We start from the raw sequence: 132,965 nt of genomic DNA, 5'->3' as shown, positions 1-132,965 counted from the left end.
GCCGGCGACAATGCCGAGCTATATGCGGAAGAGCGAGAGGAGGCTTTGCGAGACGCCAAAGCGGCTGAGCGCGATCGGGCAATGAGAGTTGGAGGTCTTCTAAAACCATCCGAGATGGACCAAGAAGACGAGCTATGACTAGACAAAGAAGTACGCCCTGAGGTTCCCCCCCAACTTTCATGCCTTGAAGAGGTTGGTGATGGCATGGAGAAGTCAGAATCTGCCTGTGACAAAGACCAGCTTGATGGCTGGTCTTTTTACGGAGTTTGAATCGAAGAATTACTAGCCTTCCATCACAGAGTTCAGGATGCGTGTTTGCATTACTATTTTTTTTTTTTTTTTTTGATATAGTCGTCTTTCCATTGTATTCACTCCATACAAACCGCATCTATTATGTGACCTTGGACCTTCCAGGTCTTGCGCGCCAACACAACGCTGATATCGTATGGATCTCTGCGTCCATGGGCCAATTGTCACGTACATGGCATGTATGCAGTTAATTACGGAAATATGGCCTTAAAATTATGCCTGAATCTATTTTTCCAGATAGGAGAAAAATGTAAATTGTATTGTACCAAGCCGTATTATTGAGATATTCAGTGTTTGAACGTCATCAAGCATTGTGCCAGGCAGATATAAGGCTGTTTGGCGCCAAAGGCGGTGAGACTCAAGATCCGTATTCAATCGGCGGGTGGCTTTCCTGACATCTCCCGTTCCATACTTAGTTTGCTCAGCATATTACGGAATATTCATACAAGATTTCCTTCCGTCTTGCGCCCAACCTTGTCACCGAGTGGTGCTATCGGCTTTCAAATCTCTTAAGTACAGATATTTCTAAACTTCGAATCAGATCTTTAGCGATGTCGCGATCCTTGCAAACCCCCCAGGGAGCACTGCTATCAGGATCCCAGGTTGAGTCAATTTCCCGCCAGCCTGCTGAATCTTCAGTCGGTACGCAAGGTACACTGCGATTAAGGGCCGAAAACAACCCCTCTGCTAGTGCAAATGGCTCGGATAGTTCTACATCCAGACGCATACGGTGGAGTGAAGATGTTGTAGATAATGAAGGGATGGGCAAGAAAAGCTCCAAAGGTGTGTGAACCCCGAGTTTACGCTTTTTCGATCTAGTCTTTCACTGCCAAGGATCAAATTGCCTCTAACTTTACTGCACCGGGGCACTCGTATCAAAGTGTGTTGCATCTACCATAAAACCCGCCCTGTCGGCGAAAGTAGTTCGGAGTCGGAGTCTTCAGATTCGAGCTCTGATGATTCGGACAGTGACTGCGAGAGAAATCAACGGCATGCTAGACGCGACGGTCATGATCACGACCAAGAACGCCCGGATCACTCTCAACAGACAAATAAGACGGCGCAGTCAAAATACTCCAAACACCATGGGAAGTATAATCAGAGAAAGCGAAGTCCCAATGCCTACGAGAAGATGCCTAGAACGAATAAAGGTCAATGAAGACGTGGTCGCTCGGATCGGATAATTACCTTCATCGGGCCGAGTTGAAGAAAACATACCTGAATGTCGGAATGGTATGTTACAATATTTAGAAAAATCGACCCTCAACATGTATGCTCTCATCAATCATCTTTCGTGCGCTGGCCTAACCTTGGACATAAGCCGGGTTTAATGAATATAGCTAATTTGGGCGATCTTTTTTGTTCCAGTAAATCGTATCAATTCCAAGATGGCAAAGGGGGTATATACGTATTAGGCGCAATGAACCTCGGATGGAAAACTTCACTTAAATACACCAATTCTTGGTCAATTTGACCTGCTAACTCACAGCATCATGCTTCTCCGTCTGGCAGACACCCGTTTGGCTCGCCTTTTTTGGCCTGGTCCGATCTCCAATGACGCTGTTGATTGATTGTGGGGGTTTCCTGAGTTAGGCGCCTGGAGGTTCGCTGATGAGGCAGACGTTTCATCCATCACCAGGTCGCTTGAGGGAGATAGTATAGGCGAAAAAGATGGCGACGCAGCGTCTGGTGATTCTCTGCTTGAGACAGCCTTACTTTGCTGAAGTGGGGGTTCCCGCAAATGGGACCTTTGATTCGTGGAATGACGCCGAGGTTGGGTTTTTGTACATGATGCTGTCTTCCACATATCCCCAAGTTCCATCGATGCATCGCTCATGTTTTCGAGAACTGGCTGACGTACATGTCGTTCCATATCTGTTTGTAGCTCGGTGATACTCTTGCGCTCTGGGTGCTTTTCATAACTGGGACTCATCATAATGGGTGAAGCTGTCGAATCATTAGAGGCATCACATTTGCCGGATACAATCTTATAGTCCAAAGATGGGGAGATTTTGCGTTTTCGCTGTGATATCGAATTCAACTGGTGCATAGAAGACTCTTCTGAGAAAAGTGCTGCCGCATCCATGTCTAGCGACCTGGAATTGGCCCGGGGAATCGTGCGTCCACTGAATTCGTCACCCCTGTCGGTTTTCGGTTCCCGGTGACTCGATGCCCTTCGTGATTGGCCATTGCCAACTGCTGCTATGAGTTCGTTGTTGGAACGGCGCATCTTGTCTCGCAAGTTCGGTTCCGCATAGCTAACGACTGCTCTCTGGCGCCTGCTGGGCCGTGACGGCGGATCGGAAGGTATTGCTGATGTCTCGTTCGTCGTCTCGTTCGTCGCCAAAGAGATCAAGGCCGACGGAGAATTTACTTCTTCTTTCGTGCAGTCCGGTTTTGTAGTAGTCGACTTGCGTTTTCTCTCATTTCGATGATTTGCATTATCTGCGGAATCACATCTCTCTGTTGGTTTACTTTCTCGATGACAATTGTTTTCATCGGCTGTTGATTTTGTGGGCTGGTCTCCATCACTTTGGACATCGCCGGGAAAGGAAGGTATCTCAGAATGTTTCCCTTTCGTTGGAGTCCGACGCCGGCCCGAGGAGACTACATTCATGTTTGCGTTCTCTGTAAATCTATTAGCAAGCAACTTGATGCGATTTTGAACTCCCACGTACTTGGCTTGAGCGCCCTGCGCTTAGGTTGCCCATGGTACATTGAGTCACTTTTCACCTCCAACGACTCTTCGGCTGGTTTATCACCGCATGGTTGATCACGTTCACACTTTCCGAAGACAGTTGGTCGGCTGAACTTGAAATCATCATCTGCTGGGGTTGCCCCAAAAGTGTCGCTCTCCGTGCGACAATTCAGTAGGACATCGGTGCCCTGGGTGTCTTCCGAGGTATTGTGCGATTGAACTGATTCGGATTTCATATTGAAACGATCTTCTGACCAAGAAGCATTGTATTTTCGCTTTTTCCTTGTTTCAAGTGTAGGGGGAAGAAACGTATCATTGATGCCAGAATCGTCGAGTCTGTTGTCCGCAAAATCGGCTCCTGGCTGTAGACACAAAGTGTCCTCTTCGAGCTGAATTCGAGTGATTGCATCCTCACTTCTTTGCGGGTTTGGCGTAGCTGTGCTCTCCATAGACTCATCCAATTCACAAGACCTATTCTGTTTGAGTAAAGGAGCAAGAGGGGTATTTTAAGATATTGCTCAAGACTGACCTTGGCTTGTCCCTTGGGCAAGACCCGTCCTCCGGTATGACAGGGAGTCTCCAATCTTGTTCGGGCGCGAAGCTCCGCTCATATTTTGCTTCATCGTGTCTCAGGTCCCAGTTCGACTGCGCCAAATCTCTCTGCCTCCCATCATCAACTCTTTCACTATAGGCTTTATTGAACTGGCGAGGTAACGTCCCCAACCCGATAACCAGATTATTAAGTTCAGTCAACTTGTTTTCGAGTTTGTTTTTGATATCGTATACCCCGTCATGCAGTGATTTGGCCGCCTCATATCTTTCCATCTCCTGGCCGAGGGCAATCGTCTGCTCCCTCAGGGAGACATTTTCGGCAAGTAAGTGAGAGACTTCGGACTCTAAGCTGCGTATACGAAGTGACTGTATCGAATTCACCCTGGCAAGTTCGCGATTCTGTCTCACAAACCTCCTTTTCACTGACGCAACGAGAGAAAGCCCCACCAGGTTAGGAATTTAGAAAGGTAGAAGACATTTCAATGGGAATTTTCTGAGGGAAGGACTCACGGGTTTCGAGTGACTCCACAGAGGTTGTTGATTCATTCAGGCGGGCCATGTCGCATGCCGAGCTGCTTCCCTGCTTCCCTGTCTATTTTGCACGCCGATCTTGGCCAGCAGCCGCAATATGCACTGGAGGCCTCACTGTGCAGACCAGTGAGAATGAAAATGTCGCAATGTGCTTTGTTTTGGTTTTCGGTTAGAGGGACTGCAAAATGTTCGAGGACCATGGAGTGGTATACGGAGCAGAGTACGGAGTAAACAGAAAGAGTTCGGAATGTTGATGTTTGTCCTGGTTGGGACTAGTGTCAGCTTACATAATGACAGGAAACCTCATCGGGCAGCCGCCTAGCAAAGCGGCAGATACGGTTCAACTTGTAGGATTGAGCGTCCGAATCGACTAGTATCATTGGTATGTATCGTGTTTTCTGTCCTGTGTCTTGCATCTCTCAAATCATTATGCTGAAGTGTCAGAAGTTTTCGAAGCAATATCTTCTATCGGGTTGGCTGCGGATGAAACGGCTTTGGAGTAACCCGTCGAATTAAGTCGAGCTTGCCATCATGGCCTATTCAGCACGCGCTAACTCGATATTCTCGGGTTCGTCTGCTGCACCGAGTCTTCGCCAGCAAAGTAGTCATAATGCCCAGCAATCGTCAGCTTTGGCTTCCCGTATTGCATCAAAAAAGTCCGAACTAGATAGTCTGAGGCAGCTTCGCGACATGAGCAATGCGCTGGCGATGCAGATGCAAGCCTTGGAGGATAAACTGGGGACACTGAAGGACGGCACGGAAGGTTTGTTGCACTGCTGGATGCTTTTCCTCTTTACTCTTTCTTACGTCACAAAATAGCTATTGCATGTGTCCTTGCCAATTGGCATAGCGTGCTACAGGCAATCAATATGGCATCCAGTAAGTGACGCGAGTCTTTATGAAAAGCCTGTCATATATTTTCTCAACCCCATCTGTTACTGGTTATCACTGGCAGAAAAGTGCTAATGTTCTGTGTTTGTGAAATTGTAGCAAAAGCCTCGACCGTCCACGAGGGGGCAGTGCCCCGATCAAACACTGATAATCAAAGTGGTGTGTCAGCGATGCCTTCGATTCTAGTCCGGATCCCCGCAGATCAGCCAGAGGACGCACGAGATTAAGAGACATGGTTGCGGGCGGGAAACTGTTGCCATATTTATTGAGCAGTATATCTGTGCTTACGATTTGGATGAAAATTAAATAAAAGGCTCGGAGCTCAGGAATCAATATAACGACGTTAATGTATATAACTACCCTGCGTGGGTGAAACCCATTTATGTTGGCTGCATAGCTCACTAACCGGTGAAGGCGCACCGGATTGAAGGCAGTATATCATCATCTGTTACGTATACGGTACCTCGGAAAGACCAAAATAATAAAAAGGAAACTAGAAGGCGGGGCACAGGCAAGCGGCGGTGGCGTCATACGTGGGGAGACCGAGAGGGACGCAAGTGGCAGTTTAAATTACACAATCTTAGTATTCCGAGAACCCAGTCAGTTAGGTAGTTCCACCACTGCATTGACTCCCATTCAGCACATTTCTTGATGGCTAACGACACAACCTCCAGCAAGGATCTTGCACCGACGGGTCATGTAGCCATACCTTTCTCCGCACAACAGTGTTCGCAAGACGGCAAAATCCATATCCTTCTAGCAGCCAGTGGATCGGTTGCAACGATAAAACTGCCTTGCATCGCTGAAAGACTTGGACGGCATCGAAATGTTTCAATTCGCATTATTTTAACGAAATCGGCGGAGAAGTTCTTAATGGGTCAGAGTACGGAGCAACCTTCCTTGGAGACCTTACGACAGATTCCAGGCGTGGATGCTGTCTATCAGGATCACGACGAGTGGAAGAACCCATGGACTCGCGGTATGCCAATCCTACATATCGAGCTAAGAAAGTGGGCGCATTTGCTACTTGTTGCTCCTCTCTCTGCCAATACGATGGCGAAGATGACAATGGGCTTCTCGGACAACCTTCTTCTCTCTGTACTCAGGGCCTGGGACACAACTGGAGCTGTGGATTCGAGTTCCAAGAAAACAAAGCCCATCGTGCTAGTAGCGCCTGCGATGAACACTGCAATGTGGAATCACCCAATTACTAAAAAGCAGCTTACTATCCTACGAGACGAATGGGGCCAAGACGATTCAACCCAGGAGGGCTGGGTTTCGATCCTATATCCTACCGAAAAGACACTTGCCTGTGGGGATAATGGAATTGGTGCTATGATGAACTGGACAGAGATAGTCGGGGCCGTCGAATTTCATTTTGGTATAGGAGACTCAACCCTGAAGCATAACAGTTGAGATTGTCAAGTCAAACCATCTGCTCTTGGGTCGTTGCTGGTGAGAAGATCTGCGCCCAGCTTTGGCGTCCTCAATAGCCCACATATGGAATTTCGAGGCCCAAACAGCCTGGAGGTAGAATAGGGCACTAGCTCAGGGTACAGATCTGTAACCCAAGGATTACGCACCGGAGACCCTGAGACGGCAACCGGGAGAGACCGACTAATTCTGCCTTTAATCAATTTCCAGTGCGCTTATTAAATTGCTTTCCGCCGCAGCGTGGCTTCTCTAGTAACTACTCTGTTGAAAAGCTAGCATGAGCCGCATCGGTAGTGTCACTGGTCTGCAAACTGCTTTTCTATTTGCGGGGATTAGTTGGTAAAAACATCGGCATTGCTGCATATCTAAACATAGCGAGCCAAGCTCCCCGCAAATGGAAGCGAGGAATGAAGGCTTGTTGCTTAATGACCTTTTTCATATGAGCCTGAGGAGTGACAGGACAACGCTAGAAAAAATTACTATGTTTGTTTGAATTCTTATGTTGTTAGCTTGGAGACAATTGTATACCACAGCTTTTATACTAAAGGGACCCTGACATGTAATTGATACAGAGGGCAGAGCAAGATAAAAATGAAGTGGTGTGAAATTCTACTTGAAAGGATTCTAGCAGAGAGGTTGAAAGTCATGTGAAGTATGAAGTAAGTATAGCTAAACAGGGTAGTTGATAGCTAAAAAGGCACAAGCCCGCCAAATGAACCGAGCTTGGTGGTCACCATCATTACCTACCCACACGTCCCGAGTGAATGGACCACCTCTTTGAGGCCATTGGCACCACTTTCCTCACCTAAACCCTCCTGCTTAATATTCCCTTCGCTTTGCCGCCCTTCTGATCTACCTACTATTCTTATTCTCACCAAGGGGTGACCTCCGCCTTTGATCATTTCCAAACCTACGCCGCGCACCTGTCCAATCGCGCAGATACACACCTGTCTGCCTCTTTACCTTGGAAACAGTCTTGGTCTGCTGTGTAAAATTTGGAGTTCTCTCTCTATGATTTAGGGTGAAACATGTCTTTGTGCCCACCTCCCAATACCACGCGCCGGACTTTCTCAAATCACCTGTCACTATGCCGAATCAACGCCCCCGGGCAGCTTTCGAGCCTCTCCCCCCCGACTTAGACGTGCCGGCTCTAGTTGAATCAACACCGAACTTTCAGTGGGCGCCTAAGTTTCACTGCAATGCCATTGATGCAAAAGGCCTGGAGAGCTTCGAAAAACTAGTGCAGCTCCATGTTGTCTTGGGTGGTATGCCCCTAGTTGTGGGAGGGTTCAACGAACGGCTGGACAACTCCCTATTCTCCGAAAAGTGGCTGAGAGGGGAATATGCAACGAAATGTGAGTGGCTGTCCGGGCATTCTATTGTCTGTAGTAAAGATACAGATACACACGTCTGTTTGTTTTACAATCTTACTCTAATACGATATTTCATCAATGACAGCGGAGACTGCCCGGAATTTGACGACCAAGACCAATCTTCCACTCACGATTGGCCATTATCTCAAGAACATGCCCCTTCTTACGAACCAGTGGAACTCTTTCAACTACAAAGAACCCAATCGACAGCGCATATATCTCAAGGACATTGATTGTCCACAGCAATGGCATGACTACCTAAAATCAGTCCTACCACCATTTTTATTCTACCTAAACCAGCCGGATGTCGCCGAATCATCTTCAAACCAAGAACAGGCGACAGGAGTCGGAGATCTGATGAGCTGCCTTCCGTCGAGTATGCGCGCGGAGAATTTGATGTGCTACATAGGTCACGAGGGGACATATACCCCAGCCCATCAGGAAATGTGTGCTAGTCTCGGGCAAAATATCATGGTCGAAGCGTCCGACGGCTTGATGGAATACGGGAAGGTCACCAAACCTGGTTCCTCGATTTGGTTTATGACTGAGAGCAAGGACCGTCACGTCGTCTCAGAATACTGGTTGTCTAAGTTGGGGCACGATATTGATGTTGAAGACCATTTTGCCCAAATAAATGCTTGGAAAGGGGCGCCCTTCAAGACCTACATTGTCGAACAGAGACCTGGCGATTTCATCCTTGTCCCCCCTATGGCGGCGCATCAGGTCTGGAACCGTGGGACAAGAACCATGAAGGTAGCGTGGAATCGTACGACTGCGGATACCCTGAAATTGGCCCTTGACGAAGCGCTACCGCATGCAAGAATGGTTTGCCGAGACGAACAATACAAAAACAAGGCCATTGTGTATTATTCACTCGGCCATTATTCTAGTCTACTTGCCAAAGGTCCTGCGACCCACACACAAGCCACGAAAAAGCTGCAAGCAGACTTCGCAAAACTCTTTTCCTTGTATACCGGAATACTGCTATCGGAAAGCTTTCAGAATGATATGCCAGACGAGAAGGAAATTGAGCTGATTCCCTTTGACGGCAGTATCACATGCTCTTATTGTCGGAGCAATTTATTCAATAGGTTTCTCACCTGCCCGTGGTGTGTCGGTGATGAGAACGATACGTATGATATTTGCATGGAGTGCTACATCATGGGCAGGAGCTGTAGGTGCCGGTCTAGGCTGAAATGGGTTGAACAATTCACCTGGGAGGAACTGACGGGGAGGCATGAAATGTGGAGGCAACAAATTCGTCTATTCAGCGCAGGCAAAACCAGCTTACTTCCAGCATTTTCAGAGGCGAGAGCTCAGATGGTCAAGAAATCCCCGGCACAGATATGCCAGGAGCAACTGAAGAGGCGTCCGTGGGTGGACATATCTAAACCAATCTACGAAAAGATAGAGGATGAATCCAGTGACTCAGAGACATCAACCCCCGCCTGGAAGCGAAGGAAAGGCAATACTAACGAGGAACGTGGTCGGTGTCATATCTGCAAGTGCACAGAACCCATGTGGAAGTTGGCTTCATGCTCAATCTGCCACGTTCATTATTGCTACGGCAGTCTGTTCAGGGCTTTTAATATACAACCTCAAGATACCATGGAGACGGATGCATGGGTGTGTCCCAAGTGTGAAAAGAGGTGCAGCTGTGCTGCGTGTCGTCGAAACCCTACGATGAGCCCATCCGAACCAATGAGCACCCTACTTGGCCATGATACAACGGCATTCGCTGATCCGCGTAGCGTGGAGAGCTTGATTGACTTCAGACAGTCGAATATTCGGTGGTTGAAAAAAGCAGGCGATGATGAAATCGGCCGACTGATGAGGCACCAACAAGAGGCAGAAGAAACTCGCGACCAAGTGGTGAACAGTAGCATTCAATTAGAAGAGTACCCTCAGGTGGCGGCTCGGCCTGTCGCCGTAGTCCACTTAGAGGGACACGAGCCAGCCCGTCGCTCCACAGACTATGAAGAAATACCGATCGACCCTGCGCTGGAAAACTTTGATGGGTCTTCTCTGACTTTGGAATCGATCATTGGAATCAATCAATGAATGAATCCCCCAGCCTGGCAACATGATACTAAACGGCCTGCAGACAAGTTTGGGTAGCTCTGTAGATGCGAGGATGTGGCAATTGAAGCAGCTATACGACTTAATTCGTGTTGCTTGGTCAAGGGCAAGAGATCATGAAAATCATAACACATGTACCCTTATCTACACTGTGGGCCTTCACAGAGCAGAAGGAAGCTTAAACTGTCTGCCACTGTGTTTAACTCTCCACTTAGGCACCTTTGTATTCGTATCGCAGATTTTCGAGATGTCTTAATTCAACAGTAGCCATGGTATGTCGTACAACCATAACACTTGCAAACATGACTAGACGATTTCGACTCCGTTGGCTCATCATATCATAAATCGTTTCGAGGATTCCGAATGAAACAAGGATAGGGGAATAAACGCACCTCCAGGGACAAAGTATATCAGTAGTTGAACACTTAGGGTGGGTCTTGGGTCAGAGCCCATCATGCATGCCAATGCTAACAGTCCACATATAGCAGCGTTCATGGGGACAGAAAACCGCAAGATAGCTGCTAATGTTCGGGGATCTGATGACGAGCCCTTGTGATCTGAACGCTGCGGCGGCGAAGATATCATGATGCACGACGTAAAGACCAAGGAGAACAGGCCCAAGAACGAGAAAAGCCGTTCAGGTAGCCTCAATGTCCCCGAGAGTGCGAGCGGAACGAGCATGATAGCCGGAATTATTGGGATCGCACTGAATATGACCTGCACATCAATCCGATCAACCACTTAGTGACGCGCTGGCATGTTTAGAGAGGCAAGCATTTACACTGTATCCGGTATTTTGGCGGTCATTCTGTGCTTTCAATCTACTTATCACCAGCTCCTGCTCTGCAGAAAAAAGAGGTCAGATGGCTAGATGCTAAGGTATGTAGTTCATGAAGACCGAGGCCGATCGCCTGACAAACCTTCCTCATCCAGGTCGTCACGACCATGCCCTTCGCCCCCGGAATCATCAGGGTATCGAAATACCTTACGAAGCCTTGTAGTTGCCATGAGCACGGAGTAGGTATGTAGCCAACTCAACGGGTGCGAGTCGAGACAGCAGATACGTGGGCGGCGGCGGAGGAAGTTTGTCTTGTTTGACAGTTTCCCGCCGCATAGCCCATCGTCCGCCGAGATCCTTCGCATCTTCAATCACCACCCTCCCCCGGAGCTTTTCTCAACCCCCTCCTCGCCACAGCTTTCCTCGCTGTCCCTCACGCCTAAAAATCCCCGTCTCTTTCAGGTAGATCCCCGACATGTACGCGACAAGAGGCGTCCCGAGGCGGATTGCAGTCCCACGACTGCCTCGATATGGCAGCCAGACTTACGCTCGTCGCACTCTGATTCCAGCCCCAGGCTCCAACTCGGGTCCCCTCATGGAACGGCGGGCAGATCGAGAACTCCCTTCCGTGAATTCAGAGCGACGCTGGTTGCGGACGCTTCCGGTCTTTGCGGTCGTTGTAGGTGCCGCGATGCTCGGCATTTTCAACTATCAGAAGTCATCCTCGAGCGTGGTTAACAGCACCCTTTATGCGCTTCGCACCTCGCCCCGTGCCCGAGAGATCCTAGGAGATGAAATTTACTTCGCCCAGAAGATCCCATGGATCAGCGGCGAAATGAACCAGCTGCACGGCCGCATTGATATCTCGTTTTGGGTCAAGGGGACTAAATCTCAAGGCCGTATGCGATTCCGAAGCTTGAGGCCGGATCGAATGAGCTATGTGCGTGACTTCTCAGATTCCACCCTGCACTTCTATGCTGAAGCGCTCCTCCCCACCCCCTGCATCGTGCTTTGAAAATGCTCGTGCTAACGCCGTTTCAATGGCTTAGTTCCGTACCGATGAATGGAGCTTAGAGACGGAGGATGGAACGGTTGTGCAGTTACTTGATGGTACCGACCCGTTTCAACAAAGCGATTGAATGAGTCGTCAAGGTCTACACAACCACGGCCTCTCTATCGCGTGCTACTTTGAGATACCCAGCTTGTACATCTAGAAAACCGTTTTTTCCCTTGCATATAATGGGGCGTTTCTGAGCATGTGATCTTCGGGTATGATTGTTCTTGGGTCCTCCCCATCTTATCGGGCTTTCTTCATATTGGCTTTCTTTATTTGAGCCTTCTTGGCGAAGAGGCAAACGGGCCTCATCTTTTTAGCCAATCGGTGCCTGGCTGCAATCGCGACCGCCGTGGAAGCTGCCCTTGATGGAAGCTTCGAAGCGGCAGAGAACCGGGGGAAAGGAAAGAACCGAATGGTTAAAAGAGGATATCATTTATGTAGTATATACCGCCGCTCTGAATGAAATAATCAAGTTATAGTACATTTTCGTGTAGAAAGTAAGAAGCACAAGCCCAAGCAGTTCAGTCGCCTACTCAGGTTGGGGGGCGCTTTCAGGCCAGGGCTTCTTGATAGCATCTTGTATCTTGACAATGCATCCTTTAGGCCCACTGACAGAGCCTAGTCACATAAACAATTAGTCTCGGAGGGTCTGAAACAAAAGAAATGGCGGGAGGTAATATACTGACCGTTGACGACAACAATGCCATTATCCTTGTCAACCTTGAGGATCTTCAAGTTCTGTACCGTGTTTTGCTCATTTCCCATATTACCCGCCATCTTCTTTCCCGGGTACACTCTGGAACCACCACCCTGACTAGGGCCTGCAGAACCCATTGATCGATGCGTTAAACTGACACCGTGACTGCGATCCTGACCGCCAAAGCCATGTCGCTTCATCACACCAGCAAAGCCCTTTCCTTTAGAGTTGGATCGGGCATCGACATATTGGCCCGGCTCGAACCAGTCGGCGTGGATCATTTGGCCAACTGGCAGGAGACCAGCTGCGTCCTTGACCCGGAATTCGCACACATGCCTCTTGGGCGAGACACCGTTGGCGGAGAAATGTCCAAGGAGCGACTTCGTGATGTTGCTAGAATGCTTCCAGCCGGAACCGAGCTGAACGGCGAAGTACCCGTGCGTTTTCCACGTCTTGCACGAAGTCACCTCGACTCGGTCCAGCTGCAGGACGGTGCAGGGAATGCGTTTTCCAGTCTCCGAGTCATAGACGGCAGTCATTCCCTTCTTGATCGCGATAGCTCCGGTTCTGAGGGGCAAAGTATTGGCTTTCCGTTGCAAGGCCGCTGCCGGGGTCGATTTCAGTATAGGCAAATTAGGGCCGACATTGAATGGAGAGGGCTTGGGAGGGTTCAACGATCGAATGCCAAAGGCTCGCGCGAGAGGGTTGGTGGGAATTACCAGCACCGGGGCCCTGTTGAGAACAGGAAGCTGGGTGAGCTTCCCTGGAAGGCGAGGAGGCATGGTGGGAAGGGACTCGTCTGCTGGGGGGGGGGGAGCAGGGACGTAATTGATGTCGACGGTCTGTCCCTTCTTTTAGTCCGAGATTTTTACTACGGGAAGCTTTTCCTCCCCGGGAGGGAAGGCGGTATGGCATTCCGACAATCCGAGCCCGCAACAATCATCGCCTCGCCGTTTTTCTTTCCCATGCAAATTAGTTCTAACCATTCTTCTGTCTTTTGTCGCTGCGATCGGCACATTACTGATTCTCTTTCTCCCACCTGTCTGTATTCTCGTTGCACTGTCAATTCTTGCACCGGAGAATAAAACCGTCTGCCACCACCATCTTTGTGTCTGACACACGCAGTCGTTCAACCCATAAGCAATGCTTCCCCGACAAACGTTTGCCTCGCGCTGGCTATCCCAGTTCTCCGAATTGGTCCAACATGCGCCGGTCTCGCCTATAACCAAGGCCAAATTTTCCAGGCCCGGTCACCCTTCGTCGTCAATCTTCCGCCGGGGATTCTCCCTCACGGCGAACGCTACCCCCCACCTTGGCCGAAGCTTCCGGAGTCAAACACAGTTGGGAAAATCCGCGAGGCAGAACTTCGCTCGCCGTCCACAGTCGGCATCGTTCCGGCGATTCTTCAATTCGTCGTCAAAACGCTACTCGTCGCAATCTGGAGAAACGGGGTCGCTCTCGCAGCGACTGAAGACGCTTTCGCGTGAATACGGCTGGTCTGCTCTTTGGGTGTATCTGCTTTTGTCGGCGATGGATTTCCCCATTTGCTTCGCCGCTGTTCGTCTGCTCGGTGTGGATCGCATCGGCCACTATGAGCATGTGATTCTTGAATCAGTGAAGGGTGCGATTGATACCGTCTGGCCTAGTGCACCCGAGACCCCGACAGCTGAGTCGCAATCGGAAACCCCAAAGAGCGAGGCCTCTGATGCCCAGCCCAAGGAGCCTTCGGCTGAAGAACCCCCGAGCAAGGCAGATGCCAGTATGTCATGATGGATCCCCCTTCTCTCTTCCACCCCCCCTTCATTGGTTTCGTGCAAAGGAACACTTTTGACTGATCACCCTGCGCTTTTATCTGTAGGCCTATGGACACAACTGGCCCTCGCCTATGCCATTCACAAAAGTTTGATCTTCATCCGCGTGCCCTTGACAGCGGGCATCACCCCCAAAGTTGTGAAAGTCTTGAGACAGTGGGGCTGGGACATTGTCAAAGGGAAGCCCAGGGGCATGTAAACCTCTTCCCGCTTGCCCCCCACCCCATCAATCGTCCTGAGTGACACGACCTCATCAACACGAGTGTCTGTTTGCGAGCGACTACCTCCGCTTCTGCCTTGTCTTTTCTTACCCGTCCGGCCCTTCGCCTTTGGTGGCATAGCGATGTGTAAACTATATAGATGGTACTTGTAACTTGATGTATATTAATGTTAGATCTAATTCACAGGGCACATAGCCATGTGCCTATCTCCTCTCTTATATTATCTGCCTCTGCCGCCAGCCATTGTTCGAATGAATGAATCGTCGAAGCAGAGGTGGACAAGAAGAATATGCCGAACCCGTCGGTGGAAAAGAAAAACCAAACCAATGACTGATGAAAGAGCCGGCTGTTCGTTTGGCGAATACGACGTTGTCGAAGACCACTCTTGTTATCCGATTGACATCATCCCGGGTACGCTATATAATATCAAAGATCAACAATATGACGAAATAATCAGAAGACATGTGCATCATATATCAATCATATCATTAAACCTGAGAATGCCACTGGCCTTCATAATCCCATTGACGCCATCAGGCATTCGATAGGCCCAGTCAGCTACATCCATGGTGTTTGTGTTTGTCAAACCCTCTTGGGGCGCTGGGGGTTCAACTTCGTCGGAGGTGTCTGCCACAAGCACAAGGCCAAGCTCCTTGATCGTCTCTACCAGAGCCGGTACAACATTCTACAATACCACGAGAATCACACATTAGTATAAAATTCCCAAATATTTTCCCCTTCACCACAAAAACTACGGCCGGAAGGAGTGAGGAGGGTACGCACCAGGAGACTAGACCGGCATATCAATCCCATGAAATTGTTGCCCTGTGCAATTCTTGCCGATTCTTTAATAGACATTGACACACGCCCACTGCTATCAATGCCTGGCAATGATCCAACGTCACGAGCCAAATCCCGAATTTGCCCCAGATCGTTGCAAAGAAGGACGGGATCTTTTGAGTGCCTGCGTTAGCAAAAGCCCGTTCCGCTTCCAGTTCCCTGACTCCCACGAAGGATAGCTTACAATTTGGTTGCTTCCAATTCAAAGCAATGCAAATATTCGAATTGTAGGAGGTAAACACCACCGAGCGCATAAAGTCGGGATTCTGCTCGCGAGCAATACGGGCATGATCGAAGACTTCGGTAAGAATGGCATCGGCGAAAGTATTGACATCTGTCAATGATGTCATGTTAAGTGCCTCTCCTTCGGCCACCGAGGGGTAAAGGATAGACAGATTGACATTGATGCTCAGGGGCAAATGTTGAAGCACCTCCTGCAGAGAAAGAAATGAGGCAGCCAGTAGGCGGTGAGTTTGCGCCAGATCATCAACGGCACGATCCTGTAAGAATTGTAATACTTCCGGCCGTTTGGCACCTACCTCGGCGCCTACGCCCTGGAACTGAGCGTAAGTAAGATGGCAGATGGGGATACCAACGCCGTGGTGATTAATCGTAAATCGAGGATGAAGGACGGGGACTCTATCCCTGGTGAGCTGTACAAAAAGTTGAATGTGGTCTCCCGAAAGGCTAGACCCGGTTACTAGGCCATTGTGTTCCGAGTCAATAGCACTTGTCGCTTTCCAGTATGTGGCGAAATGTGTGATCTCCAACGGATCGCCATGATAGGGTTTGATAACCTGAAATCCGAACCGTAATTGCCCGATTGACCGTAATCGCGGATCAAAGAGTGGCAAACAGCAAGATCCCATGCTAGAATGCTCGTCTCTGAAGACTGCTGGGAGGGCAACAGTTTTGGCAATCACCTTCGAACCAAAAGTAGGGAATATCTCGAAATCAACGGAGAAGGTCTCCAAGTTATCCACTTGGAATGATATCAGCCGCGAGTCTTCCTGGATTGGCAGCATGATGGTGCGCGGTATCAAATCAGACAGTTTCGATGAAATAGTTAATCGGGCGGCGGGGTGGCGACCAGCTTGATCAAAAGAGATCGAGCCCGAGCTACCGGGATCGAAAAAAATTTGAATGAAAACCTTCTTGTCCAGGAAGTTGTGGCCGTAGCGTCTTAAAGGTATGATGGGTGGTGGCAGAGACAGATCGGGGATCCCATCTGCTGTTTCGGCGTTGTCAAGAGCCACCGAGTCATTCATGTGCGAGACTCCGGTGAAGCCTAGATCGTGAGACTGCAAGCCATCTAGAACGCCAAATGGGTTGCGCGTTGACTGACTATCGGTACGACGGGACCAAAGAAGAAGCATGCACTCCAGATGACCTTCCCATGCTGCATAGTACATGGCCGCAAGACCCTTTTCGTCCACCGCGTCGGCATCGACACCAAGCTCTAGGAGGGTACGCAGGCAACCAACACAGCCCTCACTGGCGGCGTGAAAGAGCGGCGTCCATTGATACAACTTGTCGCGCTGGTTGAGGTCCGCACCATGTTGCTTGAGCATTAATAGTAGCTGCGGTGACTGCGAGGCACGTGCGACCATGTGTTGAGGATAGAGGCCCTCCGCATCTGGCAGTAATTGGGCGTTTCTCTCAAGAAGCATTTTCACTATTGGAAGCGACCCGTGCTGGCAAGCCAAATTCAACGGAATGTGGTCGGATTCGGAGGCTGGATCTATGCGCGCATTGTTGTGCAATAACTTTTCAGCACATGAGAGATGATTTTTCACGATGCTGTGGATCAGAGGGGTAAAATTGTCATGGTCCATAATGTCGACAGTATGAGGACCCGCCGCAAGCAGCTCATGAGCCATTTCGACGCGGCCATGCATACAGGCGTAATGTAAAGGTATTCTGCCGTACACATCAGATCTAGAGACGTCGATGTCGGCCGCCAGACCCGCCTTGAAAACGAATTCTCGACCTGAGATAGCCGCCTCGTGTAGGCAATTGCGCTCGTTGATGTCGTCTTCTGCGTAAATGTTGACTAGGCCGCTATCAAGGAGCACCGCAAGCACCTCGTCCGAAAATTCGTTGATGGCAGCCAGGAACGTTCGGGTTGCGCGATCTTGGGCATCGGGAGAAGTCTGTAATTTCGCAGTCCATTCGCGCAATGTCTGTAGATTGCCCGTGGTGGCAGACTGCAGGATCTGGAGATCGAGGTCCTCTTCATCGGACCCGAACGGCTGGACAGCTCCGGCTCGGTCAATGGGCCGAGTCGTATCGAACTGGATGTTTTCGCCCTCCGCCCATGCTTCAAGTTCCAAACGCGCGGTCGTGGCCCGGTCAGCCAAATCACGTAGAACGTCGCGGTTGAAGCACGGTTGTACCTCCACGGCTCGGTGTAGATACAGTTCCTTCATGCGTGACTATTGAAATATAAAGATAAGAGTATGTAAGTAAAACTGGCACGATCAATCGTAAATGTTTGTCTCTCGGAGAGTTCGGTGGAGGAATTCGGACCTTTGAAGTTTTGTCCCACTAATCATCTTGTCAGCTACCTAGACAGAAAATCCGTACTACCATTCAACAAACCTTTTTTAGAATTTTTGACATGGCAGTCTCGTTAATCTCAACGAATTGCTTTGGGTAGAAAACAGGACCCATTAGTATATGAAAATATATGATTAGATATGAGAACCCACTTGTAACTTATTGAGGTCTCCATCGAATTGCTGGAACCCTTCAAAGAGAGTAACATAATTCGCCGGTGCTTTGGAATGGGTTGCTGCCCTTGACTGAATGACCCGTTTCTTGTCGATAAGTGTTTTCAATCGCAAAGAGAACTGTATTCCTTCATCAGCTTTCTACTGAGTCGAATGGTGTATATGGAAATAGCAGACCTCTGCTTCTTTTTGCAAATAGAAGGCGTTGACTTTCTCTATCTCGCGCTCCTGTTTATCTCATTTGTCAGGTCAACGGCGTTTCCCCCCTCTCAAGGAGCGCGGATTTATTGCATACCAGCCTAAAGAAGAAAACTTCTTTGTTGGCGCGAAGGGCCGCCTGTGCTTCGGGCACATCTTTAGAACCATCTGCACTGTTTTGGGCTGGTATCCTCGGAGTTGCGCTGAGTTGTTTGATAAGCTGCCGCCGTAGCATTAGCTAAGAAGGACAGGATTTCGTAGAAACCAAGTTGACGGACCTTCTTTAGAGCTTTGTAGTTCACAAAACTGGCGGCATATTCGGGAAGATCGAGCTGCCTGCGCTGAATTTGCTTGCCAAACTTCCTGTATCCGCAATTATTCAGCATGAGACGTCAGGAGAACCGAAAGCAGACCAATTATCCGCCAATGGTCACTCAAGGCAGCTTCTCCGGCGTCGGGGGTGAGGCCGCAGAGCTTAGAGGCGCACCTACATAATGACTGGATTGGACGCCTAAACACACCCGATACACCTGCGCTGAGGGGAATGAGAGAGGGAGACGGGGAGAGAGAGAAGAGAAAAGAGAAGAGAGAAAAGAGAAAAAAGAAAGGACCACCACCAGATCGTCTGGGATCTGGGCAGGAAGAGAGGATGTTTCGGAAGCCCTGGAGACACCGCGGCCGGCGAATTTGCAGGCAAGGGGCAGAGAAGCAAGACGTAAAAGAGCACGGCACCTGCCCCTCCTTGAGCTCAACAGGACGGGACAGGGGGTGCTTCAACACTTATATAGAGAGCGAAGCAACCCGATGTGGGGCAAGTTAACAGCCACTGAAGGGGTGGAATAGCCAAAGGTAGTTTGTTGACCGTAGTTAATAGATTGGTAGTGCTTTCGTGGTACACCTTTAATCCAAAAGCCTCGGACCTTTTCCGGGGATTTAGAGGTTAGAGGCAAGCAAGAAGAACATCTGTGGCAGGAAGGCCCCTCGTTCAGGAGGAAGAAGCAGGTACTGAAGTGAATGAATGGTCAAGGGAGACAGACAGCTGTAAATGATATTTGGACGAATTGAAGACTCCAGACAGAGTGCGGGGCACTTTTTTGGGTCAGCCCGGACGAAGGAGGGGGGCGAGAGAGGCGAGATAGAAAAGAAATCGATGGGGGTAACTCGAAGGCGACTTCCGAAGCAAGTAGAAACGACTACTCGGCAGACACGCAAGGGGTTGGGACTCGTGTCGGGGCATTCAAATCCATGTCAGCGAGGAAGACTTATGGCAGGTGGTCTAGTTCGTTGGACTAAGGCAAACGGCGAGGGAGTCAGTGGTGTATGGAGGAGGTAGTAGTTCGTAGTCCCAGTTGAACTTGACCAGGGTCGGTGCCAAGTGGGGAGCTTGATCTGGTGGTCTGCCGCCAATCACCGCCTTCCATCCGCCCACGTTTTTCCCCGGGCCAGCCAGCCCGCTTAGTCATGCATCACTTGACCGCCCAGCACGTTCCGCGGAGATTATCTGCGACTCCGGTGGAGATGCGCTACTACAAGTACTTAGGACCCAGGTCAGGTAGCTATGTAATTGTCTGATCTCTAGACATACAGATGCGAGCCGGATCGCCGCCAAGCAGCGACCTCGAATATCAACAGTTGAAAATGCGAGCAATATACCCTTGGTACCACAAGTTATCCAGTCCCAAACAAACAATCCAATGTAGAAGAACCATAGACCAAACTTAGAACAATTATGTCAGAAAAAAGGAAAAAAGGTGAAAGAGAAAGAAAGGACCGATGTTAAGAGAAGAAAAGACGGAAAGGGGGAAAAAAGAACACTTTATGCATGCCATTGGCAGGTCAGAAGAGCATCACTATACAAGCAAACCATCGGAAACGAAAGAATCGAGAGAAGATAGAAAAGTGGGGGATATATCAAAGTACTGAACAACAACGCGCAATAAAATATACAATTTCAAGGAAATAGACCAGGTCTCGGTAAATCAGACACAGCGGGAACCTCAAGTCAACAAATAAAAAGGATAAAAGGAAAAGAGAAGGTGCGTATGATTGGAGAACGAGAGTGTAAACAAGTAAAAGAAGGTCACGGTTAGTGCCCGCTGGTTCAAGCCGATCAAAACCATTCAGGGTCGGTTGTCTTCAGGGATCAATGACAACCGACCTAGGGGAAGAGGTAGCTCAAGTTTCGCATGTATGTGCTACAAGCAAGGTGGGCTTGGTTCCTTCCTGGACGACAGCTCCAATCAATATAGATCAGAATGAATCTTCGGGCTGTTCTTAAAAGTTCTGAGCGATACCAGCGTTTCCTTGCCGAGGGAAAACAGCCGGGTTCTCAATGCGTGTATTGCGCCGTGCCTGGACGTCTCGGATCACAGGTTGGTTGCCGCTATAAGGACCATCGCTATAGGCCCCATACTGTGGTTGCATGTCATTATAATAGGGATTATCATCATAGAACGCGCCATTGTGGTGAGCTGCAGACATGTGGCTCTCCTCCGAGGCCTCCGACCGGTTTGCTGCAGAATACGCTGACGAGGCGTTCGAAGGACCGCGATGGATGTCTGTGTTTCGGTTGTTGGCCGCCGCCACCGGAGCTGCGCCTAAAACCCCAATTGGCTCGGTCTCTCCAGCGGCCTGCCCTTCAGAATACTGAATAGTCCCGTCACTCGGGGTGGCGGCATGGTGGTAACCAGGCGCGCTTCCAGCTTCCGACATAGCCAACCCGACTCCAGCACTACTGGATAGATTTGTCGACGCCTTGCGACCCGCAGAAGTCGTTCCCCAGCCTCTATATCCGGAAGTATTATCGTCCTTGGGTTCGTAGGCACTGCCACCCATTACCGGTGGAAGCGTCGGGTCGTTGTTCGGGTTGAAGCCGTATTCCTCTACCTCCTTCCGTCGTTCCTCTTCGGCCGCCTTATTTCCCTTCCATTTCCTCCAGAAGTACAAGGCGGCGATGATAATCAGGGCAACGGAAACAACAGGTACGACGACGGCAACGGCAATTGTGCCACTAGGCGAAAGCCCGGAGCCTCCGGCTGCACTTGCAGTCGTGGTAGCCGATGCTGCAGCCGACGATCCGCCCGTGGCTGACGCGCTGCCTGCTGAATCTCCGGTGGAAAGAGTTGGGAGAGAGGTTGCGGTGGATGTGATAGTTAGAGTGTGTGGTCCGGTGGTCCCATCGGTAGGTGACTCCGTGACTACCGAGGTGACAACATGGGAAGTGGTGGGAGCCTCAGTTGTGCTGGTAGTCTTCTCCGACGTGGAGGATGTAGTAGGGGTGTCACTAGAGGTTGTTGGCTTAGATTGGGTGGTAGTAGAGCTCGACGAGCTTGAGGATGTAGATGAGCTTGACGACGTTGACGTTGTTGAAGACGTTGACGATGTTGGGGGATTTGAAGAGGTTGTTGGCTCGGCCTCGGACGTCGTAGAAGTTTCAGCCGGCGGTGCAGACGTTGTCTCGGCTTGTGTGGGCGTGGCAGCATCATTGTTGTTGGTTGTGGGCGCCGGGACTGCAGCTAGAAAACATTTAGCCTCCGGGGAAAAGGGGAATCATGCATGGGTTGGCTGTACCTGATGATTGTGGCATCATGAACGATTGACCAGATGCTCACTTGTCCCGACAACTAAGAAAGCCTTGTAAAATGATATTCAAGCGCTTCCACTACGTTGCAGGTAAAAGGCGCCGCAAGGGTGGTGTAAATTAAGTCGAAACGGGTCCGCTACGTTCTCTTAATATCGAACGGTGCGGCTGGAGCCGGAATGTTGATTAAAGTGGACTGAACGAGGGATCGAGCGTTCCTCAGGTGTTAGATGATCCGAGGGAACGAGAGTCAATTGTTGTAAAGATTGCGCGCAAAGGAGAGTGTCGCCGAAACATTCCAGTGGCGGGATTAAGCGCGTGAAAGGAAACCGGTTTGACGAGGGTCGGCCTGTGGATAAGAGTCAGGGGGGAGTGAGAACAACAAATGGATGAAGAGGTCAAGGAAAACCATTCATCCGGGCGGAGCGATCAAGAAAAGCAACTTACGCAAACCAAAGAGGATGCCATGAGACAACCGAATGTACGATTTACAGATTCCAAAGGCAATCTAAGATGGTAAGGGTTGAAGGGGGAAATGGGTCCAGAGAAGAAGAGGAGCGAGAAAGAGAGAGCGAGAGTGGAGATGGAAAGAGAGCGGCAGCCGAATCCTACCCAAATTACGCAGTACACCGAAAGCGGGCAGGGTATTATTGAATGGTACTCCGTATCTTCTCTCGGATTCTCAGATCTCGGTCCTGCAAGCAGGAAAGGGGTGGGGGGTTTGGGAGTTTTTGGGGGTTTTTGGGAGTGAAAGCGGAAAAACTTACCACTACTTACTACCGAGTAAGGTGTACCTTACCCGTCCGTCACCCTCAGGTACGGGTACGGCGGTTCCTTGGTCAAGGTCCTGCCCAGGTGGTACGGGCTTGTTTTTGAGACTCGGGTACTGTTATTCTGATACCGCTACCATCATAGACAGGTACCCCGTCGGTACCCCGTAGATACTCCGTACAAAGGTACTGTACCTACAATACATATTTTATCTAGGTAGTATATGGCCATCCAACCATTGACCAGTAAATTCTCGAACGATTAGCCTTCTCCGTACAGTAGGTGCCTGTGAAGCGGAGAAATAAGCAGCAGTCACCTAGCCCTAACTAGCGGACGAAGAATCCGTGGGAAAACAGAATTCGGTACCAGTAAACCCCGGCGTGTTGTTTTTGCCACCAATCGTTGTTAATAATAGTAGCGTTGCTGTCAATAACCGCGAGCCTACGAGTAGGATAAGGGATCTCATGTCATAGATATGTATAGCCCCTGGGTGATCTGAATTATGGATTCACTATTATTTCAGCCTTCGAGCATGGGTAGTTGACTTGATGTGCAGAATACTCATCGACCCGCCTCGCCTACCTAACAAAGGGTGCCTCCAAGGGACGATCACGGGCATAACGGACCAAATTTGGCCTCGGTTGCAAAAAAAAAAATTTCAATGTAGAAAAACACGCATATAATTACCTGACAGCACTGTCAGGGTGTTAGGGAAAAGAAAATGACCAGGCAGCAGAGAAAAATAGAAACTACTGGAGAGCAGACAGGTGGATGGGTAGGAGAAAAAGAAATCCACCCAAACGCGTTCTAGAGGCGAGCCCGTGAGACGGCAAGGGCCGTATAAAGCTTGGGTAGATTGATGGAAAAGCTACCAGGCCATGCAAACGCATTCACCTTCAAGAAATCAAAGATTCTAATAAGTATCAAATAATAAAAAAAGAAGCCCCAAACCCATCATGTTATGTGCATGTACTCCACCGAGATCCAAAAAAGAAGATTGCGGATCTGGCTCGGCTCCCTTCAAAGGACTGCCAGTATGTAAGATAAAAACAAGAGGTAAATCGTAATGTGGTGTCGGGTTACCACATATATGGTGACAGAAAACAATCATTACAGCAAGAATTGAAATGGAAATGCAAAATGCAAATGGATACATGTATATTTACTGCCGCATGTCCCAGGTGGGGCGAAGGTTCGACCTCAAGTCATCCCTCGTGCCTACGGTATCCGCGGGTAGGCGGCTGACACGGTACGCACCAGTGCGAATATTCTGCAAATGGGTGGTTGAAACCCCAGTCCGGTTGCTACGGATGCTGCCAGCGTCACTTGCAGTCTCTGTATTCCTAAAGCGAGGTGGGGGAGCAAAGTCCAAGTTGTCGTATGTTCCCGATTTGCGCAATGCGTGTCTAGAGGTTGTCAGTTCTTAGGTTTCATCCTTCTTTCTGGGTCGACTTTGTAACACTTACGGGCTTGGCATTGCCGAGAGCTCATTGAACGCAGAGACAAGCGGAGTGTGAGCTCGCGTACCGGGACTGAAAGGCCGCAGCCCACCTAGGGGAGTCTCTGGTCGACCATTCGCCTGGTCTCTGAAGTTCTTTCCGGGCGCGTAATCAATAGCTCCCATGAAAGAATCGTCGTTTAACATGTGAGGGGTAGGCAAAATCTGAAGCGGTGCGGGAGGCGGGGCGGGCTTGCGAGGTGCGCGAGGGCCAGGCATCCGGTTAGACGCAGAAGAGAAGGCCCGAGGACCCTCACTGAAGCCGCTGACCGAGCCCGATGCCATATGCCTGCTTGCTCCTTGAAACCTCGGAGGCGCGCGTGGCGGTGGGGTCATAGCACGACGAGTCACCGGCTCCGCAAACGGTGCGGGAACTGGATCGTAGTCGTACATATAATCATCGTCATGGTACATTTCCGGGCTGAAATCTCCGTAGTAGGTCGTCTCCCTTGCCTTGCTCTCGTCGAAATATTCCTTGTAGAAAGACCGAATCCGATTGGCACGCTGTTCGGGATTGTCTGAAGGATCCTCTGGAGGCAATGGACGAAGGCCGAGGGTCATCCGGCGAGTCTGTCGACGAGGGTCCACACTGAGACGCTGAGAGCGGGCAATATCCTCAGACGGTGCATTCGAGACCGAGGGGTCTAATTCACCATCCGTGGTATCCGCAACTCCATGGATATTCACAGCTGGAACAGAAGGCTTCGGTGCGCCATTGATCTCAAGATCGCCTGGATGCGAGCCAGCGGATTCGTTGTTCGACATTCCACTGGCAGTTGTACTATTGGCACCGCCTGCAATCTCCATTGGCTCATTGATTGTTGGAGCACCGGGGATGTGGACAGGACTCGGACTTCTTGGCAGATCCAACTGGAAGCCCAGGTCGTGTTCAGGATGATCACCAATTGTGCCATGGTCGGCGGGGAGAGAATCATATAACGGTGGAGATGAGCGGGACATTCTCTGGGCGTTTCGAAGCAGACCCTGATTCATATCTTCGCCCAGAGCACCTTTGCCAGTCGAACCTGCGAAGCTCGAGGCATCGTCGTGCAAGGCCTTTTGATGCGACCTAACAGATACACTATCACCTGGGCCATACGAGGTCGCAGAGCGGTACTTGTCATCAGCCACGCCGATAGACCTTCCTAGAGAGTGGAGAGACTCCCTGGATCCATGGAGGCCCGGGGGGAGCAGGTACGGGCTTGGCCCAATATCGAGCGACACTCCTTTGGCATGGTTATATGCTGCATCTGGTTTTTCTGTCTGGCGCATGGATTTTCCGCCCGCGGTAGGCTCCAAATCCAACCCAAAATCAAGCGATTTATGCTTGTCATTGGCATCTTCATTCCTGAGCTTTTTAACATTGCGTCGGTGGAGGTAAATCAGAACCAGTATGGCACACACAATAGGAACTCTGCTACGTGGTCAGCCGCGGCGGGGTAGAAGAGGCGGGAACGAGTGGGCCAAATGGTTCTGTAACATACACTGCTCCCAGAACAACGGGTAATGTAGTTGTTGTCGTTGTGCTGGTGGGTTTTTCGCATTTGTCTCCTGATCCACATGTCTGTGTACTTGAACTTGAACTTCCGGTTTCTGTGGAAGGCGCTGGTTCCCTTTTTACCAGGGTCGGGGCTTCGGGGTCCAGGAAAATTGGCTCTCGGTGGTGAGGGATGCTGGCCCGGCGGCGAACCATATGCATGCCATGGCGTGGCAGTTGCTGATGTTGATGGTGATGGTGCATGGTCGTCCTGACTGTGATTACGAATGAATCGCGAGTCGGAGACTCCAAGGGAACCCAAGCAGTTTGGATATGACGAGCGCTGGATTTGCTAGTGAAGTCGGACGGAAAGGAAAAAGACAGCCCCTGAATGTTGATGCCTGAGGATCATTTAAACCGAGAAAGCAGTGTCTTGTCAAGTTGTTTCATAAGATAATTAGTTGGATATATTATCGGATGATTGTATCAGTCAAAGAGGGACATATGCTAGTCGAGGAATGATGGAATTGCGTTGATATGCGGTCTCGCGATTTGAAAGAATGAATATATGCCTGAGTTCCCCTAATGAATGGCAGCGGCTTGGCCTGAAAAAATCTATAAAGGATTGAAAATTTAAAAAGAAAGAAGAAATAAAGAATTGAAAGCAGAAGATAAAAAACAACAGATGCCGGAAAGGGGGGGAAACAGAGCAAGAAAAGAAGGTAAAGAGTGGGTGGTGATGAAATAAAAAAAATAAAAAAGAAAAGGAGAGATAATTTTGGGGGAAGAAAGAGAAGAGGAGAGAGGGAGAGGAGAAAGACGGAGTAGTTGGTTAGAAGGAGCTAGGCTACATAAGCAAGCGGTTCAGCGACTTAGCGGTCTAGATGGTCTGTTATGTTTGTAACTTGATGTGGGGAGGCCTGACAAGCCTAAGTTGGGGGCATACAGTCGACACTAAGTAGACACCTTAGCCTAGATAGGACGATAGGATCTAAGTATGGAGTCGTATCTCCTTAGCCGCTACTACGTGATCAGGAGTATGGCGCGGTCGATACTTGCCTCCGACGGTCTCAACAGCCAGGGTGTATATCATGGATGATAGGTACTCCGTACGAGCACCTACGGTGTGTGTAGATAAGTCCCGAGCAGACATAATCCATATGCAGGTACGGCCGTCTAATTCTACCTACAGGTAAGAAGGTAACTTTGGAAATTGCAGCTTACGGTGTGATCAGTTTTAGACCCTCGGGTTGGACAATCCCCCAACAGTACCTTACTCCTTGGTAACACTCTGTAGCTAGAACAACTTATATTAATCTAAATCCAGGGTTGTGGATATTGGAATCCGCCCATTCTATGGCAATAATCAATATACGGATACGAAGTACCTGAGTACTGAGTTCAAAGCACTGTGTAGCCTCTTCTACATTGATCTCCCTCTGGCTTTGGAGGGAGGTAGGAAGGGAAGAACAGACTTTAACCCTGTCCCCATCTAAGTTAGGGGAGCAGATCGAGACATTGAAAAGCAAGGCTCCGGAGTAATACGTACTCTGTACTGTAGGTAGGCTCTGCTGCCATCCCCTGAATAAAAATCAGGCACGGTAGGTGGGGCGTCAATCTCTTCTAGTGTCAGGAACCCGCATGGCCCCCATCCAATGTACAGTCTGGAAGGCCTCCCTCACTCCACCTGCCATGTCTGACCACTGCCTTAGCTGGTGGGTACCTGGTAGTACTGGTCCTTACAACTTACGGAGTACACTGTAGGTATCGTACCCTGGTTACAGACTTACAGTACCTGTTGTTGGATGTCTTGTTCCTCCTTACTGAGTACGCCGCTTGCGTAGTAGGTACCTGATAGCCAACAGAGATCCTACCGAGTCCGGAGTAGTGACTCCGTAACAAGTAGTGATTAACCACCCGGATTTAGGGTACTCCCCCAATGGCAAGGGACAGGTCCTGGTTGTTTGGAGTAGACGATAGCTCCTACTGACGGTGTATAGTGTAGTGTGTACACTATAAATATATAACAATCCAAATGATGCTCCCATCAGATACAGATTAGCCATAGGAGGTGTTGGCTACAGTATCACTGAAGGAGTAGGATCGGATAGATACACCTATATGTATATATCTACGCAGATGTATACATCTAACTATGTCTATTTTCACATACATCCTGCTCGCGTGGTAGTCCTGTACACATGAATATGGTGACATAACTACCTAGGATCTAACTACTTACTACATCATCTGACCATCTAGACCCACAAAATCATGCGCATGAACTAATGTCGTGTCGAGTGCCCCGTACTCTGTAGAGAGGGAAACAGTTGACCTTACGAGTCATTAAATTTTTTTTTTCTCATCATATTAGTCTCTTCTATGCGTTACTGGGCTTAAAATCATATCAGTTGACCCATCAATGCTCATGCTGTAGCGCATGCTGATATCCTGTGTGCCATTCTCTTTTAAATGCAAGATAGAAGTGCATGGCCACACCTTTGTCCACCAGTCGAGTACAAAGAATAGCCGGGAGAGCATGACTGTAAAACAAAAAGAAAGGAAAAAAAAAAAAGAGAAGAGCGACAAAGATCGCCAAACATTGTAATGCTCACACAAGAACCGCCAAGGTATGCAAACACAAGTCATAAAGAGAATATACACCAACAATCACACCTGTACAAAAAGAATTCTTTTCTGACAAACAGATTCATTAGCAACAGCTTCCCAACAATGACAATTAAGAAAATAAGGAAAAATATGCGTGAAAAGAAGAGAAAGGAGGGAAGTCCATGAGGATGTGGGCTTTTTTTTTTTTTTGGCTTCTCGGGTCATCTCGTACACCCAGGCACCAACCAGTGCAGGGCGGGTAGGTATTTCTAGAATACATCAAAGGAAATGAAGGATGAAGACATGAATAAAAACGGCAGGAAGTCGAAGTCAATAATTGAAGCAGGGTTGGAGCGGCTTCAAGCAGCACAGCGAGTTTTAAAGTTCGACAAATGCTCACTTGAGGGTTTCTTGAAGATCCGACTGAATGGCGGGTTGGGAGCATGGATGATCTCGCTGGGGTCGAGGGCAACCCCTTCTGCTTTGCGAATCACTTCTTTCAAGGCACGTGTGACAACGCCAGCGCGAATGACTAGATCGCGGAGAGACTGCGTATCGAATGGGAGCTTCTTGGACTTCGGCAACTGAGTTTCGGTCAAAGTCGGGTCGGGGGACACTCGTTGTCGGTAGATCAAATCTAAAACAGAGTTGGCCTTGGCGGAGATTTCCTTATCATCCGCTGCGTGGGAGTGCATGGAGTTTGAGTGCTCTGAAAAGGAAGGCTGCCAGGACTCTCCACTCGCCCGCTTGAAAGTGTCGTTTGTTGAGGATTCGCCCTCAGAATCATCAAAACTGAAGGTAAGAGAAGAGGGCGATCCCGGAGGCGAGTGGTTTGCATCCTCGTCATCAAGTGTGGCAAGGTCGACTATACCCTCTGCTTCCTTCCATAGCTCACTCGACGGGCCACGAACGATACCGAGAAAGCTAGCTTGATGTCGAAGGCGTTTGAGTTCTTCAACCAATAGGGTCAACTCTTGCACCTGTCCAAATTGCCCATGGAGACTCGCTTGGCGGTCCATTATCGCCTGGGGCACGAGCATACCACGCTGCGGAACATCAGGATTCCTATTTGGCTTAATACTCTCGCCGGCGGTGCTGTCGTTCCCATCTTCGAATTCAAAGTCACTATCCCAGTCCTCGCTTACCCCTTTACTCCCAAGGCCCCAAGTTCCAAATTTCCCGGATGTTTGACGTGATTCGTTAGACGTGGGGGGCTCTCTTGACACGGGAACACTTTGGCTTCGTAGATGCAACGTGTTTGGCGCCTTCCGACCGTGGGGACGACTGCCCCGAGCTTCAGGCCCGTGTTTGCCGTGAACAGTGCGTGGTCGACCATCGGACCCTGGAGCTTCGCGATCGTTTTTTGGCTGTTCGGACCAGTCGAATATGTTTACTTTCGGGTAACAATCCAGGGACTCGTGAGTCAAGTCCCGCGCATTTGATCCGGCGATCCGGGGAGGGAATGTCGGTCTTTTTGGCGAATCGCAAGGCTGTAGTACCTGCTCCCCTGCTTCCCCGGGCAACGCACCGACAAGGCTGAGAGCATCCTCATCGTCCGTAAGATCGGATGGAAAGGAAATCTTGCTGTCGCCATCTTCCAGGCCATCGGCCTCCCGGGCACATGGACCAGAGAAGCGAATGGAACCCGTATCTTCGCCGTGACCATGAGGACCGTTTATCATGGCTTGGGGATTACGGCTGTTGGTTTGGTGGGGATGGCCGGGTTTGCTTGACTCGGGATTTCTGCAGTAGGACGGTATACCCTGGTCAAAGATGGCTTCAATCCGGGGCGCCTGGAGGCCGGTGGTACTGTTGGCCGTAAGATGCGTGCGAATGGAGTCGAAAGCGGTGTCACTCAAAAAGTCCGTGTCATCTTCGTCACCAGATGTGAAGATACGGGTATCATCAGATCCGATAACCGTGGAGGCGGGATCAGAGGCGGCGATCGAATGTCGCTTAGAACGAAGACGTTCAGAGCCATACAAACTAGACAAAGCTACCGTGTCTGATGGAAGCGGATATTGTCCGAAGTCTTGGGAGTGACCTGTATTGGCACGAGAACGGGAGATTGTTTTGTTTCGTGGCGCCATGACTCCCGAGGTCAGTGGCAGGAAGGCTTCCACCCGGGGTGAATGGTGGGAACGATTAAAGACGGTTGGGTCAGTTATATTCCGTCTCTCACGAGATCGCTGAGCATGAAAGGGGGCTCCTTCCAATTTGGATAGGTTAGGTAGAGGGGAAGAGATTGCTCTGCGTTTGGGATGCGCGATAGAGTCATTATCAAGTGCCGAGCCGTCCGCGAGTTGCGGGCTTGGTACTGGCGCTTTAGGATCTGTTTCACCAGTCAACGATAGTTGGCGACCCTTAGTCTCTGCCGAGGAATGGGGTTTGGGCTCCGGGGATATAGTTTGGGTGGGCCCGAACGGGTTACGAAACTCGACCGGGGAGCTAGGGACAGATTCCTCGGGGTGAATACTCTGTTTAGGTTCCTTGTTGCTCAGAGAGGTCGCCAGAAGCAGAGCCGGCAAAGTGTCCACTCGAGGGATAATTCGCCGTAAACCTTGGTCTCTGGGTTTTGTTGTAGTTGAGAACCTGCGAATCGGCCTGTCAGGAAGCATGGATGGGTCCGCGTTTAAATATGGCCGCCAAACCCCATTGTCTGTGGAGAGTCCGACCGGAGCCTGGCTTGAAGAATCGGGTGCCAAACCGGGCTCGAAGCACAAACTCTGAGTCGCCTTGTGTCCCCCAGTCTCGCGCCGTTGATAGCTCGTCGCCGGTCTGTGTAGTGTAGATGTAGTTGGAGAGGGAGGGTGCGAGAAGAGAGGATTAGCGGCTGAGTGCTGTGATGGAGGTCGCTTAACAAGTTTATTCGGCGCTCGACGCTGGCCAGAAGGACCAAACCCCGGGCTCGCAGGACCGTTTATCGATGGAGAATGAGGGGATTGGCAAGAAGAACGGTTCTCAGGTTGGAATGATAAACGTCGCATCCAAGACGAGGATGGTTGCCGGCTATGGGAGACCGGCGACGAATCCTCCGCGATGCGCAGCGGTGGATTTGACAGGGTTTGGCCACGGCGACGTAATAGTATCCCTGCAAGAGAAGATTTCCTCCGCGAAGTAATAGGTCTAGGGTGGTCTTCATTGGGTACGCCATTTGATTTTCCGGGGCTGGACTTGGGATTCTCGGAGGGATCTTCTGTCGCCACGGCGGGTTGAAGAGATATCGGGCGAACATTATTAGATAACGGAGATTCGGGCGAGTCTATTGTATGCGCGCATTGATTATGCAGAGGGGAGGGTTTTTTCCGAAATCGTCCGAGCTTGGGGGGATCTCGGTCGACGCGACCGAGAGCAAGGCCGGCTGCTGCAATACCAACAGTGCTAGCTGCACATAGCTGAGAATCTTGTCAGTTCCACGGACTATCACGTACCAAAGCCACCACTAGAGCAAAGCAAATCTGGGCCAACAAAGGCCGTATTATGTTCTTTACCCTCTCTGGCCCGTTGAGACCACAAATGCACAGAGTTCGTTCGGGGCACTCACCGTTGATACATGCTCCATCTTTATAGGTGCCGGGAATAACAACAAGCACCATGAAGCTTAGATACGCAACATCGATAACACAGTTAACTGACATCCCATCTGCATTATGATGCACAAGGAAAATTAGCTGGCTCGCCACATCTAGATGGATGCGACTCGCAAATGCTTAGAATGATGCTTCGCGAAAGAACCACGGATAAGGAAAGACACCGAGCAGAGCAGAGTAGAGCAAAGCGAAGTGAAGTAAAGAATGCACGGGGGTAATGTGGGTTTGTCTTCGATAACAAGCGCGATGCAAAATTGCGTGAAATGGTCGTTCTGCAGGTGAGGGGGAGGAAAGGGTGTTTAGAGGACACCGAAGGAATGGAGAAGGTCAAGGGAAGACCGAAAGGAATGTGGTCAAGGGCTGGGGAAGGAGGAAAAGACAGGGAAACAGGATTACAAAAGTAGAAAATGAAAATGTAAAAAAAAAGAAAAAGGTAAGAAGAGAAGAGAAAAGAAACGACTACAACGGCGACTGAAGCTAGGACTGACAGTCGCAGAGAAGACTGACTGCTGCGAGTTTAGTTATGCAGAGCAAGCAGCAGAAAGACAACAATAAAAACAACAACAACAATAATGAAAATAATAAGACGAGGAGGTCACCGATCAAGCAAGGCCAGCCAGAGAGAGAGCGAGAAGAGCGAGCGAGTGGGACGCGGCGGCCACCTTCTTTTCCTCCCACGGGCGATGTTCGTCTGGTTCGAGTCGGAACTAAACTAGACTAAAAATTAACTGGAGAGGAATGAATGGGTCACGCTAGGAGGTTCCCACCCCCAGCACACCACCGCAAGGTACGACGGAAATTACTGTAGAAAGAAAGAGAGAGAGAGAGAGTAAGGAAATTGGGAATAAGGATCCCTAGGGAACTAACTCCAAGGTTAGAACTCCACCTACTTAGTAGTCTGGAATCTGGATACGCAAGAGGCTTCTGGAAGCACGACGGGCGGAGATATTTATTACAGGGCCTATGAAGTATTCTTCTTATCATTATTATGTAGGTACTTGGTAGGGTCGGTGTAGATATTCTTGGAGGCCCATCTGGAAGGAGTCCCTAAGGGGGGGGAGGGTGTCTCCACCTTGTTTTTCTACTGATTTCATTTTCTATTTACAAGAGGAGACCGGGTTGATAAAGGAACAAGGGAGGAAAACAGGGAGAAGAGAACCAAACACAAGAACCACCACAATTCACAATCTCACACTTTAAAATCTGGCTAAGTACTCCCTGGCTTAGTGTGCACGATCCCATGGAGATGATCGGATTGCCGAACGGGTGCTGGCCGGGGTTATGTAAGACTGTAAGATTCATCCTCATATAAATAGAATGATAGATCCTCCTCGCGAAGGGATACAAGGTCGAATGAATCCCTTGCCAATTACCGGTCATGATTGAGGATGATTTGAATTCTAGAACGCGCCCTGGCCCCTCCGTCCGTCTATGTCATTACTCCGTACAGAACACTCCGTTACTCTTACTATCGTCTTCGATTCGATTGCCCTCCGTAATCCGTAGCTGGACAGCTAAGCGCTAGCTGAAACGCGGCTGGCCCGATCCCCCACTTGATAGTAAGCATCTGCAGACCGGGCTGGCTGAAAATCCCCCCTACCTAGGTAACTAGCTCGCTAATTAGTTACTCCGTGGTTACTCGGTAAATAAATAAACCAGAATCACAATCAGAGTCAGAATCATGCTCTGTGGTAGGCCTGCCAAACCAGATATCCGTTAATCTATCATAAATTATGGAAATCGCGCGTTCCAAGGAACCACCGTCGAGGGAACGGCCGGGATGCTCCAGTTTCCAAGCTTTGTAAATGTTTATCCAATTTAGTTGGTCATTAGCTTCCCATGCTCCGGGTCAGGTCCTTGGAACCAACTCCCGCGACCCCCCAAAGATGACGACAGAAGACCGGATTTCGATTACCCACTCGCTCTCGGGCGGTTGCCAACGGTATGTCTCGCCCGGTGTGTCGTTGATACTGTAGGACGCTCGTGATTGGCAGCGCCCGGGGTCGATCGCCAGTGATCGATCCGATTTCTTGGAGGAGAACGTGGCCTGCTGCCGCAACTGCAAGTCTCTCGGTCATGTTTTGGACCGGGGATCTCTCGGGGGGTCTCTTGACCACTCATCTCCACAAATCGGCCAAATCATGAAACTTGAAGCCTACCCGGGAGGTCTGAATTGGACTTGTCGGCCACCCAGAATTTCTCCCGCAAGCCACGTCAAGGCAAGGTTAGTATGTTCACCGCCCCTCGCACGTGACCATACGGGCTGGTCCCGCATTCTTTGTCCGATAGATCTGATCATCGTCATCTAGAAATGTAGTTACGGAGTTCGCCGGACTAACGGCTAGTATCAACGGGGAACTATGTACTACGCCGTAATGGTGGTACAAAACCAATAGCTCCGATCTTAAAATCCATTACCTGGTAACTATGAGTACTAGCACCTACCTACTCCGTACACTGTACGCGGAGAACAGTCGTGGCGAGGGGCGGTCGTGAGCGGCAAAATTGTGCCTTCCCTTACTCAGCGAGATCTCAATGTGCACATAAATAATAATTATACATACCCAAATGAATCCTGCTGGCTTTGGGGATTTTGGGGCAAAAGAACTAGAAAGAGAAAAGGATAGAAAAAAAAATAAAGACGGTAGCGCCAATACATAGTCAACAATGGGTCTACCGGCCATAGTTCGATCGGAAGGGGCAGAGATACCAGAAGAACCGTTCGGCTGGCGAGTGCAAACCTGACAATTACTAACCTCAGGCATACAAGATCCATTTTTACCGCTTGAACTCCACAAACCGCGACTCTCTCTCTGTCTTGGTAATAGGCTGTTCAACAGATTGTAAGGAGCCCTGCTTTGGCAGTATACCGACACGTGTGAGCTAAATAATTATTTGCACACAATCATTTTTCTTCTGCCCCCCTCCTAACCGTTCTGCGATCTCTTAGAGCCCGTGCCACCTCTTTTAAAATGGAGGCGGAACTCCAATCACAGATTCCTGGTCTTGACCATGTGATCTCCGAGTATTCTGTGGTAAGGGCCCGGGAGATTCAATTGCATTTAATATTTTTCGATCATGGGGCTGATCTAATTGATTATAGGGATATTTGACCCATGCCTCGAAGGCTTACGTCGAGGATGCTAACGCTCCGTCCCCTGTGGCGGAAGCTGCTGATATGGTCACTGAGCTTTTGCTTTCCGCTTCCGGGGATTTCTCACCTCAGAATGAAAGCTCTATCAGAAATCTAGTGGAGAAGTTCATATCTTCGCTGAGCGCTTCTGATGACATTGATGGAGAGCGCCGGCAGATGCCATTCACCGCGAAAAAGCTGGACCAGGCCATCAACGTTGGCTCCCAGAGGAACATGTCTTCAACTCTAGGCCTTGCTGGAGGCAATGTGGACTTGGAATCCGCCAACTCTAGGAAGGTGGAGTCTCGTGTAGACCGCAAGAAGCTCGAAAAGGCAGAACGTAAGATTCGTGCCAAGCAGGAAAAGAAACAAATGAAGACCGTGCAGTATGAATCGTCACGTCTTCTGAACCAACCGGATAGTACCATGTCTTACGAAGAGTTCTTCATGGCTGTCAATCCTCTCCAGCTGGGTTCCGACTCACAGGCCAAGAGCAAGGATATCAAGGTTGACAGTATCGATATTTCTGTCGGTGGCCTCCGTATCCTAACCGATGCGTCTCTTACTTTGGCCTATGGTCGTCGCTATGGTCTTGTGGGTCAAAACGGTATCGGTAAAAGTACCCTTCTGCGGGCGCTGAGCCGCAGAGAGGTGGCAGTTCCTAGCCATATCTCAATTCTTCACGTCGAGCAAGAAGTAGGTCACTTGTTCCCCTCGCCCCGTAACTTTCTCCAACGAGCTCATAACTGAACATCGACATTGTGAATTTAGATCATGGGCGACGATACCCCTGCCATCCAGGCAGTTTTGGATGCCGACGTGTGGCGCAAACGCCTACTGGCCGATCAAGAGGTTAGTATCCCGTTTCTGTTATCGAATTTGCCGGCATATGCGTGCTAACCTTCCCCACAGAATATATCTAAGCAGCTGGCCTCCCTCGAAGCCGAAAGATCCTCAATGGCAGACACCTCGCAAGATGCAGCCAAACTGGATCATGAGAGAGAGGGTCTTGATATTACCTTGAGTGATATTCATTCCAAGCTTGCAGAGATGGAGTCGGATAAAGCAGAGTCTCGTGCGGCCAGTATCTTGGCGGGTCTTGGTTTCTCGCCCGAAAGACAGCAATTTGCGACGAAGACCTTCTCTGGTGGTTGGCGGATGAGATTGGCTCTGGCCCGAGCTTTGTTCTGCGAACCAGATTTACTTCTGCTGGATGGTAGGCCTTCTTTTCATCTGTTGTTGTCTTTTATTTTATTTAACTTTTGGAAATGCCTAACTCTGTACAGAACCTTCAAACATGTTGGATGTTCCGTCCATTACGTTCTTGTCCAATTATCTCCAGGGCTATCCTAGCACCGTGCTGGTGGTTTCTCACGATCGAGCCTTCTTGAACGAAATTGCTACAGATATAATGCATCAGCACTCCGAGAGACTCGATTACTACAAGGGCGCCAATTTCGGTGAGCTTCCTGCGGTATGATGTCGAATGACCCGAGCTAACTTCTTTCACAGATTCCTTCTATGCGACGAAGGAGGAGAGGAAGAAAAATGCGAAGCGTGAATACGAGAAGCAGATGGCCGAACGGGCACACTTGCAAGGTGCGAGACCCCGTAGATCAATCGATTTTTCAAATAGGCTGACAAAATTCAATTCAGCGTTTATCGACAAATTCAGGTACAATGCGGCCAAATCGTCCGAGGCACAATCAAGAATCAAGAAGCTCGAGAAGATGCCCGTCTTGGAAGCCCCGGAGGCCGATTATGTGGTTCATTTCAAATTTCCAGAAGTCGAGAAATTATCTCCGCCCATTGTGCAGATGTCCGAGGTTGCCTTTGGATATACCAAGGACCGTCCCCTTCTTAAAAATGTTGACCTTGATGTTCAGCTTGACTCCCGTATCGGCATTGTGGGACCCAACGGTGCTGGTAAGACAACTGTGTTGAAGCTCCTCACGAACCAACTCCAGCCCACCTCTGGTCTTATCTCCACAAATGCTAGGCTGCGGATCGGATTCTTCGCCCAGCATCACGTGGATGCTTTGGATCTCACTACTAGTGCGGTGAGCTTCATGGCAAAGACATATCCCGGAAAGACGGATGAGGACTACCGGAGACATCTGGGCGCGTACGTTTGAGACCCATTTCCTGATCTAAATTGTGCTCGGCAGAAGGGTGACTAACGTTTGGTTTTCCTTCAATTAGGTTCGGCATCACTGGCACGACAGGTCTCCAGCGAATGGAACTCCTGTCTGGAGGTCAAAAATCTCGTGTCGCTTTCGCCTGCTTGTCCTTGACAAACCCTCATATCCTCGTTCTCGACGAACCGTCCAACCACCTCGATATCGAAGGTATGGACGCATTGTCCGAAGCTTTACAGAACTTTGAAGGCGGTGTTGTCATGGTGTCTCACGACGTGACGATGCTGCAGAATGTCTGTACTAGTCTATGGGTGTGTGACAAGGGCACGGTGGAGCAATTCGATGGCACTGTCGATGCCTACAAGAAAAAGATCAGTTCGCAGGCCAATGAAGCTGGTGTTGCGGTGGCCCACTAACCAGCTACTTGTAACTACCTCTAGTACTAGCCCTCAGACTGGTGGTCAATTTGAAATACCTCATCACTTCAGTCCATCATCATCCATGAAGCTCAATCTAATATGCTGTACGGAGTAGAGACAGAATGGTTCTCATGTAGACGTTTCTATACTTCGTACGGGGTACATCAAGTGGGTCGGTGCCGTGGGCGGCCTGCCAAGCGCCACCGCCCCGGGCTGGACGTCTATCCTTATCTACCCCGTACCTTACTCTGTACTCTGTACTTTCCCCGATTCCAGACTCTCCCCAACCCTACCTGCTTGTTTGCTTTGGATTTTATTCGTCCTTTCTGTGGGGTTACCTGTCTTACCGAAACCCAATTGTCGCCTGTCCCTGTCAACTGTCTAGAGGGATGGAATGAGCGCAGATGTTTTGATAGAAGCAGAGGAACATTAAATCATGACGGAACATTATCCATCTGACGCGAATGCCCCCTTGCTCTCGAACGATGCGGTCACCAACCATCCACATCAAGACTATGACGATAATATCCCAGATCTGGAGTTAGGATACTCGGGAGGCTGGTTCATCTGGATCTTAACATTCTCAGCCGGGATAAGTGGGCTTTTGTTTGGATATGAGTAAGTGTCACCGTCACCCGTTAGAGCTGCGATCTTACGCAGACAACTAGTTGACATTTACATCGTTAAAGCACAGGAGTTATCTCGTCCACTCTCGTATCCATCCACTCCGATCTTTCTCATCGTACCCTTAATACGTTGGACAAAAGTCTGATCACGTCTTGCACGAGTTTATTTGCCTTGATTGCAAGCCCGGTGGCAGGAGTCATGGCCGATAGGCTCGGCCGTCGGAAAGTCATACTGGTTGCAGACGCACTGTTCGCTGTCGGTGCATTGTTACAGGCCGCTACCAGCGAGGTATCGGGAATGATCGTTGGGAGGAGCATTGTTGGCATGGCTGTCGGCGGTGCTAGCTTGGTGACTCCGTTGTAGGTTTGGTCTCTTGTACATGCTCTCGATGGATGGAATACGCTCTGACCGGTTCTTTCTACAGGTATATATCTGAACTGGCACCACCGCATGCCCGAGGACGACTAGTTACGATCCTCTGCCTGTTGATCACCGGGGGGCAAGTCATAGCCTATATTATGGGCTGGCTATTTTCATCTGTACCTGGAGGCTGGCGTTGGATTGTCGGTCTTGGAATGGTACCCGCAGTGCTGCAGTTTGGAATCGTACTTGTGTTACCAGAAACCCCACGCTGGTCAGCGCAAGCTGGGCTCGAAACCAATGCTATACGCTCTTTAATGAAGGTATATCAAGGCCACCCCTACAGAGAGCGCGTCGCGAAGCAGGTCCTGCATGATATACAACGGGAAATAACTGAACAAGATGAGGAGCTGAATACATGCAACGATGCGCCTCAATTTCGCATGCAGTGGCTGCAAAACATGACGCAGCGTGCTCGTGATCTATTTCTTACACCTGGAAACCGGAGAGCATTAACAATCGCCATGATGCTGCAAGGATTACAACAGCTATGCGGATTCAATAGTTTGATGTATTTTTCGGCAACTATATTCTCCCTTCTTTCATTCTCTTCGCCCACACTCGCTGCACTATCAGTGGCCATGACCAACTTTGTTTTTACAATGCTCGCATTTGTCTTCATTGATCGGATTGGCAGGCGCCGCATACTCCTCTATTCTATACCCTTCATGATAATTTCTCTTCTTGCCTGTGCCTTAGCATTTCCTTCTCTGGAATTGCCGAATATGTCCGACGTCCAAGCAAGATCAGACAGTAACGTCACTGCCCAGGCTGGCTCCTTGCTACCAATGGTGATCCTTGTTTGCTTTACAGTATACACAGCATCCTACGCATTTGGGCTCGGCAATGTTCCTTGGCAGCAATCTGAACTCTTTCCCCTCAATGTTCGCTCGCTTGGGTCTTCAATTGCCACGGCGACAAACTGGGGGTCAAATTTTGTTGTCGGGCTTACCTTTCTGCCTATGATGGAACTTCTCTCTCCTGGTTGGACATTCGCGGTCTACGCAGCCATATGTATCATTGGCTGGTTTTGCGTGTGGTCAAATTACCCTGAACTCAATGGTCTTAGTCTCGAGGAGGTCAAATGGCTCCTTGCTGCCGGCTGGGGGCTAGATAAAGGTCTTATCAGGCCTCAGGACACCCCGTCGAGGTGAGACGCACAGTATCATGGATTGAAATTTGCGCCGATTGAATCGGTCAAAGGTCTCCCAATGTGCTTGTTGGTTACGATTTCAGGAAAATCTGTCCCAGCAAGAGGTCGGTGGATTATGCTCTTGCTCAGTATCATCTCGACATCCTTAGAAGGAACTAGCCTACCTACCCTGGCCTAATTCATTTCACCTCGATATATAAATCACCAATCTTACTTTGTCTCATCTCGGTATAAATTTAAGCCACTTGTGATAATCCTGTATATACATATTCTTGACCGCTAGCATAGGCCCTGCCATGTTTGGCCTTCATCAATTCCAGTACCTTTTTGGTTTTCTTGTATCTCGATCATTTTTTCCGAAATAATCCGGCATTTTGCTCTGTTATAATTAAAGAGGCTAGATACCTATGATAGTGGTGTGACTGCCAACCGATCATGACATACGACTGGATGCCCATGTTTAATCGGTACATGTAGGTTCGTGGCTAATACCGCAAATTTAAATCTCAAATAACTGCTGGGCCCCTCCAGGCACCTAGTCGTTTGCTATTTTATCGGTGGCCATTTTAGCATACACCGCTGTATGCTTTGCAAAAAGACGCGATGCGTCTTTAAGGATACGAAATTATTCATCAAAGTTAGACTACTCCTATATTGAACATGGAAATAGAAAAAAAAGGGCGATTCCTATTTTTTAAAGATACATAGCAAGATCGGGAATGAAAAGAAAGAGAAAGAGCAAGAAAGTCTACTCCTCAATGTCCTTTACCTTCTCCCATTGTCCCTTGAGGTTCTCTTTCCACAAGCTGACCTTATTGTCGCCTCCGCCTACGGCAAGGATGTTCCCACTGGGGCTCCAGCTGACTCTCCAGAGGACAGTGTCAAACTCGAGTTGCTGGCTAGTCCACTGGCCCGGGTTTGATGCATCGGAAGTCCAGATCCGAACGGTTTTATCTTGCGAAGCGGATGCGATGTAGGATTTGGACAAAATACTCGGCGACCAAGCAACGTCTCGGACCCAGTCCGAGTGACCCTCGAAGGTTTGAGTGAGATTGTAGCTTTTTGTTTCCGGGCTGCAAAGGAGACGTTTATCAGCGAGATGAAAGAGGGCGACATCAGGCTTGAGATACGTACCTGTAGTCCCAGATCTTGAGTAGGTTATCACTACCGCCAGTGACAAATCTTCGCTGCTGGCCGGGTCCGGGATTTGAGCTGATCAAGCTGCCAGGAGACGTCGCAGGGGCCCAGCTGATAGAGTTCACACCCATGCCATGAGCGTGGAAGATCTGGTGAGTCCAGCTGTTATCACGGAATTCCAAGACACTGACGTGGCCGTCCGAGGAAGCGCAAGCAAGCAAGCATCCGCTCTCGTGGGGAGCCCAGGAGACCATGTTCACCGATGCGGTATGGAGAGAGAAATCAAAAACTTTGGTCCAGGAGTTTCCGGCCATAGGGGATGTCGAGTTTTGATGCTGTTCGCGCCAAATGAGCACCTTTCCATCATACGAAGAAGAGGCCAGGATAGTGCCGAATTTAGGGTGGGCCTGCAGAATGCGACGGGAAGTTCAATTAGTTAATGCTTGCACCGCCGAGAAGGCTATCGAGCTGATTTTAAAGAGTAGGAAATTGCGCACCCATGCAACACACCACACAGCACCTTCGTGTCTGATTCACTCGAGGTCAGCGACTGGAGGGGGAAGGCACACATGACGGAACGAGGCTCACCCTTTCAGAGTTTCAATTAATCGATGCGTCTCGCCTTCAATTTCGAATATCTTTATTGTCTTATCCGACGAGCATGTTGCCAATCGTCGACCGTAATAATCCAGACCGGCATCGTGCTATATCAGGTGGTCAAATTAGTAAAGGGGAATCGGTGCATCGGGGCGTATTCTTGACGTCGGAGGTAAGGATGTAGGCAAGACCATAACATACAATCATATCATCATGTCCAGAATTTGAGATGACCTGAGCAGCCGCCTATCGACCTCGAGGGGAAAGGTTAACAATCCAGCGCTGACAGCCAGTTGAAAGGAGAGAGCCGCACCATGTTTGCCCAATTGAAGGACCTCCTTAGGGGTGAGAATAGAAGATAGCAAGGTCTGAGTTAGTACACAGAGAGGAAGCAGCCCACAAGCTCAAGTTGCTCTTGTGCAATGATTAAAGCAAGCGGTGGTGGTAGAAGAGGGACAGGCAAGCAGGCAACGAGCAGCGGCAAAACACCGCCAGCTTGTCTGTTTCGCTAGCGCAATCTTATCTTATCGGCCCGGTCACGTTGGGTCACGCCTGGCACGTGAGATAGACCTCGGTCGGCTTCGGTCGATTTACCCCACGGGTCTCTCTCTCTCTCTCTCTCTCTCTCCCTCCTGTCTCTTTCCTTTGCCTTCTTTTCTTCACTATCCCCATTCTTGCTGCGCAGAGTGTCCTACTTCCCATTTAGCAGTCCCCCGTCCCCTTCATTGCATCTTCCCCAACTTCTTTCTATGTGTCTATCTTGACAGTATGTGCATCTCTTCCCCGCCCGTTGTTCCTCGTGATCATGTCTTACATTATGTCCATACACTAATCTGCTCTCTTGGAGTTACAGCTTGTGGTATTTGACCATCATGAGTGACTCAATATGTGGGCCATCCAATGCTCTCCAGAACTTTCAAAAGAATGCCTCTGTCGATAGGACTCTCCAACAGGATAGGTTGGTTTCGCGACAAGCGCATACACAGGTAAAATCCCAGTTGTAGCTTTGAACAACCGAGAACCTCTCATACTAATACACTCGGCTGCGTAGGGTTTCCGTTCCCAGGCTCCCAGTCAAGGAGTTCTAGACCCCGAGTTCGCCGCCTTTGAGTCCAATTCAGCCGGCCCGTCATTTTCGAATTTACAGCATGTACCAGGCCCCTTCAGTACTCATGCTCCGCATCATGCGGTGTCCCATCCCGCAGATCAAGCAAACTGGGCTGCAGATTTCCAACGATTGCAGCTGTCGGGCCCATCGCACACGTTCGATCAACGCACGGGTCCCTCCGCCGTTTCCCACCAGGGGTGGCAAAATGAGTTCATGAACCAACAGCAACAAGGTCCCCAAATACAGCAGCAGCAGCAGCAGCAGCAGCATCCGCGATTTGCTTCAGGCTTCCAATCGCTTTCACCGGGGTATCACCTGTACGGAACACCCATGAATATGAATTCTTTCCCCACTGCGGAGTCCATGGCCACCCAGCAACCGCCAGCAGAAACGTTCGATGAAACTGCGTTTGAAGCCGCGTTTGAGCAGGCCAGTGCGGACATGATGTCACATAATATCGAAGAATCCCAGACAAACAAGGAAGAACTTGCCAGCAGCACTGCTCAATCGGACACGCCCGTCGCAGATGAGCCCCACGAAGCCATTAGAATCGGATCGGACACCATTCCGCAGACCAATAACGACGGTACGCAAGCGCGGGTCAACGATGCGGACGAGCTGGCCAGGACTGCAGGGCATTTACTAGAGAGTGTCAGCCATGACCAAAGCCAGAAATTTCGAGAAAGTAACTTCCTTGCCCTGATGCGCCGTATCCGGGATCGCGAAGTCCATGTCGAAGGAGACGAATTCCGCGAAGTCAGTACCAGTTCGTGATTTATTGGGATTTCGACTGGCGTGGCACGAACGCTGGTAAAATCGAATACTTGACACCGACTATTGTTTACGCTAATCAATATTCAGACTTTGCAGCCTTTACACCCTGGCGGCAAACACTATCCAGAAGGCCCGAAATCGAAACAGGAACGAGCTGCAGTCTCAGCAGACCAACACAACTACGCTTTTGTACAAAATAACAGAGGTTAGCCTAACGCAATAGCTGTGAAGAAAAATAAAGACGCTCGCTGACTATCCGAAATTATCTAGATACTGCGGGTGATGCTTCTGCTCGTCCGATGGAACATAAAACCAAGGAAGATGAGATATTGGATGATGATATGCTCCATGCATCTTGGGCGTATGGCGATCGTTGGGCTTGAATAATTGTCTAGCTTGATACCCCTTTCTTTCTTTCTTTCTTTTTGTATTCATTCTTTCCCTCTACTTGTTTATGTCAGTTTGAACATTGCCAAGGCGCAAGGATTGGAACCAAAAGCTTGTCAGTTTTTGTGATGCTTTTGCTTTGCCGGAAGGCCGTCCTCTATTGACCCGGCACGTGACTTTATTCAGGTATTGACGAGCAAGAACAATAGCAGTCAATAAGGGGGCGAGCAGCATTGTTGCAAGGCATCATCGCCCTCGCCCACCGCATTGGCCCCTTATTGTCTGGAGTCCCTGGTCATGAATAAATGCCCCGGCGAGGCTGCTGTGTTGTCTTGCCGGTTGATCGGCCTATTGTCGTTGGTGGCTAGTCTATTGATGCACGGCTCCTTGTCCTACTCTACCACTTCTATCTATAGACGGACACCTTTCCATGAGCATGTATCGATTGTCCGGATGATTTCTGCTCTGTCTAGGTAGCCTAGTACAAATATCAACGACGTCAAACTTCTTTCCATCTTCCCATCCCACTCTTGGTTCTCGATGCTGCTGATAGTCTGACAGTCTGGTTAGCCAAAGCTGAACGAACAGAACCCCCAGGATGATTCCGCCATCGGATTCCATTCTCCATCACTCGCACAAACTCTCCGAAGTACAGAACTCTGTACAGCCGACCCCTCCACCGCCGTACTCGACGGCAACCCAGCACAGCGACCTCCACGAGGACGTCGAGAGCGATATATTTAGTGATGAGGATCAACAAGCTCCCATTGCGATCCACATCGATGCCTCCATCAACATCAGGGGAAATGACAATTCCATCGTCCTCCCTTCCTCTGCATCCGAGTCCGCAATCTCCGCGTCTCCCGCATCTTCCACCCCGACTGCGAGCGCTGCGCAGCATCAGCGCCGGACACGGCTCACCGACATGACAACCTCCATCCTCGCGGCGTTGCACCGGACCGGGGTCCTCAACGCAGCGCGGACCTCCACCCCGGTCGAGATCCACATCGCCACGGGCATCAGGATCGAGGGCAGCAGGAACACCATCTGCTCTGGCTCGGCGGTCAATCGTCCGCTCGTCGGCAAGCAACGCACATCCGGGGATGGCACATCCTGGAAGAAGCGATCTCAGTCTGTAGGTTTTCCGTTCCCTGTCTCATCCATCTCCTTTCTCGTATCTTTTTTCGTCTTTCAACCTGGAGACACCTGGAGAATAGCGGCCAACGAGACGACGAGCAAAGATTCTCCCTTCTCTCTTTCTCTTCCTTATCGTTACTAACCGTCGTAAAAACCATAGGAACCAACTGAAATCTCTAGATCACTCAAACGACACTGCTCAATGTGATCAAATAGATACTTGAAAGGGAAGAGCACGCAAAAGTCCCCGAGAACGAACAATATCTTCTTCTCTCCTTTTACATCGATTTTCTCACCTCTTCATTTATCTACTTTCGTTTGCTTTTATCTTTTTTGCCGACATGTCATCATTAATCTGAATGAGCCCTGAGAACGGATAGTGACGATAGATGGCCCCTATAGAATGAAACAACTCGTTTTGCGTCCGTTGCCACCAAAATATAATTTGGGTTTCGAACCAAACTAAGAGCCTTTAACATGGAATAGAAGACCTGGCGGAAAGTATTGCATGTGTAGGACCTTCAACGCAGGTTGCATTCTACTCAATTATGCATAGTATGTTCGATACTGTAGTAGGGCAAAGAAAATAAACACCTTTATTTGAGCCCTTTCACACCAGATCTAATCATACCTCCCATTCAAAACCATACATATTCTCCACATAAAAGATAAAAAAGAGAACCCCTCCTGTCAATCATTGCAATCAGTATACAGACCCACATATCAAAACATGGATAATTTCAAGATTTGAAAGCCAGCAAAAAGATTCGATAAAAAAGAGATCTCATCGGTCGAGAATACATTCGGTATACAAGGTTTTCTGAAAGGTTCAAGAAAGAAGGGGAGTACATTGATTAAAAGACGAAAGAAATAAGAGAGGCAAGAAAAAAAAAAACCATATCGAATACGCCGAGTATTGACTATAAGGGATTCATTAGAAATATCATGGCCATGTTTGAAAAAAAGTACATGAACTGGGTCGAGAGGGAACAGGGGCGACTGATGAGAATAGGGCGAATTGATCAAGTAGATCGGTCAATCTACCTACTTCCAAAAGACGGAACAGTTACGGTCGTCACCGGCCAATTGGGAGATCATGTCGGTGCAAATCCCTCGACCATTCCGGAGCAACCTTGTCTCGTTCATATAGAAGACCGCAGTTGTGGCAAAGTGTCTGGACAAACGGTTAGAGAAATTAAGTCTGCGACGAGTGTAAGAAATTCTTACCCTAGGACCAGCAGGCCCATCCCGCACCGCCCAGACCGCGGTGCCCCAGACCATACAGTTGCTGCATCGCCAGTTTTGACGTTCCCTAGAGACAAAGAAAACAGACAAGGTCAGTCATTCGGGTGTAAAGTGGCTTTGAAGGAGGGAAAGAAAGACATACCATTCAGAGAGTGTACCACCACCGCCACCGTAGCCAGCCCCCGAGCCGGTATCCGGAGTTCCTCGCCCACCGGGGGTGCCTCCTCTCGCGCCTGGACTGATACTGCGGAAGCGTCTTTTTCGTTTGCTGCGCTCGCCTCGACCCAATGGGGTTTCGCTATCAACATCGAAATAACCCCCGCTGCCTTGTCGGGACACTTCAGGAGTGATGCCGGTGGTAGATGAGAACCGAGCCGTCTCTCGCCGTAACCGGCGGATCTGTCGCTCGCGGTCACCTTCTCGTTTTTCGATCTCTTCTTTCGATAGCGCTTCCACCTTGGGCTCCCATTCATCCCCAAGCCCTTCGGGATCATATCGCCAGCCGGCCTCGGCGCCATTCGCCGCTTGATTGTCGATCTCGTTCCCGTATATACCGCTGATGAGCCCGCCACTTTCACAAACCTCCTTCTTGAGTTTCAAGACAGCTTCGTATATGCCATGCGATATGGCACCAACCCATTCTCCGCCCAACCCTAGGTCGGCGCAAGTGATCTTGGCAAATTCTTCGGCCATCCCGGCAGGGTGCAGCAATGACCATTCAAACTTGTCAGTGTACAGTTTGTTCTGCAAATTGATGTTTAGATTGATCATGCACCGATACGCATCATCAGGATTTAAAAGGCTGTCGTTGATCAGGGGTTCTTTGGTGACAGTCACTGCATTGGCCCTGCTGTCGGGGGTGGCCGCATGTGTGAAGGCCGGGGTCATGGACACATCGCGCGACAGCCCATTCTGGGAGGCGGAGGGAGGCTTGTGTTGTGTTCTCTGGAAGAGCGGATGCAGTGCGACTCCGGCAAATTCTTCTAATTGTTGGCGGATTTGATTACTGATCGCCATGGTCATTGCCTGCGGGCTGGGGAGATCCATGTCACGAACGAATCCGACGGCAAACTCCTCCGGGGTTGCGAGAGCTTCGTGAAGGTTCCAGAGAAACGTATCCTTGATACGATAGGCGGGCAGTGGCTCGGGTCGTCTATACCCAGGCAGCGTGAGATTGAGCCCTGGGTCTATGACCGTTCGCGGCAGGGGGAAAGGTTCCAACGGTTGATGCGCCGGTATTTCCAAATCAATTCGAATCGGTATGAGGGTTAAGGGCAGCTGTGCTTGGATCTGTAGCTGGTCTGCGCAACTAGAGAAGACGGTACGGATTAGTGCTCATTCGCGAATATCAATTTAGAGTCCGCAGTCGGACCCAGGACAACAGAACATACGCAGGCCGTAACATCCTCTTGATCATCCAATCCCGAAACACCCCTTGGACCTCGACTGGGGCATGGATCTCTTTCCCCAGTTTTTCTGCCAAGGGAACTTTATCGAAAGTTGACTCTTCTCGTCGGAGGCTTCTCAGGCCGGTGGGCCGCCGAGGTCCCTCGCTGTCATCAAAATCATCATCATCATAACCGTCTTCGGCGTAGTTGATGGCAGCGGTTCCGCGTTTCGTCGTGCGCGGCGTAGGGCCGACTTGAGTGGGAGGGTTGATGGGAGTGAGAAGCGCGTTCCCATATTGGCGCACCCGCGGGGGGTAGGATGTGATATAGCCTCTAAGAGGGGACATGTTGGCTGATTAGGTAGACAGGAACATGTCCCTTCCAGCGCTGGTTGGGAGGCTTCAATTTGCGAACAAAATAAATGAATGGATGGGCGTTCGACAGGATGGATGAAAGGGTGAATAACAGAATGCGGAAATTGAGCGACCGAGGGGATGAGGCGCAGGTCAGAAGTGAATGCGCCTGGCAGTATTGGAGGCGTCGACCTTGCACAGATACAAAAATCCCGAGCGACTTCTGGAGCAAGCACGAATCCAGCCCAAGCGCCTCTGACGGTGATCGCGGTCGGTCGACCTCCGCCTTTTTCTGCTTCTTCGCGTTTTCCCAGCGCCGCTCGCGCTAGTCCCGTTCTGGCCCCCATAGCGTCACGTGATCAATCTGGTATGGACAGGCCTCAGGCCGCAGGGCAGCCAGCGAGCGCTACTCCGTAGAGACTATATTCACCCGGGGATAGGAGGAGAAACAATAACAAGAATGCTATGGGTACAAGCGGTGATATATATACTAACAACCACTTAGAGTCAATGCTAAATTATAAACAAAATGATTCGAGCACCAGTAATTAAATACGCCATTCCCCTTTTGCCTGCATCGGAAGATTCGCAAGGAGTAAACTGGGATATCGTCAGTAACGCAAAAGATTGACTGAAAAGAACCTTGAAGGAAGAGATGTGCTGCAGTGCTATGTATCTAGCATAGGCCAAGGGCGGATCGGAAATGCGAGAACGGCGCGAGAAAGAGTAGATGAGAACAAAAGCGCAAACAGTAAACAAGAAAGACCCCAAACCAATCCCATGGCTATCGCAGCCCAATAACACTCTGTGAAAACGATTGGTTAGCTTATTCGGTTGTCTGGGCATAGGCGCAGTTCTCTTACCATCTCCAAGGTCCATACTCTCCGAATCCATATCTTGACTTTGCCCTCGACGCCATCCACGTTTTCCAGCTCGATTCCCTCCCACCAGCATCTTCTTGCTGGTTTTCTCCAGAAAAGAAGGAGTTTTTGTGCCATACCCACTGCGTTGTTATTGGACAGATCCCCGCGAATGTCGGTACGAAGTTTAGCCAACGCAAGACTACAGATCACCGCCTTGTTGGGTTCGGGAGCACGATGACCCCAGCGATCGTCACGGTCAAAGCCACTAATAAATATTAGCATGATGTGAGCCTCGTTCGCCTTTTCGGAAAAGAAGAGGCCTACCCTGCTGTGAGCATCTCGATTAGGTGCTGTTCAGTCGACCCAACCTCGTCGCTTTTCCGTAGACCAGAGAATATTCCGTCCTGTTTCAACAGTGCTTTGGCTGCCGCACGCTTGACCTCAATCATCTCTGCGTGGTCAATCTCGGGGCGGGGCGGTATCGCATAGAAATCGAGGTCCTCGCGCAAGACGATAATCCCGGCCCGGTCCTGTAGCATGTCTCTGGCAGACCCTTGCATTGAATCCGACATCTCTAGGTCTGGGGAGGTCGATGCGGAATGCGAGGACGACGGTATTGATTGGGCGACGGAGCGAAAGAAGTCCAGCATGTATTGAAGTGAGGCGGGGTCATACTAGCGATTAACTTGATTAGACATGTTCGGTAGGTGAGGCAATCCAGACGAGGTTTTAAGGCAGCTTACGTCGACGGGATAGATGTCGCCTTCATGGAAAGTGCCCATATGCCCATCAGGAAGCAGACCGTTCGGGAAAAGGGAGAGAAGAACGAATTCTGGCAGCGTCAAGAGTTCATCGCGAGAAAGCGTAAACCGCGTCCCTCTGTTATTATGTTAGAACAGCGCAATTATAGAACCGGCAGAGAAAGTTGTTACCGCAGATCCAGAGTAATGTGCTCGTCTCCACCGATATCTACTCGTAAGGGAATTGTCAGTTAGTCAGAATATTCCCTCGGAGGGAAAAAGGTATCGCACCTCCTAAGGTATTGATCGGGGGCCCTCCGGCCTGTTGCACCTGAGTAATAATACTCGACGCGCCTCCTGCCGCAGCCATCACGTATGTAAATGATTCGATGGGGCTAGAACCTTCGGTGTACGGAGGAGGGGGCTCTCCGTCGTCTGCTGCTTTGCCTTGGGAATCTCCCTTGGAATCGGAGCCGAAAGAAGCTTTGGTCTCTGCGACTAGAGATGCGGAGGATGGGTCCGGTTCTAAAGGTGCTTCGTCGTCGGATGGCGGAGAAGCTAGCCGGGGCTGAGGAGCTGTTTCCTTGGCGCGATTGGGATCGGTCGCAGGGGGGAAGATCAAGGACGAGAATGGTGGGGGACGGGACGAATGGAGGCTAGAGGAAGAAGCCTCAGAGGACGGGGAATGCGGCGGCGGCGCGGTATAGAAGTCGTCGTCCTCCACTGCGGAGTCCGTCTGATGATGCGGCCGCGCCGTGGGAGGCGAGCCAGGGGAACTTCGATGCCGCGACAAGGTGTCGGGAGGTGTCTCGAATTCGCTGCGAGCGCGTATGGCTGAGAACTCCTGTTGGAGATCCGTAGTGTTCAGCTGCGAGTGGCGTCTAGGTGATCGGACGAGACCTAGACTCCGGGTTCCCTTGGTCGATCAGATGTCTAGCTATCCGTGATCTCTTCCAGTAATTCCAGGGTTAATTAAAACATGAGAGAGACCTGCAAGGAATATATCAAAGCCCACTGCGATTCGAATAGCGAATAGGGGGGAATGCGGTAGCCTCGGCAAGAAGGGAGTTGATGGAGCGAACAAAGAGGCAGGCAAGAGCGATGAAAGAGGAGAAGAAGAGGATGGAAGAAAGCGCTTAGAGAAACATTGGCGGCGGGCGACTTTCAATGCGGGAAGCTTTGGAGTTAACGTCGACTAGTGCACTGTATTGCTCTTACCGTACCGACTTTCTCTCTCTCTCTCTTTCCCTCCTTCTTTCTTTCTCTCGCTCTCTAGTTATATATGTTATTTACTCATCCAATCTCCCTTTACCCCTGACCCGCCCGGGGCCTTGTTTTGCATGGAAACAGCCTTGGAAAGGTCAGCCGTTACTTCTCTACGCCAACAGCATCCTCCAGAGTATGGGATTGGGAGAAATTGATTGATTGCTAACTATGTGCACCGGCTAAAATTGTCCACTTATTCTCAAAAAGTTCGACCGAAAGAAGGCGCTCCCTGCCTTCGCAATGGGGTCCTCCCATCTAGACATTACGCTCGGCAAAGCTCTGAATCAGGCCTTCAATGGTCGGCTCGTATTCCTTCAGCGTGACCTCATCGCCATTCAGGATAGTATTGCCCTGCACGAAGACCTTGCGTGGGATCTTGTTCTTCAGGACGATATCCCGAACCTTGGTGCCCCACCACTCGTCGACCGAGGTGATTTCATCGTAGAGTTTCTTGCCCGCTCCAACGTCGGCGGTACTCTTGTAGACATGCAGCTTTTGGAGGTATTTCTCCACGGCGGGCCTTCCATGGCTCAAGATCTTGGATCGGTCGAGATGGATCTCCAGGTCGGAAAGATCATCCTTGCTATGAGAAAGTCGGACGAAATCGCCACCCGCCTCGAGGAAAGTTCGCAAGATGCTGTAACGGGCCTGCATGTGCGCCTGTCCCCATTTTTGCGTCTTCGGATCCCAGAACTCTAGCGCGACCAATCCCGCGCGTGCCATTTGAAGATAGGCCACGAAAAGGACGTCGCCGGCTGCGTTCGTAAGGTTCTCCGTTCCATCGCCAAAGCCGAAGATCTTCAGGATGTCGAAATCACAACTCAACGCCATCGCAACACATTCCGCGCGGCACTCTTCGTAGGACGAGGCGATGGCTCCAAAAACTGAACTCCAGGTCTGACCCGGCTTGTACCAAGTAGATACCGGTTTGTTCGTGACGGGGCTCACAGGGGGGTTTGAAACATCAAAATTGTACTCTCCCGGAGCAGTTTCCTGGAGCAACTTACCCGTGCCATGGCCCAGAAGCTCATGGATACCAACCTGGACTTCGAACGCGGGATCGCGGCATTTGCGATACACCTCCAAATCTTTATCGGCAATAAAAGGAACCGGTTCGTTGGGAGCCTTGGCCCCGAGAACGTTTCCGAGAGACACATTCTTGAAGCCCAAATTCTGGCGAATATCATCGTAGTTAGGGAGGTTGATACCAGCGGGGATACCGGACGATTGGAAGCTCAGGACCTCAAGAGAGGTGAAGTCTGGACTGAGGAACTTGTCTTTTTCGAAGTCGTCGCCCCATGGGAGCTTGGGGATCATGGTCTCGGCACTGTCAACAAGCTTTCCGAAGGCTCTCGTGCGTTCCATGTTGACCTGTTCAGGTTATTAACACCGCTCGCATGAATTTGGTGGTTACTTACCAGAGCAACAAATCCCTCCCACTCGCCTCTTACGCCGTGAGGGTCCCTATATGTCTCGACGAACCCAATGTTTGTTTCCAGAGTCGGCTTTTGGTCCTTCACCCAAATACGCTGGCTCTCTTTGAATGCTTCGATCGACCCTGCGCCAAACGAACGCGCATACGCGTCCAACATCCGCTTCTGGTTGTCGTTTGCTGCATTGAGCCCTGCGAGCTTGATACAGTGGGCTATCTTCGCCATCTGTTCCAAGTGATCTCCAAAGACAAGACGAAGCTTCTTCCCTTGCAACTCTCCACTCAGGTCGAAGGAGTCAACGTCGCCAAGATCCCGGTCCCGGGCTGGGGGCGAGGTGACTCCGGCGGCAATCAGTAGCTCGAAATCGCCGGAGGCAGTCTTCCTTAACCGCGTATTCTCCAGGGGCAATCCCTTCTGCTCCATAATGTCGCCAACGGCCGTGATTTCATCCTTGGTGATAGACGGCGAGTCGGGATAATAAGTTGTCATGTGCTTGCCTTCCGGGTAGCCGAGATGCATGAGGGATTGCTCCTGGGTTTCGTAGATGCCACCTCCGACGTTGCTTGCCTTCTCAAAGGCGGCCTTGGCTTCTGGAGTGATCGAAGACAAAGCCGCGAGGGCTTCCAAAGGCAGTCGGGGAATGAACTTCGAGTCACCGAATCCCTTGTAATTGCCACAGTTCCCAAGGAACTGGCCAGCATATTCCAAGAAAAACCGGACATTTTCGTCACTAACCCCGGTCTTGCGGGCAAGCTCAGGCCAATTTCCATCGCAAGCGCGGTGCAGAGAGATGATGAGGTCGTAGATGGGTTCGGATTCGGGAGAAACTTGACGTAGAGTTATGCGAGTACCTTCGAAAGCAGCTCTAGAATGGGGTTGAATATCGGTTTCGCGTTAGCTGGTTAGACCAAATCGGGGAGCGCGAAGATGGTTGGAATGAAGCTATAGGGAGCGAACCGGCTCATGTAATGTGCGTATTTCCTTAGCTTCGCATCCTTCAGAGTCTCGAAGTGTGATTTAACTTCCAGGCGGACCACCGTAGGCGGAGAGTCAGCCAGGTAATGCTGTTTGATGGAGGCATCCATGGTTAGATCTTTATGGGAGGTGATGGAACTGTTGTTGATCGGAGATGAAGAGAAGGTACGTTGGGTGTGACGTAAAGAGCAGAGACGACTGAGGGGTAAAGAGTCCGAGGGGCGGTGGAGCGAGACAGAATGAGGCCCCGACGGCAAACGCCTCAAAGCGCGAAGGGCGAGCATCGTGGAGTATCTTGATTCTCGACTCTCGACTTGATTCCTTGCCTCGACTTCGGTCCGCGAGGCGTGTTTCGCGTCCCTTGGGCCCGGTGTTCTTGGGCATGGATTTCTTGGCAAGAGTGGAGACCTTTTACTACGGTGTATGTACTCTGTACAGAGTAAGCTTGGAAGCTACGAACTGTCTATTCCTTAGCATTGCAGGCTATATATTCGTTGAACTTGGTCTTCTCCCAGTCAAAAGGTGTCCATAGATGATAGACCAGGTATTCTGGATTCATGATCATCCCCGGTTTAAATCCAATAGATATATATAAGATATACAGACAGGGAGATTTGCACGCTTCGTGATATAGTTATAAACATGAGAGAGAACTTTTGCATGGTATTCAAATTGTGCTCAAATAAAATGGGATATAATGCATGAACATGTAGATAGATGCATATTCAAGATGTCGAGCTCCTAGATTAGAGCAAAGGTTCCTTCATGTGAAACATCGCGAAGGGACAAAAATTGATCAAAAACCTCAACAAAGCTTCGTTCAACTCGTCAAATCCCTCCCACTTTCCATAACAGGATTTCATAGCAAGCTTTCGTATTTTTCAAGCCCCTGTCTTTGGGGCGCCTGTGCTGGCGGTGTACTGTTTTGCAAGAAAGAATTAGATGGCGTACCCCTACCGAAGGGGGGTCTCCCGGGATTTGCTAGTCCACTTGTGAATGACGGAGATGTTGTTTGTGATGACGGCGGTGGAGGAATTGAGAATGCAGAGTAGTTAGAGGCCACAGGCTGTGAGATAGTTCCGGCCATGGTATTGCCGGCTGTCTTCATGCTAGCTAGTGAGCCTAGGGAGGGTGACATCTGATTGGGAGATTGGCTGTTTGAAGGAGGAGGGGAGATGTTCCATAAATTAGACGAGGATGGTTGCAAGACAGGGAAAGTCGGTGGGTTGGGTGATTTCTGTTTGAACGAGGCCGGCTCCAAGGATGGAAAGGAGCTCAGGTTGTAGTCCGGGGTAATAGAGCGCACATTAAAATTGGATCGCTTCGAAGGGGTGTCAGCTCTACCAATTGTACCAGCAATATTGGATGGCCAGGGAGTTGCTGCGGCTGCAGGCTGCGGAGTAGGCTTTTGAGCGGCTGGCGTTCCGGCAACGAGATCGTCGTAGGAATTCGTGTCTTGGTCGGCCGGGCCGGTATGTCCTCGCCCGAGGACAAGCCGTTCAAAGTTATCTCGTGAGGAATCTGTATCGACCTGCATATGATGGGAAGCTTTCGAAGAGCTGTCGGCACCGTTTTGGAATCCGCCTGAGCCCCCTCCGGAAGAGAGCTCCTGCAGTTTCTTTGTCTGCTCGCGCTCGATTTTCGAGGAAATGGTCTTAATCAAAGCCATGAAACCCCCAAACTGGCGCAGGTCCAGGAGAGGTCCCAGGCTGAAGCTCCACAGAACCGGAAGAACTTCCAATGCCAGGAAATCAGTGTCCGCAATCGTGCCGACCTGACGGAACACGTTCAAGGCGGCCATCATGACAGCCGGCTCTTTCGTCTTGATTGCCTTCAACGACGGCATGAGCTTTTCCTGAATGGTGTACTTGTCCAAAATGGAAGACTTGATCGATTTGTCCTTCTGGGCCATGCCTGACAAATCATCCTCTATCGTTACCTCCTCATTCACAGAGCCCCCGCAAAGCACAGCAAATGCATCCAAGCAGCGAACCTTGATGGCAAGGCTGCTTGTACGGCTGAATGTCGCAGAAATCGGTGGAAACACCTCGTTCTTCACCGTGCTGAAGTCCAGGGTAGGCAGAATGACAGGAAGGCATCGGATTGCACCATCCGCCAAAGAATGAGTAGGCGAGTCCAAACCCAGCCGCACCAAGGGAAGGATGTCTGAACGGTTAGCACGTCAAGTCAAGAGTTGCTGGAAGGAGAGACCAACCTTCTTTGAAATCTTTGCCGGAGCAGTTCTCCGCCAGGACCTTCATATTATCGAGCACGGCCATAAGACCCGCATCTCTTTTTGAATCACGGTCGTTGCTAGATTTGCCGGTTGGAAACACCTCCTTGAGTCGAGGTACCACCTTCTCCGGGAGTATTCGTCGTGCATTAGGGATGCGCTTGAGGATGCCGAATACATTCTGCAAAATGAGAGACAACAGCTCCCGGTCTTTCATCTCTTCCAGGAGTGCACCAAGAACCTTTCTCTCCAGAACTGACACTGGGAACTCGGGTAGTACTCGCTGTAGCCCACGCATAAACTGTGACTTCTCGTTGGGATTCTTCGCGGGCAACGACTCCAAGAAGCGTATCGTTGATACCAGGATGTTATCAAAATATTGAGACTGCTGGAATTCTCGCACATTCAGACGCTGTGCTGGGCGTCTGGTAATCAGTCTGGGCAGCACGTGGGCAAGAAGATCTTTCGGGATAACACCGGAGCTGAGGAAATTATTGCCCTGTGACGGAGTGGTCGATGGTGAGTTGAGCAATTTCTTGTACGTAGATGCATTGGAGTGGGTTTGCAGCGGGGACGTATGAGGCGAATTATAGAGAGCGATGATGATAAGTCCCAGGGAGAACAGGTCAGCAGCCGGGGTCACATTGGAGTCCAGTACAAAGTCCGGAGACGTGTAATCCAGGTTGAGTTGAACTGACGCCGGGAGACGGGGATCTTGGTAGAGGACTTCCGACAGCGCGAGCGGCGGCAGCGAAGAGCGAGTCTCCGAAGAGTCGTGAGGACCCGCGAAGCCAAGGCCGGAGATTTTCCAGTCGGATTTGGCATTGATATAGATGGCCTCGGGGTTTAGGTTCCCGTGAACGAGGCCAGCCGACTCGTGCAGGAACTCCAGGCCTTTGGCCACCTGCAGTAGCCCCTTTTGCACCTCAAGCTCATCGATTTCGAGGTCTCTGCATCTCCGCGTTCCATCGGGCTCTTCTACCATGTAGCGCGTCGACCTGGCAGCGTCTCGTGAAGAGCTCTCTTGAATGTCTTTGTCCTGCAGAAGTCCTGCGAGAGAAGCGGTGATTTGTTCGGTAGCAAACATGAGCCCACCATTGCGAGTTTCTTCTACGGGTTCCAAAACTTGAAGCACAGAGGGATGTCTGAGTCGGGCCAGATTGCCAGCTTCCCGCTTCAGGCGCTCAACAACATCCTCCTGCAGTTTCTTTGTGGAGGAGCTGGAGCTCTTCCCCAGGCCACTAGACCGCAAGTCAAGCGTTTTCTTGTCAAAGATAAAGATTGATGCTGTGGTACCCGTGGACTTTTTCTTCCCGTCATGAATCTTCCAGGGTCCGGAAACCACGGTGGCATGGGGAGAGATCTGGTAGTTCGCCGAGATGTTCGAACTCAGGGATTTCAGCGCCGAGGAGAACATATTTTCTTCCTGCAGCCACACACGATCTACTAAGATTAACCCAAGGCAAATAAATAAATATGCGAATCAATGGCTCATCGCATCCACTGCAATCGCATGTGAGGCTGTCTCGGCAAGCTGCAGGTTATAAATTGGTGTATGGCCACAGAAGTGGACAAAAAAGAGAGCAACGAGGAGGGAGAACGGAAAGAAGACAGAACGTGGTAGGGTGGGTGGATCTATACACGGAGATGCTTATTTTGCAATGAACTCGAGTCCCTCCACCTCATGCATATCTCTCGTCACGTGAAAGGGGCGAGCTCGATGCCCCAAAGAAGAGACCCTCTCACCGCCTGCCCGATCGGCTGTACCCATCCGAGGTCGGCCTTCCTGCGTCCATCAGGCCTGTTCAACCAGCTCGTGGCTCTCCGTTCTGACCGGATAATCGGCTTATGGCTTATTGAGCTGCCAGGCAAGTTGAGGAGAAATGAATTGAATGACTCTCTTTTGTGAGTCAGAATGGAAGATCTGCTGTAGGAAGGCCAGTCATGCTCTGATTGGCTTGCCGTCCTAGATCGGCTATCGGCTCGTCCGGAGTTGTCTCCGGGGTCCGTGGAAAAGAGTCACCGATCATCAACCTTAAAACTCCGCTGTCCGCGAGTTCATCATCTTTCACCTCCCCCAATTCTGCCTGTCTACGCCTTAAGGATCCAATTGTTCTTGCCTTGACGACCCTTACCCCGGATTAGAGCTCCCCACATATTGTTCTCGACCATGAAATCCGTTCTTCATTTGACTCGCCGCAGGGCGTTGCATAGCTTTGCCGCCCCGCGTGCCTTGCCAGTTCAGTCCTCTGCCAGGTTCTATCAGCGGAACTTCAGTGCCTCTTCGGCTGCTGCGTCGCAATTAGCTGGCCTCGATCCTGCCAAACTCGCCGTGACGAAATCAACCACGCCGAAGGAATTGACGGCGTCCAAAGACCTTGTTTTCGGAAAGACCTTTACCGGTATGACCCCTTGGTCGGTATCTGCTCTGCTGTCGAGATTCGATAGTCACTAACGCGTTGATCACATCCTAGATCATATGCTTTCCATTGAGTGGTCCGCGGACAAAGGCTGGCACGCTCCTCAGATCGTACCCTACCAAAACCTAAGCTTGGACCCCTCGGCATGCGTATTTCACTACGCCTTCGAGTGCTTCGAGGGCATGAAGGCATACAAGGACAACAAAGGTCAAATCCGCCTGTTTCGTCCGGACAAGAACATGGAGCGTTTTAACAAGTCGTCGTCGCGCATTGCGTTGCCAACCGTCGACGGCGGAGCTTTGACTAAGTTGATCGGGGAGTTTGTGAACCTGGACAGCCGATTCATTCCCGACGCTCGGGGATACTCGCTCTACCTCCGGCCCACGATGATTGGTACACAGAAGACCCTTGGCGTGGGACCCCCGGGCTCTGCTCTTTTGTTTGTGATCGCAAGCCCAGTTGGCCCTTACTACCCCACCGGGTTCAAGGCGATCTCCCTGGAGGCCACTGACTATGCCGTCCGAGCCTGGCCTGGTGGTGTTGGTGACAAGAAGCTGGGTGCCAACTACGCCCCCTGCGTTCTGCCTCAGCTGAATGCCGCTTCGAGAGGCTTCCAGCAAAACCTTTGGCTCTTCGGAGAGGAAGAATATGTGACGGAGGTCGGTACTATGAACCTCTTCGTTGCGTTAAAGAACAAGGAATCGGGACAGAAAGAGCTGGTGACTGCGCCGTTGGATGGAACCATTCTCGAGGGTGTCACCCGAGACTCCGTTCTCGAGCTCGCCCGTGAGCGACTCGTGCCGAAGGGCTGGACCGTGTCCGAGCGCAAGATCAGAATGTCGGAGGTTGCCGAAGCGGCCGACGAGGGAAGACTTGTCGAAGTATTTGGCTCCGGCACTGCGGCTATCGTGAGTCCCGTGCGGTCTATCAGCTACCGGGGTAAGTCGGTGGACTGCGGGTTGAAGGAAAATGAAGAAGCTGGTGAGATCGCACTCCAGATGAAGAACTGGATCGAGGGAATCCAGTACGGTGATGAGGACCATCACTGGAGGTGAGTTTATCTTGTACCTTCGTCCCCTGATTCACTTGCGCTAACTGTCTTCCTAGTCATGTTCTATGAACGACGAATCTACCCCGTGGGGAGGTCAGTCGACATTGATTTTCCCCTGTTATGGTCTTTAGGGCAAAAGAGGGTGGAAACATTGGTTTCTTAGTCGTTTTGTTTACTACCCATGATGTTAAAATGAGCGCCGCTGTTACAGGACGTGGCTTGGAATGTGTCACTCAATCCATTCATGATCTGTTGAAACATCCTTGGTTCCGTTTGTTCCGTTTGGTCATTCTGGGAAGGAGCCAGTTGTGGGACGACTCGATCGTCCTGGACGCTCTGCTGTTGACCGCCAGCGGCCCGGCAGTGCGGCCTGGTAGTATCTACAAAAGGCAGCACTTGCAAGAGTGTACGCACATTGTCCAGATTTGACCACAGACTTGGTCGGAGACTGGCGACCCCGACTATCCCGTTCAAAAGCGATTAGCAAATCTAGTACACATGTCACCGTTGATTCTTCCATGTCCTCTGCAAACCCATATACTACATACTATCCAACATGACCAGCAACCAAGAGCAGGGATGAGCCAGTATGTGGAATATTCTGGGCACGAAAATGATCAAGGCGGCACAATCTACATCTGCTGGGTAGGGCAGCATATCGTCATAGAAACGCACGCAGTTGTCGTTGGCCGGCATGAATTCTGCCTAACAGAGACGCAAATCCGTTCGTCGACAAGAAGGCAGACCAACTAGACCCCAGACCATATTCTCCATACATGCGCATTAAATTCCGAAAACTTCCTCATGTTGCGCGCTGCACGGCACTTGGGGCCAAATCAGTTTCATGTCGGAGGCTGGTAGATTATTCCGCTTGCGCTGCAGAACTCCCGTACGATATGGTTAGCTGTACGGAGCCAGAGTAGACTCCGTAGACCGTGCTACTTGGGGCTCCACACTAGGTATCGTTATGATGATTCTATTCGTTTGTTATTTTTTTTGGCCCCTTCAACAAACAAGCGTGGAGCGATCGAGGAAATGACAGCCATTCAGTTGTTCGGGGGCGGGACGGGAACGATCAAAGTCCCATACTGACCCGTACTCCGTGCTCCGTAGTTATTCACTGTCATTATTATTCAATAGTCAATACGTGAATAGTGGATCCCCTCCTCGACAGAAAAGAAGACTAAAACGTTGATCCCGGACGGATGATCAAGGCTGTGTCAGTTGCCAGTGGGCCCTTAATACGACAGAGGACACTGCACGCAACTTGACTCACCAGTCAACAACCACCCTTGCGGGTGAGCCGCAATCCACCCCCTCCCCTCATGGTGCAATCATCTGTCTTAGGGCTCCAATGGTGGTGCCATGATCTGAACGCATTTCTACGTATGTATTACAGAACATCCCCACCCCAGTTGGGACGGAGATCGGGTTTGAGGAGTCCGTTGTCCGAGCGCTATTACCGTCGCTTCCATCACAGCTAGCCAACCGACTAACAGTTGCCTACTAGGTACTAGACTAGACGCATGCGCTATCATGGATACTACTGTGTAGATACCGTTTCCCTGAATCCAACCCCCAAGAGGGAAACTACACGCCGTACGGCTGCAGTCTTGGTCATCGCGTATCGCTCCACGCTAAGGCACCTGAGGCTCTTGGGATCCTGCAGCTGAACAGGGAAAGGTCGCATGGATTCTTGCAACTATGGTGCTTTCGTTACTATTGTTATCACCCATACTGTCATTGTTTCCGAGCTTTCGAAGAGCAAAGAGGGAACAAGACAGCAGGCAGAGGAAACTTAGCGATCTACAGAAGATCATGTTCTGAGCCCCCCATGGAGTACTCCAGAGTAAGTATATAAAATAATAGGACATACGCGCCGTCAAGTATCAAGTAGGTACTCTGGCTGAATAATTCAAAATTCTTCAGACTTCAGTTATTACATTGGTTTCTCTCTCTCTCCCTCCCTTTTTTGCTCCCTCCCTTTTTTGCTCTCTCTCCTTTTTGCCACGACTGGGATCCAGATTAGGAATATGGTGTTATGTGGTAGAGAAGAAACTCACCCAGGAAAACGATCTCAACGGAGTAGAACGCCCGGCCGCTTTGACCGCCGTGGCTTCGTCCACTGGGACTGAGGTCCCGGTCCTTGTCGATTCCAAATACTTAAGGCCAGCAAATAAGGCGACCGGAGAGGCCGGATAAGCATGGAGACGGGAAGTTCTAGTGAGTGAGCACCGCCCTGAAGGCAGTCCAAAGTAAGATGTTTAATTGATATCAGATTAGTATTCCGTAGCGTCAACTTAGAGAGAATATGCGGAGCGATATGTTCGTCAAGGGTGTAGGACGGACATACGTATGTACTGTGCACCTACTCGGTAGATTGAGGGTAAGCTGCATCGACCGACTACTGTACATGCTCCATGCCACTCTGTGTCTGTCAGGTGGGACTCGATCCGTCAGTCCCGACCGAATCCCAAGAAGCGAAAATAGAAAATAGAAATGAAAGAGACTCAGGCCCGGCGGCTCAAAAGAAGCCAAGCCATTTCCCGTCAACGACCTGCCGTCAGCCAGCGAGTCTGACCACGTGTGTGCCCCGTCACTACCCCATACCATCTCCGCGGCTGAAATCCGTAGTCTTCTGGAATGCCCTCCAGCTCGGTTCGCAAAAATTTACGCAGGAGGTATAGCGGCTCTCCGGGGTCGACTCGCGACCACCGCAGTTTGTGTCTCCCCCCATCATGGCACCACGGAACTACGGAGTATGTTGGTCACACCAAAGTTACCTTCTCTTTTTGTTTTTCATTTGATTTCTTTTACTTCCATGTTCCCATCTGGGTTCATCGCCGGGCTCAGTGACGTTATGCATTCCTCGTGAGACCTACGGAGTTCACCGTACAGTACTCCGTACAGTCAGTACTGCAGATCCAAGCATGGGAGCAATAGGGATATTATCCAGGGGACCAAGGAATTACGCCCACCATCATGCCTCAGGGGCCAAATGCTTCCAGATGTTTGCTAGAATGTTCGAGGAGTCCGTCTGATACGCCTGGAGAGTCATGCCGGGCAAACCAGCGGGGACCAAGCCCGCCAGGGCAGCGACATCAGACCAAATTAGATGATTACTATGCACCATGCAGAGATGAGCTGTTTCTGCACCCGGCATAGGCGTGCATACTTTAGTATAACTCCGTATGTAATTTTCGGACCGTGGGGCCCAAACGGGAAAACTGCGGAACGCTCATACGAGATAGGGTTACATGGTGGTTCCGTAGGTTGCGAACTGGAGGAGGATGAGTGGATGTGTGCCCAGGCCAAGGGAACACAGCCAGGATCAACAAGACATCCCCCCTCTGTCAAACTCGGTGATTGGCGTGAAACTGGACCCGCGGGGGGTTACACTAGTCTGCACTGGGCCAACCTTTCTTCAGCCCTACACATGGGGGGGGCCTTGGGCCAGCATTCCCCCTTCGGGTTAGCCCACTCGCCCGGTGTTCAGCAGAAGATCGTATTATAAATCATGCCGTACTGGACATGTACCATGGGTATTTGAGCCTCATGCCTAAAATCAAATCCATTAATCAATATATAGATAATAAAATAGATTAAAACAGAGGAAAAAGAATAAGGCGACTCGGGATTTCGAGGGCTAGCCAGACACCGTCGTAATGACACTCAGTCCGTACTCCGCACGCACACCCTTTCCCACCCCTGCAAGGGGGGAACCAAGATGGGAGACCGTATGTAGTTCGGTCACCCTCATTTCTAAATACAGACCTCTTCAAGGCCGCGTACAGGCAATGGCCTAATCGGGCAAGAGTCTTGATGGTTCTAACTGGTTTCATGTTCTAGCACAGCATGTTGCCCTCATAGCCCCTTAACCTAGACAGGGTGCCTGGGATGTTGGGTCAAAGGTGGGTGGGGGCCTTTTTTTTTTATTTATCTTTTTTTTTTTTTTTGGTGTGGTGAAGGTATGTTATTTTTTCTTTTCTTTTCTTTCTTTTCCCCCGCGTGAAAGAAAAAGGGGGAGGGGAAGCAAGGAGATGGATGATTGAAGGGAAATGATAGCAAGGCTGGGCTTGTTGTACCAGGTGCCCTTTAGGCTCTCTTAGTTTCCCCGAACAAACAAACAAAAAGCTCATGTCAGATGACTAGCCGGTCCACCGGTCCACCGGTCCCCCAAAGGTGGTAGAGATTCTCAGTTAGTTCGTTGCAAATCAAAAAGGTCGTCGGGTCAGGATTCTTCAAGTCAGGATCGATCTGAGGAATTACGAGAGAAGGATTGATCCGAATAAACTAATCACAGCTACCACCAAAGCCTACCCATCCATTTGGAGACAGGTGAGATCTTTATCCTTTAGTGTGTTGCCAAGATCAAGGGGTGCAACGTGGTCGAAGTCGAGACCGTGCACCTTCCGCCGCTCAGTTTCCAGCCGCTTCCTCATGGGATTATCTCCTTTTAGATCCTATCTGCAGACGACGGGCGCAGGACGGGAGTCAGTTGGATGGCCCGGGGCAACCGCCTCCATCATGGACTGGGACATCGAGGAATGTGACTGGACACGAGAGAAGCAACACCCCTCCCGGTGAGGTAGGTAGCCTCCTGTTCGGTTGGTAACACCAACGCTAATATAGCCCCCAAGACGCTTGTTATTCGAGATGGGCGGGCTTGCTTGGAGGATAAAAATATAGCGATGTGCAGACAAAAAGTCTATTCGGCCGAGCTACGCCGTAAACGATTCAGTACATGTGACACTCCCGTCGCAACAAGGTAGCTTAAAAGAGATAGTAGGTACCAACTACTAATTCCCGTCGCTACTTTTACCTAGAAAACATTACACTATGGAGTCCTTCGTACGCTAAAACAATTTGCTCAGTCGCTCCACTTGCTACATTCTAGACTCTAGTACGGCAGTACGTAGGTAGCCTAGCCTAGGACGGAAAACATGGATCCGACTGCCACGGCTGGGCGGCTGGAGCCGAGACCCAAAGGCACTCTCCGCTCTGGGCTCCGTGCAAGTGGAATGCCAATGTGACAAGAATGGGGAAGCTGTCTGTAGTCCCCTCCCAGGAAATACACCCCCGAGGTCACCATCTAATCTATTGTCTATCAATTTGTAATTGGTATCACAATAGGTGCACCCTGATAGCCCAGGCGTCCGGTATAGATTGACCCGAATGGGGTGTGTGTGACCAATTGACAATACCTATCTACTAGTGAGACGGCCTGATAACTGAGGTACCTCCGGATAGGTACTGTCAACTAAACCCGCCCGGAAATGTTGATGTAGATCGTCGAAGGACCAGCATAGGCAGGCAACAAGAGAAATCAAAACCAAAATCAACGAATGCTACTCAATAACTACAGTATTGTGTAGACTCTCTCGCCAAACCGGATGTCCAGGAGTACCAGGAGAGAGCGAATTCAATTCTGTGTAACCCAGATACCTAAGGTCGGAGGTATGTTTGCCTGATGATACCGGCGATACTGGTATGGTACGACCAACTAACCCCGGAGGCAAGAGTCACGACACACTAAAGCGAAATTCAGCCCCCTCCTTGCAGCAACATCCTGTCAAGCCACGCACCCATTCTTGCCTGTTTCATGAGTGACGATGGCCATTGGTTCCCTCGTTTGTTTTTGCCCTTGGAAATCAAACCAACTGGGATCCACCCTCAACAGCGGGCAGTCAAGAGCATGCTGGTCCGGTCCGGTCTGTCTTCCCCCCTCCTCCTCTTCCCCCCCCCCCACACACACACCTCGTGCAAGGTCAACCATTCATACCAGCAAGGGCCTAATGTATGATCACGATCCATCTGGTTTCTTTTTTCAATTTCTCTGTGCCCACGCTATTCCCTTTTCATGCTGAACTCGGCCGGCTTGGGAGGCAACTAGAAACACTATGCACCGATTTGGAAAATGCCCGGTGCTGCACTGCAGATGTTTCAACCCTTTTGCTGCAAGGTGAGGAATTCAGCCCATCATTGGCTTGCATCGTTTATACCACTTTGGGCAATCTGTTCTTCGCGGAGTCTCCCACGGGACACTATCAGGAAATTAAACCTCCTCAGTGTAGAGGGCCAAAAATACGGGCTTGGGGGGCGCGGGGGCGCAAAACGGATGGCGACAGCTTCTTGCAATCGAGGGAGCAAGACCGTTGTGGTCCGGTCAAGGGATACTTGTACAGTGCAGGCTCTTCGATGGCTGTAGGCAGAGCGATTGAATGTCACTGTTGGATGATTAATTGATCATCATCAACCATAAATCATAAATCATCAATCATCAATCATCAATAGCAGACACCCATATAGTACCGACCTAGCCGGCGGGAACCACATGGTAACCGACCCCGGGCTGTGGGCTCAGCACTGCCTGGTCCGCTCCTTGCTTGCTTTTCTTTTTTTTCTTTTTCGATATATCTATTGTTTGATTTCAACCAGAGCGTATTTTATTTTACACCACAAATGCTCGCTCTTTCTCGGCCATCTCGGCCATCGGGGTCCGTTCGACAGCCTCACATTCTGGGATTCCTTCAGCCCACACCGGGCATTAGTGACGCAGCCCTGCACATCTGTGCATCCATTCGGGAAAAGTTCCCTACCAACACATGGTTTCGCCATGCATACGCTGCGAGGCCCTTCGCCAAAGAATTCATAGATTAAGAATAAAATTAAAAGAAAAATTAAAAGTAGAATTGGATGACGGTGGTCAGAACTAAACTAAACTAAATTGAATCGAAAAAAAGAAAAAGAAAAAAGAAAAAAGAAACCGAAATTCCTCCTGGTTAAATAAAAAACCAACATTAATTAAAATAATTAAAATAATGTAATTCCTCGGAACACGGACTAGGACTGTTATCACAACGGTTCACTCACTCGTCCGTCACATCGGAGACCGGGGCTTAGCAGGCATAAGCTACAGGCTCTCTCCAGCTGATCGACCAAGGCTCCGTTTTTTGTTTTAAATACTGACCGATTCCTGGCCCTCGTTTTAGCTTTCGTTTTATGGAACGTGCTGATCATATTGACGGGTACCTAATCTACTTGGATCTAAATCTATATAGTCATCCTTCATCTCTCTTTCTCCCCTCTAGATTCCAACTGCTTTCCTCATTTCTTCAACATACCTGTCCATCCTTCATCCATCTACTCACCATACACCTTGCCATACACCTTGCCTAGGTTCATACATTGATATCCTTGTCCTATCACCCTACTACCGTCACCTCGGTTTCACTTCAAGATGAACCGCTCCGCTAGTTATTCGTACCACCAATCTCCTAGCTCGAGAAGCTCGTCGAGTCATGGCACGAGTAGTGCTTTCAGTCCCAATGCCAACCCTAACGAGGATTGGACCAAGATCTCGGATCTTGCTGAACGACGCCGCATCCAGAATCGCATTGCTCAGCGGAACTACCGTAAGTGGCACCTCTCAAGGACCGTCTCTAGAATCGTGGATCTGACCATCGGTGGGTGCAACAGGCAAGAAGCTAAAGCGGCGCTTGGAGGATTTGGAGAAGCGGGCTGCCACAGCTTCGGTGTCTCCGGAACGGACCCTCGAGAAACCAGAGCCACCAAAGACGGTGCACTCTACCAAACCTCGCGCAAAGACGCAGCGCACCACCAAGTCGACGGCCGGGGATGCCCATAACCGCCACACCACGGAACGAGCTGCTCCCTATGACAGCTACTCAAGCCAGGAGGAGCGGGGGACCCTGTTCTCCCACCAGTGCACACGCCAGCTTTCCGCATCGCCGCCACCGGTCTTCTCTTACCCCTCGTATTCACACCTGGATCCCTACGGACAGTCGGGATACGGGCAACCGCACCCATACCATTCCATCCCAAACTCCTACCATGATATGTCCATCCACGGAGAATACGGAACACCGGTGCCTTCAATCATTCCGGTTACGATGGCCAATTCTGGGCCGACCAAGAGACACCCCGCCTACGCCGACGAAGATATCATCAGCCCATTCAGCATGAGCTACGCGTCTATGGCCGGGATTGACTTGTGCCCACCTCCTCATCACCACCACCTTGCAGAGCCCAATATCCCGGTACATACCCTTCCCCGTTCGTTGAACCGGACTGTTCGGAGCCTCCAAACCAGCAAGCGCTAATGCCATGCCTTCAGATGCCACCGCTGTCGCAAGTGTACAGTGATGATCGCTCGTCGCCATCTACACCGGCAGAGCCATCGCTCATGGCATGTCCTCTCACACCGGAATCGGGCCCATGCTCACCTCATTCGTTCCCTCCGCTGTTGTGATGAGAGGCACTGGTTCCTGGCGGGGCTCCGTGCTTTGCGCGGTACCTTTTGATTGTTATTTATAATTATGACCGATACGATGATTGGTTATGGGCTTCTGACGGTTAAATGGCCTATGTTTTATTCTCTTCTACATTTTCATTTGTTTCCTCTATGTTTGAACTACTTTCCCCTCCTTGTTTATTATTATTTTGTCATTGTGTTTGTTTCAACAGTTATTGGGCAAAGGAGCAGCGGGCAAAACACGGCTAGCTGGGGTTATGGATGGGTATTTTTGGCGAGACCGATAGAAGCATTATTCCTACGGGCGTTTTGGCAGCGCTGGACCGAGGGTGTCTAGTTTTTTTTTTTTTTTTTTTTTTCATGTTTTATTTATTTATTCTTTATCTTTTTAGTTATTTGTTTAGATTTATCACAGCGTTACAAGAGTCGAATCCATCAACCAAATCAATCAATAAGAAGCCTCCTCCGACTGCCCATTTAGTAGATTATCGCGACGCATCGACAATTGGCTGGCCCCCAACCGGGGTGGAACCTCGGGGGCCTGAAGTGAACGACGCTAGACAGGGAGCTTTGCAGTCGAGAATCGACGAGATGGCTCGTGTATCGTCGTGCGCGTCGAGAGTCCCACCGAGCTAACGAAGTGACTTCTTAGCGATGCCAGTCGCTTTCTCAAGTCTTAACTTACGGAGTAGTATTGTGTACGTACGGAGTTAGAGGAAGAGGACGAGGACGAGGAAGAAGAAGAAGCAGCAGTAACTAGCAGCAAAAGGCCTACCACTGCTCCGTACTCCGCACCCGCGGATGGAAAATGGACCCCAATCGCCATCGGGGCGGATGATGCGAAGGATCTCCAACCTGGTCGACACCTGCACGTGTTTTGTTGCTGGTCTCCGGAGTGAACTTGCCGGAGATCTTTTTTTCTTTTCATGTCTTTCTTCTTCCTATTCTTGATAATAAGACAAGGGATCAAAGGATGGTCGGGACGATCCGCCGTTGCCAGTCGATGCTTCCGGTGAAACCTTCCTTCTCATTCGTGGACTTTCTTCCTCGTTGCCTCTTGCTCCCTCATTACCTCTTGTCAACTCCCATGTTGTTATGATCATTAATCAACAATGATCGATCTTCGAGTCTGTATTCGCCATCGCCAGTACCGTCCCCGTCACCACCGTTTCCTGCAGTGGGGCTCTGCGCCGAGGGAGACCTCGAACGAACCTCCGGCCGTCCAGAGTCCAGGATATTTCTAGATTAGAGACCGCACGAGTTAGTCCGTACGAGCTGCGCCTCCACCGAGCTGGCATGACGTGGTACCGTGCATGATCATTCGACGACCATCTGCAGGCCCTGGCCCGGGAGCCGCCTTTAGCCTGTCGACTATTGACCCTGTGTGACCCGGACGAGGTTCACTTGCTGCAAATCCTGTCCCTAAAGAATAAGTAGAGTCCTACTCCGTACGGAGCACCCAGGCCGGTACTTTGGAGAGAGGCGATGCGAGGAGGTTTCAAAGCCTTCTTGCCCGTCTCAGTATAGACCGTCTTTCAACTGTCTTACTTGACCTTATCTCTGTTAATTGATTTCGTCCCACCCCACTTCCTGAGTCATTCGGGATTAAATGGTGTTTACGGCGTAAGGCCGAGTTCAGCCTCCCGGGATGGATTGCAACTGCCTGGTTTGCTCTCCTCCTCCTCGCTCTCATTAATCTAATCAATTACCTTTTTTCCCTTTTTTTCTTTTTATCTTTGGGAGAGGGATATCCTCGGGGGCGTATCGCTTCCAGGGTTGGGTTGGGTAACACTAACAGCTAACAAACCAGCGTTTTCCCTTTTTGTCTAGACTCTTGAGTCCGGACATTCATCACATCCATGGGTCTGTTCCCTTCGAGCCCCAGAGATTGGGTCCTTACTCCTTAGCGGGGGGACCAATGTCCGTCGCGCTGGCGGTCATCCCGGCCTAGGAAGCCGAGCCAGATCAACAACGAGCGGGCCAATGACGGGCGGAGGTCGGAAAACTGAATGCTGACAATCGGCAGCGTGTGGAGGGGAGGGGAACGGCTAGTTGGGGGGTTTTGGTTGGCCCCTGGGTCCAACTGTTCAACATTCCATTTGCACCCCATCGTCGAGGGGCGTGCCGTTTGCTGGCACTAGCTGGGCGCCTAAAACATCACCAGTCCATGTGGCGACTCATTGCGACGGTAATTAATCTAGTCGCTAGTCTCTCCCTCTAGTCACCCTCCGGCCTCCAATGTTGCACTCTCCCCAGACACAAGGATATGGTCGGACCCGGAGGTATCGCTCAACAAACCAAAGGGCCGCCATTCATTTCGATAGCCTTGGTGATACCAGCCGGATTGACCAGAAGCTCGTATCCGCCGGGCGTCGATTTCCTGTGCAGTAGTCTGGCATCTCGGCGCTGGGCTTGGATTCGTGAAGTAAGGTTGCACACACACGCGGCTCAATCAAGCCAGTGATTGCGTCCAATACCGGCGAAATCCGAGAGACACAAGTATTTGACGGGGTTGCATTCTAATCCCGCTGCAAAGTTGATGGCGATATGCTTGAGGGTTCTATCGCCGTTTGAAGGGGAAAATGTCGCAATATCGAAGGATACGAAGGCACCCCTGCAAGGCATGACAGAAAAGAATGGCAGAAATGAATTAATCAATCTTGCATCCCGACGGCCCATTGACGTGAGTCTATCGTCCGGTCTTGGCCCCCTTGGCTGTTTTCCTTTGTCTTGCCTTGCTTTTCCTCCGTACTCCGTATTTTTTATCTTGATCTTGATTTTTGTTTTCCTTAATTTCCCACTTCCGTGATACAAATCTTTTTTTTAATCGACTAAAATTAAAGGGCAGGATGTGTCCGTGAGTTCTGAAGATTACGGTCCATCCCTTCACCACGTGCGAGGGTCATTAGTGCTGATACCCTTTCCTAAAGCCCAGCTGTTAGTGCGCCTCTAGTCCCTGGGACTTGCTATGGCCTGTTTCAGCAACCGAAGGATGGCATGGTTGAGTGATTGTCACCGTCACTCACCTGCTCGTCCTTTTGACTCCATTGGGCCCCGTGGCGTCCCAGGCCAGACCCCACGGATAAATTCAACCATTCCAATATATCCGTGGGCGCAAGTCTAGATTGGGGAAATTAACATCTCACCCTGTACAGCTCACCAATGAACGGCGACAGGCTTTCACACCCGTTGATTGACCGCTAGCACCAGCCTCTCAGAAGCTTCGCGCAATACCTCGCCATTCGTGGGTTAATAACCTGAATTCGATAGTTACCGTCTAAGGTGTCCATGACGGCGGTAGTCTGGGGGTCGTGATGGAGGCCTACCTCCTAATTGATAACATTGACTGCTCCTGGCTCGAAAATAGCCACGGAATTGCTGTCGATGTGCTGGAAGAGTAACACCAACATCGAGCGAACTACGGGCGTTGCTACGTAATGGCCCTACAGCGCGAGGCCAATGTGTCATGTGTGTTTCTCATTCGTTCATTTTTTTTACGAGAAGAGATTCGCGAAGGGCCATTCTCACTTTACCCATGCTAGTTCCACAGCCTATGCAGATCCAATTCTCTTCTTTTCTCTTTTGGCCCGATGAAATGTACGAAGAGAAACTATCTCGTCCAATCGGGCTTGGTTTTAGGCGCAGGCCTGTTCTGGTTAGTGGAAGCAATCAAACTGCAGGACACTCTCAGAACTGGCAGGTTGAATAGAGTCAATTTCAGACAAAGTTACTAGTCGGGGGCAGCCTGTCTTGATATCTTCACGTAGGATCAAGGTAGATTGTATCCACTAGTCACGCCGGACACTCTCATCTCGGATTATTTCCAAAGATGCCGTCGATCGAAACTTGAGATCTGAACAATCAACACTACAGGCACTTTAGTATCTGAATAAGTTCAATTCCATGAATTCCTCTTTACTGTACTCAAACTTGAATCTGTACGCCAGGAAGACGAAAAAGCTCGACTCAACGACGCCTCGATGCAGCTTTTTTTTAAAAAAATAAAAAAAAAAAAAAAGAGAAAGAAAAAACAGATAAATGTAAAAAGATATTTCAAGTCGATCGTAGTGGACAAGGAGACATGCGTTATGAAAGGATGAAACTAGACGTAGAACTGGGGGGACGAGGAAACGAGACGATGAATAAGATGAACGGATTCAACAGGAAGAAACAGACGGGACAAGAGATGAAGGACGAGAGAGAGGAGGAGATCAAAAAAAGAGAAAAACAAAAAAGGAAATGCTGTTTGCTTCTTCATCTCCCGATCAACATCACATCACATTGCTTTCTCTTCATTTCGACTTAACGAGATCATTAAAATAAGGACCAGGAACAAAACATGTCATCACCTCGTTTATGCGGCATCCGCTCCATTAATACTCATCTGATCAGGGTTGTATCGCCGTCGTCGCATCGGCGCCTTCTTCCTCTTTGCAATCGCCGCGTTCTGTGCACTTCCGCCAGCGGCGCCCATCTCGGTATCGCCCTCGTTGTCGGCCGATCCGTGGAACGACTCGAAGCGAGTCAGCTCGTCAAGCTCGGTGATGTCGGTCGGTTTCATTCGCAGCCATTTCATGCGGGGTCCCGACCGAGACCGTTCGGACACGCGGAACCCGTAGATTCGGGACTCGTAGACCTTGCCCTTGCCGAGGCCCGGGCTGAAGTTCACCGTCCGCACGCCGTTGATCTCCACGGGCTGGTGGGGAGGAGGCACGTCAGGCGACACCTGGTTGTTCATAGTCGTCAAGGAGGATCGGGTGGGCGATATGGACAGGGGGTTGTCGAAGTGAGTTCTAATGTCCAGGTCAGGAAACGTCATGAAGAACAGGCATCCGAACGTGGTTCCGAAGAAGGCCCCGTCCACGGAGTGGAATCGACTGTTGGGCGGCGTGTACAGGTCCTGGCAGCTGGGGCAGAAGAGCTTCACGGTCTCCTGGCCGGGAGTATCGGAGCGACCCACGGGCAGAACTTTGCAGCCGCTGCAGTTCACGCGAGGACAGACGCCAAAGTGTTGCATCTCATACTTCTCGAGCATCTGCTGGATTCCGGGGCGCGAGGTGATGTATCGCTGGTGGATCAGTCCGTAAAGCAACTCGGCTGAGCTCTCGATCACGCTCAGATCACTGGCCACGCGCGCATGCCGACGATCGTTGGCCCTTCGGTAGCCAGGGGGCTTCTCGTCGCCCAGGATTTCGTCGTCGTCGTCCTCTTCCTCCTCTTCTTCCTCCTCGTCTTCATCCTCCTCCGGTTCCACGTCGAGTATCATTTCGAGTGCCTCCTTATACATGGGCACCTGCGATTGCAGGCCTGTCAGGTTGAAATCATCCTCGATGAAATCCTCCGACACCTCCGCGAAAAATTCATGGCCCATCAGGGAGCAGAACGAGGAGATCCACGACTCCGGGGCGCCTTCCGACGACGACATGTCGAACGAGTCGGATGCGGATGACGAGGGCGTTGATTCAGACAGTTGACTCAGATCCAGCCTGTCTAGGCCGTCGGCCAACGCCGAACCTGTCTCTCTCGACACGTTGCCGAGATGGTGATGAAAACCGTTTCGATATGCTCTCGGAAAGAGACTGCGCTGGTTGCAGACCTGTACCGATTTTCACGGGCAGTCCGGTATATCAGCCCTTTGAAGCTGCAGAGAGGGACAGAGTTGGTGGACACTTGTCGTAAGGTGCACGACCGTCGGGATTTGTCGGGAACTGGGGATGAAAAGCGATTGCGTCTATCCGGAAGCCTGAGGGGTCATGACAAGGTGCGGGCCGGCGGGTTATTGTGCGATGATGAGAATGACGGAATAGCAATGGCTGTACACCGGTGGCTGTCTTCAACGCGGCATCGAAGATACCGGGCAGCACGGACTTCAAGTGGCGAGGAAATTGCAGTTGGCAGTATTTTGACAGAACTGGGAAAGGTGGTGGTGCAGTGATCGATCGACGGAGTCGAGGGGTCTCCGATATTAGGTTTCGTGGGGCGGTGGGAAAAAAGTGGCTGGTGTAGAGATGGGACGAATGGCGTCGCGCAGCAGGTGTTAAGGCGCCGTCCGATGCCGATTGATCGGGGCAAGAAGGGCGAAAGGAGTGGATTCACAAGCGGTCGGTCACTAGTCGAGACAGAATGAGACTGACAGTTGGAAATGAGGAAGAAAGTCGAGTGAGGTTGCCGCCCCGTCACGTGCCCCGCCGGGGGAGGAGGCCTGGGTCTTCAGGCCTGCCCCTTCTAGGCCTGGGGCATCCAATCTACACAGATCTACACAAGAAGAACACAGGCGGAGGGGGGGGTCCGGTGCAGCAAATACTGGCCAGTTCAGTAGGTATATAAGACATGTATATACAGACAACAAAGAACCAAACGCCCTTCAGAAGAGATCTCGGATGACCCGAGAAAACTCGCCTTCATCCCCCAAAACGCCAGACAGCCCTTCGCCCGTGTTTTGAATCTCTCCGTCGTGTCCAACAAATCCATTTATACCGTCGTTGGTGGCGTTGGACGCCATGAAATTGCCGAATCCCCCAACGGCCTCGAATAGATTGGTGAGCTCCTGGCTCATCTGCAACCCGTTCAAGGGACTATTCCCTAACTCCATCGCATTCACGGGCCCGTACATTGAGATATCCACAATTGGGTGACCGGCTAAGCCGGCCATAGCGACCGCTGCCGTCGAATGCGGATCGTTCGAGTCAGACCCGAATGGACGCACCAGCATACCTAGTCGCTCGCCGATTTTGCGGAGGCCTTTGATGGTCTTCCACAATCGTTTCGACACGTACGACTTTGTACTGAAGCCATTGACCAGGTCCAGCGCCATGTAGAACTCATCTCGCACTTGCCGGTTGAATTCTGTTGGTGCATGGCACACGGCTAGGAAAAGAACAGCCAGCGCGGCGACAAGGAAGTAGTTGAAGGTGATCTGTTGAGTGCGGTAGATGTCAGAGGTCTGGTTCAGCCGCGTCAGTACACGGACCGTGTCCTTGGCGACATCGACCACCGTTTGGGCATGTCCTTTGTCCTCGGCGATACTGGCCGCTGAGTGAAGGACCGGACGGTAGATGAGGATGCGAAGCTGGTTCATGCGTAGGTACACAAGCACCCGCAACCGCCGGAGACCCCGACTAGCTGACTCATGCTTGGGAGACTCCACGGGATAGAATTTGAGGCTGTCTGGCACTTGCTTATACCACTGAAGAATTTGATAGTCCAGATAACCAATCTCGTCCCGTCGCACGTCCGTCGTTCCCTCCGAGCCCAGTCCGGAGTACCAGATCTTAGAACTAATGCGGTTATACGAAATCATACATCTCAAGTAGGGCATGGATGCATCCTAGTCCAGTCAGCACAGTTACTTTCATTGTGGTATCTTATTCCAAAACTTACCGGCTCAGGTAGGTTGGGGTCGATGTCCTCATCCTGAATGACGAATGGCAATCCAGTTCCGAAGCTCCAGCGCCTGTCCAGGGTGTAGATAGCCCAGAAGATTCGGATGATTTCCGGCCACTGGTCCTCATCCGGAAAGGATTTAGCCAGCGCGTCTCGTCGGTGTAGGCCTATCTCGAGACACATGCGCGCTGCAAGGCCGATGATGCGGTAGGCCATGGCGTCATCGTCGATGTGGAAATGATACGTTGCCTAGCCGTCGCAGTCAGAGCCTATTCACCCCCAAATTATGAGATACATACCGCCATTCCTAAAAGTTGGATTGATTTGATGTTCAGCGGCTCCCAAAGTCTAGATTCGATGACGGGCTTCACGCTCAGGTACAGACGCTGACCGAGGTCGCTCTGCCCACCGCCCTCGACAATCAGCGTGGTCGCAATGATCATTTTCAAGATACTTGTATTATCATCCTGAAGACCGTCCGACCCAGGGAGTCCCCGCTGGGCAAATCCAGTGCGGGTTGCGGCCTCCATAAATGTGTAAAGCAGGTTAACCTGACGGGTAATCTTGTCGATCTCTACGAGCGGATACATGATGCCAATTTCTTCTTCATAGATCCGACAGAGACGCAGAGCATCCTCTCGATTGATGGCCCATATGGGATCTTTGGTTGGGTGTATAGAGGGGACCAATGGAGTGACACGAGGAGGCGATCCGGTGGGCGTAGCATGCGCGGCGGTAAGGTCATCCGTGATGACCTCTTCTGCGGGGGCGATGCCCATATTCTGCAGACTAGACCTTGCCACGTCAAAGTTGAAGGCAGAGCTCGTAGGACCTTGGAATCGGGGATGTCTTATGCGTGGTTTAGCCAGCCCAACTTGCATCGGGGTGAAAACCGATTGCGAGCCATCTCGGGAAAAGTTCTCGAGTCCTGGGGAGCCGAGGGAAGACCGTTGGGAGCGGAGATCGTTGAGGTTAGTGAAGAGGCTGTTGACCTGGTCTTGGAGAGCGGTGATTTGGTCTTTCATCGACCGGAATTCCCTGTTGGTAGTGATATGTGTGTTAGCTTTCGGGTCCGGACGCCGAGAGAGCAGATAATGGAAAGGAAACGCACTCGGAATCCTTGAAATTGTTGTTGCAACAATTCGGCGCATATCGGCCTAAGCTCGTATGTTAATGGCCATTTTTGTATAAGCGAGGATGCATTCTCGGATGGAGAAAGCATCGCCAAAGGGAGGTTGCGCACATTCAAGATTGAGATGCCCACAGCGCTGGCAGGGCACTTGGCCATTACACTTGATTTTGCGACGCTTGCATTCATTACTAAAAGAATCACCATTAGTGGTCAGCGCCAAACTGCTCTGGATATCCCACGCTCGGGGAATCTAGATCCGGGGTCATACCAGGCGATGGAGATGTAGCGATTCCGCTTGGAGCGCGTGTGGGTTCCGTTGGCTTGTTCCGCTTTCCGTTTGGCACTGTCGCCAGCCTCGGAGGGATTGGACTCGCCTGATAGCGGCCGGGACGGCGTGACGTCCACCTGAGGGGACTCTGAGGACATCGCGACGGATTCTTGGGGAGGAGAGAAGCGGAGATGGAGCTGAAGGTGGCAGCGACAGGCGCGGAGGGATTCCTTTCCCTTTCCCGTCCGTCCAGCGCCGCGCGGGGTTTTCCGTTTTCCCCATACTTGGCGGGTCGATTGACGTCTTTTACTTTATCGTTCCAACCTTTCTCCTAGGTCCCTCATCCCACTCTGAAAAGAATCCTAATCAAGGTCTAGGCCATCCAGACAATGCGCGAGTATCTTGGAGGCTCGTTCTTGCGGTGGAGACCGGATTGACAGCACAATCCCACCACCCCGATCGATTGTCTGAACGGGTCGCTTGTGAAGTCATGTCCCAGCTCTTCTGACAACCTCCCAAAGGGTTTCCTTCAATCGGTTCACCTCCGTACGGACCATCAAAGCAGTGAGTTGCTTCATCCTTCGGCGCCCGGAGCGGGAGATTTCCCGACTCCCGACCGTTGCCGAGTTGCGCCCGGATTTCTTCATTCCTTCGCGAGAACCAGAGACAGCAACACCAGCCAACGCCTTAGTTGGGATGCTTCACATTAACTCAAGAGTTCGGACTCAATTATCATGCCTAGCCGCACGATCATCCCCCTCCGGACGAAATTGGGTCACCACCCAACATAATCCCCCCGTGTCGGGTTTCCGCCCTCTCGACATTCTCGACGACGTCAACGTGAACAGATTCCGCGAAAGATGCTTTGCACCCGAACTTCCCATCGTCCTGCCCCGCGGACATTTCGATAACCTTCCGGCCGTAACACGTTGGTTCCAATCGTCCTCGTCCCCGCCATCAGCGTCGCAACTCAACACGGAGTACTTGAAACAACACGGGGGTGATGCTTTTGTCCCGCTGGAACTCACCCAATATGCTCAGCAGGGGCAGCCAGGAAGCGGAGAGGTAGAATTCCGGAAATTCCACGCCCCTCTGAGTCTCTTCCTGGAGTGGATGCGTGCGGCGGAGACCCAATCGCCGACTACACGTCTCTATATGGCGCAATGCCAACTGCTCGATCTGCCGCAGACCCTGCGGGATGACTTTCCGGTACCCTCTCTCGTGTCACAAGCAGGCCGTGGCGACATCTACGACACAAACGTGTGGATCGGATATCCACCCACGTATACACCCCTTCACCGCGACCCGAATCCGAACCTCTTCGTGCAGCTTGCCGCGCAGAAAGTTGTGCGATTGATTGCCCCTGATAAAGGTCAGGCCGTGTTTGCGTCGGTGCGACGGGAGCTGGGAAGAAGCAGTGACCATGGCGCGGCAGCGTTCCGGGGAGAGGAAATGATGCAGGGCCAGGAAAGGACCTTGCTCGAGGCGGCAGTTTGGGGTGATGGTGTGACCACCTCTAGTCCGTCATCGAGCGGGGGGGGCGAAGGGTTTGAGGCGCGCCTGTCAGCCGGTGATGGGTTATTTATTCCCAAAGGCTGGTGGCATAGCATCAAGGGTGTTGGGGAGGGAGTCACAGCATCGGTAAGTCTGTGAGACACTAATTGATGGGCTCTTCTGATGGACGCTATAGGTCAATTGGTGGTTTCGATAACCAGTCCTCGAAGTCGGCAACTGGCGGCAGGATTGTTCGGTGGCTTTCTCACTGCATCGGCTGGTGAGTTTGTAGCGCCCAAGTAGAGCTCGCTCGGGTCGTGAGCTTCTGGGCTGAATGATTGATGATCAAGAGTATTCCTTTCAAACCTGACTTTTATTCTCTATCTCCATCCACTTTACTATGCATATATTGCTGGCAGTTACTGGATATATCCCCTTGAATGATGCGGATAAATATGATGTGTACTTATTTAATTTAGAATAGTCCAGGGAAATTGAACCCACAGAGTACGAGCCTTGAGGACAAATAATTGCAGACACTGCTATTAATATTAGAAATTCAATCATAACATGAAATCACTCCAAACTATCAATAGATCAATCGTAGTTGCGACCAAATAAACCAAACTCAATCCAGCGCTAAACGACGATCGTTCTAGACCACCTGAAGAGAACAAAAAAAAGACACCATTTCCCCCAGCATTCAAATACGTCAGTCAGTGAACCGAGAACCTACGACCCCCTTCCAGCACCATCCACCACCAATTAACCCCCCTTCAACATAAAAGAGACTCATCAGGAATCAAGACATGTACATGTCCTTCTCTCGCGCAACGTTGTTCCACCTCATCCTCAATCCGCTGCTGGTCCCGTCCCGCGCATCCACCGCCCTCGCGCACATCCCATCGTCATCATCCTCCTCCCTCCACTCCATCCATACTCAATCGCCCGCCCGACTCGGAGCTTTCTCGATCTTTCATCCTCAGTGTCCCTCTGATCCTGCTGTCTACCGATCCCAACAAACCAAGTCCTACGCCACCATGTCGACCGATTCGTCCAAAATCCAAGAACAACAACAAGAGGAGGAACGGCACACCGAGAACAAGGACCAAACGCATCGACCGCTCGCGCTCCCCGACGCAAGCAGCGCCGACTCCCACACCCCGAAGCTCGACGTGAGCGGCAACGGCGATTCCACCGTGACGTTGGACCACCTGGGACCGATGGTGGTCAACCAGGACGGCTCGCTATCGCGGATCACGAACTGGGCGCAGATGACGGACATCGAGAAGAAGAATACTTTGCGGGTGCTGGGGAAGCGGAATAAGCTGAGATTGGACGCTGTGAAGGCTGCCGGAGAGGGTCAACAGGGACAAGAGTAATTGCGATACCTGTGGCGATTGCGTTCTGTGACTGCTGTATATACTAGAGTTTGGGTAGTGGGGATTTGCATTGTGTATGTAGAGTATTTGATTTCGTTTGAATTTTTATCTTGTTGGTTGTTAACCACGCTAATGAACTTGGTCTCGGCGTTTATTTACTCTATGCATACGAGCCTATCATCATCTTGTTCTGCATTTTTTACACGTTCAGGTCGTCAGAGCCATATCAGAATCATAGACAGGCAATTCCTCCGATCTCTAACATATCCAAGATACCCGTTTCCGTACCCAGGTGCATGGAGTTGTGTGCTACTGGAAGATCCAATCGGCGAACCTTGAAAACACATTGCTGCACGACATTTAGCTTTGAAACCCAACAGATAGATATATAGGAACGGGTCTGTCCATCTTACCTAGAGGGTTCCGGGATGAAATTGTCCGTATACGACTGGATCTCGTCAAGTCCCGTCACCAGATCAATGGTTTCAAGTTTTTTGATATCGGTGCGATGCCAGAACTTCCAGCAAAAGTAAAGGATCGGAAACACTCCGATCATGGTGTAGGAGAAGAAGAATGTGGGCACGTCCCAGTTGCCGGGCAAGAACACCTCGTAGCCACCTACAAACGCCATGACGCTGGTGCAGACAAGCGCGATGTAGGCAACGTAGGGCTGGCCTAGGCTCTGATAAGGAAGGGTATGGCGAGGAATGCCCTGTGCTATGAGCGCCTTTCTGAAACGGGTGTATGTAAAGGTTATGACTGAAAAGTTGATCAATTGCGAAGCAGTCATCTACATGCCAGGATTAGAAATCACCCCGGTATCAGCCGTCAGCGGACGGGGAAGCACGTACCAAGCTCACAAACCACTGCAGGACAACGGCCGCACTGTTAGACACCTGAAGGAAAGAGAGAAGCGCGATAAGAAGCACGATTCCCACGCAGTAGATGGGAACGCCGGTCCTGGTGCACCGGGTAAGGACCCGCGGAGCCTTTCCATCCAGCGCAAGCCCGTACAAACTTCTACTGGCGCAGTAGACATAGCTATTGCCAGCACTGAAGGCGGCCAAGAGAACCATGCCGTTGACGATGTGCGGAAGAATGGGAATGTTGAGTCGGTCCATAGCAATCACGTAGGGCGAAGCGGCGGCGCCAGGTAAATCGTTTTTGAACGCAGCGGCCATCTTTTCGTCGTTGTACGGGACCAAGATTCCGACGCAAAGGGCTCCCAGGACGAAGAAGGACGTCAGTCGGTAAAAGATACCGTTGAAGGCACTCGGCAGCACCTTGCGAGGGTTCACCGTCTCCCCGGCGGCCATGGCCACGTAGTCCGGGCCGGCGATGGTGAAGCTGGCCTGAATCAGACAGGCAAGGAAGCCTAGCCATCGACCAAGATCTCCCGTCTTGTAATACTCTGCAAATGCTCCGGGGTTGTTCCAGTATCGAAAACCGAAGCGGTCGCCCTGAGGGTTGCCCCCGACCATCACGATGAAAGTGAAGAAGATCAAGCCCACGCTGAGCAAGACCTTACTCAGGGAGAGCCAGAACTCTGCTTCCCCGTACCACTGAACCGCAAAGACGTTGAGCAGTCTAAAATATCACGAGTCAGACATGGAGGCACTGCCAGCGTGACCACTGCAGATGGGGAAACGCACACAAAAAGTACAAGAACGATCACGATGATTGCTGCCACCGGCACCGCACCACCCCAATAGTTGATGATCATACTACATGCGGTGATTTCAAAAGGCACCATGATGGCCTCGAAAACGAAAAAGTTCCATCCAGCCGCCATTCCGAACGCTTCATCGACGTAACGACTAGCAAACCGAATGAAGGGCGAGGAAATGGGTAGGTACGTGACCATTTCTGCCAGACCTATTGATCATCCTGGTCTCAGTAAACGCTACACAAGAAAAGGGCAGGGGCAGAATCCGAGAGGAGGGCAGGGAGACTGCATGGCTGCAATGGGATATTCAAAACAATCGAAGTAGGTAGAGCGTTGGAATAACAACGGTTCGTAGGTAAAGGCGCTTTTTGGAATCGTAGAAACCGCGAGGGAACCAAATACAAGGCTGCTTTGGGTATTCTTTCTGGTGGAATTGGAAATTGGGGCTTCGTACAAACGGTTATAGCCAGGATCACCGAGCACCTATAACTCAGAGATGTATAAGATTCCATAGGACCAAAAGAAAAACCACAAGGGCATAAGACAGGGGCTCCCAAGCCCAGTCGCAACGTGACAGGTCTTCGCAAGTTGCATAGGCTCTGGGACCAAGGATCTATTCTCCGCTCTCTTTTACGTCTGATGGGAAGTATTTGTTTCCATTTTTTGTCTTCTGATTTTCTTGTTCATCTCGGAGCATATAGACCCTGCTGTTTCCAATCTTCTGGCCTGGGTACTTACCAATGGCCAAGGACGTTCGCGATATTGCGGTGTCGTGGGAACCGGAAGAATAGCAAGCAGGAGCACGAGAATATGACGCAGATCGATAGAAGGGACGAGGACTGACCATATGACAAATGCCAGAAATAAGCTTCCAGGTCCGCCTTTTCCCAGACTCTTGCCAATCTGGACGTACAACGCCGTGCCAATTGTGCCGCCAATACCGATCAATTGGATATGTCTGGGCTTCAACTTGCGACAGGTGTGGTCGGAGGCCGGTTTAATCGACTCGTCGTCAATTGATGCTTCACGACTATCCCCTACCACATTCTTCTCCGACAGGTTGGTTGAGATTCCGACTCGTTTGGTCAGGTTGTCCGTTGCCAGACCAGACGAACTGGCCGCGGGGGATGACCCCACTCCAGGCGCACGCTCAAGATCGGAGTTGGAATTGACCATCGTGATGATCACTTAAGGAGAAGAGGATACCAAATGAGATGAGAATATTGTTTAAGAAAATAAAGAAATACTTCATTAAAACGATGGGGTCACAAACATGGGGAAGAGGGAGAGAAAAGACGATGGAGGGGTAAAGAAGCGAGGTAGCACTTAAAAGGGAAGGCAGGATCAAGAAGAAGATAAACGGGGGAAGAAGGGGGGCGAAGAAAAGAAAAAACAAGAAATGTGTAGACAGACTAGTAACTTGCTAGGCGAGATGTCATTAACTCTAACCAACGTAGTATTAGGCTGGACATGAGGAAATCGGAAGAGATGGAGGGAGCGACAAAAAAAAAAAAAAAAACAAAAAAAAAAAAAAAGGCCGAGAGATTAGAATGCATGCACGCCGCACTAATGCAGAGGGCAAATCAGAAGAGACAACGGCCCTTCTGCCTTCTATGGGAAACCCACCGTGGCAGAAGACATGCTGGGATTCACCAGTCCGGGGGAGTGGGGCCCTACGATTGCCTCCAGGATTGTAGTACACGACTTGCAGTCACTCTTGCATTTTTCAAGCACTAGAAGAGATCACCCGGTCTCCCGACTCTTTTTTTTGTCTCAAGGACGAAGGAGGCACTCTGGTTTTAGCGCTGCCTGGTTGTATCACCCATTTCAGACACTTGTCGCTGGCGTTGGGTCGGTGGTTTCTGTCCAAGAAAATTAGGCGGGAAGAAGGAATCGTTATCGTCGTAATGGAGATAATGGGCAAAGTCCGACTCGGGAGAGCCCGTTCTGAGATGGCCTCGTCCGTCGTCTCGGAGGACTTGACTCGAAGATGGCCCCGCGGATTGCGAAGGACGAGGGGATGACGACGGCTCTGAGGGATTTCTGTCTGACCGATGTAACGACGACATTGGGAGAGAAGGAAGAGGTTTGGTTTCTAGAAAGCCAGTCGGGCAGATGGTAGATGAGATAGTTAATTGAACAATTCAAGGGTTGAATTCAAAATGCAGAGTGACCTGGACGTTGACGTCACGGGTCGTGCACCACGCGAGGTTGCACAGGGGAGCCTGTGGAATGCCTTAGATCATAGATGCCATTTCCGGTAGCATCGAATGGGATTGACCCCGGAAAGGGCTGGATGCCGTCGTACTCTCCCCAGAACGAGTTCATTAATAATGATCCAGTACTCAGTAGGTACCGGACTCCGTAGTCTTCCTGCGACCCACGGTTAAGCCGACCTCCGATCTCCCCCCCGCCTGCCCCGCGTTGTTTTCTGCCGGGAAACCGAGCAGTCGCAATTTGGACAGTCAACCAACATCGCCTTTGCAATTGCCCCCCTGCACAATGTCCGCCCAGGATTCAGGAAAGAAGCGCTTCGAACCCAAGGTGCCGGTTCAGCTCGACCCTCCCAAGTACGACCCGATCTCCGTGGAAGAGTTGTCCAGATGCGATGGTCAGTCTGCGTTGCGTCCTCGGTTTCTTTGCGGGGTTCACCGGCTGACAATCCATCCATTTTCTTCACAGGCACGGATCCCAATCGTCCGACTCTGGTCGCTATCAAGGGAATTGTCTTTGACGTGAGCAAGAATGCGGCCTATAGCCCTAGTGGGAATTATCGGGGTAGGTAGCTTTGTTTTTGCTCCCCTTACCCGCATCGGGCCCTGCCTTTCGCCCCGTGTTCACAAGATAGATATGAGCTGACAAAACACACAGTATTTGCCGGAAAAGATCCTTCTCGGGCCCTGGCCTGTTCGTCCCTCAAGCACGAGAACTGCGTCCCCGACTGGTATGACCTCGAGGATAAGGAGAAGACGGTGCTAGAGGAATGGTTCACATTCTTCAGCAAGAGATATAACATTGTGGGAAAGGTTCAGGACGCTACGAATTACTGAAGTGACGGACGGAAATTTGGACGATGTTTGCTTTACCTTGGAAGAGCGATCCTGCTGCACTTTGGAAGAAGGCTCTATACCCACGACGGATGGAAATCATTACAGATGCATTTGAGGGTTCTTTTTGGATAAACTCGAATCCAACCATATCGGTTACTGATTTAATTACAAGAAAGCATTGTGCGCCATTATATCTCTCCAACTTTTGTCTTCTCATCCACTTGCTAAGCCTTCCCCTTGCGAGTCCTGCGTTGCATCCTCTTCTTGGCGATGATTCGGTTGCGTTTGGCCACCTTATTCTGCTCCTCGGAATCACCGTCTTGACCCTTGTCGTTGCTCTCAGATCGCTTTCTCTTCGTTCCATTTTGGGGTCCTTTGTCGTTCCTCGAATCATCTCTACCCGGCTTGCCCCGTCTGTCCGGTCGGCCTGGCTTTCCGAATCGGCCCGGCTTGCCGTCGCCTTTCTGGTCTTCTTTCTTCGCGTCGCGCGCTTTGGCTTGGGCTTGTAATTCCATGCGGCGCTTGACGACTTGAGCATTTTCGATGGCGAATTCAACGATGAGGCGCTTCTTCTTCTCCTTGTCCTCCTCGGTGGCGGTCTTGGGTGCCTCGACGGCGTGACCGTTAAGCCAGCGTAGTCCCATCAGGGCATGACGGTGAGTGTAATATTCGATGAAGCCGTAGCCTCGACTTCTGCCTGCTCCGCTGTTCTCTTCGACCTTGCTGCCATCCCGACTCTCGAAGACGATCTTAGCCTGTCTCACAACTCCCTGTCCCTTCTGTTTTCTCAATTTCTCCGCTTCTCTCATTTCTTCGGCGGCTCTCTGTTGTTCATCCTTGGAAAGGGGCTGGCGCAGGCCGGCTGTAACGTCCTTGGCAAATCCAACGATAGCCTCTCGAGCGAGCTGTTTCAAATCTTTCGAGGTCACATGACGTGGGAGATTGCGGACGGCAAGTCGCGTCAGACTGAGATGAAGTGTTGGGTTCTTCTTGATAAACGATTGTCGTTGTTTGTAGCTGTCTTCTCGCATCTTGATCTCGGACGGCGAGAGTTTCTTATAGAGTGATGAGTTCTGGGGAACGGTTCCCTCCGAGAGTAGATACAGACGGCGCTTATCGGTATCGCGGACAAGCCGCCGCGACACACCTTCGTCTTCAAGTTGCGTAGCACGCGACTTGCTGACAGCACGCGAGATCTGCAGCACACGGCCCTCGATGGTGTATCTGCCGGTCGGATCGGCGTTTTCATTTTGCAAGACCGAATGCTTGAATCCGGTGGATGCTTTCTTGTTTGCCGTCTTTTCCGCGGCGGCGTGGTCCTGCTGTTTCGGGGCATCGCGCACGCAGGCGGCCGCATCCTCGGGCTTCCAGAAGCATACAAACCCGGTTCCCCGGGGGCGCTCAGTCTCCTGGTCGACGACGATGCGTGCATATCGAAGGTTGCCAAACTGAGTGAAGTGGTCGTAAAGCGACTCGTCCGTACATGTAAACGGCAGGTTGCGAATAAAGATGGTAGAGGCGTTACGCTCGTCTTCCTTCTCTTCTTCGTCTTCCTCCACGTTCTCATCATTCATATCGACATCGTCTAGATCAAGGTCCTCGTCGTCCTCGTCGTCCTCATCATCCTCGTCTTCCTCGTCAGACTTTGCCGCCTTGGCATCATCTTCCATATCGACATCGCTGGACTTCCCGTCGGCATTGTCTCCCTGTTCCTGGTTCTCTTTCTGGAGATCCTCCCATACGTCTTTTTTCACGGACCAATCAACCGCCAATGTTCTCCCGTCGACTTCTTTGCCGTTCACGGCCTCCAGGGCCTTCTCGGCGTTCTTTTTTCCTCGCAGAACAATGAAACCGAATCCAGCGAGTCCCTTGCCCTTCTTCGGGAGGATGGCTTGTTTGACCTTGCCGAAGCTTCTGAAAAGGACCGCCAGGTCATCGGGTTCTTTAATACTCCACGGCAGGTTTCGGACGATCAACTTCGGCGGCAGAGAGGAGTCCTCCCTCTGCTTCTTCAGCTCGACGGCAGCGGCAGACGGGACACTCTTTCCCAATTTCTCGTCGATTGTTCGGTGGCGTGGTTGGGCGTAGTCGACTCGAATTTTCTTCCCGTCGAAAGTGGACTGGTTGAGCTCCTCCAAAGCGGCTTTCGCATCGTCAACATCGGCAAAAGTCACGAATCCGTAACCCTTGGACTGCTTTGTCTCCGAGTCAGTGACAACAGTGGCATGCTTGATCACGTAGGATTGCGAGAAATGTTCCGCCAACTTCACGGTCGTCGCTGAGGCGGGAAGTGATCGAACGAACAAAGTTCTCTTGGGTTGATTGGAGGTCGCATCCCCCTTGGTTGCATCATCTTTCGCGATCTCCATAGCGGTATCAGCCACCTCGGGGCTGGAGGTGTCTTTGGTGTCAGAAGAATTTCCCATGTTGACCTGATTGCTTCCAGCCAACACTGCGACAGAATGTAACTTTTTTTTTTTCCTTTCGGCAGCAGCAAAATCAGCGGCAGAAAAATTGCCGCCGATGTTTTGGGGAGGGAAAAGTGGGTCTGGGCGGTGAGTCCGCAGGCTGCGTGGGACTACATCATCTCAAGCTTGTTTTCCCTGTGCAAGGATAGTACTGATAGGCAACGGGTCTTTGCTGGAACCATGGCCGATGAAAATGAGACTGATTCAAACACCAGTCGTCCGTCCTCGACGGCGCGCCCTGTCCCTTCACGACCGTCGCAACCAAAGGTCCAGCAACCAACGCCGCAAGTGCTTGCCAACAGGAGCGGACCTTCCGCAATTCTAGTCTCGACCAGACAGAAAGGCAACCCCATCCTGAATCATGTCAAACTGATGCCGTGGGAATATGCCGATATCCCAGCTGATTATGTACTGGGGAACACTACCTGCGCATTATTTCTGTCACTTAAGTACCACCGACTACATCCCGAATACATCTACTCTCGGATCCGGCAGATGGCAGGGAAATATCTCCTTCGAATCCTGCTGATTATGGTCGACATCCCCAACCACGAAGACAGCTTGAAGGAATTGTCAAAGACGTCGATCATCAACAACCTCACGTTGGTCTTGTGCTGGTCAGCCCCCGAAGCTGCTCACTATCTAGAGTTGTACAAATCCTCGGAAAACTCTCAACCAACGGCTATCCGCACACAGCAGGCGCAGTCATACAAGGAGTCTTTGGTCGAGTTTGTCACCACACCCAGAACCGTGAACAAGTCCGACGCTGCCAGCCTGATTTCGAATTTCGGAAGCCTGCAAAACGCGATCAATGCGCAGCCGGAGCAGATCGGTTCAGTACCTGGCTGGGGTGAGAAGAAAGTCCGCCAGTGGTGCAATGCCGTCCGGGAGGATTTCAGAGTTGAAACTGCCAAACGGGCGACGGCTCCTGGGAGGGACGTTTCGCGCCCAGAAACTACACATTTAGATCAAAGCGGTCCGGCCATGACCTCGGAGGGTTCAGAAGAGAATCGTGCGCAAGTGGTGGAGGGCATCGTCGAAAACAACCGGGCTAACGAAACTGACCAGGGAGAAATGAGCGAAGGAATAATGGCGGCACTAACAAAGCTTCGAGAAAATAGTGGTTGATTATGACATTCTCCCTATTCTTAAATTCAACGAGGTAACGCGTCGTTGACCGAGCCCTCCATCGAGGCTCAAAGTAGTACGCGTCTTCCCTTCGTTTGTCTCGATGATACTCTGCAGATTCCTTCGTTGCATAAGGTTCGCAGAATATCTGTTTTTCCAAAGAGCTCTCGCGAGCAAATCGCAGGACAGTCCCTACGACTCGACCTCGTCAGAGAAACCTCAGTGGTATTTTCAAACACAGACATGCACCTTCTCTTTATTGCTTACAGGGAGGCTGGCATAAGTTAGGATTACCTTGATTGAGATTCGTGGAGCCTCGTCCGTGGCATGAAGAACGAGGCAATAGCCACCGGGGAGATGACCGAAGGGACTCGCATCATTGGAGAGCCGCGAGACGGAGAGAGCCAAGATCCAGTATCCACTTCATGGGAGGATCTGATCTGAAATAAATAACATTAAAAACAAGCAATGTGGAGCCTGCCATGTTTGTCGGCATAACGCAGCACTTACCGAGTCCTACAAGATGCCACGAATAGACCCGCAAGACGGAGTAGTTGAAACTTGACAAGCCCTGGGATATACTTTACATGTCGGACCAGCCATGGGACGGTTAATTCGGGCCTCGTGGCGATCGGCGCTGCGGTTGCATGGGAATACGAAGGTTACGAGCGTTAGACTGCTTGGCATCAGAAAACGTGTCTCCCTCCTTGCGTGCTGCCCTAGCTCGAAGACTCCGGAACGATGATCGCGATCGAGTACGGAGTATGTACACCGTAGATCTGACTGCTCGCCCACCGACTACGGAGTAAAGGGTCGCGTAATCTGCACTGGAGGTCGAACCCGTCACATCCACTAAACTAGCAGGCAGCCCTCAGGCCTACGATTGGCACGTGTCGCTGAGTCATATCGGTCACGTGTAGTCACGGTGGGGCGCCAGACCCAAAGGGGAAATCGGGCCAACGGCGAACATTGGGAGTCTCAGCCTTGGTCTCTCCCGACTCGCCTTCTCTTGATATGCCCCAGTACCATTTGACGCGGCCCTAGTCTGTCTCGCATCGAGGCAGTTTCTTCGGGAAAGAAGCAAGGCCAAATCCCCAATAAACAAATTAGATTCGGGCAAAAAAAGGAACCTTTCATTTATCCGACCAAGTCGGTACTCCCCACCGACAAGCTAACTGGACAAGCCTCTTCCCCACCCGACTACTTTCCAACGCACGGCTTGATCTGTGCTATCCATTCGCCGGTCCGAGCCGGATCATGAGACAATGGGGGAAGAGGGCAGCAGGGACGCCGAGCCAAGCATCAGGCCCGACGTCAACAATCAGGATTTGATTGATGCTGGTCCCTCGGGGGCTCCTCCTGCCCGCCGACTCGCCAGTACTCAGGCGGGCAACCCGAGATCGTCCAGGAACAACCAGTCCTCCATAGCGAATCAGCAAGCTTCCCAGTCGCGGAACTTCGAGTTTGTCCTTGTAACCGATAGCGAGTCGCGCCGTCAGGTCCGCCGTCATGCAATGCGCCAGTACATGCATCAGCGGCGCTTGGACGGCATTGCTCGACTGGGGACCTCTCGTGTACCGGTTAGCGGTTGGAGTACTCGTCCCGCCCCGAATCCCGCGGCTTCGGACCTATCTCCTCGGATCAAAGATGCGGAGGATGATTCTCCTTCGAAATCGGAGCGGGAGTCGCCATCCACGGACGAGGAACAAGGCACTTCCCCAGGATGGCAAGAGTCCCCCTCGCAGCTGTTGGTCCCGAAAGCCCAGATTATCAAACGAGAGGAAGAACCGTCTCCGTTAATGAGTAGCTTCCAATCTTCGGATCCCCTCGCCTCTCCTGGGAAAGGGGGCGTCCGGGACCCGTTCAGCTGCTATCCTATCCCGATATGCCATGCGGATCATGAATTGATCCAACACTGTAAGTTTTGTTCGCCCGCTATTCCACGATTGTGGGGTCCCTTTGTCCCGAGGGCGCAATGAGAGTCTACCTTGCAGTGTGCATTTAGAATATATTGCATGTCTTTTCTTTTCTTCTCTCGTCTTCTTAAGAATATGATGCTTCACAACGTCCTGGCTGGGGGCTTACGAATTATAAAGTTGTGGTGACCTATCCATCTATGATGTACAAGTTTGTCGATCGCATTACAGATAACCCGATGATGGAAATATTCCGGCAATTTGCCCTACACGACGGTCTTCCGTTCCAGGCTATGCTTGCTATTGCCTCCAAGCATCGTGCAGGTGTGGAGGGAAAGACTGAGTCAGTTCAGAGTCTCACACACAAGATGCGAGCCTTGCGGATGATGAACGAACGAATTCATGCGGACTCGACGGGGCAAAATGACGGAACCATATACTCAGTGGCTACCATGGCTGTTATCGAGGTTCGTAGGAAACTCCTACTTCTTGAGACATATTTTCTGACACCCACTAGAAATGGTCTAAAGATGCCTCCATCGAGCGTATGCACTTTCGAGGGCTGGCTTCGATGATCAGAAACCGAGGCGGGATGCGAGGAATGCGCGTCTCGAGTCCTTTCCTGGAAAAAGTTCTCTATTGGTAGGTCCTGATCATGTTTGTCCACACTGGGTCTGGAGACTGACCATTCGTGCAGGGTTGATTTCAGCTGTGCCCCGAAGGCAATCGTTAGTACCTCTCTACCCTGGACAGGCACAGTACCAGACATCCCACCCTCTGGGTTTGACTTTCTTTCTCATGACCTTCATTTTTCTATACCTCACGATTCCACAACGGATGAGGGGCCCGGAAGCGAGTGTGATAAACTACGAGCATGCGAGGACTTTCTGAGATTCTTCCGCCGCCTTCATGACTTGGAATATGCCGCGTTGAACGCCCCTCCTATTCTAATGTCTAGTATTCCGGGTCGGAGCACCAAACAATTTAGCCCCGGCACCCAGTTACATTCCATACTGACCATGCTTCCCGACTACGACCATGGAATCCGGGACATTCGATTCATCGATGAATACACGGGCATGGCTTGCCTCTTATTTCTCGCTGTCGCCCTCTACGATTGCTATATTAATTCCCTCAACTTTGACCGATATCTTGAATGGCTGGGCAAGGAAGTCAGGAAGTTGAATCCGCACACGAATCCCAGCATCACATCGATCCTCTGGCTCTTCCTGAACAACGGCGGGTATCCCAGGGACCAGGCCGGGGACACAGGAGACCGGTGCTGGATCGTGTCCCGCATGGTGCGGGTTGCCAAACGTCTGGAATGGAAACGCCAGGGTACCATTTGGGACCGCGTCCGCCAGGTTCTCATCGATTTTATTTCGACGCAACAAGAGTGCGGCCTTGGTTCGGACAGCGTTGACGAAGCAGCCCTCCTCGCTCGGCAGCAGAAAACCTGTCGAGCTCCGGGATATTTCTGGAGCGAGGACCAGATGCGTGAAGATATACTTGATCTCGAAATCCCTACAGCTACGACATACTCTGAAATGAATGCACCAGTTCTTACGTAGTAATCCTCCTTCATAGTCCAACACCCATCCATTCATTTTCGCTCTTTTGTTCTCGCTTTCTGCTCTCGGCGAGTTTATCGCACCCCATGGCTGTTCTTTCTGGTCTCTCTTCTGCTTTCATCTTATGACACATGACTGATAATGACGAAATGGTAACGAACAAGGGCATGAGAAGAGGCATTGCATACCTACCCACATGACCAGCTTTTGATCTTGATCTTTCTGGATATATATAACTATGTTATTTCATTCAAATATCGCTAGTTGGTTATCTCCTGGACGAATAATACCACCCACGGAGCACTCCCAGTCGGTCCATATACTATCTACCTCGCGTTATGAAAATGTGATGAGAAATATAGAGATTTACTATCGTGACCATCTCCCCCCCCCCGGTTATGTTTAGGGACCCAATGCCGTCCAATTGATCCGAGTAAGTACTAGGTAACTATTTAGTAGCCAGAGAAGCAAGGCGGTTCTCCACATCTGACCTGTCGAATGAATCTCGATTGATTGAAATCGTCCGGAGGCGATTATGCAAGGATCTCTCGGCTAGCTCACTAGTTATCTATGGTCTACGGGCCTAGAGTCCTGCCGGATTGGTTCCGGTGGACACATTCGTCCCCGCCCGGAGAGATAGGATATGCAAGGCATGGCAGAAAAGGCGGAATGTGGTGCGAATGGAGCAGGAGTGATAACGGCGAAGGGTGGCTTCGGGATCTCGGCAATTGCAATGCAATGATGCCCACGCCCATTCATGGATTCTCTACCTTCGTTGAAATCATCTTGCAGGAAAGAACGTAGATGAGAAAGCCATCCCTTGAAATGACATGGTATTCAATACCAAGTAAGGATATTGAGGATGTAAAAAAGAAGATGCATGATTGAAGTGATGCCTATCAGATGTAAATAATCAACGGGGGAGGATATAATAACAATGATAAGAGTAAAGCACGCGGCAATTGAAAAAAAAAAAAAAAAAAAAAAAAAAAAAGGCAAACATAACGCCTATACGATCGACCAAATTCATGGTATCAAATGCGGACACGAAGACTTGGAATAAAAATAAAAAAGGAAGAAAAACACAACCAGCTGGCATGAAAAAAATTTGAGGGTGTATCTTGTGTATGTGTATCGAGAGGGGGGAAGCATGGGAGGTAATGTTCAAGCTTCCCCTTGGTTCTGGATCTGGTTCTGTTTCTTTCTCGTTCTCTTTTGGGGTTCTTTTATTTTTCTTTGGTTTTTATTTTGATGATCGGTGACTTCGTCATTATCGGTCACGCCGCATGTCCATTCCGTATCCGTAAGAGCATTAGAAGTTCGAGCTGAAGAAAATTCAAGTGGTATATCAAGTCGGGGGAAATTTCAATCTAGCTAGGTTTGTCGCAGCCAATACGGCCCAGCAAGGCCTTGTGGTCACTTTGCGGGCCCAGTCCGACCCGGCCGCGTCCTCGAGCACGAACGTTTGAGGATCCGTTGGATCGGCGCCATTCGGCATTGGTGCCCTCGGCGGCGGGGGCGCTGCCATGGGTGTTATCCTTGCTCCCAGCATTGACCTCCTCATCTTCTTCGTCATCGCTGCGGCTGTCCTCGGCGTTTCCGGTACGAAGCACCCCCACGGCCACACGCACGACCATCGTAAACCAGATGATCGAGAGCACTTGCAGGGACAGGAGTAAGGAGAGGAAGATCCACTTGATCGTGCGGTTCATGCAGATAGGGCCGTCGAGGTTCAGGAACGGATAGAAGAGGTAAGTGAAGTTATCGGGGTACCCGTCGGTGGAAATCATCTCCGCGGTGGTGCCCGAATAGCAGCCGTACGCCATTTTCGCGGGAAGATCTTTATAGATAGACCAGCACAGCAGCGGGTACATGATGTGGCGGGTGACGAGCCACGTCCCCATAAACACGCCGAAGGCGATATTGCAGGTCTTTTCGAACTTGAGGTATTTGAGGATTTTCGCCGTCTGGGGATTTTCTGGGTCAGTCCGGATTCCTGTAGCAAAGTGCCATTCCAAGCATCAACATACCGGCAAGAGCAGATCCACAATGTCCATCAGACACAGCACCACATTGGAAACATTGTAGAAGCCATAGATGTAAGCCGAGCTCAGGAGGATGCTGGTGATGAAGTGGTGGGTCAACATCTGGTAATGGTCCTTTCTCGGCTCCTCGATGTTGAGGACGAAGATCTGTTGCAACCAGAACGAGAGTTGCGCCAGCAGATACCATTTTAGAGTGCCCGAAACGCCCCGCGACGGCCACTCGACCCAGATGGCAGCGTTATCCCGCCAGTAGTAGGAATTGGACCAAATATACTAACGCGTCCCTAGTCAGCATGCAAGTTCCACAAAGCGATCACCGACGACGCAGCGCAGCGGTACGAACCAGTCCGAAAGTACAGAAGAAACCGTAGTATATCCATTGCCAGCCCTGCTCGGCCAATCGCACAGCAGCCTTCTTTTTCAGTCCGGCGAAGCGGCCAAACGGGTGGAAGACCCAATCGATAGCGATGGCCCGGATGGCCGTGAAGGCGACGGCGGCGCCGGCCACGAAGTAGATGTCGTCCCAGCCTTGGATGTAGAGTCCGGACTCGGGCTGGTAGTAGGACAATTGGAAGAAGGGGGTCGTATAGGGACTAAGCGAAGGGTAGAGGTGATGAACGGCCAATAACATCGAAAGTGTTGTCAACGAGATCCCTGTGCACCACGAGACGAGTTAGCCAATCATGCCGGGGTGAAATTGCAATTCTCTCCAGTCGGTGACATCCTTGGACCGATTCACAACAGAAGAAAATAAAAGATAAAAAACAGATACAAAGTCTGAAGAAAAAATGAAGGGGGAAAAATTTCCCCCAACCATATACGTTCTTCCTCCAAACAAAGAGACATACCAATTTGGTTTTCCACTATCCATTCTCGGAACGTGGTTTCTTTGGCGACAGGTCGATGGCCGGTAGTCGGGGTGGAAACGCAGGCATTGAGTTCCGTCACCGAGGATGACGGGGCGGAGATGTCTTTTTCCATGGCGAGAGGACTCGAAACTTCAAAGGATGCCAGATCCCGAGAGGAGTAACGAGGAGGGAAGGAATTGAGGAGGAGAGAGAGAGAGAGGGAAGGAGAGAGAGAGAGAGGAGATCGGAGACGGCAGAGGAAGAAGACGGTGACCAATAATGGCGGGGGGGAAAGGGACCGGGCAAGACAAGGCCAGACAAGCCAGAGAGCGCACTAAACGCGCGGTTCCGCGGCGGGTACGTTGGGCTGGGCTGGTACTGTAGATCAACAGAAGGGTTAAATAATAGTAATAATAATAGTAATAATGTGAATGGACGTGGACCGAGTACCAGACCGGTCGGGGCGAGGGAGAATAGCAGGAAAAGTTGAAAAGAACAGAAGGAGAAATCTATCAACCAGGAGTAAATAAAGAATTCCCCCAACAAACAATGGCCAGTCCGGGGAAAGAATATGCAGAGGAAGAGAAGGGGGGGAAAGGGAAGAAAAAAAGATAGCTCAAAGAAATAGGGCTATCTGTTCTTTTTATCGGGGTTGATCAACTTATCTTGTGGGCAACTAATAAATATTAATCTAATAATAATAGTCAAACAATCATACTCCTTAACTACTACTCCGTAGTACTCGGACAGAAAGTCAGAAAGACAAAAAAAAAAAATGTTTCACAAAAGAGGGACGGCCCACCCGCAGTTACGTACGCGGTACCTTCGGTCGCCGTGGACGAGCCATACTGAGGCGAGGTACTGCGTAAGTACCCCGTAAGTACAGAGGACTCACCGCCAGCCGCAGGATCCCTCGAAACTCCGTTTGGCCTCAACTCTCCCCCAATGATGAGTGCCGCGAGGAGTCACGCTGCAAAAGAGGGTCCATGATAGGCAGATCCCCGATCCTGTCATTGGGAGATGTTGGGGGGACTGGAGGACTTGGACCCTACTCTGTTACTCATCGATCTGCATCTGTCGGGTCATCGTACGCGTACTGTACAATCTACCAGTATCCCCAGGTAGTCACATCTAGATGGTGTACACGTAGTCCGTATGGCTATGCTATTGCCGTCATTATCTATCTACACGCTTCGATCTTCCATCCTCCATCGTCAGCCTTATGTACTGCGCGACTCCCCTTCGCTAGAGCCGCTATCCAACCCCGCCGTCACTCCGTTGACATACTCCGCCGCATTGACCCCCAGCTTGGCCATATCCACGTCTCCCTGTCCGCCCATCGCCTGCGACATGGCTCGAACCACCTCCTCTTCCTCCCAGATGCTCGTGGCGTCAACGCTCGGGTCGCCGCTGCCGATGCGGCCCTGGTCCGCCTGCGTCTCGACCACCGTCCGCCAGTAGCCGTCGTCCCGCTCCTTCAGCACCTTGTCCCGCACCACCGCGTTTCGAGTCACGCTCGTGGCGTGCAGCTTCGCGCTGGCCCCGGTCAGCGCCGACAGCGAGTTGTTCACTAGTTGATCCACCTGATCGGCCTGGGACGGCGGCGCGAAGAAGAACCGGTTCGTGGCCGTCACGTAGATCAGAAACGCGCAGACGCCGTCGAAGATGGCCAACGCGAGCGGTCGCAGGAGGGTGATCTGATGGTATAGACTCGATGGTGGCTTAATGCCCGCCCGCACCGAGGCGGGCGCCGACTGCACCGGGTCCTGCGTGCAGACGACGTACAGGTCGATAGCGGCCAGCGCCAGGCCCGCTACCGTGAACTTGTTGCGCCAGCTGGCCGCCTCGCGGCCGGCCAACGGAGCCGACGTCACCACGCCCACGATGACCATGTGGAGCAGATGCGGCAGGATTGTGTTGAACGGCAGGTAGTAGAGTAAATAGGTGTTCACATTGTCCAGCGAGCAGAATTGACATCCGGTCAACGTCTCCGGCCCGAAGCGTAGGTACACCTTGCGGGCCCCCACCGACGTCAACTTGGACCGGAGCAGCGTGTCCGCATCGGTCAGCGTGTTATCGGGCCGGTATCGCGCCAGTCGGCTGAAAAGGACGTCAGTCGAGGTGTTGATGCGCGAGCGAGTTAAGGCGAAGATACTCTCGCCAGGGGCATGAGGGTTAAACGGGAGGCTGAGAAGCAGGAAGAACAAGGTCGTAAAGAAGAGGATGTTCAGTGCGCGTCCGGCATTGGTGGAAAGAGCCTGGGGCTGGGGACGCGATGCGAGCGCAACTCGGAGGCTTCGGTAGTAATTAATGACACGGGGAATCAAGACGGGAGCAAAGAAGATCAAGAGCGACTTGACGCTGTGGTCGATTCGTTAGCATGGGATGCGATCATAAAATCAGGGATTTGGACAGGGACACACGTTGCAAACGAGATTCCGAGGTCAACCATCTTGTCCAGATGATGGCGGAATGATGAAAGGACAGAAGCTCGACGGGCGTCAAAGAATAATGGTTAAAATGAATGGGTCGCACGTGCCAAGAGTGCCGGTCCCCAATCACAGCGCCGCTTGTATACTTCCACTACTACGCATTTATTTGAACTGCAATTACATTCCATCTGCACTGTCAATCACTAACACAACAAGGTAGAATTTCACTATCAAACTAACGATTGCTACTATCCACTCCGGGGGGGGGGGGGGTGAAACCCCTCGCGCGCCAGGATAACGAACGAAAGAAAAGGAGAAAATAAACAATCAACAAATATGCAAAAAAAGTGAGAAAACGAGAGAAGAAAAGGAAGAAAAGAATAAGAAATGAGACACCTTTAACTCCTAAAGCCCGCTAATTTTTCCATTCAACTCAACGCCGTCGTAAATAGCACTCCTACGGAGCAGTCGAAGGGTCGAAACAAGATGCGCACCCCCTTTTCAGCATTGAAAGAAGCTCAAACATGGTTCGATTGCATTGCGGGATGATGCGCCAGATTTGGAATGGCAACCCCCGACGAATCCCTCGAGTATTTGGAGGACGCCGCATCGTTCAAGTTCACTGGGTTCACAGGACGAGAGATTTTCAGAGGGAATCGGGACATGCTCCGCATGGACGACTGCCTTCTCACCGGTGAATGCGGGCTATAAGTGGGCAGCGAGTCCTCCCGTTTCAGGCCCAGTTGAAGAGACCGCTGGCTGCCATTTCGCGTGACAACTTTCTGTGGCGCAACCGCCCCATAAACCCGAACATGTCGCGCGCTCACACCGGCATCGCGGTTCGTAAAGATGAAACTCTATCAACGGGGATCAGTCATTAGTATGTCCATATGTTCATAACCGATACACGGCACAACTTACCGAAATCACATTGACCACGCTCATGACCATGGCCAAGATGCCCGCAGAGAGCACTATACGCCAAAATGCAAGTCCCAGGGACTCCTGGCTGGTGGCCGGGGTGTTGAGATCGCCCAGAACACTCATTCCCAGCATCATCATCACGAGAGCCAGCGTGATAAATCCAGATTCTTGACCCAGCAATGGCCAGTTGCGATCGAAATAGCCGCGGAAGAAGGGAAGTTCGGAGATAATTAGGAAGACTGTAAATTGCGGGTCTGTCAGTAACTACATACAACCCAACCAGACGAGTGCGTTCAAAGATTCAGAGTTCAACTTACTGCTGACTCCGGCCACCATGGAATGGGTGACCGCCTCGAAAAAGAAGAAGCTGCTCAACAGCGAGATCTTCACCAGCATGACCACATTGGCGGCGATGATGTCCAGAAAGACGATTATATTCAAGACTCGAATGGCGTTCAAGACGACATATCCTGGACCAGCCAGGGACTCTTTCAAAAACGCCATCATTGTTGACGTCTTCGTATAAGAAAAAAGAAAACAAAATCCGAAATATTTCAACTGAAAAAGCGTAGAGGATTTAACCCTCAATCATGCAAATTTGTATGGTATGGTCTGGAGAATATTGAATCAAGAAAAGGACGAGAGCTCGTAGAGAAGCTTTTAGCTGAGTAAACAATAAGACAATAGGAAGGTGGAAGCACAAGGGCCGGCCAGCAGGACCGTGTTCTGAGAAAGAACCGAAGGAAAGACGGAAAGAAAGAGCCACGAGGTCGAGTCAAGGATAAAAAGAAAGAACAACGCCGACAAAGGTCTACTACTATGGAGCACCATTCATCCGAGGAATTCTTACAATAGGAACAAAAGCGGAGTGAATGAATGCCCAGACAAAGCCAACAATAGACATAGTTGACAGGAGTTGGGTCTGAAACACCATCGAGTCCTAGAGGAACAATAATGGCCATTCATTCTCTCGCGCCTGGCTATTTTTATGTCTATAGGGCATTTTCTCGGACAAGCCTTACCGTGTTGAGGTGCTTGGGCGTGATGATCGAGAGATGCTAGGGAATCCCGTAGCGCTGAGACGGATCATGCTGACCCTTCCATCCTCCTCATGCCTGACCAGACTGCAAAGTGCGTTACAGAATCATGCCGTGGACAGTAGAAGGAGTGGTTGACAACGCAAGATTGGCACTGGTTTGAAACCCTCATTGCTCAACCAGGATCGGATCATTGGCCCTCGATCTGCCTCTCCCTCGAGTCCCTCCATTTTTTTGGGATCAGATGGACTGCCAATGGTGCAAATAAGCGCCTTACTGCACCAGCAAGACCTGTATGAAATGAGCAGTAAGATTCCTCTTTAAACGCTCCATCCTGCACGCTGCACGATACCCGCCGGAGCGGTTACAGCTTCCCTGCTTGATGCTCTGCGCGTCCAATTTGTCGTCGTAATATAACCGCCCGGGGGGCTCTAGCCGTGTCACCCTCGGTCATTGAAATAGAACGGTTCAGATACATCTATCGGGATCATAGCGAGGCTAGAATCTTCTAGCGGCCGATGAAGGAGACTAAAACAAATCGAAGAAATTCGGCTCAGATGTCGCGGACATACTTGATGATTGCTGTTAGAGTTTAGTAAAGGGGTGGAAGAAAACAAATCCATCGACCTAATAAGAAAACGAAAGAAAGAGAGACCAAGAGGATACGAAGAGTCAAGAGACCCTACCGTGAGTCCTACGAAACCAAGAAGAGGGAACTGCCGGGGTGGCGGCTCGGCGACTAAGAGTGGCAGAAGTTCTAGACAAAAAGAAAACTTTCGCTTGACTTTTCCCCCGTTCCTTTATCCGTCAGCCAGACAAAATCCCTCATCCAGGCACACCATCCTTTCAATCTCCAGCACTTCCTCGCAAATCGTGGATATATACATTCCCTACTTAAAATGACTCGTGGAAACCAGAGAGAAAAGGCTCGCGCCAAGAACCAGAAGGCCGAGGGTGCTGTGGTATGTTCAACCCTCTTGGATTCCCCTCTTTTCTTGAATCATGTTCCCAAAGTCTCGCCGGGGAATACCTCTTTGCGCATTTCATCTCAAATCGCTGACTTGCATCGCCTACAAAGAAATCTAAGAACACGATGACCGGCACCGAGTTTCAACGACACAAGGAAAGCAGCGCTGCTATCATGCGTGAAAAGCAAAAGCTCGGTATGTCTCTATCCCCGCATGACCCTCTCTTTTCTTTCCGTGATCTTTTATTAACCTTTCCTCCGGTCACTCCAGCCGATGAACGCCGTCAAGCCGAAGCTGCAAAGAAAAAATGATTCCCTTCGCTTTAGAGACTCTTGCGCTCTACCATCCACACCAACCAATCCAAGATTCCTTGCCGCTTTTTATCTATCGACTGTTCGTGTCTGTCTGTCCGCCGATGCATGACCTTCTGTCCACTCGCTCCGACTCGCAAGTTGCTGTAACGTTTGGACAACGCTTTCTTGGGAAGAAATGTTACGCGGTCTGTTGCTTAGAAGCCGTCCGGTATTTTCCTGGAAAGTTGAAAGGCAAGGACCCTGAGGGCGACATGTTTGCGCAGATTGGTGGTGCAAGTTTGATTTTGGATACTCTACAATGACGAAGTGAAGAAGGTTAGGAGTCATTGGCGCCGATAAATACTATATAATATCATGGCAAGCGAGGCGTTTATTTCTACCTGCGTTGGCGTTCAAATCCTTCGTAACCTCATGATCCGAATAATGTCTTTGTCTTAACATAGCCTACTATACAAACCACCGTGAGAGAGACTAACGATACAGCGTCAGATTGCGCCTCGCCCGAAACTTGAGGGCATCTATCGGGGCTAGCTCTCTGGCCAAGTTCAAGTGCACTGTCCCGTCGATAACGATATCACCTTTGGCTGGCCCGGTATTCTTGTGCAACGGTTAGCCATGCCCTCCAGGAGTTCTTCGGTCCGGGCGTGCCGTGCCCTCGTTCCATTTTGTCAGTAGCAGTGCTCCCCAGGCCAGAGGGTCGAAAACCGCTAGTTGGTCCTGTAAGATTGAACGACTTCACAGCCAAATCCACAAATGTCCACAGAGACTCTCCCTCCCAGCCGATGTCCACAGCAAAGCGAAATACCCGGTTGACCGCGCTTTCTTGGGCGCCCCGGTCCTCGACCGCTTCCAAAACGTAAAGAGTAAACATCCATCCAGAGATATCCGTCGGTTGTGCCTGACACCAACCCAACATTGTTTTGACGATGGGTTCAGCCAGCAGCCGGAAAGAACTCGAAGAGTCCTTCATATACCCCGACAACACACCGTGGAGTTGTCTCATATGACTAAACGCATAGTAGTTCTTGGGATGTAACTCCCCTGCGCGGAGCACAATAGCAAGTTCATCTTCAAGGAGACTCTGTAGAGTAGTAGCGCAGAGAGGTCGTGGATCGGTCAACTCCACTCTTTGCGGGTTCCCATCTAGCCAGCCCTTACTGCGTAAATGTATCATCTTATCCAGGACCCATAACCGATGCTGCCATAGCGTCGGTGATTTGGTGTGTCTGTGCAGTGGCGAGCAGAGGAAAGATGTCAGCAGCGACATCTCCGCATCCAGTGCTAGAAGCAGCGTCTCCCGGGCATCATTGTTGTCGGGGTCGAGCTCATGCTGCTGTACAAGGCTGGCTAGGCGCTTCTTTCGCCAGTTGCACGCGGTGAGATGTTCACAGTCGAAGAGAAGGATAATTTCGGAGCAGATGGAGAGGTCGTCGGACTTCCTCTCCGTGGTTGTCGCGTCTCCATCTCTCGATGCCGTGGAAGAGCCACGGTCCAATTTACAGATGGTGTCCTGGAAAAAGATACTTCGAGCCGTCACAAAAGCCTGCACCAAGTATTTCTTGCTGATACCTATTGAGCAATCATCTTGTAGCAAAGGGCCTAGAGCCGGAGGAAGGATCTCGATCTCGAGAATGCGACTGTTCCTGGTAGCGAAGATGCGGGCGAGGTCTTGGAAAGCATCATCTGGAGAGGACATTTGGGGTCTACTGGCAGCATTGGCAGAGTCAGTCGCCTATGAGCATGGCGATTAAGATGTGGCCATGAAGTAGAGGAGAATTGTTGAGTTGAACGGAGGGGCAGAAACGCCGCCAACCGAGCGGGAAAAGCGACACCTCAAAACGTGACAACGTCATTCGGAAAACACCGCTTCTCGGTCTGCTTGTTCCCTCTTCGTTCTCTCCACTGGTGTTATCGACTTGTCTAGCCACTGGAAGCCTCCCTCTTCTTCTCGGAGCTCCCTTGATTTAACCTTTGTCCTTCCGACGCAAGTGGGTTTCGTGGCCCTCTCCACATTCCCGAAACCTGCTGTGTGCGATTGATTCTCTGCGACCTCTGCGACCTCTGCGACCTCTTCGGCCTCTGTTCTACGAAGACATCGACACCCTGTTGCCTGCAAAATGCTGTCCCTGATCTGGACGGTCTTTTTTGTGCACGTTGCCATCTATTTGGTCAACACCATCGGTGCCAGCACAATCGATAATCTGGTATGTTCTTGTTATCGGGGGTGTTTAGCGTTCCCTAGCATCATCATCAACACCGTGAACAGACCGACTGACAGCTCATCTCTTTTCTCGTCCTGCAGCTATGGATTCTCTACGTGAAACTCCCAACTCCGACCTCGAATAAGGCGCGCGAAGCGAACCGACTGAAACGCGAAGCTCTCCAGCTAAAGCGGGAAATGAACAACACCAGCTCCCAGGATGAATTTGCCAAGTGGGCCAAGCTTCGAAGACGACACGACAAGACTATGGAGGAATACGAGGAAATGAGTACGTTTCGAAAGAGCTTCTATACTCCCTTTACCCTTTGTCTTTCCATAGGATAGCTCTACATGTCCATGTGAAAGAACCCGGGACGATCTCCGCAAGATGGGATGCTAATCCAGGACACGAAACCCAAACAGATAAGGCACTATCGGCACAGAACTCCTCCTTCGAATGGAGCGTCAAAATTGCACGATGGCTGAGCACGAACGGATTAAAAATCTTCCTGCAATTCTGGTATTCGAAAACCCCCGTGTTTGCCCTTCCAGAGGCCTGGGTCCCCTACTACGTCGCATGGATCTTGTCGTTCCCGAGAGCGCCAATGGGCTCGGTCAGCATCCAGGTCTGGAGCAACGTGTGCGCAACGGCGATTTCGGCTTTGGCAGAGATTGTCACAATCGTGGGACAGGCGGCGATTAGGAAAGGACGCCCTGCTCCAGCGGCGACGGCTCAGAAGACGAAATGATTTAATGTTTACGCTACGGATGAAGTTTGGTGGAACGTAAAGATAAAATAATGAAAAACATTCTTGGATGGCTTGGACAGAGAAAGGGAATATGACACAATTATCATTCATTGATGGAATTCATGACATTGTAAAACTAACAATATTATGCTATCTCAAAAGTTTTGAAGCATGTTCTTCAGATATAAGAAAAAATCGTTTCTCGTCAATAACCCCATACCGTAGTAGGGATCTCAGGGCTTGACTCTATGATTGGTATATCATCATATGAACATATGCAGCAAAAGGAAAAGGCAGACGAGACTACTGAAATACAGTAGTCCCAGAGAGAATATGAGAGTCCGACCCCTTCGATAGGGTTTCTGTGCCAGCGAACGTTCATTCAAACGCCACCAAGTCACCGCTTTGCCATAAGCTACAGACTCTGGAAATGAAGAGAGAAAAAGATAAAAAGAATGAACTCCTCGCCTCAAGAATGAGCCCCATTGAGTTACCCAGGTAGGATGACAAGACCCTACCGAGCAATCGCATGACTATTCAAACACGACGAAAGGCAACCCAATAGAACAACCTCCCTCCGACACCCCGCTATACCACCATTATGTCCACCGGAGCGTCAAGAACGAACCGGCGTCGGATATAGTCATGAATGCCGGGAGAGAATAGGGCAGTCAGCCGCTATCAAATTGCTTCTATGGCGGCGCGTTTCCGCATTGCCTGACCGTAAAATAAATGGACAGGATGTCCGGGGACTTTCCCCAAAGCTTGATGAGAGGAACCTCCCAGTGGAGGTAATCCTGTGTGTGAGCTTTGAATGCGATCCTTTGAGCGAGGAGTTGGGAGAGAAAAGAGGAAAAGAAAAGCGCGGGTGCTTTTTGTAGCGGCTTTTTTTTTTCATTTTCGCTAGCTACGACGGCGCTAGCTACAATAGGTCTAGACCAGGGTCATGTGATACAGCCGGGCATTGACCAATAATGGGATGGCTTGCATACGCCTTGGACCACCATGGAACGGAGTACACGTTATTGGATGCAGACAGTTACTAAGTACTAACAATCTTCAGTGGAAGAAAACATCATTTATGCTATTTACTTAATAAATACAAAACAGTTCATCGCCGGAGTTTCTATTTTAAGCCTTAGCCTTAGCCTTGCCCTTGCCCTTCTTAGCCTTGGATCCAGCCTTCGTAACAGGCGAAGCGGCGGCCTCGTTGGCTCCCTTCTTGCCATCCTGCTTGGGGGTATCTTGCTCAGTCACCGACTGGCTTCCCTTCTTCTCCTTCTTGGACTTCTTGGGGGTATCATCGGACTTCTTCTCAGCCTTCGTCTCCTTGGGCGCCTCGAGGGTCTTGGGGGTTTCTTCCTCTGCGGGCTTGGGGGCTTCGATTTCCTTCTTCTCGCTTTGGACGGGGACATCGTCCACGCTCATCAACTGCGGCAGCTCAAACTCGTACCCAAGGTCCTTCAGCTTCGAGGCCTTTTCGAGGCGCTTTTTCTGCTCGCGCTCAATACGCTCAGACCACTCGTCCCTTGTCTTGCCCTTGTCGAGTCGCTTCTTCTCGATGCGGTTCCAGGGGGTCTTCTTGAATCGTCGGTTGGCGCCCTTCCAGACCTCCGGGTGCAATTGGTCCGAAGGGATGTACTTGCACTTCAGGATATGGCCGTACATCAGGTAGTTGTCCATAGTCGCGGCAACGATCTTGGCAACGGAGACCGACTCGAATTCCACGAAAGCGTAATGCTTAGAGCGGCCAGTAATACGGTTCCTCGAGAGACGAAGACGAGTGATCTCGCCGAATTGTGAAAAGTATGCGCGCATCTGGTGTTCGTAGAAACCGTGGGGAATACGGCTATAGCATCGGATGTTAAGATCGGTAGGCAAAAGGAAACGTAAGCGCACAGGATGAGGGGGGATACATACCCAACATAGACGGCACCCGGTTCTTCTCCATTGCCAGACTTCTCGTCCTTCTGCTTCTTCAAGATCTTGCGCTTGGCCTTCTTCGAATCAGGGATCTTGGGAACTGGCTTGCTGGGGTCATAGCCCTCATCTCCCGACTCGTCCTCATCGCCACTGCTCTCGAATCCCTTGATGAGAGCGACGGTCCGGTCATCCTCTTCCTCCTCACCCTCGCCAGACTCAGAGGCAGCGGAATCGTCATCGTCAGACTCAGAGGCGACAACCTCGGGCTTTTTCGACTTGGGGGCAGCCTTGGCGGTCTTCGGTTTGGCGGCCGGGGCGGCGGTGCCGTCCTCCTTCTTAGACTTCTTGTTGTTGGCCTTCTTCTCAGCCTGGGCCTTGGCGGGCTTCGCATCCACCTCCGGCTCGCTGTCCTCGTCGTCGCTCAGGAAATCGGCGGCACGCTTGCGAGGCTTGATCTGTCTCGCGGGCTCGCCGTTGAACTTCACATTCGAGGCGGACTTTTTCTCGGCGGGAGCGCCATCACCCTTGCTCTTCTTCAGGATCGATTTCGAGGCCTCCTTAGGGGCTTCGGCGGGCTTCGCATCCGCCTTCTTGGTCTTCTTCGCGGGAGAGTCGGCGGCGGCAGTGGCAGCGGCAGCTAGATAAGAGACTTTTCAGCAAATGCACCGAGGCGAGGGAATTCCCTTATGCGGAGTTTGGAAAAACATACCCTTGCGCTTGTTGTCTTTCTTGCTAGGAGCCATGGTTTTCCCGAAGTTGAGTCAATTGTAGGCTGTGAATGAGCACTACAAATTAGACGTAGTTAAGAAAACGGAAACTTTTTTGCAGGAACCATTTGGATTTTTTTTTTCTTCTTGCGCTCCGGCCGGGAGGGGAAGGCGGTGAGGCCGCCCGGTAGTAAGCCCTCGGTCTGGATGTTTCTTGGGGAAGACAAAGCAACAAAACATTGGCAATAGTCTTGGTTTTTCTAATATTCTTCTTTTTGCTCTCTCTTACTCTTTTCTCTTTTGACTGGTCGCAGCTGATATGGGTAAATCCAAAAATGCAACCAAGGCACTGACACAGGAGGAAATTTGGGATGACTCGGCCCTGGTCCAGAGCTGGGACGAGGCGGTCGACGAGTACAAAGTGAGTTAACTTTCTCGAAGTTGCCCAGTATCTCCAGGCCTGATCGCATCTAACATCCAACGCATACACAAAGCTGTATCATAGCATCCAAGCCAAGGGGGAGAATATCGAGGATGTTCTAAGAGAAGCCGAGGCCGCGGAACTCACCCCGGACGATGCCCTAGGCCAAGAAGATCCGGACGACCAGGTCGCCGATGTGCCCATGGAGACGGCTGGCGAAGAGGCCGCCGTCGCTGGTGGTTCATCTGAGGCTGCGCAACCCCCACTGGGAGAATCTTCGAAGGTACGTCACCGCTGATTTTCTGCGTGCTACGGACCATGCTAACTGAACCAAAGTCCTCCAATGGAGAGCAAAAGACATCGTCAGAAGCGCAGCCAACCGGAGGCAATCCGATGGCGGCGATGCCTCACGCAGCGCTATCGCAAGGTAGGATATCCGAGCGTTTGATTTGGAAGATCAGGCTAATGAATGCTGTGGGACAGTACAAGATGAGGGCCTGAAGAACCTCATGATGTCCTGGTATTTTGCAGGGTACTATACAGGCCTCTATGAGGGACAGCAGCGGGCAAACCAGAACAAAAGCTGATGAAACATTCACGTCCTAATTCTTTCCGAGGAGATGCTTTTCTAGAGGAAAGCCTACACTCCTGATGACGTGAATGCAATGTTCCCTTGTATCAGGGAAAGAGCAGTCTCGGCCGGCCATGAAACGCCGGGTATGTGCCAGCAATTCTCGAGGATAAGTGGGCGGGCGACATGGAAGGGTTGAGAGGTTATGAATCATCCGTAAGAATGACCCCATTTTTGTACAGCACAACTCTGAATCAGGGGGAACAAACGTTATTGTGAATATGGCCAATACGACATAAATAGCTAATCATTTCTAACTACGCATAGTCTACGCGTAGTCTTACGCTTCCCAAACTATTAATTGAAATGTGAATAGAGCGAATGCAAGGGCATGGCTGTGGCTAGAGAAACGCAGTTGGGATGGGAGAATGTTAAGTACATGATCCCAACAAATGCTACGCATGGAGTTATAGTAATATTGTTGATTGCTAAAATTGAATAACTATTGTAGAGCATCGTTAAACCATTCCAATAAACACCGTGACATAAAACATAAGACCGAATACATTTTCCTTCCATCAACAATCAACAACCCGCGTTCCCATTGTTCCAGCTGCATTGTACATCCCTACCAGTCACTTCTTCTGCACACAATTTAAGCGATTCCACCGCCGCTCAAGATCTTTCCGACAACAGGGATCTTGGAGAAGATGTTGTCCTTGACCTCGTGCACGCTGCTCGACGGGCTGGCGGCGGCGCTAGCAGCGCTGCTGGGCTGGGACGTCGTGGCCGAAGGCTTCTCCTCAGCTTGGGGCTTCTTCTCAGCCTGGGGTTCGCTCATGGCACGCGACGGGGCGGGAGAGGGCGCGCTCTGTTGCTGTTGGCCGTCGTTGTACGTCTCGGATGTCTCTCCCTTGCTGGTCTTGTTGATCTCGGCGGGTACGTGCGACTCCTGGCTGGGAGCGGCCTCCTCACTAGGCGTAGCTGGCATGGGCACCAACGGAACAGCCGAAGTCACGGCATCAGCGGACTCAGTTCCTGCGCTGGTAGCAGCCTCGGGCTTCCCATTCTTCTCAGCCCGATCTTGTTCCCACATTTCCTCCATGTCGTCGAAGAAGTCGACAGTCGACTAGTTTAATTAGATTAGATTAAGGTCACTTATATCATGGGTTACCAAGTTAAACTCACGCGCAGGGACATCTCAGCAACCGAGGCAGGGTTCCCGGGGATCAAGTCACCGTCGGCCATGGGGTCAAACCGCTTGGTCGGCAGAGCCGACGTCAGGGCAGACAGCGAAAGGCATGCCGCAAGGATAGAAAGGTTGAGACGGGCCATTGTGACTGGTATAGATCAACAGAGATGCAGAAGAAATAAAGAATGGTAGAATGAATGAATAGGCTAGTCAACAAACACGTTTGATAGCCAATATGCAGCTGGAACTATTGGATGGGATGGTCTAAGGAAACAGTACAACTACCGGCAAGACCGAGCTTCCCAGCATGCTTTATAGCACTCACGAGCGAGGGTGATAACAAGAGGGATAGATACATCAGGAACACCCGAGCCTGCCAAGGCATGGAACCCGAAATCCAAATTCTTGATGCCGCCTGGATCGCAACCATCTCGTGCAACGATAATTGCTCATGTTTTGAGGTCCGACACGTCAGTAATGTGCCTTGATTCAAAGTAAGGGATAGAGGACTGCATATCCGCCTCATGGTATGAGCATCCGTAACGCTTCAATGCCACAGAGCCATTCCCATTGGATCATCTCGGTCCTAACCCTTCCAGCCCTTGATTACGTAGCATGCTGGAGCTGATCGACGTTGGAAAGCCCCTTGGTCGCAGGCGCCGCCATGCTAGGACGGTTCAGCATACCAAAGGTGCTTGATGGCCGGTCATTCCGCCTACGCGCTACACATACACATTCCACCGACGGTTCAAAATGCAAAGACACCATGGCGAAAAATCTGGCTTGGAATGTATCTCCCTACTTTTGACACGTACCACCGCACCAAAGAATTGGCAGTGGACGCAACACGAGAGAGAATTTGAGAATGGACAATGTCCAATTGAGTCACTATTGGCACGATTTTGACCTCGAATATCATAGAAGATGTGACGGACAAGGCTTCGAATGTGCCAGGCTGTAATAAGAACCGGAGACTACAGGATTCCATGTTTCACCTGTGAGTTAGTAACTTAAACAATCAAGGCAGTGTGAGCAAAGGGCATTCGTTCTTCGGGGAAGATCATCTTCTTCCAAACGAGTGGCACACGCAAAGGTGGGCTTCTCAACAGCCAGCAGCTTATACTTATACTATCTGGCGATTGAATGCAATTCATTCACAATCTGTGAATCTCCTTCGAAAAGGGATGTGTGCTCAAAGCGAACCCAACTACCTCGGAGCGGACAGGGTAAACCCTATCCAAGTGGCAGGCAATGGGATTATAATGAGCACGCGTATCAGTCTCGGTCTCAAATCTAAATTTGCAGACGGAATGGAGAGCCCATCCACAAGGGTATGGAGACCTGGTATATGTGGAAGAAGAAAGGGGAAAAAGAACGCGGAAATCGACGCGAAAATTTATCATTCCGCGGAGTGCGTTGCTTATGTCATCCCTTGCCGGAGGAAATAACTTCCGGGTGGTTTTTATGTTTATCAGTTATCTTATCGGGAATCTAGACGAAAGAACGCATTTCATTGTCCTTAGCATTTAAATTTACATTTACAAAACTGGCAGGGGAATCACTAAAATATGCAGATCGTCAGAATCTCCGGTAGTTCCCCGGCAAACCGCATGTCATCCAGATCTAGAATCGGGCCAGGACTCTCTCCTGAGTGTCGGACAGCGCCCACTCATCGCTATACTTCTTACTCCGCACCGTTTCGGCCTGCTGGGCTGAAAACCCCTTGGCCTCGACGGCTGGATTATATCCAAGGCCGGTTATCTTTGCCACGGCGTCGGACGAGACGGGACTGGCTACCTTGCCATCGGCTCGCTTATATACAGTCACCACGACCGCACCGCCCAAGCCCAGGTTGTGTTGCAAAGCGGCATCGGTCCCGTTGATCAGCCGGTTGTTAGCCCAGCCACGCAAATGCCACACCAGCTCTGCACACTGCGCCAGACCGGTCGCTCCCAGAGGGTGGCCCTTGGATATCAAGCCACCGGAAGGGTTGATGACCATCTTGCCCCCGTACGTAATATTGCCCTTGCGGACCATCTCATGCGCCTGTCCGGGCTCACACAGCTCGAGCGCGTCGATGGTGATCATCTCGTTGGCCGAGAAGCAGTCATGCAACTCGCACACCTTGATATCCTTCACGTTCACGCCGGCTTCCTTGATGGCTGCTCGGCACGCATTTCGGGACATTCCGAATCCCATCAGATCGATGGCACTGCGGTTGTAGACTGTGCTGTTGTCCGTCGCCAGCTGCTGACCAGCGATCAGAACAGCCTGGTCCTTCAGATGGGGACGAGCATCCAGGAACTCTTGGGAAACGATGACAGCTGCGGCTGCACCATCGGAGGTGGGACAGCATTGGAGCTTGGTCAGGGGTTCGTGAATCATCGGGGCCTTGCTGATCTGCTCGAGAGTGTATTCTTGCTGGAATTGCGAGTAAGGGTTGCGCTTGGAATGCTCGTGGTTGACCCGAGCAATCTCGGCAAAGTCTTCGTTTTTAGCACCATACCTAATTGTTTTACATTAGTTCATGTACTATGACACAGTACGAAGAATCTCGGGAGGGAATACTTTTCCATGTACTCCCGACCGGCGTTTCCAAACATCTGCGCGGCACCCGGAGCGTTGGTGACGCCTCTTGTGTCGGCCATCATCATTCCGAACTGACCTGTCGGGTTCTCGCGGTCGTTGTAGACCGACTGAAGACTTCCCGGGTTCATCTTTTCGAAGCCCACGACGAGCACGCAGTCGGCGGCGCCATGGGAGACCAGAGTTCGAGCCATAGCGAGACCGGTAGACCCTGTGGAGCAGTTGTTGTTGACATTGTAGATGGGAATTTGGGTGAGGCCGAACTGGTAGAAGACGCGCTGGCCGCAGGTACTGTCGCCGTACACGTAGCAAGCAACACCTTGCTCGACATCGTCGTAGTTGATGTGGGCATCCAGCATAGCCTTCACTCCAGCCTCGAAACCAAGTTCATGATAATCGACCTTGCCCCGAGGTTTGATAAACTTGGTCATTCCCACACCCAGGACATAGGCGGGCGATGCTTGTTTCTTACCCATTTTTGATGGTTTGAAAGGAGGAGAGGATTAAGGAATTAGGCAATTGTAGGGACTCGAATGAAGATGTTGAAAATGAATGGAGTCGGTGGAAGACTGGAAGTAATATAATATATGAGATGAGTTGTTGGGGAAGATGGGGATGATCTGCAGCGACGAAGCCAGCCGTGGCTTCTGCGGGGGAGAGGCTTGCCGCGCGACCGAGGTCCCGAGGATGCTTGCCCGCTTCTGCAAAACCATATGAAGTTGCACAACGCTCAAGTACACCCTTGTGCGGAACCGACTTTGTCCCAATAATACTCTGTCCCAAGTTTGATGGTAGTTCAAGTCGCATGTCTGGTTGAGAATGTCCCATGTGAAAGAGGTAGCGCATGTAAAAGTGTATGGGCAGATACATGTACATACCTAGGCTGCACTCACCAAGTACTCGGAATACCTACGCAGGGAACGTGTGACGATCGAGTGCTGGCTTGCTGAGATCAGTGGTAAGGTTCTGTCTTGGATCGAAGTACTTGCGTAGACAGGATTCTGTTGGCTAAGATGCCCTACCGGGCAAAGTATATATATTGCTCTCCTGCCGCAGAGGATAAAACCCGGAACTACGAAAGTTCTAGGTACCGGGTGACCACCGAGGGAATTAGAAACAATGAGAAATCAACTTGTATATTTAAATCCAAGTATTTATTGCAATAGTAGACGTCGGGGCTTTTCGTAGAAAGGAAAGAGATCTCCCATTGTTGCTCAAGGGGATGCTTGGCAGCTTGCACCTCAGGCATCCAACGCATCTACAAGATTACGACACCATTCTCCGACCCGATAGGGTTGGTCCACGATACCACGGTCCATGTGGTCACTTAGTTTGGGGGATCCACGTACCGTCCTTCCCTAGCCTGATAGTCGAATCATCAATGTTTTTCTGGACATAATCCAGGTTTCCTGATAGGACAGCCAAGGTCTTGGGAGGGAGCCCTGAAATCGGTATCATGACCTAAACCCATGCGAGCGTTGGCCCTGGATCCGGGGAAATTCATTTCTCTTGAGCAGTCGAAGCATAGCACATCAGCTAACGGACTGTACACCGTACACTCCTTTCAAATTCATTGTTAGTCCATACTTCGTTCTCATGCCCGAGTAATTGGATTGACACGTGGGGCATCTGAGGAGACCAGGCTAAACAACCATTCCTCAGAACTAGACAACGTTGGTCTAACCGGAGGAAGTAAGCAGTTCCAGCAGAAATCCCCGTCATCCATCGCAAATAAGCGCCGCACGAGATGGAGGCGCGATAAAGGCGGCAACGTCCGGATGAGGCAGGAGGGCACTTTCGTACTTTGGCTCCGGGTGTACTGTGTCTGTGTAAAACATATCTGGCTACTGGCCAGGGAGGTATGCACAGTAGCTTCATCGCCGATCCCCACCATCTGCAACAGCAATCAAGCCAATGCGAGACAGGCGGGGTAAACGAGGCGGGCGGGTACGACCACCGCCCGGACTGGGTTGGTCCGATGATGCTTCCCTTCCCCCCCCTTGCCACTTTGGCCTCTGGGAGTCTTGGGCCCGGGCGATCATCCTTTCGCTCTCCACTCTGGAGCTGGTTCCGGATCTGGTACCGTCCATGTATTGAGTCTCTGCAGTACGGAGTACATGGCACAGTACATATACCGTACTCTGTACAGTCCCGTGGACATACTCCGAAGGATTTATGTCCTGTCATGATCGAGGGTATCGGACTCGTCTCTCGCAGCAGCTGGACGGACTGGTCGCCCTCCGTGTCACCACTAGATCTCAAAACTGAGGAGTGAGGGCATCCATCGTACTGGAGACCTCACGACGACGTCATTGGCTCTACCCGTCTTTAAACCGGGTCGAGACTTTCCCATGGCGGGGGGCAGGCGTTGGCCCACTCACGTTTGCTCAGGCAGTCTTTGGCGGGAAGTTAGCGCCTTCAGTAGCGCAGGAGCCCGCTGGGTGCACACAGGCCGCACAACTGATCGCTTGTGATGGATGTCGGTCCTGCTGCTCTCTCGCCGTCTCTCCCTCCCTCCTCTCCCTCCCTCTCCTTTCACCTCCTATCGATTGTCCTCTCTTCATTGGGCTTTCGGTTGCATTTGGGAGTGGATTTCAGCTTCCCTGGAGGTATGTTCCTTTTTGTTTTCTTTTTCTATTCCCCCTTTCACCCCTCTCCCTGCCTGTCCCTCGCATTTGTTGTTCCGTTACATGCAACAAACGAGGAGGGGTGGGGAGCTGTCAAAGTGGCATGTGTGCATACATGACTGACGATGGACCCGTTCTGTGACCCCTAGGTAGCTCCTGAACCATTCCATCCGCATTACCGAAAGAAGAACGTGGGAATTTCACAAGAGAGCCCGCTTGCGACCCTGCACAAACTCTGCTTTAATCGTTATATATAATTCTGTGGTGACCGGCCGTGCGGACATACCTGGGAACTTCAGTCCGCCGTTAGGATCTTGAGAGGGCTGGAAGAAGCATCCCACCATTACTCCCTATCCATTGACTGAACTGGCTGTATCAGTTCTCCTGATTTGACAGACAATCTCTGTCTTTTGAATACACTCTGCGATATCCACCAGGGTTGATCGGGCCCGCTTCATGGACAATTGTGGGACGCCGAACGGTCTGCTCGCACGCTGAGAGACCGCTTTGCGTTCCATAGGGTTCCCCAGCCTGCCACCTGACGGTCACGACGTTAGTGCACCTAGCGACTAAGCGACGACTCAGCGAGATTTCTCTACTTCTGCCCCCGATGGGATACCTCCAGGGATGACTCTTGATGAACACTCTGACGATGTACCCTACTCTCCCTCTCGCTCCCAACCCGCACCTGCCATAATGCCGACTGGTAAAAGTTGGATGGGCCCTAACGAAGCCGCCTATAACAAGTTCCTGAAAGACTACAAGACTCAAGTCGCTTCGGCCACCTCCACCGTCTGCGCCACTCTGGCTGTGGTAAGTGTTGTTGATCCGTTGTCGCTGGGGAGAAGAACCCAGGGCTGATCGCCGCGCTTCCAGACTCCACTGGAGAATGTGAAAACTCGTATGCAGACGTAAGTACAGAAAGAATTCAAGCGATTTTCTCCTTGCTGCTCGGGACTATGGCTGACTTGATTTAGTCACAACTTTCGCAATGTCTTCGTTTGTGCGCGCTACATTTGGCGTACTGAAGGCCCTCGTGGTTACGTAGCTGGTAAGTGAATCCCCCCTACCCCCCTACCCCCCTCATGCCCTCTCTCCTCTATTTTCACCACCTACCACCCTTGAGCTCTCGAGACTCGAAACGATTGACATGATTCTGCAATGCAGGAGCTTTGCCACCTCTTGCCAGCGTCACTGCGGTGCGCGTCTTGAACTTTTCTACCTACAATGCTGCCAAGCACCGCATTTCCAGATTCATCGAGCGCACCACTGGCCAGTCTCCCCTGGAACAGTACAATCAGCCTGGCAGTTCTGCCACTCTGACGACCCTTGTCACCTTCTTCTCTGCCGGTCTGATTGCCGGTTTGGTCACCGCACCTTTGGCCTGTAAGCTTGAATCCAACCCATTTGCCTTCCCCCCGTCACTGACTGTTTCAATGTAGGCCCTTTTGAACTGGCAAAGAACGTTGTCCAGACCTCGGTCCTGGTGTCTAACCGTGCCCAGGCGTCTCCCAATGCCGTGGGTGATCCTTCTTTGCGCAACAAGCCTCGTCTCGGCACCATCGAAGCGATCCGTCAGATCGTGCAGCGCTATGGAGTCCGTGGTTTATATACCGGCTTTAAACTCCACACTATGCGCGATACTCTTGGATCCGGCCTGTATTTCAGCGTCTACGAGACTGTCAAGCAGGTTGCAGCCAAAGAGCTTGGCCCTGACAAGTCTCCCTTTGGTGCTCCTATGATTGCCGGCGCCATCTGCAGCACCGTGCCTTGGTTCTGCGTAAGTCAAACCCCAGCATTTCGTGTGTCTTGAGACCTTACTAACGGACACAGACCTACCCACTTGATACCAGAAAGACTCGCGCCCAGAGCGTGCTGTTGGGAAAGACCTCGGAGGTGGGCGAGGCATCTGCCGCGGTTGCCAAGTCGAGCATGTACAAAGGTCTTTCGATCATCTTAATTCGCACTGGTGTCAACAACATGATCTTGCTCAGCATGTTTGAGTACATTAAGATGAGAATCAACGAGCTTGAGTGATCGGAGGCGATTGGAGGACTCGCAAATTTACCAATTTGGCGCTCCAGGTTGAGAGCGAATTTGGTGGCAGTGGAATGCTGGATCCTGGATGATATTTCCTTTTCTCTGGAGTACATAGTTGCATGAGCTTGAAGCTCTTTAGCACGTACAGAATGACATTTGCCCGTGGAAGGGTAGTTTAATCTCTCTATTGTTGTACGGAGTAAATCCAATGCCAAGACGGTCGAGGGCAGTATGGCAGCCTGAGGCACCCACAACGTCATTCGTTGCCCGGCGGGGTTTCGCTCGGTTTTTCCCACGTCAACAAAAGCTGCCGGGCGACGATCTCTCTTCTCTCCGTGCGCTCTGCTGACCCCGACAATGGCATCGTATGTGCTTCTTTCTATAGGACTGCCTCCGCTATGCGTTGCGCAGAGAGACTAATTCCCCTGGCTTAGCAATATCCTTCAGATTCCCTTTCGACGTTCCCACCCCGTTTCCTTGTCCGATGCCATCACCCAGTACATCTCGTCCAAATATGACCAGCGTCCGGATATGTTCGCAGATGATCTCTTGATCATCGATCGCCTGCGAAACGAAGCGATCAATGTTCAAGAACCGCATGTGAGCGGAATTAGCCGGCTGGTCACCTACGCGGCGCAGCTCAAATGGCTGGGTGGAAAGTTTCCCGTGGATGTAAGTAGATGCAACCCCTTTACCTTTCCCTTCTTTATGAGGAGAATTGTGATTATTGACCCAAGCTGCTCTATTGTAGGTCGGTGTGGAGTTTCCGTGGTACCCTGCTTTTGGGTTTAATACATCAAGACCTAGTACGTCGTGGGACGGATTCATCGGACAAAGGAGGTATATGACTACTAACTCGAGGACAAGTCTCGCAAAACAACATTCGATTTGAACTGGCCAACATTCTCTTTAACCTCTCCGCATTATACTCGCAACTTGCGTTTTCGGTCAACCGGACGACTTCCGACGGTCTCAAGCAGGCATGCAACTACTTCTTCCAGGCAGCCGGGGTCCTGGCACACCTGCGCACGGAGGTCCTTGCGGACCTTCGTACAACTCCTCCCGAGGACATGGATGAGATGACACTTCTGAGCTTGGAGCAGCTCCTTCTGGCTGAGGGGCAGGAATGCTTTTGGCAGAAGGCCGTCAAGGACGGACTGAAGGATGCGTCGATCGCTCGGCTGGCGGCTAAGGTCTCTGACTTCTATGCGGACGCGGGCGACCATGCGGTCAAGTCGAACGCCATCAGTCCCGAATGGATCCATCACATGACGGCCAAGCATCATCATTTCGCCGCCGCCGCCCAGTATCGACAGTCGTTGGATTGTTTGGAGAAGCGCAAGTACGGCGAGGAGGTGGCGCGCCTCCGGGATAGCGAGGCCTGCGTGAACGAGGCCCTGAAGGAGTCGCGATGGATCAATCGCACCGTGCTGGGGGATCTCCAGGGGTTGAAGAACCGAGTGACGGAGGACCTGAAACGTGCGGAAAAGGACAACGACGTGATCTACCTCATTCCGGTCCCGCCGAAGTCGGAACTCAAGATCATCGACCGCGCATGCATGGTTGCAGCCAAGGCTCCGTCTCAAGTGACGGATGCCATCTCCATGCTTGGAGACAATGGGCCCCTGGGCCAGCCATTGTTCTCGAAGCTGGTGCCCTATGCTGTCCACATCGCCGCCAGCATCTACTCGGACCGTCGTGATCGGCTGGTCAACGAGACCATCATTGGCGAGTTGGAAACTATGACCGACAAACTGCGAGAGTAAGTTAGATTCAAAGTTAGCTTGGGAAGGGGAATCTTGAACGATACTGATTTGAGGTCTATCTTAGCCTGTTGTCGTCTCTGAACCTTCCCGGCTCTCTGCAGGCCCTTGAGAAGCCGCTTGGCCTACCGCCCACACTCGTCTCCCACGCCGAAGAGATGCGCCAGCAGGACGGGCTGAATCGACTACGTCGGTCTCTCGAAGATACATCCAAGGTGAAGGGCAATGACAAGGCAATTTACAACGAAGGAGTTGAACTTCTAGCTGCGGAGAAGGCCGAGGACGATGCCTCGCGCCGAAGGTACGGAACTGATCGATGGTCCCGCGAGTCGTCGGAGGCAGCGGCAACGAAATTGTTCACGACGTCGCGCGAGATCGATGGGTACTTTACCTCGGCACAGAACAGCGACAACCTCGTCGAGCAGAAACTAAAGGACTCGGAGGCGGTATTCCGCGTTCTCACCGGCACCAACCGGGATCTGGAGATGTACGTGCCGAGCAGCCGTCGAGCGGCCATTCTGCCGGAAGTCGAGCAGGAAGCCATTCGACTCCGGGGATGTTTGAGCGAGGTGAGCCGGTTGGAGCACCGGCGGAAACGGAGGGCGCAGGCGCTGAAAGACAAGGCGCGGGCCGATGATATCAGTAAGTTCAGACCCGGAATCCGAGGGAGTGCTAGGGACTGATTCATTTCTATAGGCAAAGCCCTTCTGAAGGAGGCTGCTCGCTTGGAGCGAGAATTCCCGATGCAAGCCATTCAGGCAGGCCAGTTCGAGGATCTGTTTGAGGAGCAGTTGCACCTGTACGATACTGACCTTGAAATGGTGACCCAGGAGCAGCACGACCAGGACCAGATCGGGGCGCTGGTGCGGGAAGCCAACCGAGCGTTCACGAGGGCGCACAAGGGCGACGCGTCGACCCGGGAGCGCGAGAAGGCACTGCAGGAGCTGGAGAACGGATACATGAAGTACAAGGAAATTATCTCGAACATGGAGGTGGGCCGGAAGTTTTACAATGACCTGGCCAAGATCGTGAGTCGATTTCGCGACGACTGCAAAGCGTTTGTGCACCAGAGGCGGATGGAAGCCAGTCAGATGGAATCGTATGTTCCCCTCTTCTGATCTCCTTGGTTTTACCCGACTGACATGAATCCGTAGGGACATTACCAGTGCGGCAGCGATGGCGTCGCTGAACCTGACGCAACCGCATTTGCGGCCCTACCCGACGAGCGCGTCTCCGCCGCCGGCGCCAGCAGTGCGATCCGAGCCGTTGACGGCGCCACAACCGACGCGGGCCAACGCGATGGCGCCGGGGGTTTGGTCGCCCGAAATGGGCATTCGATTTGGCGGACAGGGAACTTGGGATCCCAGCAAGGGAGTGAAGTTCTCTTGAGTATCCTGGGGCATTAGAGGGTACTATCCCACCTACGCAGTACATATACACGCATTTTTAAACATTCCAAACCCTCGACCAACAAGAAAGAATTGAAGTTTAAATCTATTCACTATCTATCCATACTATAATCTGGGTATACAGACCAAGACTAGAAGCCCCGCCCCTCAAACAACTCTTAACATCACGGCCGCCGCCTCAGCCGCCAACTCGCGCGTTGAGATCCGCAGATCCTCCCGCAAACTCATGAACTGGAATCGATCGATCCACATACGCCATCGGGGTTTCGAGATCTTCCCCGGAGGAACCTCCGGCACGGGCTCCAGCGATAGTCCCACGGGCGATTCCACCTTCTGCCCCTGTCGCTCCCACAGCTCCTCGCCCATGATGACAGCCCAGAGCGCGGCGGCCGCGACGTAGACATTCAATTTGACGGCTTCGGCGATCTGGCCGGTTTCTCTCTCCCGCGCTTCTTCTTCTTCGGCTGCTTCTTGCTCCCGCCTCTTGTCGCTCTTCTTTATCTTATTGAGAATCTTGCTCGTAGTCCCCTCATGATCATGATGGTGTTGATGGTGTTGATGATGATCTTGCTGATGAGACAACACCTCTGTCGGAAAATGTCTCACCTCCAATGCCCCCTTCAACATCCTCACAGCAACGGCATCTAGTCCACCGGTCCCTTCGCCTTCTCGATCCATCCCATTCTCATTCCTATCCCTCGCGGCAACATCCTCCGGACTTGGGACCGGATCCGGCACGATCTGGTGTCTCGCACAGAGCGCCAAAAACGAAACTAGATCCTCCCACGCGCAGACTTCCAGCTCTGCGAACCCCGTCGACGGCCGGCCCGGTTCGTCGTGTAGGACGATTCGCACCCCATCCAGGAATCGAGGGAGTTGGGACCATATGATTCGTTTTTGTTTTCCTGCTCCGGAGCGGGTGGACGTAGACCTCGAAGTTGAATTATAATTATAATTGTAGGTGTGTTGGGATTCTTGTTGTTCTCGCTGATAGATATCCTTCTGCTGCTGCTGACTAGGAATCGAATCCGAGATCAGATGAGTAGTCGAAGAACTAGCGGACCGATTAGGCGGGGTAGCGAACGGGTCATCTGGGATGGGGTTCTGGGTATCGATCTGTGGATGGGGGATGGGGTTTGGTTGATGGCGCAGGGTCTCGAGGAGGGCGAGGAGTCGGGATTGTAGCGGGGTGGGCAGATCGGGGGGCGTGGTGGTTGGTCGAGGGAGTTTTTTGGAGGTGTGTAGGGCCGTGAGCCAGAGGTCGAGGAGGTATGAGTCTGGTAGTTGGACCGGGTTCTGGTGTTAGAAAATGTGTTGTTCTGGTCTGTTTTGGGTGGCTTTGGGATATGAGGTATAGAAGCTGGGGATGAATGGATGGATGTATAGTAGATGAGGAGGGGTTTGGTTTGATGGATGAAATGGCATCGGGTGGGAAGGGGAGTCAAGAAAGATAGAGAACGTACCAACGTCGCCGTCCGCATAGTAAATATTCTTAATCACACTGGTGATCTCGCGAACCGCCTGGTCGAGCGAGAGCTGCTCGTGCATGTACAACGTCACGATAGAGGTGAAGGGTTTCTGAAGGGATCCTTGCGCCCAAGATTTCTGGGTGGCGATGGTGTCGAGTTCTTCCATGTTCGGTACTTCTCTGGGGATGAGGGTCTTGAGTTCTCGTGTGGATAGGAGGTTGCACACTGGATGGTTGACAGCTCCAAGTCGGGGAAAATTGGCGGAGAAGCTGGAGGAAGGAGGGGGTCATGATGTCATAGGTCAGATGGTGTGGTCGAGTCATGTTCATCATTTCTTCATAAATAGAGAATAAAATAATACTATATAATACAGGGGTATCTATCTTATCTGATCCGCTCTCCATCCCAACCAAGAAATAGAAACAACACAAACGTGGGCCGGTCCGGTCCATACTCACTCCGTCTCGTGTCCCTCCCCGTTCTCGAGACTCTCTCCCAGGAAGAAGTCCAGCTCGCTGGGCCCTCCGTGCGAGTGCTCGTTCTCCGCCAACTGCTCCAGGAGACTCAGGAACGGGTCTTTCTCCGACGTCCCGTGGTCGGCCGCCCCCGTCCCAGACCCGCCGCTGCTGCCCTGGGACTGCGCGCCCGGAGTTAGGGCCGTTCCGCCGACGGGCGCTTCGAAGGGGAACGTGGCGTATTGGGGCTGCGCGGCGGGCGGCGTCGGAGCGCTGCCACCTGCTGCCGCTGCACTGCTGGCCCCGGCCGGAGCGAACGACTCGGCCAGGAATGCGGAGCTGCTGACGCCGGACGGCGAGAATCCTGCCAGGGCGGAGCCGTCGGGGAGGCCGAGATCGGATCCCGGAGCCCACGAGGGGGACGCTTGGGAGGGGTGGAAGCTGAAGGAGTTGGATCGACCCGGTTGGGATGGGAGGGTCGGGGTGGCCGGCGGAATACCGGCGTACATGAGTCGGGGGTCGGAGAAGTCCGGTCGGTCGAAGGAGATACTATGATTGCCAAGTCAGCGAGACAATTAGGGATTTTAAGGGGTCGACAGGAACGTACGTGTCTTCTCCGTCCACCATTCGCACATGAGCCCCGTCCACGGCCAGGCCCGGGTACCGGTCGAAGAAATCCTCGAGATGAAAGACCGGAGCAAAGCGAACGGGGCGCGCCGCCAGCGTTTGTACCAGCTCGGCGTGGCCCGCCGAGATGGTCTGCAGCATCTCGCGCTGGTGCTGCACGCCGGCCCATGACTGCCGCAACCACGTCAGCTGGTGCATCTCGCGCGCCAGGAAGTCAGCGCTCGATGCAAACACCTCGCCCTCGCGACCGTGGTAGTGCACTCCGTGAACGTGCACCGTGCCCGCCGTGCACACACAGTAGGCCACCAGGTCCGGCCATTCGATGCGCGGGGCATGCCGCGCCAGCTCGACCAGCTCTGCGATGGCGTTTGCGTGGGAGAAGCACAGCGTGGTGGCCTCAATCTGCCACGACTGGTGCTGCCCCGTCCCGCGCAACTCGACGAGGTCGATCGGCAGGAACGGTCGGTAGAGCAGGCAGTGTACCAGGTGGTAGATAAGCTTGCTGAGCAGCAGCACGGTGCTCTCGGGGTGACCGAACAGCGCCTCGATCGACGCGAACAGGTCTTGCGTGCCGGCTGCCCAGATGTCCAGTTCCTGGCGGATCTTCGACAAGTTCGACAGGGCATGCCAGGGGAAGTGAGAGTCGCCCTTGACGCCGCCCGCGGCGAGGTAGCGATGGGTGACGCCGAGAATGCGTGTGATGTCGACCAAGAGGGCGGGCGCGCCGGGCCCCTTTCGTCGAGACTCGGACGCGTACTGGATGTTGGGGCCGACGGGGTTGAAGCATTCACCGGTCTCGGTCCCCGTGGAGGGCAACCGGAGCACGATCGAATGATCTGCGACGAGACAGGGGCGCTTTGAGCCGCAGGTGAGGAATCGGTCCATGATGTAGACGGTCCAGAACAGACGACGTCTCATCTCTCGTTCCGGCGCCGGAAGGGGTGCTGGCGAGGGGATCTCGCGGTACAGATCGAGAGCCAGAACCATGGCCACGGCGTTTGCTAGAGGAACATTAGTAACCATATACCAGCTAGTCGTGATGGACAAGAAGAGAACTATACCTAGAGTCATGTAGGCCTTCTTGCCGCAGCCATGGGCAAAGAAGGTCTGGGAGAGCAGCAGCAGGGTCTGCAGTCCCTCGACGGACGGATTGTCGATGTCGACCAACGGTCGCGCCTGTCGCGCATACTCCAGACTCTGTGGGGAACCGCTCGGAGATGTATACCTGGACACCAAGTCAGAAAGCCGGTTTCTTTCACTGGATATCAGTCAAGCATCTCCTACCAAAGCGTGACGGCATAGATGGCCATGGACAGGGCGGGCGACAGTTGCCGGCACTGGTGTCTTTGACGAGTCGAGGGCTCGTCCAAGATGAAATAAGGCTTGCCATGAAGCCGGGAAAAATAAGCGTCGAGCATTGAGTCCGATAAGCGGTTAGGGCTGGGGGTCGACAGGGTGGGCGGCGGCGGAGCCGGCTGTAGCGAAACCGGCGCCACGGGCAACTGAGACTCGAGCGACTTGACGGGCGACGTGGACGAGGCGGGCGATAGCGGATGATTCTCATCCTGTAGCCGTTTCTCGAGGCCATCAACGCGTTTCAGCAGGGCCTCGAGCACGTCGGTTTTCGGGCCTCGCTTCTTCGGCACGGCATCTGGAGGAACCATGAGTGTCAGCTTGTCATGCTCGATTTTTGGCTTTTACCAGGAGAGAAGCATCCACGGACCGTAAACACAGGGGCACTGGAACACCTTGCAGGCCTCGCAGCTGGGACGGAGACGATTGCATTTGATCTTTCTCTTCCGACAGGACTTGCAGTTCATGGACTCGCGCGGCTCGGCGGTCACCCGGCGCGGCGTGAGTCGGTCGATACTGACCTGGGGACGAGACATGGTCACATTGGACATGTAGGAAGATGAAAAGGTGATTAATTATTTACATGTATGAAGAATCAAGGAGAGGGGGAGAGGAAGATGGGGGGTCGGGGGGAATGGGGGGATGAAGGTGAAGATATACGGAGCGGGAGGAAGAGAGAAAGAAAAGAGGGAAAAGCGAGCGAGAGCGAGAGAAAAGAGGGGAAAACCAAACCCCGGATTTAAAGTGGAGGAAAAGGAAAAAACGTGGAGGGCACTAAGGCAGTGTTGGGTCTAGTGTTCTCTAGTGTCGCGGACTTACAGCCGATGCGGGGAGGAAAGCCGTGAAGATTAATTAATTCGGTTAATTGCGACTTGTTCATGGCGCCTCGGGATTTTCCCCTGTCCATCACGGACGCCTGCCCGTGTAGTTTGGCGCTGCTCGATCGTCGCATTGGAGATTGGCATCCTCCGTCTCGCGCTCTCTCTCCTGGGGATATCCGTGGGATCTCCCGATTGGAACGGAAAAGCTTCAATCGTATACTAGGAAAGTGATATTGTTCCATGTCAAGAAAAAAACGCCGTATCTATATCAAGACAAACGCACGGACGCTGCCACGTATATATGGAGTATGGAATCCCTCTCCCTCTGCCCTTAAGAGTCCCACACCACACGGTAGACAATGATCCTCCGAATTCAAATCAAAACACCCGCCCCGACGCCATGCGGACAAAATCAAACGGTACGTTCTGTCCGACCAACAGGCGAAGCGTCTCCACGGTAGTCCAGGCGTTGACGTCTTCGATGCCGTAGGCCGTCCATCCTGCCCGTTCGGCCACGCCCACCGGATCCCCCGTGCGCTCGCCGCGAGTGAGGTCGAGATACACCTTGCCGCGAGTCGACGGCGGCGAGGCACGTCCGCTGGTACGGTAGTGTCGCAGCAACGGTTGCACCAGCAGCGACTTCTCCGGGGGCAGCGCGGACACGATCACAAACGGTTGCTCCACCAGCTTGACCGATTGGATCGACGTGAAGGGCTCCAGTCCGTCCGCCAGCGGCCCGCTCGCCCGAAACCCGACCGTGTAGATCGCACCCACTCCTAGACTGCGCAGCGCAAACACCGCCGCCGACGCCTCGCTCTCGCTGCTCGCCAAGATGATCGCCGCTCGCCCACGGTAGGCCGACGGCACGTAGTCTCGGGTTAACGTCGCCCGAATCCCCTTCCACGTTGCATTCTCCCCAATCAGCGCCCCGCGCGCCGCCACGATCGTGTCGACCAGCCCAATCGCCCGCGCCGCCTCGCTGAACGCAGGCACACCGGCGTTGCTGCCGCTGGAGACGGATATCGGCGGATGCACGGACGCCCCGCCGAACGAGGGCTGCGTGATCACTCGCTCCACGGAGCCGCCGGGGCCGCGATCGATCGAGGTCAGCGTGTGCGGTAGGCTCAGCTCGTTGAAGCACTTCTCCATAAACATCGACTGCGGCGTGGACCGGAAGGACCCGACGGCGTACAGGTCCTTCTTAGGCAGCGATCCCATGATGTGCAGCGCCTCATTGATCTCCGCCGCCGTCAGCTGGCCCGGCGCCGCGATCATGGGTAGCAGTGGATGTGTGATAGGCGAGAACACCGTGTTCAGGGCACGCGAGAGCTGCCCCATCTGGCCCATGTTGACGGCCGATAGTAGCGGGTAGTCCCCGTGGGTTGTCCGAACCGTCGACCGGAAGTACTCCAGCTCATAGTTGGCCTCGATCGTGTTGACCATGGCGATCATCTTCACGATGTCCGCGTACCGGGCGCTCTCCGCGTAGATGCGCGGCGCCTCGGGCGAGGTCCACCGCCACGTGCCCGAAAAGTCGTGGAAGGCCGACATGATGATGCTGTTCCCCTTATCGTCCGCCAGGCGGCGCCGGATGTCCTCCGGCAGCCACAGCTCCACGTCGATATACTCCACGCCCCACTGGATGGCACGCCGGAGATAGCGGTAGAAGAGCTGCGGGTCGTCCATAGGGAATTTGCCGTTCTCCTTGGTGCACCGAGTCGTGAAGATGATCGGCAGCTCGGTATGTTGCCGCAGGAGCATCAGCTGCTGCCCTACGTACCGCAGGCTCGGCACGGGGCTCGAGCTCTCCTCCGGGGAGGGGTCCTTCAGCAGATCTACACGGATCTCGACGGCATCGGACCCGACGGACAGAATATCCAGGTTGGGCAACGCCGCATGGACGTCTGGGAAGGTGGTGGAGATGAAGTTGGTGCGACTTTTGGTCTTCAGGTCCTCATGCGGTCTCGCCTGACCCAGAATCAGCGACAGAAAGCGAGTCAGATCGCGGCGGAAGAAGGGACTGCGGAGCGAGTACAGGAACTCGTAGTGGCAGCAGTCGGTGAGCGCCTCCTCCGGAAACGAGCCGTCGTCCACGCAGTGAGTATTGATTAGAATCCAATCGGACTTGTCGCACCCTTCTAAGCTCCGAGCTAGGTCGTCGGCCAGGATTCCGGTCACGACCGCATTTCCGCACCGGCAACTGACGGCCGATAGCGAGCTTTCTGTCGTCCACGGCTTCCCCAGAACCTCCGCAACCACCTGCACGATCGCATCCTGACCGGCACCGTACACAATCACCGCCGCTCGCGAAGGCTCCGGGGGCACATTTTGCACCAAAGAAGCTGATAAGGCGAAGGAGGCGGCGGGTCCTTTTACAGAAGTAATGGGAGAAGAGGTCTCCGCAACAACTGTCATAGCCACGGGCTGATGAAGGGCTGTCTGCATCATCTCATTGCACAGGCAGGATACTGCGTTATCATACTTGAATGTCGACAGTCCACCCAGAAACTCAAGAAGCACAGGAAAATTCAAAGATTAAAAGCAGGGAAAAGATAAAAACTAAAATGGTATATAGAGAGAGAGTAGTGGGGACCAGATTAGGGACGATACGCCTGGACTCGCATCGATGATCGGGGTCGGAAATTGCAGGATCCTTATAACTGACTCCCCAGATATCCTCGACCAGAGCACAAGAGAGAGGGAGGGTGGAAGGAGGGGAGGAAGAGGAGCGGAGGAGGTCTTATCAATCGGACAAAGGATCAACAACGGGAAGGGGGGCAGGTTTAATACCCGGAAGGCCCGAACAAGAGAGAAGAGGTGAGGGTAAGGGAGGCGGACCCTATCGCAGCCCGCCCAATAATAAGGAGTAGGGCGGGAAGTTGATTCTGATTGTGTAAGTGAGTTACACTCGGTACTACCTGGTCCAGAACGGAAAGCGATGGAAGCTTGTAACAAGAGACACCGGGGACAGGTTAGGGAGTCCAGGCAAGGACGACCGTAGCATTCATGGAGAGAAGAGAAAGTCGAGAGTTGATTGAAGTCGACTTCCGACGGCTAAATTTCCCCGGGATTCCTGCTCCGCATCCCGGAAGGCGGACCCCATTTCTCCGCCAATCACGTTGATGCCCTTGGGTATATGGTTTTGGGACTATGGAGTCCCTACTTTAGAGTATACACCGTACACTGCACAGGGTACACCGGACGGTGGAGGATCAGATGTCAGTCCAGCACGCAGGCTCCTGGCAATGACATCAAAAGACACACTCGGAATCTCCACGACGTCTTCCAGTCGCCATTCCATACCGCTTCGTTTTCGCTATCGCGCTGCGGCTGATTGGACGTGCGCTTGGCTCAGACTTTCGCCTTCCGATCCACCGTCAAAGGCGGTCGATGATACGAGGAAAATGCTGCCCATGCTGCTGGCTGCGGCGTTTCCTGTTGGTCCGTGGCATATCCACCGTGTCTAGGTCCCTGGCCTACGCTCGATCCTGAGTGGGACTCAGGGGGGACCAAGCTAGGTCCCTAATTGTCCGTCTGCCTGCATTCATCCGGTGAGCACGCCTCTACAGACCAGAACGGTCGATCACTCTCAAAGTCTAGCCTGCACTGATAACTAGCGGGGGTTCTGTCCTGCCCGTTAGGAGATAGAGAGATTCACTGTCCAAACGACGCCCCCGGGGCATTTCGGACGGTCAGCCCTGCGGCGTTGCCTACAGAGAGCCTATGCGTACTCCTTATGGACTATAGCCGGACACTTGCACTAGTCACCGTACCCTTGTCTTCATTTCCAGAGATTTTTTTTTTTTTCTATCGACCTATGTCTGCGTCAGGTTGGGTGCACAGCAGAAACCCGGAAGCACGCCTTTATCGCAACGAAATTGAATGGAAAATAACGACAGAAGCCACACCAATATGTAGAGAGAAAGAGCTGAAGTCACGTTAGAACAGAACCAGTCAAGAACCAGAGGTATTACACGGAAAATAATAAAAAATAATATTTGAAATAGAAGAGAAATGTCAACCAATCACAGGGGGTATTGGGAACTAACAAAAATGACAAGCAAAAGGGCCAAAGACGAAAAACACGCCAGAATTGAGACAATAGGGTCCAAAGATCACGATTAATTATCGGTGGCTCGGGGATCAGCACGGTGTATGTATGGGTGTAGATGGGTATGTGTACATGAATGCATATGTGATGGTATGTATGTAATTCTATTATTGCCAGGTTTCGGTGGTCTTCCATGATCTGGCCGGTAAAGCGGGTCATCAAAAAGGGCAATCTCCAGGGCCACGGCCCCTCAAGACCGTTCCCTGTGCCAGGCAACCATGGCCCGCGAGGGTAGGATCTCGACACTCGGCCGACCCACGGATGCATGTGCTCACGTCCTTCATAGATGCGGTTATCGGTCCACCCGTGCGAAAATCTTCAGCTATTCCGGGATGGGGGTCCTGAGATCATAGGAGGGGTTGGAGAAGAAATACTAGCGGTCGCAGATACTGCACACTAGAGCAGGAAATGTCGCCGGTGGGGAGGGGACGGAATCGACGAGTGTTTCGAATGTCCCGGAGCAGCCAGTTGCAAGGTTCACTCGTGTCATCGATTCCTGCAGTGTATATCCACATGATGTCGTTCAGCCGCGATTGGTAATGGTGGCTAGAGATATGACGGAAAAATACGTGGTAGGCTCATGACACGCAGGGTCGTGCCATATCCAATGATAGTCGCTCGGAAAGTGCACTCCACCAATGCTCATGCGTCGCTGACTTACGGCGGTGAAATCGCCAGTCCGTTCATCAGCTTGGGAAGAGGCTTCCTCCGGGCATTGTTTGCCGTCTTCGACACCCGAGGGGCTCCGTGGATCATGCGGGGTTCTTTCATCAGACTGGTATCAAGTTTGGCCGGTGCTAGAAGTGGTCTCGTTAGTACCGAGGGCTAACTAGTCTCAAGAATACGGAGGCACCAACCTCTTGTGACGACGCGGGTGTAATCCCCAGAGAGATTCTGCTGGCCCCGACTGCCTGGCCCGAACGAAGTGGCACTGGCCGTTCTCCACAGGTGGTTTGACGTGTCAGACAGAAAATCCGTCATGCTCCGACTCGAGAAGATCGACGATCGCCCGCGGTTCCGTTTGGATAGAACAATTTCATCGAAAAGTGCCATTCTGGGGTCTCTTGATTTGGGATTGACATGCTCTCTCTCGCTGATAAATTCGTTGAATCCTATATCATATGGTTAATAAATCGAAGTTCCAGGGAGCAGACAGGACACAGAAACATACCTTGCGTTTGCTGGAGGATAGAAATGTATTCAGCATGCTCGCCCGGTAAACTCTTCATGAAGGCATCCATATTGAAACTGTAGGTCAGGCCCGCCTTTTTCTTGTCTCCCGAAGCAGGTTGAAGATACTTCTTGTAAGTATAGAACAAACTGGCAAACAATCTCACAAAGGCCGCTCGCACTTGTTCCGGGTGGAAAGCAGCCGGACAAACCAGACAGATCTGCAGAGCACAACGGCTGTGCACCAGGGTCTTACAGGCGGTGCATCGGTACATGCCCTCCTCAGCTCGTTCGTCACAGATGGCACAAACGGCTTTCTCGTCACAAGGCTGCAGTCGGAGGCAGTGACCCTCGACCCAGCACGTGCCTTCCGAATTATGGATGGGCTGGTTGGATGCTTGGGGAACGATCGTTGACGCCGCCACGGTGGACTGGGCGTAAACCGACGGTGCATATGTGGACCCGTTGTAATCGGTGTTCAGGGTGGTTACAGAAAGGTTGGGCGCATGGCCGAGGAAAGGAGCGCTTGGCCGCCTTGGAACGCCCGGGCGCATTTCCATCCCGAAGGACGAGCTTCGTCGAGATGCTGCATCAAAGTGGCCCGAGCGTTTCTCACGCAGGGAGGCCTGTAGAGCCAAGCCGGAATCATTTCGAGAGTTCGGCGTCGGTGGCGGCAGCGGGAAATGACCAGAGGTAGGGGAGATATCGCGCGGCGAAGGCGGAGAGCCAGTCTTGGAGGTTGAGCTGGTTCCTGGGCGGTCAGACCCCTTGGAGTATCCCCGGGACGGAACCTGCTCGTATCGAGCGTGCAAGTAGGCGTTGAAGACAAGCGGTTGATAGGAGCTCGGGGGGACGGAGCTCTGGCCGAAAGCACTGGAGTTAAGGCTGACATACTTGGCCAGCTGCGTCGATTGTGCCCGAGAATTGAAGATCGACGGGTTTTCCGACATGAAGGCGTCGAATGGAAACGTCTCGACCGCATACGCAGGCGGGCCCGTTGGGACTCCAAATCGACCGTGGTGCGGAGCCGCCAATTGAAGAAGCGACATAAGCTTCCTTCGCTGATGGCGGGGAAGGGGTGTGGGCTGAATGGTGCTTTCGATTAGATCGGCATCGAGATCCACCAGGACAAAATCATCGGACGGAAGTTCGACCTTCTCGTACCGGCGCTCGATACCGACGATATAAGGACAAGGGGCCTCGATAGCCTGGACTAAACGCGCCGGAAGAACGGGGATTAACACGCCCGACCAGGGAATGGGGAACAGCAAGTCAACCAGAGCTTTGGTCGCCAGGTAGAGCATAGAAGTATGCGACGAGAGAAAGATGATCCGCGACTCGGTGAGAGCGTACTCCAGAAGGATGACAATGTTCGACAGCGAAAGCGTGCGGAACAGAGCATAGATGTCGGTGTTGCGGGCGCCCGGGAGCTCGTTGGACGCCTCTTTTCGGGCGAAGAGTCGCAGTTCGCGGACGGCAAGCTCCACCTGGGTTTTGGAGGTGTTGGGACTGAAGGCTTCCGTGCATAGATTCATCACATACCGCTCCAGGGGCTGCCAGACACCCATGCGGGGCGAGCTTGGGGGAACCCGCTGAATGCTGCCGTCGGTCATCGGGACAATGACGGCTTTCAGCCATTCCTTCCAGAAGCTGGTCATGTTCTCCTCCCGCCCGAGAATACCGTAGGCGCGGGGTATCCAGAATCCCGTGTCACCATCCGTCAGGCCTTCGATCTTCGAAGCCGCACCGTGGCGCACCGGGCGTAAAAGGTCGGTCATCAGCCCGATCTTCTCTTCCACCGCGCTGATTTCATCTTCCAACTGCTCTCTGGACTCCGACCCGGAAGGGACCGTCGGCAGTTGGGCCAAGAGCCTCGAGAGCTTGGCCCGTTCCGACGCCAATCTTTCGCCGAGGCTTGCCGCCAGCTCCCGCTCCTCATCCGTCATGTTGTCTTTTCGCCATTCCTCACAACGCTTCTCCAGTTCCTCGGCGGCCCGCTGGTTCAGCGGAATCCAGATTATAACGCAAATGGCGTGTAGACGGGAGCCATTATCCGTGGTCATGGCGAACCCATGCCACGTCGACCGAGGTCTTTGGTCCGAGGAAACAATGTTGATGTCGTTGGGGAAAGCGAACATCGGCACGTAGTCCGGGAAATTGCCACGCTGCTTCAGCTCGTCGGACATGTTCCTGGTAGGGTATCGATCGAGCAGGACCGGTTCAAATCGACGTTTGAGAGGATGCATGCTAGGCGAGATCTCCAGCGGTTGCGGCACCGGGATCACCGAGTTGTAGTTGCTCAGGCGTCGCGAAGTGCGGATGGAAGCTTTGGAGAGAAGAATCAAGTTAACCTATATATCCCTTGTTGGGGTTTGAGGTTCCCTCTTACCTTGGCGCGCGACTGAGGGTTGCCGTTTCATGCTGTTCATGTCCCTGAAAGCCATGTGACGTCGCACACTTCCGATACCGGATCGAAGCAGGCTGGATGGCTGCGCGGGGGACTCGTCCGAAACGATCTTTGTGGTCCGTAGTCGAGATCGGGGGCGGGCCTGCGACTGGGGGGTGATTGCGCCGGCAGTGTGACTTAAATCCGACAGGAAGGAATCTCGTTCCGAAGCGAATTTCAACAGCGCCTTATCGAAGTCAAAGTCCTCCAGGAAAGACGAGCCTCGCGGGGACTGCGCACCCTTGATGGTCATGCTGCTCCGGTTGCTGCTCGAGCCATTCTCGTTAGGCTCGGCGTCTCCTGAGCGCATGGAGAAGCGCTGGAAGGAATTGCGCCCGCCTGTCATAGAGTTGGGCCGCGAGAGACCATCCAGTCGGGGGTCGTGGGCCTCCTCCGCATCGGCATCTTCTTCAATGGTGTCGGTGACGGCGGGGCCGGGCGAGGTAGCATTGTTGGCGCGGTACTCATCCCCTAACCTTTGAAAACAGTCGAGAATCTCGGACCCGTCGACACCGGCGATCCAAAAGTAATCGGCGAGCGGAGTAGTGGACACCTCGGGGGTGGAGGAGGAAGAGGAGGAAGAGAAGGGCATCTTGTCAAATCGTCGCTGGCCGGGCGCGCGGGGTTATGATCATCAAATCGTCACAGAATCGTGGACGTCGTCACAACATGGAGCGAATCCAACCACTTGTACTAGTAACTCTTCACCGGCATCAATTGAGGAGGGAGGGGGAAATTCGTTCAGTGATCAGGAGTTTCGGCGTAGACAGGCAAACGGTTGCAGTGGTAGCGAGAACACATAAGTCTGGGGATCGCGACGCCGTCGCAGGAACGGAGGGGTTGATCAGAGGAAGATCCTCAAGCGGAGGCGAAAGGGAGAACAGAAAGACGAGACTTTTTTATTTTATTTTATTGCATGGAAAAAAGAATTGGGCTGGGGGGAGCGGTAGGGAGGTTGTGCAGCTGCAGCCTTCACCGGAGCGAGCGAGGGAGAGTTGAGTTCCGAGGAAAGAAAAAAAGGAGTTGGTGAGGGGGACCGCAGTCCAAGAGAAAAAGGAGGAAGGGTTGACACCTGTCTCTTTGTGTAGAGGAATTGGGAATCCCTTTTCTTGACTTCCTTTTTCTTTTATTTATTTGATTGAGAGGGAAGAGAAGGGGGACGTGGAAAAAAGGGAAAAAAAGAAAAAAATACAGAAAAGAAAAAAGAAAAGGCCCAAAGATTAATACTAGAAATGGATTTTGGCCAATTTCCCCCTGCGATCCCGCACGACACCAAAGACGGATGGAAGCGTTCTCTCTGCCAGAACTAAAGATTATCGCGTGAATCTGACTGGCGAGGAAGTATCGAGCATCTCCCCCTCTCCGCTCTGCGCACGCACATCTACTTCCCTTCCTTTTGGGGTCCTGGTTTTTTTTTTTCTTTTGATTTTGATTTTTACTATTTTTTAACTTCTTAAAAAGAAGGTCGAGATCGTTATGACTGTCAGTGCACCTCTTTCGTAGTAGTGTGTACATACGGACCCTAATCCACTTCTTACTTTTTACCCTGATGGCTTCCTCCGCGGTCATTCTCAAAAGGGCTGAGATGCATCCATTGATTGCATATCAAACAGGGGGAAGGGGGGAAAAAGCAAATACAGATCTATGCTTTTAATGATACAAACAGAGGATCACAAATAGACGCACAAACCCTGAAAGCACCCAAAAAAGAAGGGAGGGAAAATACAAGAAAAGAAAATAAAAGAAAAAAGAAAGAAAAAGAAAATAGTGAGGATAAACGTGCAGGTTGCTATGTTCTGCTTTAAAGCCACTCAAGAAGAAGGATTTCTGACACCAACGACGCAGGAGCAACCCAAGTGAACGAACTACTGCGCGTCGACGGAGTCCTTTTGCGGGCGCTGGGGTTATTTTTTCTGTTCCCTTTTCTTTTTCCGCTGTTCCTCCTTTTTATTCTATTGGATTTTCTTCTTATTTTATTTAGATTTTTTTTTTAATTTTCCTAAAATTCCTCCTTTCCTGCATCCAAGCCAACCACCTGCGAAGCTAACCAGGTACCTTACTGACTTAGAAGGTGCGGAAACATCCGGCATCAAGTTGTGTTACTTTGGCCCTCCGTCCATTCGGGTTCCAACTGAGGGCTACGTTAGGGACAGGGGGGGTCGGGATAATATCAATCGTCGGTCCTTGGGGTGGATCCAGTCGTGCACAATTGGCTTGGCTCTCTCCATTTAGTGCCGCCTCTGGCTTTGAGGGGTTGTAGGAGAGACCGAGACCTAGGAATGGGAAAGAACCATCGTTCGCGATAACCATGGAACTCGGGAAACCCTCCCACTTTGCGTTCTCTCCTTTGGACCTTTGGTCTTAAGACCGAGCGGTGGTTTGCCCAGGGTGGATCCGGATTCCGGGGTGGGACTCTGGGCGAGGAGAACAAAGCCAGGTCGGGGGAAGAATGGGAGACGAACACCACGGAGACGGAGAGAGCGAGAGGCGACCCAAAGGAAAATAAATAAAATAAAAAAGGGAAAGAAAGAAAAGGAAGAAAGTGGTGCTTGGTGACCCTTGCTTCTGGCTTCCAAAACGGTTTGTTTTAAAGTCCCGTCAATCTTTTGCTCCATTAGGGGAGTTCCACCGTGTCAATTCAATTGATATGACACTAATTGCGCCGTCAAGGCCAACGAGAATACTACGGCGGACGGAGCAGAGACTCCGTGCTCTGCAGATGGAGCAGCGTGTTGTCATCATCCTCTTCAACCGTAGTTACGCTACACCGGTGCGATAATGCCACCACCACCGCCTCTTTTTTGGGGGCGGTTACCATGTAGTCTATCATGACGACGACAGCAGCGTACCGAGACCGGGACGATGGACCAGGCGGACCCTCATGGAGTCTGGAGATTGTCGGTGGGTATTGAATGATTGGATGAAGAGCAGTTAGGTAGAGTCATCGATGGAGCCGAATGGCAAAAGGCAGGACTGGAGACTTGCAGGGCCAACGTAACCGAAAGGGGGAAGGCAGAGTCGATTAGCGTCCAGGACGGAGCACTCAGCACGGCGTACTCTGTATATTCTCATTATTAATAGTCGTCATGGGTTATGCACAGGAAGATTCCGGATCATACTGTAGAGAAAAAGGATCGAAAGGCAAAAGGAGAGGGGAAAAAAAAAAAAAAAAAAAAAAAAAAAAAAAAAAAAAAAAAAAAAAATTAATTTTTATTTAAAAAAAAAAAAAAAAAAAATAATATAATTTAATAATAATAAAAAAAAATAATTAAATATTTAAATAAAAAAATAAAAAAAAAA

General features: G+C 51.5%; 45 protein-coding genes across 45 annotated transcripts in view; 21 read left to right on the top strand and 24 right to left on the bottom strand.

Moving 5' to 3' along the window:
- The window catches only part of KD926_010738 (exportin CRM1), a gene marked incomplete at both ends in the record, with an annotated part of 3,899 nt that extends 3,761 nt beyond the window's left edge, over positions 1 to 138 (top strand). Inside the window, one exon of the mRNA XM_053103132.1 lies at positions 1 to 138. This exon is cut by the window's left edge and continues 335 nt beyond it. Coding sequence (XP_052953506.1) covers positions 1 to 138 — 138 coding nt within the window.
- A 1,654-nt stretch (positions 139 to 1,792) lies between these two features.
- KD926_010737 (shugoshin family protein) lies at positions 1,793 to 4,118 on the bottom strand (the record flags this gene model as incomplete). Its single annotated transcript, XM_053103130.1, has 4 exons — positions 1,793 to 2,937; positions 2,988 to 3,478; positions 3,537 to 3,903; positions 4,070 to 4,118. The coding sequence occupies 4 exons, from the start codon at positions 4,116 to 4,118 to the stop codon at positions 1,793 to 1,795; spliced, it is 2,052 nt and encodes a 683-aa protein (XP_052953505.1).
- Positions 4,119 to 4,621: 503 nt separating this feature from the next.
- On the top strand, positions 4,622 to 5,208 carry KD926_010736 (DASH complex subunit DAD2; the record flags this gene model as incomplete). The annotated part of the gene is made up of 3 exons (XM_053103129.1): positions 4,622 to 4,853; positions 4,910 to 4,969; positions 5,081 to 5,208. The coding sequence occupies 3 exons, from the start codon at positions 4,622 to 4,624 to the stop codon at positions 5,206 to 5,208; spliced, it is 420 nt and encodes a 139-aa protein (XP_052953504.1).
- A 424-nt stretch (positions 5,209 to 5,632) lies between these two features.
- KD926_010735 (putative flavoprotein) lies at positions 5,633 to 6,397 on the top strand (the record flags this gene model as incomplete). Its single annotated transcript, XM_053103128.1, has 1 exon — positions 5,633 to 6,397. One exon carries the CDS (start codon positions 5,633 to 5,635, stop codon positions 6,395 to 6,397), a length of 765 nt encoding a protein of 254 aa, XP_052953503.1.
- A 1,105-nt stretch (positions 6,398 to 7,502) lies between these two features.
- On the top strand, positions 7,503 to 9,849 carry KD926_010734 (putative JmjC domain protein; the record flags this gene model as incomplete). The annotated part of the gene is made up of 3 exons (XM_053103127.1): positions 7,503 to 7,770; positions 7,874 to 8,921; positions 8,979 to 9,849. The coding sequence occupies 3 exons, from the start codon at positions 7,503 to 7,505 to the stop codon at positions 9,847 to 9,849; spliced, it is 2,187 nt and encodes a 728-aa protein (XP_052953502.1).
- A 1,271-nt stretch (positions 9,850 to 11,120) lies between these two features.
- On the top strand, positions 11,121 to 11,660 carry KD926_010733 (cytochrome c oxidase assembly factor 1 family protein; the record flags this gene model as incomplete). Its single annotated transcript, XM_053103126.1, has 1 exon — positions 11,121 to 11,660. One exon carries the CDS (start codon positions 11,121 to 11,123, stop codon positions 11,658 to 11,660), a length of 540 nt encoding a protein of 179 aa, XP_052953501.1.
- Positions 11,661 to 12,231: 571 nt separating this feature from the next.
- KD926_010732 (mitochondrial 54S ribosomal protein uL3m) lies at positions 12,232 to 13,181 on the bottom strand (the record flags this gene model as incomplete). The annotated part of the gene is made up of 2 exons (XM_053103125.1): positions 12,232 to 12,320; positions 12,389 to 13,181. The coding sequence occupies 2 exons, from the start codon at positions 13,179 to 13,181 to the stop codon at positions 12,232 to 12,234; spliced, it is 882 nt and encodes a 293-aa protein (XP_052953500.1).
- Positions 13,182 to 13,542: 361 nt separating this feature from the next.
- KD926_010731 (uncharacterized protein) lies at positions 13,543 to 14,409 on the top strand (the record flags this gene model as incomplete). Its single annotated transcript, XM_053103124.1, has 2 exons — positions 13,543 to 14,158; positions 14,258 to 14,409. 2 exons carry the CDS (start codon positions 13,543 to 13,545, stop codon positions 14,407 to 14,409), a joined length of 768 nt encoding a protein of 255 aa, XP_052953499.1.
- Positions 14,410 to 14,900: 491 nt separating this feature from the next.
- On the bottom strand, positions 14,901 to 18,587 carry phoC (putative cyclin dependent kinase inhibitor Pho81; the record flags this gene model as incomplete). The annotated part of the gene is made up of 7 exons (XM_053103123.1): positions 14,901 to 15,116; positions 15,215 to 15,384; positions 15,456 to 17,706; positions 17,983 to 18,123; positions 18,181 to 18,231; positions 18,299 to 18,421; positions 18,480 to 18,587. The coding sequence occupies 7 exons, from the start codon at positions 18,585 to 18,587 to the stop codon at positions 14,901 to 14,903; spliced, it is 3,060 nt and encodes a 1,019-aa protein (XP_052953498.1).
- A 1,888-nt stretch (positions 18,588 to 20,475) lies between these two features.
- On the bottom strand, positions 20,476 to 21,790 carry KD926_010729 (uncharacterized protein; the record flags this gene model as incomplete). Its single annotated transcript, XM_053103122.1, has 2 exons — positions 20,476 to 21,716; positions 21,772 to 21,790. The coding sequence occupies 2 exons, from the start codon at positions 21,788 to 21,790 to the stop codon at positions 20,476 to 20,478; spliced, it is 1,260 nt and encodes a 419-aa protein (XP_052953497.1).
- A 6,706-nt stretch (positions 21,791 to 28,496) lies between these two features.
- On the bottom strand, positions 28,497 to 31,775 carry KD926_010727 (uncharacterized protein; the record flags this gene model as incomplete). Its single annotated transcript, XM_053103120.1, has 2 exons — positions 28,497 to 31,522; positions 31,682 to 31,775. 2 exons carry the CDS (start codon positions 31,773 to 31,775, stop codon positions 28,497 to 28,499), a joined length of 3,120 nt encoding a protein of 1,039 aa, XP_052953496.1.
- A 2,924-nt stretch (positions 31,776 to 34,699) lies between these two features.
- Positions 34,700 to 37,414, top strand: KD926_010726 (putative AAA family ATPase GCN20; the record flags this gene model as incomplete). Its single annotated transcript, XM_053103119.1, has 8 exons — positions 34,700 to 34,762; positions 34,831 to 35,556; positions 35,632 to 35,712; positions 35,773 to 36,076; positions 36,147 to 36,320; positions 36,373 to 36,459; positions 36,517 to 36,985; positions 37,063 to 37,414. 8 exons carry the CDS (start codon positions 34,700 to 34,702, stop codon positions 37,412 to 37,414), a joined length of 2,256 nt encoding a protein of 751 aa, XP_052953495.1.
- Positions 37,415 to 37,853: 439 nt separating this feature from the next.
- KD926_010725 (putative MFS myo-inositol transporter) lies at positions 37,854 to 39,618 on the top strand (the record flags this gene model as incomplete). The annotated part of the gene is made up of 3 exons (XM_053103118.1): positions 37,854 to 38,035; positions 38,107 to 38,403; positions 38,469 to 39,618. 3 exons carry the CDS (start codon positions 37,854 to 37,856, stop codon positions 39,616 to 39,618), a joined length of 1,629 nt encoding a protein of 542 aa, XP_052953494.1.
- A 747-nt stretch (positions 39,619 to 40,365) lies between these two features.
- sec13 (GTPase-activating protein SEC13) lies at positions 40,366 to 41,558 on the bottom strand (the record flags this gene model as incomplete). Its single annotated transcript, XM_053103117.1, has 5 exons — positions 40,366 to 40,690; positions 40,752 to 41,161; positions 41,252 to 41,282; positions 41,343 to 41,458; positions 41,553 to 41,558. 5 exons carry the CDS (start codon positions 41,556 to 41,558, stop codon positions 40,366 to 40,368), a joined length of 888 nt encoding a protein of 295 aa, XP_052953493.1.
- A 665-nt stretch (positions 41,559 to 42,223) lies between these two features.
- Positions 42,224 to 44,973, top strand: KD926_010723 (peroxin-20; the record flags this gene model as incomplete). Its single annotated transcript, XM_053103116.1, has 6 exons — positions 42,224 to 42,337; positions 42,403 to 43,215; positions 43,321 to 43,438; positions 43,504 to 43,594; positions 44,218 to 44,755; positions 44,938 to 44,973. The coding sequence occupies 6 exons, from the start codon at positions 42,224 to 42,226 to the stop codon at positions 44,971 to 44,973; spliced, it is 1,710 nt and encodes a 569-aa protein (XP_052953492.1).
- Positions 44,974 to 45,832: 859 nt separating this feature from the next.
- KD926_010722 (putative RSC complex subunit Sfh1) lies at positions 45,833 to 47,737 on the bottom strand (the record flags this gene model as incomplete). The annotated part of the gene is made up of 4 exons (XM_053103115.1): positions 45,833 to 45,931; positions 45,985 to 46,069; positions 46,145 to 47,311; positions 47,394 to 47,737. The coding sequence occupies 4 exons, from the start codon at positions 47,735 to 47,737 to the stop codon at positions 45,833 to 45,835; spliced, it is 1,695 nt and encodes a 564-aa protein (XP_052953491.1).
- A 790-nt stretch (positions 47,738 to 48,527) lies between these two features.
- On the bottom strand, positions 48,528 to 53,130 carry KD926_010721 (dipeptidyl-peptidase III; the record flags this gene model as incomplete). The annotated part of the gene is made up of 9 exons (XM_053103114.1): positions 48,528 to 48,548; positions 48,607 to 48,871; positions 48,931 to 49,280; positions 49,350 to 49,485; positions 49,539 to 49,578; positions 49,638 to 50,246; positions 50,879 to 51,983; positions 52,031 to 52,910; positions 53,003 to 53,130. 9 exons carry the CDS (start codon positions 53,128 to 53,130, stop codon positions 48,528 to 48,530), a joined length of 3,534 nt encoding a protein of 1,177 aa, XP_052953490.1.
- Positions 53,131 to 53,879: 749 nt separating this feature from the next.
- KD926_010720 (putative protein kinase Scy1) lies at positions 53,880 to 56,670 on the bottom strand (the record flags this gene model as incomplete). The annotated part of the gene is made up of 2 exons (XM_053103113.1): positions 53,880 to 55,186; positions 55,236 to 56,670. 2 exons carry the CDS (start codon positions 56,668 to 56,670, stop codon positions 53,880 to 53,882), a joined length of 2,742 nt encoding a protein of 913 aa, XP_052953489.1.
- Positions 56,671 to 57,423: 753 nt separating this feature from the next.
- On the top strand, positions 57,424 to 58,793 carry KD926_010719 (branched-chain amino acid aminotransferase, cytosolic; the record flags this gene model as incomplete). Its single annotated transcript, XM_053103112.1, has 3 exons — positions 57,424 to 57,655; positions 57,728 to 58,724; positions 58,781 to 58,793. 3 exons carry the CDS (start codon positions 57,424 to 57,426, stop codon positions 58,791 to 58,793), a joined length of 1,242 nt encoding a protein of 413 aa, XP_052953488.1.
- Positions 58,794 to 65,964: 7,171 nt separating this feature from the next.
- Positions 65,965 to 66,847, top strand: KD926_010718 (bZIP transcription factor; the record flags this gene model as incomplete). Its single annotated transcript, XM_053103111.1, has 2 exons — positions 65,965 to 66,139; positions 66,204 to 66,847. 2 exons carry the CDS (start codon positions 65,965 to 65,967, stop codon positions 66,845 to 66,847), a joined length of 819 nt encoding a protein of 272 aa, XP_052953487.1.
- Positions 66,848 to 68,902: 2,055 nt separating this feature from the next.
- KD926_010717 (uncharacterized protein) lies at positions 68,903 to 69,678 on the bottom strand (the record flags this gene model as incomplete). The annotated part of the gene is made up of 3 exons (XM_053103109.1): positions 68,903 to 69,136; positions 69,298 to 69,410; positions 69,477 to 69,678. 3 exons carry the CDS (start codon positions 69,676 to 69,678, stop codon positions 68,903 to 68,905), a joined length of 549 nt encoding a protein of 182 aa, XP_052953486.1.
- A 1,675-nt stretch (positions 69,679 to 71,353) lies between these two features.
- Positions 71,354 to 72,424, bottom strand: KD926_010716 (casein kinase II subunit beta; the record flags this gene model as incomplete). The annotated part of the gene is made up of 1 exon (XM_053103108.1): positions 71,354 to 72,424. The coding sequence occupies one exon, from the start codon at positions 72,422 to 72,424 to the stop codon at positions 71,354 to 71,356; it is 1,071 nt and encodes a 356-aa protein (XP_052953485.1).
- A 939-nt stretch (positions 72,425 to 73,363) lies between these two features.
- KD926_010715 (transcription factor domain-containing protein) lies at positions 73,364 to 75,940 on the bottom strand (the record flags this gene model as incomplete). Its single annotated transcript, XM_053103107.1, has 6 exons — positions 73,364 to 74,326; positions 74,380 to 74,631; positions 74,682 to 75,420; positions 75,494 to 75,539; positions 75,626 to 75,702; positions 75,783 to 75,940. The coding sequence occupies 6 exons, from the start codon at positions 75,938 to 75,940 to the stop codon at positions 73,364 to 73,366; spliced, it is 2,235 nt and encodes a 744-aa protein (XP_052953484.1).
- A 538-nt stretch (positions 75,941 to 76,478) lies between these two features.
- On the top strand, positions 76,479 to 77,493 carry KD926_010714 (putative JmjC domain protein; the record flags this gene model as incomplete). The annotated part of the gene is made up of 2 exons (XM_053103106.1): positions 76,479 to 77,423; positions 77,473 to 77,493. The coding sequence occupies 2 exons, from the start codon at positions 76,479 to 76,481 to the stop codon at positions 77,491 to 77,493; spliced, it is 966 nt and encodes a 321-aa protein (XP_052953483.1).
- A 592-nt stretch (positions 77,494 to 78,085) lies between these two features.
- Positions 78,086 to 78,658, top strand: KD926_010713 (uncharacterized protein; the record flags this gene model as incomplete). Its single annotated transcript, XM_053103105.1, has 1 exon — positions 78,086 to 78,658. One exon carries the CDS (start codon positions 78,086 to 78,088, stop codon positions 78,656 to 78,658), a length of 573 nt encoding a protein of 190 aa, XP_052953482.1.
- Positions 78,659 to 78,967: 309 nt separating this feature from the next.
- Positions 78,968 to 81,500, bottom strand: KD926_010712 (putative general amino acid permease (Agp2); the record flags this gene model as incomplete). The annotated part of the gene is made up of 6 exons (XM_053103104.1): positions 78,968 to 79,007; positions 79,072 to 79,448; positions 79,510 to 80,245; positions 80,311 to 80,533; positions 80,783 to 80,807; positions 81,063 to 81,500. 6 exons carry the CDS (start codon positions 81,498 to 81,500, stop codon positions 78,968 to 78,970), a joined length of 1,839 nt encoding a protein of 612 aa, XP_052953481.1.
- A 1,326-nt stretch (positions 81,501 to 82,826) lies between these two features.
- On the top strand, positions 82,827 to 83,374 carry KD926_010711 (putative progesterone binding protein; the record flags this gene model as incomplete). Its single annotated transcript, XM_053103103.1, has 3 exons — positions 82,827 to 82,935; positions 83,007 to 83,102; positions 83,196 to 83,374. The coding sequence occupies 3 exons, from the start codon at positions 82,827 to 82,829 to the stop codon at positions 83,372 to 83,374; spliced, it is 384 nt and encodes a 127-aa protein (XP_052953480.1).
- A 224-nt stretch (positions 83,375 to 83,598) lies between these two features.
- On the bottom strand, positions 83,599 to 85,800 carry KD926_010710 (mRNA-binding ribosome biosynthesis protein NOP4; the record flags this gene model as incomplete). The annotated part of the gene is made up of 1 exon (XM_053103102.1): positions 83,599 to 85,800. The coding sequence occupies one exon, from the start codon at positions 85,798 to 85,800 to the stop codon at positions 83,599 to 83,601; it is 2,202 nt and encodes a 733-aa protein (XP_052953479.1).
- A 222-nt stretch (positions 85,801 to 86,022) lies between these two features.
- KD926_010709 (DNA repair protein RAD10) lies at positions 86,023 to 86,970 on the top strand (the record flags this gene model as incomplete). Its single annotated transcript, XM_053103101.1, has 1 exon — positions 86,023 to 86,970. One exon carries the CDS (start codon positions 86,023 to 86,025, stop codon positions 86,968 to 86,970), a length of 948 nt encoding a protein of 315 aa, XP_052953478.1.
- Positions 86,971 to 88,235: 1,265 nt separating this feature from the next.
- On the top strand, positions 88,236 to 90,457 carry KD926_010708 (uncharacterized protein; the record flags this gene model as incomplete). The annotated part of the gene is made up of 4 exons (XM_053103100.1): positions 88,236 to 88,887; positions 89,118 to 89,353; positions 89,404 to 89,528; positions 89,584 to 90,457. The coding sequence occupies 4 exons, from the start codon at positions 88,236 to 88,238 to the stop codon at positions 90,455 to 90,457; spliced, it is 1,887 nt and encodes a 628-aa protein (XP_052953477.1).
- Positions 90,458 to 91,827: 1,370 nt separating this feature from the next.
- On the bottom strand, positions 91,828 to 93,483 carry KD926_010707 (putative longevity-assurance protein (LAC1); the record flags this gene model as incomplete). Its single annotated transcript, XM_053103098.1, has 4 exons — positions 91,828 to 92,424; positions 92,488 to 92,775; positions 92,846 to 93,156; positions 93,351 to 93,483. The coding sequence occupies 4 exons, from the start codon at positions 93,481 to 93,483 to the stop codon at positions 91,828 to 91,830; spliced, it is 1,329 nt and encodes a 442-aa protein (XP_052953476.1).
- A 1,087-nt stretch (positions 93,484 to 94,570) lies between these two features.
- Positions 94,571 to 95,802, bottom strand: KD926_010706 (uncharacterized protein; the record flags this gene model as incomplete). Its single annotated transcript, XM_053103097.1, has 2 exons — positions 94,571 to 95,711; positions 95,774 to 95,802. 2 exons carry the CDS (start codon positions 95,800 to 95,802, stop codon positions 94,571 to 94,573), a joined length of 1,170 nt encoding a protein of 389 aa, XP_052953475.1.
- A 498-nt stretch (positions 95,803 to 96,300) lies between these two features.
- KD926_010705 (uncharacterized protein) lies at positions 96,301 to 97,213 on the bottom strand (the record flags this gene model as incomplete). Its single annotated transcript, XM_053103096.1, has 3 exons — positions 96,301 to 96,639; positions 96,704 to 96,945; positions 97,024 to 97,213. 3 exons carry the CDS (start codon positions 97,211 to 97,213, stop codon positions 96,301 to 96,303), a joined length of 771 nt encoding a protein of 256 aa, XP_052953474.1.
- A 1,429-nt stretch (positions 97,214 to 98,642) lies between these two features.
- On the top strand, positions 98,643 to 99,327 carry KD926_010704 (4F5 domain protein; the record flags this gene model as incomplete). Its single annotated transcript, XM_053103095.1, has 3 exons — positions 98,643 to 98,705; positions 98,822 to 98,906; positions 99,224 to 99,327. 3 exons carry the CDS (start codon positions 98,643 to 98,645, stop codon positions 99,325 to 99,327), a joined length of 252 nt encoding a protein of 83 aa, XP_052953473.1.
- Positions 99,328 to 99,599: 272 nt separating this feature from the next.
- On the bottom strand, positions 99,600 to 100,721 carry KD926_010703 (uncharacterized protein; the record flags this gene model as incomplete). The annotated part of the gene is made up of 1 exon (XM_053103094.1): positions 99,600 to 100,721. One exon carries the CDS (start codon positions 100,719 to 100,721, stop codon positions 99,600 to 99,602), a length of 1,122 nt encoding a protein of 373 aa, XP_052953472.1.
- A 421-nt stretch (positions 100,722 to 101,142) lies between these two features.
- Positions 101,143 to 101,974, top strand: KD926_010702 (guided entry of tail-anchored proteins factor 1; the record flags this gene model as incomplete). Its single annotated transcript, XM_053103093.1, has 3 exons — positions 101,143 to 101,229; positions 101,304 to 101,514; positions 101,571 to 101,974. 3 exons carry the CDS (start codon positions 101,143 to 101,145, stop codon positions 101,972 to 101,974), a joined length of 702 nt encoding a protein of 233 aa, XP_052953471.1.
- A 1,131-nt stretch (positions 101,975 to 103,105) lies between these two features.
- KD926_010701 (RNA-binding protein) lies at positions 103,106 to 104,640 on the bottom strand (the record flags this gene model as incomplete). Its single annotated transcript, XM_053103092.1, has 3 exons — positions 103,106 to 103,823; positions 103,895 to 104,534; positions 104,607 to 104,640. The coding sequence occupies 3 exons, from the start codon at positions 104,638 to 104,640 to the stop codon at positions 103,106 to 103,108; spliced, it is 1,392 nt and encodes a 463-aa protein (XP_052953470.1).
- A 283-nt stretch (positions 104,641 to 104,923) lies between these two features.
- On the top strand, positions 104,924 to 105,612 carry KD926_010700 (uncharacterized protein; the record flags this gene model as incomplete). The annotated part of the gene is made up of 4 exons (XM_053103091.1): positions 104,924 to 105,025; positions 105,099 to 105,308; positions 105,362 to 105,452; positions 105,509 to 105,612. 4 exons carry the CDS (start codon positions 104,924 to 104,926, stop codon positions 105,610 to 105,612), a joined length of 507 nt encoding a protein of 168 aa, XP_052953469.1.
- Positions 105,613 to 106,251: 639 nt separating this feature from the next.
- On the bottom strand, positions 106,252 to 106,931 carry KD926_010699 (uncharacterized protein; the record flags this gene model as incomplete). The annotated part of the gene is made up of 2 exons (XM_053103090.1): positions 106,252 to 106,725; positions 106,785 to 106,931. The coding sequence occupies 2 exons, from the start codon at positions 106,929 to 106,931 to the stop codon at positions 106,252 to 106,254; spliced, it is 621 nt and encodes a 206-aa protein (XP_052953468.1).
- A 1,480-nt stretch (positions 106,932 to 108,411) lies between these two features.
- Positions 108,412 to 109,850, bottom strand: KD926_010698 (putative sterol carrier protein; the record flags this gene model as incomplete). Its single annotated transcript, XM_053103089.1, has 2 exons — positions 108,412 to 109,294; positions 109,357 to 109,850. 2 exons carry the CDS (start codon positions 109,848 to 109,850, stop codon positions 108,412 to 108,414), a joined length of 1,377 nt encoding a protein of 458 aa, XP_052953467.1.
- Positions 109,851 to 112,697: 2,847 nt separating this feature from the next.
- On the top strand, positions 112,698 to 114,038 carry KD926_010697 (putative mitochondrial carrier protein; the record flags this gene model as incomplete). Its single annotated transcript, XM_053103087.1, has 6 exons — positions 112,698 to 112,814; positions 112,878 to 112,912; positions 112,979 to 113,052; positions 113,169 to 113,387; positions 113,444 to 113,781; positions 113,835 to 114,038. The coding sequence occupies 6 exons, from the start codon at positions 112,698 to 112,700 to the stop codon at positions 114,036 to 114,038; spliced, it is 987 nt and encodes a 328-aa protein (XP_052953466.1).
- Positions 114,039 to 114,398: 360 nt separating this feature from the next.
- On the top strand, positions 114,399 to 117,193 carry KD926_010696 (putative pH signal transduction protein PalA; the record flags this gene model as incomplete). The annotated part of the gene is made up of 7 exons (XM_053103086.1): positions 114,399 to 114,406; positions 114,476 to 114,713; positions 114,793 to 114,847; positions 114,909 to 115,803; positions 115,872 to 116,446; positions 116,501 to 116,903; positions 116,959 to 117,193. 7 exons carry the CDS (start codon positions 114,399 to 114,401, stop codon positions 117,191 to 117,193), a joined length of 2,409 nt encoding a protein of 802 aa, XP_052953465.1.
- A 167-nt stretch (positions 117,194 to 117,360) lies between these two features.
- KD926_010695 (Zn(II)2Cys6 transcription factor) lies at positions 117,361 to 121,668 on the bottom strand (the record flags this gene model as incomplete). Its single annotated transcript, XM_053103085.1, has 7 exons — positions 117,361 to 118,490; positions 118,677 to 118,951; positions 119,141 to 119,686; positions 119,745 to 120,765; positions 120,826 to 120,989; positions 121,049 to 121,415; positions 121,488 to 121,668. 7 exons carry the CDS (start codon positions 121,666 to 121,668, stop codon positions 117,361 to 117,363), a joined length of 3,684 nt encoding a protein of 1,227 aa, XP_052953464.1.
- Positions 121,669 to 122,316: 648 nt separating this feature from the next.
- KD926_010694 (type I 3-dehydroquinate dehydratase) lies at positions 122,317 to 124,386 on the bottom strand (the record flags this gene model as incomplete). Its single annotated transcript, XM_053103084.1, has 1 exon — positions 122,317 to 124,386. One exon carries the CDS (start codon positions 124,384 to 124,386, stop codon positions 122,317 to 122,319), a length of 2,070 nt encoding a protein of 689 aa, XP_052953463.1.
- Positions 124,387 to 126,706: 2,320 nt separating this feature from the next.
- KD926_010693 (dDENN domain protein) lies at positions 126,707 to 130,257 on the bottom strand (the record flags this gene model as incomplete). Its single annotated transcript, XM_053103083.1, has 4 exons — positions 126,707 to 126,846; positions 126,907 to 127,161; positions 127,221 to 129,545; positions 129,609 to 130,257. The coding sequence occupies 4 exons, from the start codon at positions 130,255 to 130,257 to the stop codon at positions 126,707 to 126,709; spliced, it is 3,369 nt and encodes a 1,122-aa protein (XP_052953462.1).
- Positions 130,258 to 132,965: the final 2,708 nt, after the last annotated feature.

Source organism: Aspergillus affinis (genome assembly GCF_023601865.1).
Source record: "Aspergillus affinis strain CMG 70 chromosome Unknown NODE_85_length_165111_cov_88_837549, whole genome shotgun sequence".
Lineage (NCBI taxonomy): Eukaryota > Fungi > Ascomycota > Eurotiomycetes > Eurotiales > Aspergillaceae > Aspergillus > Aspergillus affinis.
This window is presented reverse-complemented; position numbering and strand designations above follow the sequence as displayed.